Below are 144,179 nucleotides of genomic sequence, written 5' to 3' on the forward strand. Positions count from 1 at the left end.
CTGTGAGCAACACAAAGTCAAACCCGCGGTACCCAAGGATTCTCCTAAGAGACACCAAAGGAGTCCAGTCTTCTTCTCAGGTCACTGGATCGCGTCCATGTCTCACAACCATATAGCAAGACAGGAAGATTCTACCTACCGTAAATGTTTCTAATTCACTCCTCTTAGTTTTCTGGCTTCACATGATAGGATTAGATGGCATTGGTCTCGTGGACAGATGAGACACCTGCATTCATTCCACCATCTCATGGTGCATGGTGCTTTGATCAGGTGATCAGGTGGAATTGGGGAAAACAACAAAGAATAGTGGATATTAGTAAAGACTGTGGATCTCTGAAGAATTTGAATCTATGCCCGTGCAGTCTATTAGGAGTACAAATGAAAAGGAGCTATGAAAAAGCCCAATTAATTAACTCTTTGAGGGCTGAATATTTTTTCAGTTTTCTGAAAAGCACACAATGCAATGGTTTCACCCATAAATCAACATAAAATGTCTGATGCTACATGCTGTGGCTGGAGTTGGCACATGTTCAGCATCTCTAGCATCAATAGTTGTGCGGAGGCACCTCGATGGCCAGCAGGAAGGCATGGTGGACTGGCTGCCTGGCTGTCTTTGCACAGCAGGTGGGTGGTGGCGGCAGTTGCAGTGTGGCGCAATATGGTTTGTACCTCAAGTCATCATAAGTGGTGGTCCTCCCAGGCGACGCTGCTTTAGGCTTTTCAGCTACGAATATGTTCAGGAACCCGATCAGCTGGGGACTGATCAGCCGATGCTGGTCCCTCACTTTTGTTTTGACCGCCATCTCCTGATCACTTGCATCAAATTCCAAGTCCAACAAGTCAGAGTCCAGCTCGTGATAATAAGTAAAATATTCATGGAGTATTTTAATTTGCACATTAGCTTTAGTCTCGCCAGATGTCAATGTCATTTTACAGGTTGTTTGCTCTTAGCTACTCATGCACCGCAGAGAATCGAGGTTAAGTCAGCCAAAGCTTCTTAACTTTCCTTCTAGCATAGAGTTGAACTAAAAGGTAAAGGCGAGTTCTGTTGCAGTTTATAGATGATTACCGTTCTCTACCCTGAATTTCGACAAAAGTGGACATCAGCCCTGAAAGAGTTAATAATGGGTTTCAGCAGTTTTTTAAAGTGCTCCACCGTATCAGCCTGGTGAATTCCTATCAGTCAGCTATTCCAGATTTAAGGTGCATAACAGCAGAAGGCCGCCTCACCAATTCTTTTAAGTTTAGCTCTTGGAATTCTAAGCAGACACTCATTTGAAGATCTAAGGTTACGATTTGGAGTGTAAGGTGTCAGACTTTCTGAAATATAGGATGGAGTAGATTATTTAAGGCATTGTAAACCATCAGCAGAATTTTAAAGTCTATTCTGAATGGCACAGGTAACCAGTGTAGTGATGCTAGGACTGGTGTGATGTGTTCAGATTTTCTTTTCCTATTTAAGATTCTGGCAACTGCATTCTTAGCACCTTAAGCATGGGAAAGGCTCTATATAAATAAAATATATTATTATTATTATCCATCCATCCATCCATCCTCTTCCGCTTATCCGAGGTCGGGTCGCAGGGGTAGCAGCTTAAGCAGCGAAGCCCAGACTTCCCTCTCCCGGCCACTTCTTCCAGCTCTTCGGGAGAATCCCAAAGGCGTTCCCAGGCCAGCCGGAGACATAGTCCCTCCAGCGTGTCCTGGGTCTTCCCCGGGCCTCCTCCCGGTTGGACGTGCCGAACACCTCACCAGGGAGGCGTCCAGGAGGCATCCTGATCAGATGCCCGAGCCACCTCATCTGACTCCTCTCAATGCGGAGGAGCAGAGGCTCTACTCTGAGCCCTCCCGGATGACTGAGCTTCTCACCCTATCTTTAAGGGAAAGCCCAGACACCCTGCGGAGGAAACTCATTTCAGCCGCTTGTATTGCGATCTCGTTCTTTGGTCACTACCCATAGCTAATGACCATAGGTGAGGGTAGGGACGTAGATCGACTGGTAAATTGAGAGCTTTGCCTTACGGCTCAGCTCCTTTTCACCACGACAGACCGATGCAGAGCCCATCACTGCGGATGCGCACCGATCCGCCTGTCATCTCACTCCATTCTTCCCTCACTCGTGAACAAGACCCGAGATACTTGAACTCCTCCACTTGGGGCAGGATCTCTCCCCAACCCTGAGAGGGCACTCCACCCTTTGCCGGCTGAGGACCATGCTCTCGGATTTGGAGGTGCTGATTCTCATCCCAGCCGCTTCACACTCAGCTGCGAACCGATCCAGAGAGAGCTGAAGATCACGGCCTGATGAAGCAAACAGGACAACATCATCTGCAAAAGCAGTGACCCAATCCTGAGTCCACCAAACCGGACCCCTTCAACACCCTGGCTGCGCCTAGAAATTCTGTCCATAAAAGTTATGAACAGAATGGTGACAAAGGGCAGCCCTGGCGGAGTCCAACTCTCACTGGAAGCGGGCTCGACTTACTGCGGCAATGCGGACCAAGCTCTGACACGGTTGTACAGAGACCGAACAGCTCTTATCAGGGGTCCGGTACCCCATACTCCCGAGCACCCCCACAGGATTCCCGAGGGACACGGTCGAATGCCTTTTCCAAGTCCACAAAACACATGTAGACCGGTGGGCAAACTCCCATGCACCCTCAGGACTCTGCTGGTCCACTGTTCCGCGACCAGGACGAAAACCACACTGTTCCTCCTGAATCCGAGGTTCACTATCCGACGGACCCTCCTCTCCAGAACCCCGAATAGACTTTTCCAGGGAGGCTGAGGAGTGTGATCCCTCTATAGTTGGAACACACCCTCCGGTCCCCTTTTAAAGAGGGGACCACCACCCGGTCTGCCAATCCAGAGGCACTGTCCCGATGTCCATGCGATGTTGCAGAGGCGTGTCAACCAAGACAGTCCTACAACATCCAGAGCCTTAAGGAACTCGGCGTATCTCATCCACCCGGGGCCCTGCCACCAAGGAGTTTTTGACCACCTCGGTGACTTCAGTCCCAGAGATGGGAGAGCCCACCTCAGAGTCCCCAGGCTCTGCTTCCTCGTGGAAGGCATGTTAGTGGGATTGAGGAGGTCTTGAAGTACTCCTCCCACCGACCCACAACGTCAGAGAGGTCAGCAGCGCACCATCCCCACCATATACGGTGTTGACACTGCACTGCTTCCCCTCCTGAGGCCGGACGGTGGACCAGAATCTCCTCGAAGCCGTCCAAAGTGTTCTCCATGGCCTCTCAAACTCCTCCCATGCCCGAAGTTTTGCCTCAGCAACAACGAAGCCAGCGTTCGCTTGGCCTGCGGTACCTATCAGCTGCCTCCAGAGACCCACAGGACAAAAAGTCCTATAGGACTCCTTCTTCAGCTTGACGGCATCCCTCACCGGTGTCCACCAGCGGGTTGGGGATTGCCGCCACGACAGGCACCGACCACCTTGCGGCCACAGCTCCGGTCAGCCGCCTCAACAATAGAGGCACGGAACATGGCCCATTGGACTCAATGTCCCCACCTCCCTCGGGGCGTGGTTGAAGTTCTGCGGAGGTGGGAGTTGAAGCTACTTCTGACAGGGGACTCTGCCAGCCGTTCCCAGCAGACCCTCACAACACGTTTGGGCCTACCAGGTCTGACCGGCATCTTCCCCCACCATCGAAGCCAACTCACCACCAGGTGGTGATCAGTTGACAGCTCCGCCCCTCTCTTCACCCGAGTGTCCAAGACATATGGCGCAAGTCCGGCGACACACCACAAAGTCGATCATCGACCTGAGGCCTAGGGTGTCCTGGTGCCAAGTGCACATATGAACACCCTTATGCTTGAACATGGTGTTCGTTATGGACAATCCATGGCGAGCACAGAAGTCCAATAACAAAACACCGCTCGGGTTCAGATCGGGGCCATTCCTCCCAATCACGCCCTTCCAGGTCTCACTGTCATTGCCCCGTGAGCATTGAAGTCTCCCAGCAAAACGAGGGAATCCCAGAAGGTATGCCCTCTAGCACCCCTCAGAGACTCCAAAAGGGTGGATACTCCAAACTGCTGTTGGCATACGCACAAACAACAGTCAGGACCCTTCCCCACCCGGCGGAGGGAGGCCACCCTCTCGTCCACGGGGTAAACCCCAATGCACAGGCTCCAGTGGGGGCAATAAGTATGCCCACACCTGCTGGCCTCTCACGGGGCAACTCCAGAGTGGTAGAGAGTCCAGCCCCTCTCAAGGAGATTGGTTCCAGAGTCCAAGCTGTGCGCCGAGGTGAGTCCGACTATATCTAGCGGAACCTCTCACCTGCGCACTAGCTCAGGCTCCTTCCCCTTCAGAGAGGTGACATTCCACGTCCCAAGAGCCAGTTTCTGTAGCCGAGGATCAGACCGCCAAGGTCCCGCCGCCACCACCCAACTCACACTGCACCCAACCTCCTTGGCCCCTCCCATAGGTGGTGAGCCCATGGGGAGGAGGACCCACGTTACCTCTTGGGCTGTGCCCGGCCAGCCCCATGGGTGCAGGCCCGGCCACCAGGCCGCCATCGAGCCCCACCTCCAGGCCTGGCTCCAGAGGGGGCCCCCGGTCCGGCAAGGGAAAACGTCGTCCACAGTTTTATTCTTCATTGGAGGTTTGAACCGTTCTTTGTCTCATCCCTCACCTAGGACCAGTTTGCCTTGGGTGGCCCTACCAGGGGCATAAAGCCCCGGACAACATAGCTCCTAGGATCATTGGGACACGCAAACCCCTCCACCACGATAAGGTGACGGCTCAATATAATATTATTATTATTATTATTATTATTATTAATTACAAGCACTTGCTGTCTTTCTTAGGCAGTCCCATTAGGAGTGTGTTACAGTCATCTATTCAATTAAAAATAAAAGCGTGAATGAACTTTTCAGCTTCTTGTAAAGTTATAAGAGGTCTAACTTTTTCAGTGTTCCTTAAGTGAAAGAAAGCAGCCCTAATAATCTGGTTAATGTGTGATTTAATGTTTAAGTTGAGGAAATTCGTTTTAAAACCTTTTAATGTTATTATTCTTGTAACAGATGGCTCAGTAAATTTTATAATGATGCATCTCCTTTGTGTTCATTCTGTAATAAAAAAGAAGATGAAACAATTGATCATTTCTTTTATTGCTGTGACCACTCAAAAGTATTTTTGGCCAGAGGTTGCTGCTCTGTTGTTTGTTTGTTTCTATAAAGTTGTAGAGATTTCTGAAAATGTGACGTTTATTTTGAATACGTATTCAAAAAAGTGAGATTGATTTGGACAACACCTTAAAACTTCTTTGTCTTTTGGCTAAATTTCATTCATAAAGCCAGAGCCTTCAACACAAAAACAAACTTTAGGTTATTATCTCATGAAATAGAATCCCTCTTTATTGCTATAAAAGATTGTCAAGATAAGCTGATAAAACATATTCTTTACTTCAACTCATTGTTAATAAGTTAACTATGTGATCGCCTAATAATGTATTTTTTTTGTACAGGTTATGTCTATGTATCCCCAGCCTAAGTTCAGTTATCATTTTCGATAACTGGTTATTAGTCTTTAGTATTGTATTTGTAGTTCTGTACCTACAAAATTGTGAATAAAGAATTTAAATGAGAGGTAAAAAGGAACAGAATTTACCTCGGAACCTCTTCCGTGACGCCTGATTCAAGCACGGAATGTTAATCTGCCGTTCTACGCCGTGCATTGTGGGAACGATTTCGGCGGGTTCGGTTAAAATGGCGCCGTTGCTAAGAGCGGGGCGCTGCGGTGGATTAAACGGCGGCTGGTAAATTTGAAAGGTGCTCGTCAGATGTTTTTGCACCATGGCAAGCTTAGATCAGAAGTCGCCAAATGTACTGCTGCAGAGCCTGTGCTGTCGCATTACGGGAAAAAGCGAAGGTAAGCAGAAAGAAAACAAATATTGGGTTTGCATACTGGTAGGGGAGATGCCGCTTTTTGATCGCTGCAGACTTTGGGGAAGGCGCTGTCATTTGTATTGGAAATGAAAATCTTTGGACTCGGTGTATTAAAGCTGTTTGGTTGTGTAAACGGCGATGCTTTATAGAAAAGGCCAGACTGTGTAGGAGCTGAAAGGAGAGCATCGCGATATCTGGAGTGAAGTGACAAGAAGCAGTGCATTGGATTGAGGGACCTGGAAGTTTTTCAAGCTTCTCACATAACGTGCTGTCAGCGGCTGAAAGCAAACCTCGGAGTAAGAAATCCTATCGGCTTTCAGCGCTCGTGTACCGGTCACTCGCTTCGTGATCGTCTGGTTTAGTGCCCTGTGAGTGGTCTCCAATCCGCTGCTTGTATGAATGAATGAAGAGACCCGCCAGTCGTCTCCAGTTTTTCAGTCTTTTAAAACGTGAATTGAGCTGACATTTAACGGAATAAACCTGCGTTCGTGATGTCGCTGGAAAAGAACTCCTAAGTGCAGAGTTAATTAAACGGGCCCGCCAGGATCCCGGTGAGGTGGGTCTTTTTTACCAAACAAACTGCTTTTTTTCCAAATTGGCTTACCGTTTTTCTCATTTTCGATATATTTTAAATGTTTCCTTGGCTCTAAGATTTCCTCTAAGACACCTATTGAAACAGTAACATTTACCATTCAGTGCTTAGCTTTGTCTTATTTAAATTCTCAGTGCAGCCAACGTTTTTGTTTATGATTGAACTAAAGAAATAGGTAACCTTGTAAAACAACACACTATTTGCTAATACTCCTAGTAATCATGAATTGCTACATCAGGCTTTTGTTTAGTTTTACTAATGTACTTTCAATTTGTCATTTGCAGTTTTTTATTTTAAAATGATCTCATTTTGAAAGGCTGTTTATATTTCGTAGTGGATTTTTATTTATTTCAACGAGTCTCTTTTCAAGCTGGTTTTGCCAACAGTTAATCTTTTGTGTCCATCAATTGCAGTTTTTCCAAAGTTTAACGACTTCTTTAAATATAACATTGCACTTTTTCATGAGAGTATGTTCTTCATAATTGTGTTTTATTTAGTTCATTTTTCAGTTCAGATTGGCGTTCCATTTGCCAATCTAGATTACCAGTCCAATACCTCGGAGTCTAATAGTCCAGTGTTCTTTCAGGATTGTGAGGGATGCATAACCGAATTTTAGTGACTGCCAAAGTCACAACCGTGTTTAGCTGATGTTCACTAACAAAATATTAGAAGATGTTAGATGACGGTTCCATCACCTCGTTGCAATTCGATGGAGCTGGCAAATTAGGTGACAGTTTAGCTAGTAATGTATTGCAGAATGCAAAGTCTGCTTGAAAGGCCTTGCGTTCTTGGTTTTTGGAATAGTAGTTTTACATTCTGGGACAAACTTTTTTTTTCCTTGCTCCTTTCACCCCATTTTGAAAAACTACCAGTTGCTACAAAGGTACCATGGGGAAGCCCCCCCGATTCACACTTTTTCAGTACATATGCATAGCATTTTTAATTTGTGTTCAATTTGTTTTGTATCCATCTTAAGGATAGGTGTTTGTGTGGCCATCCATTTGCAATGTCTCTGTCTTTCTGCAAGATGGATTATCACAAAATTTGTTTGTGATAAAATACATTGCATTTGTCATTCCAATAGATGACGTATCACAAACATTAGCACTGCTTCAAATTGAATTGGCCCATTACAAACATTAACACTTGAGATCTACATTGATTACTTGGATTTCAGCCCGTTTTTAGGCAGATAGCACAGCTAGGAAAAGGATAAGTGTACGCGTGCGTCCTTTCTGTTGGTACATCTCTGACATTGCAATAGATGGCACCTCACAAGCATTTTTAGGGGCAAAATGCATTGCGTTTATCATTCCAACAGATGATGCTCCACATCTTTTGGTTGTAATACATTCTATTACTGCACATGTTTATGATGCTTATGATGCACCATCTGTTGGAATGACAAATGCAATGTATTTTTCCACTCCAGTCATTACAAAATACATTCCAGTAGATGGTGACGTTCCACAAACATTTGTAGTAATTCATTTTATTGCTACAAATGTTTGCATCTTTTGGAATGACAAGTTGAATATATTTAATCAGTACATGCATTACAAAGTACATTCTAATTGATGGTGCACTGCAAATATTAACACTGAGGTCTGCTTTGGTTACTTAGACTTCAACCCATCTTAGATGGATAGCACAGATTAGTAATTAATCATAAAGGTGTTTTCTGAATCGTATGCTTTTTGGACAGCTAGCAGTTTGAGGTAGGTCAAGTGACCTACCTGCATGTCACCAGCTACACCTCTGGTAAACAGTGTGATACAAAATATGTTAGGGGGCAGTGCGTAATAGCCTGGATGCCACTGTTGATGCCACACACAGTCCAGTTAAGTCTGACCCAAAAATCTCCTAAAGCAGCAAGACCCCGTGACATCCCAGAAAGGCTGCCATTTGCTAAGAGGGGTTGACTGAAGACCCATTGTCTTTCACCATTTCACAGGTAGACTCCCTGTCTATGAATTTGGCCTGCCTTGTTCCTGAAAATTGCTGGGATGGGCTTCAGCTTCCTCTCAGGATGGTGGCAGGTTTCTGTTGACAACATTTTTACTTGAAGCATTGGATGAACGTGCAAGATGAGTGAATGCTGAAAAGTTTTTGGATGTTTGAGTTTATTATCACATTACTGTATGTTACAATCCCTGATGTGTCAGCACTACAACTAAATGAAAAGATAGTTGGCCTTCAGAGGTGACCATTTGGGACATTCAATAATTTTTCATCTATCTATATCTATTCATACATACCCATCTATCTATCTATCTATCTATCTATCTATCTATCTATCTATCTATCTATCTATCTATCTATCTATCTATCTATCTATCTATCTATTGTATCTATCTCTATACATACATGCAATAATCTGATGGTCAAACTCCTCTCATTTACTTTTCAATAGTAACTCCTACCATGACTTCAGCACAGAAGGATTCATCTTGATCCTCCTGCAAACCCGTTACAGCCTCTTTGGGGAAATTATTGCCTTCTAGGAATTTCATCAGGTTTCAAAAGAGAAAATAATCGCGGTGGGCCAGGACTGGACTGAATGGTGGATGGTTAAGCCCTATGAAACCACATTCCCTGATAGCAGCCTTTGATTTTTGGTATTTGAGAAACAATGTATTGTTGTGAAGCAACAACAATAACAACATTTATTTCTATAGCACATTTTCATACAAATGATGGAGCTCAAAGTGCTTTACAGGATAAAGAAAGAGAAAAAAGACAAAATATAAAAAATAAAATTAGGCAATACTAATTAACATGGAATAAAATGAAGATCTGATGGACAGGAAAAAAAAAATCCCGACAACTGGAGGAAAAAAAAAACAACAAACAAAATCTGCAGGGATTTTGAGGTCACAAGACCACCAAGCCCCCTCTAGGCATTCTACCTAACATAAATGACCTCAATCAGTCCTCATTGTATTTAGGGTTCACACGGAAGAACTTGATGATGATGGTCATCTGGACTTATGTAGTGACATTACGGTGCTTTGATCAGGTGGGGGGGCACAGATCACTACCACAGAAGACAAAGTAGAGATTAGTACGGATTACAGAGCCACCATGAATGATAATGATGGTTAAATGCATATACAGAGTATCAGGATTAAACTAAAGTAAAGCTATGCGAAGGTCATGTTAAAGTAATGTGTTTTAAGCAGTTTATTAAAGTGCTCCACTATATTAGCCTGGCGACTTTCTATCGGTCAGCTATTCCAGATTTTAGGTGCATAACAGCAGAACGCTGGGTTGCCTCACCACTTCTTTTAAGTTTAGCTCTTGGAATTCTAAGCAGACACTCATTTGAAGATCTCGGGTTGCGATTTGGAGTATAAGGTGAGAGGCATTCTGAAATATAAGATGGTGCAGATTATTTAAAGCTTTGTAAACCATAAGTAGTATTTTAAAATCAGTTCTAAATGACACAGGTAGTAACCAATGTAGTGACATCAGAACTGGTGTGATGGTGTGATGTGCTCGGATTTTCTTTTCACCTACTGACATTTCCAGCAATATTTCTGTTTGACCGCCTCATGTAATGAATTCATTATGGACGTGTAGCTTTCCCCAGTGATGGTTGACTTGAGTGACGTGGTTTTCCTCAATCCAGTGATGTGCAGAGTGTGTTTCTGTCTTCTACAGTTTTTTTGAAATACATTTTTGAAATCTGTTCTTTCATTTTGAACAGCCCTTGTATAATAATATATATAAAAATGTGGCTATTTACCTGAAAAGCTTTGATCACTTGGTGAAGGTTTTGTACCAAATTAAGTTTTTGTTTATGAGCTTTCCTGGTTTTGGGGGACTCTTGCGGTTTCAAAGTGCAAAGACCTTCTTTATAGACTTAGTGTCTGTCTGTATGGCATTGGTTTGAATTAAAATACAGGGCAGTTCATGAAGCACAGAGAATTTATTAATTTAGGTATGTTTACAAGCCTTAAATTTTACGCCGTTTGGCTTGCTCTCTCTCTCAGGGGTGGGGATCGATCTGTTCTTAACTCAATTTTTCTTTTTTGTAAAAACTTGATTGCTAATAAAATTTAATAAAAAAAAAATACAGGGCTTAATTTTATTGTACTAGTGACTTTTTAATTGGGTGGTGCACTCTAATGTTCACTCTAAAGTATACAGTATATTGTTTCATGTAAAATAAGAAATAATTAGAAACTGAAGTTTGATTAGTATAGTTTGCAATTTGTATTTTAGCTTTATACATATTGGAGTACTATGAGCATGTACACCCAGGCTACTTAACACACGCGCCACATGCGGCCACCTAAAGCATTTTCTGTGGCCCCCAGGAAGTAAGAAATGTATTAAAGTCTATTAATCATTTTCAGAGTTTAAATTCCTGCTCAAAACAAGAACATTTAATTTTCTCTCAAAAAGGGGCACATTAGTGTTTTATATGTTTTTTCAGTTCATGCGAAGTTTCTTTCTGTATCACAACGCGAAGTAGACAAAACGTTTAGAGTGCCACTGGTGAAAACGACAAGAAAATGGCAAAACGCAAAATTGCAAACGAGCATAGAACATTTAACAAAGCATGGGAAGAAGAATTTGCGTTCACTGAAATAAACAGTAAACCTCTATATCTGCTTTGTCTGAGAGGTATAGCAGTGCCAGAACGGGCAAATATCCAGCATCACCACAAAAGCTGTCATGCTGACTTTAGAAAATTATATCCCCATCAGACCAATTTAAGAAAGGATAAAATCCGCTCACTTCTAGGCAGCCTACATGGCCAGCAACATTTACTACGATGATAAATAAAACATCCATCCATTATCCAGCCCGCTATATCCTAACTACAGGGTCACGGGGGTCTGCTGGAGACAATCCCAGCCAACAGAGGGCGCAAGGCAGGAAACAAACCCCGGGCAGGGCTAAAACAGAGTGATTCCATTACAGAAGCCTCATATAAAATAGCGTGGAGCATTGTAAAGAGCCGCAGCCTTTTTACTGAAGGTGAGCTTATTAAAAAATGTTTCTTGGAGTGCAGTGAATCTATCTTTGCTGATTTTAAAAATAAAGACAATATCATTGGTCGGATATTCAAATTACATCGGATTCAAAACTAGCCTGAAGAGTTTTGAAAAGCTTGTAACTGACCCAAGTAACGCAGAACATTTTAGTCTGGAGATTGACGAGTCAGCCGATATATCGGACATGGCCCAGGTCATGGTGTGGGTGCGCTGTTTTAATGGTGCGGATCTTGCTGAGGAAATGCTCACACTTCTTCCACTTAAAGGCCGAACAAGAGGAGAAGATATTTGTTGACAAGAGGGATCCTGATTGTATTGCCGTTTGTATTTATGGTGGAGCATGGCTGTATTCATATGTTACTTACATATTATCCTTATATGCAGGCATTTAAAGAGCAAAAGTAGATGGCAGTAAAATGTTAATTGATATAAATTACATTAATGTTTCAAGTAGCTTTCATAATTTTTTTTTTAAGATTCATTTTTTACTTTACTCCCATTTTCAGATAATTATTTATTTAAAATTGTTCTTATCTATCTTATCTAGGCAGAGTGGTGGCTCTGAGGCTAGGGATCTGCACTGGCAATCGGAAGATTGCCTGTTTGAATCCCGTAAATGTCAATAGGGACTCTGCTCTGGTGGGCCCTTCAGCAAGGCCCTAAACCTTCAGTTGCTGAGTGCTTTGAGTAGTGAGAAAAGTGCTATATAAATGCAAAGAATTATTATTATCTAGTGATGTGATTACAACAAGAGAAGTCTCATGTTAGCTCAACTTTAAATAAAGTGCTAATTTGTACATTTTATTATTCTTTTGAAGGATTGTTTATTAAACATAACCCCAAATGCAAAGAACAAAAATAGATTTGCTAGTTTTAAAACATTCTAACTTAAATCTTTAGGAAACAATTAACGGTAAAATGTCAGAAAATGTTAACTTGTTTGCTTTGCGGCCTTTTAGTCAGGTTTATTTCCAGTTTTTAGGCCCCTGAAATACATGAAGTTGAGTAGCACTGCCATACACAGTGAAGGGCACTGTACAAAAAGGAGTTGAATTGAGGGTGACTGGTATGTTTTATACAGTAAAAATACAACAAACAGTAATGTAGCGTGTTTGTGTTAAAGGATACTAGTCACCGAGCTGGATACCCGGAGCTGCTAGTGGATTAACAGGTTGTTTGAATCTGCTGATCTCTGGTTTATTGCAATTTCTCAAAAGTGGTAAACCTTCCATCCATCCATCCTCTTCCGCTTATCCGAGGTCGGGTCGCGGGGGCAGCAGCTTAAGCAGAGAGGCTCAGACTTCCCTTTCCCCGGCCACTTCTTCCAGCTCTTGCGGGAGAATCCCAAGGCGTTCCCAGGCCAGCCGGGAGACATAGTCCCTCCAGCGTGTCCTGGGTCTTCCCCGGGGCCTCCTCCCGGTTGGACGTGCCCAGAACACCTCACCAGGGAGGCGTCCAGGAGGTATCCTGATCAGATGCCCGAGCCACCTCATCTGACTCCTCTCGATGCGGAGGAGCAGCGGCTCTACTCTGAGCCTCCCGGATGACTGAGCTTCTCACCCTATCTTTAAGGGAAAGCCCAGACACCCTGCAGAGGAAACTCATTTCAGCCGCTTGTATTCACGATCTCGTTCTTTCGGACACTACCCATAGCTCATGACTATAGGTGAGGGTAGGAACGTAGATCGACTGGTAAATTGAGAGCTTTGCCTTACGGCTCAGCTCTTTTTTCACCACGACAGACCGATGCAGAGCCCGCATCACTGCGGATGCCGCACCGATCCGCCTGTCGATCTCACGCTCCATTCTTCCCTCACTCGTGAACAAGACCCCGAGATACTTGAACTCCTCCACTTGGGGCAGGATTTCGCTCCCAACCCTGAGAGGACACTCCACCCTTTTCCGGCTGAGGACCATGCTCTCGGATTTGGAGGTGCTGATTCTCATCCCAGCCGCTTCACACTCCGCTGCGAACCGATTCAAAGAGAGCTGAAGATCACGGCCTGATGAAGCAAACAGGACAACATCATCTGCAAAAAGCAGTGACTCAATCATGAGTCCACCAAACCGGACCCCTTCAACACCCTGGCTGCGCCTAGAAATTCTATCCATAAAAGTTATGAAGTGGTCAACCTGTCAAATCATAAAGCTGAGAAGAATTTGTGCTCTGCTCAGTTAAACACCTGTGATATGATACAGGCTTTGTTACAGCTGTGTTTTGCTTTAATCTCAGTTGTTGACATATACTATTTTGTACTTGAATTAATGTTTGATCTGTGTGTACTTTTTAAAACAAACTTTTAGAATTGTAGCCCCTTGCCACATCAGTACCTTTTTTACCTCTTTATTGTCTCCTTTTTCCCCCCCATGTTTCAGCCGATGTTGCACACCAGTTCCAGTATGCCGTGAGAGTTATCGGAAGTAATTATGCTCCAACCATTGAACGAGATGAGTTTCTTGTATCCGAAAAGATAAAAAAAGAGCGTGAGTATTCAAATATGATTTTAATTTTTTTTTTGTGAAGTTCTCCATTTTTAGGAAATTATTTAATCAAAGTGTTTCAGTCTTGTATTAGTATTGTAATGAGCTTGATGGTTTGTGACACAACTTTATTATTTCAGTGATGTTAATCAAATTGAGCCACTTCAATACTTGTCTACATTTCTTTGAATGAAGGGTAATTTTTTTGAGGGGGTAATGTTGTGATCTGTGTTGATTTATATAAGTGGGGTGTGAATAAATTGCTTTCAGAGAAAATTGTTCAGCTAAACCCTGCCCGTTTATAATGTTAAGTAATCTGCTTAAGGAAATCTGTTTATCTATAAATCATTTATCAGATCCAATTTATCACTGCACATCTGATTTGATCTCTACTTGATTAAAAAATATCATGCATACAATGCAAGTATCTAGGGCTGTGTCTAAAGAAATCTGTACTTAAATTTCCATCAACAAGATCTCCACTTGGTTTTTAGTTCTTTAGTATTGTGTTTACGAAACAGAGGGACAGTCCTTCTGTCCTACTGCAGTAGCTTGGTTGCTTTATGTGATCGAAGTGAAGAATTGAAGGTTATCATGCACCACTTGGACTAATTAGAAAAACATAATTTGAAGTTAATTCATTTTGCTAAAGGCTTGTTTCTAGTTTTTTTTTTAAACTGATGTGATTTATATTTGAATACTACGGATGTTGCTTTTTATTTTTCTCCTGGATAATTTAGGTGGCTTAGATTTTTCTGTCTTTTTTGTCAGGCATGGAATGCATAATGGTCTCTTTTATATCTGAAAATGACAAATACTCAAATGTAAAACCTTTGATTTATAAACCAGTGTTCACAGTGCACACAAAACAACAAAATTTTGACAGCCTCGCAGACCTTTACGATCAGGTGATAGGCACCCGAACTACTAGGACTGGGTAGCTTGTCTGTTCATACCACAAAGTATCCCCGGCCCTTTTGCTGCGTCTTACCTTACACTTTTGACTTAAAAGTTTGTCAGTTCAGTTCTAACCCCTCCCTCATGGTGTGAACTGCAGCAAGTCCCTTAACCTTCCTGTGCTCCACATCTTAAAAAAAATGTAAACCTTTGTAGTCTGATCTTGTATGACGCCTTGAATAAAGGTGTCCACTGGATATTCAATACATAAGCTTTCTTCTCCTTTCGGGCTGCTCCCATGAGGGATCACCACAGCGGATCTTCTTGTTGAATATCTTTCTGTCCTGTGATACATAAACCTTCTCTTAAGCCTTTCTCTTTTCCTTTTCCCTGGCAGCTCTATCCTTAGCACCCTTTTCCCAATATACCCAGCAACTCTCCTCTGCACATGTCCAAACCAACGCCTCTCTGACTTTGTCTCCCAACCGTCCAATCTGAGCTGACCCTCTAGTGTCCTCATTTCTAATCCTGTCCTTCCTCATCACACCCAATGCAAATCTTAGCATCTTTAACTCTGTCACCTCCAGCTCTGTCTCCTGCTTTCTGGTCAGTGCCACCATCTCCAACCCATATAACATAGCTGGTCTCGTTACCGTCCTGTAGACCTTCCCTTTGACTCTTGCTGATACCCGTCTGTTACAAATCACTCCTGAAACTCTTCTCCAGCCATTCCATCCTTCTTCGCCTCTCTTCCACACTCCTCATTTACTCCGTACTGTTGATCCCAAGTATTTCAACTCTTCCAACTTCGCCAACTCTACTCCTTTCATCCTTGTCATTCCACTGACCTCCCTCTCATTCTCACACATATATTCTGTTGTGTTTCTACTGACCTTCATTCCTCCTCTCTAGAGAATATCTCTACCTCTCCAAGGTCTCTTCAACCTGCTCCCTACTATCGCTACAGATCACAGTGTCATCCGCATTCAATACAGTTTTAGTGGAGGAAAATCCTCTACACCTTTCCTGGGGTTTAGTGTAGGGCCAGAATGGCTGAATAAATAGCCCACAATGTTCTCTATCTGTTTAAAAAGACAGATGCCTTCAGCTATTTTGGGGATTTCTGACCTTGTTCATATATAAAGTGATCTTTAGCACTTCTTTTTCTAGCACACTTGCCTTTTGCCAGAATGAACGGCCTAGTGAATCCTCCTTTGAGTTTCACCATTTCTGTTTTGTAGTGCCCCCAACAATCAAAGCTTACAAGCACTGATTATAAAGCACTGATTATACGGGAGTAACCTGTCACTTTCTTTTGATATCTCAGATTTTGGTGACTAATGTTCATTTCCCCACAGTACACTGTAGTGGACCGTGTACCTTAGTAATACCCCTCATCTTTTGACAGGTAACAGGGGTCCTCTATCTTTATTTCACCTTATACAATTTCTTGTATTAGGACTTGGTCAGTTTTCACATAGCCCTTAGGGTCAGAGTGCAGCGCCCCTGGAGCAAGTGCAGGTTAAGGGCCTTGCTCAAGGGCCCAGCAGAGTAGGATCCCTTTTGGCAGTAATAGGGATTCAAACCGGCAACCATCCAGATTTCATATGGAAACGTACAGCAAGAGTCACTTTATGACCATCAAGTAATTGTTCTTTTTCTCTTAATTACCGTATATACTTGCATATAAGTCAGGTCTTGAAATCTGAAAAATTGATCATAAAACCCGTTCAAAAATACGACAGTTTATTTATTTATTTATTTTAACTTCTTCTTGCTTTCTCCAATCTCGCACCAGTTTCTCAGATGCATCGAATTTTGTTACAGCAACACAGTTACCAATTTTCTTTTGCCACTTCAATGACTAAATCCAGCTTCTTATCGAACACTCCATCATAGATAAGGGATGCTCTTACAATAAAGGTGTATGAGAGTGTGAGATACACAAAACAGTGTAAACGTCACTTTGGAATAGTTCGGGTATTACCGTGTGGTCACGTAAGCCCAATACATAGAAAAAAAAGGCAGTGTGCCCTGTGGTTACTCTCTCAGGTGGGTGTTAGCATATCTCTTGGACCAATAGTGTGAGTTTTCCACATTCAACTTATACGGCAACATTATAAAATACCAGAAATTATACGTTAAAACCAACTCCCAACCTATCCGTGGGAGAACTTAAATGCAAGTATATATGGTATTTCAAAATGGCAACAACTTATTTCTGAGAGGACGTAAATGGAATTAACACTGCAGCCTACTCCAGCCTTTTGTATCATTAGTGCTGTTGTGTTTTTTTTTTTTTTTTACTACATTACCATAGTTCTTTTTTAAAGTAATTTGGTGGAAAAAAATAAATACAGTTTCATGTGGGATACACCCTCCTTTATTAAAGGCAAGTTTAAAAGCCTGTGCTATGTAGTGGTTTAGACTGTGGCCTTAAAGGAAAAAAAAAGCAGCCAGCTATTTACCAAGCAGCATTATGCTTGAAGACATCAGTTGGCCTTTGTTAAGAAATTGATTAGAGCCAAAACCAGCAGCCACAGAAGTACTTCAAGGTCAGAGTGGAAAACCACTACACTTTGAAAACTGGCAGTTGATTCCCACTTGGAGGGGTGTACGAAATGTACATGCTCTGTTAGCTTTGCACCATTATATTTACTGACGGCTAGTGAGGGTGTAGTAAATCTTTTCTGATACACAGATGCTGTTATTATCACAGCTCTCCATTTAATTGCCCTGTAGACTCTGCACATAGTAAATCTTTTTCTAGGTTTATATGTGACATGTGGTAGAAGCTTTCATTGAATCTGTTGGTGCAGAAGAAGAGAGGGAAGAAGTGACTGCGTAAGATAGCTAAAAAATCAAAGTGTCAGGGAGTATGGTGTGTCCTACGCAATCCAAAGGCAATTGGAAGCTGGAAGAAACTCTTAATAGGAAGAGATGTGGCAGACCTAAAGTCACAACCCAATCAGAAGACAAATTTTTGGGGGTCACCATCTTGCATGAAAGGCGTCTCACAGCTTAGCAGTCTTCCAAAACAAAGCAAGTGTCAGTTCCTGCTGTGAAGAGGAGACTGTCCACATGTTTTGTCCTTTAAGGATGGTCTTTCTTACTGCCACTCGCCCTGTGAAACCTGCAGCACAAAAACCTTATACTGTAATCCCTTGCTATATCGCGCTTTGACTTTCGCTGCTTCACTCTATTGCGGATTTTATATGTAAGCATATCTAAATATATAACGCAGGTTTTTCACTGCTTCGCGGGTTCTGCGGACAGTGGGTCTTTTTATTTCCTGTACATGCTTCCTCAGTTGGTTTGCCCAGTTGATTTCATACAAGGGACGCTATTGGCGGATGGCTGAGACGCTAACCAATCAGAGCACGCACTTAAGTTCCTGTGTGCTGATTAGCTCAGCGACAGAGCACCGAATTCGATTCTGCGGCGTTAACCAGGAAGTCTCGTCTCGTTCATTCAGCATCAACGTGTTTCGCTGTGTAAAGAGTTAACTTTTGTGCTCCTTTTTTTTGTTTATCTTTGTGCGTAGTCAAGCCCTTCATTATGGCTCCAAAACGATCTGCTCCTGCTACTGCTTCAGGGGCCGTGCCCAAACATCAACGGAAGATGTTAACGATTGCTGAAAAGGTAAAAGTTTTAGATATGTTGAAGGAAGGGAAAAGCTACACCGCTGTAGGACACCATTACGGCAACAATGAGGCTACGATTCTTTTTTATTTAAAAAGTAGGAAAGGAATCCAAGATCTACGGCCCCAGTGTCCTTTTAACCTGGGTGCAAAACGAGTTGGATGTAATAAGGCAGTACTCTGGATGGAATCTGCTTTAGGGATTTGGATTGAAGACTGCCAGAAGAACAACAATGGCTGTGCTACACAGTCGCCTGAAGAGGCTCCTTTAGAAGAGCTGTAACGCTCTCCTTTCTTGTGCAGTAAGATTAAACTCATAGTTATCGGACAAGTCGTCGTGTCATTGTTGGTGAGTAACCATAATTAATTTTCTACTTACAGTACTTAGTACATGTACGTACGTTTAGTGTCACTGTATACACATTTATGTATAGAATTTTTCTTGCATTGTAGGTATTTATTGCTGGTGGCCTGTCTATCGGTAATGGCTGTAACATATGTGATATATCGAAGACGCTCAATATCTTTAAAATAATATTTAGGTTTTACTGTATACTAGCAGACCACGTGCGCTTTGCTGCAGTCGCTGTAGTTGGAATGAGATAAAGTAAAAGTCTACTAAACACTAAAGTACAAAAACTAAGTAGAAAGTAACAGTAAACCTCAACACCGCCGGGAACACCGGCACACCACATCAACTAAACACTAAGAAACACTAAAGGAAAAAATAATATTCGGTAAGTACTGCGTCTAGTAAACAGTAAATCAATAAAGTAGAGAGGACTAAACACTAAGGAAAAAGAATGGCAAGACTGCATTAACTGCGGAGCTCAGCTCGGAGCGAAATGAAGTGAATGAAATGAGGTGAATGGGAGGGGAGATGATCACGTGACTCCCCCACCCGCCTTAACTCTCCATCCCTCCACAAACACAGTCTCTCGGATCCCAACTCTCCTTTATATGTATAGATAAATAGTGTGTTTACATACATAATTTCAATGAATCTTACCTAATATCAAGAGAATACAAAGGTTTATGCTTTATAACTGTGCGGGGAATATATATAAACAGTGTGGGAGAGATTATAAGGGTTTAAAATATATAAAAATAACATACAAACACGTTTTCTACTTCGCTGATTTTCACCTATGCGTTCCAGAACCCCCTGCGATTGAAGAGGGATTACTGTAATGTCTTTTTGTAAAGCCAGTCCAACCTGAATGTTTTCTAGTATATATTTTTATGACATAGGTCAGGAAAACTGCTGGGTAAAGAAATTCTGTTGCCACAATATTTTACTGTCATCTGGATGTCTCTTCTCCATCCTCGTTTCCTAGCCCGCTTTGTATGGTCTTTCCCAATTGTGTCATGTTTATTGGATAAATAGAACCGATACAACAGCTCAGTGTTTAATAGGCTAAAACTGCAATCCTAAATACCTACTCAGGTAATCAATCATAAGAAATAATCCTGGTAATGGATTACACAAACACCAGAAACGGCAAAATTCTGTACAAACAAACACAGAGGTCTGTGAGTGGAAACAACATCTTCTTGCTCTTGGGTGCAATGGGTCAATGGTAAGCCATGAAATAAACATAACATAATGATAAATGATATTTGCGGTTTGTGTCAGTGATGAGTGCCCTCTAAAATGTTAAAGTTGTCTTCTCCAAATGCTTGTAAATACTAATTAACCCACAATACAATGTGTAGATTAAAGCATTACATTCTCAAGGGATTTGGCTACAGCAGTTCTGTTTTAATGCATTCATTTTATCTCAGAAATGTGTCTTCCCATATCTGTCTTGAAATGCAGTTGTAAAACAGGGCCTTAGCTGAACTAAACATGCCGGTGTGGTAGTTAGTTCTCGTCTTTCAATCCACAAATTCCTAACAGCTTGTTTTACTTATTTGAAGAAACTTAACAGGGATTTGTGTGTTTTTAACAGGAGGAACAGAGGTGGAGTTCTCAAGTATTTCCCCTTGTTTCTTTCACATTTTTATTATTAAAATTACTGCTTCCTGCTGACACAGAGTAGTGTTTGACACTGAAACTGTTCCTCCTTAAATATTTAGTGAAACAGAAGAAAGTACCAGTTTTAAACAATGTAAAACAAACTGTGGGAGGTGCCAGGGTTATTTAAAGTATCCCTGGAGATGCCCAATCCCATAGCATACAACTTGTAGGATGCAAGGTACAGGCAGGGTACACACAAAAATAAAAATGTATATGTTAATTATAAGGAATTCTAGAGGAAGGGGACATATTTTTAGAAATGTTTGTATATGATGGAGTGTGGGTGGACTTTCAGATGGAGTGTAAAGGCCTGTAGGCTGTTTAGGCAAAACATCAAACAAAGTAGCAACATTTGTGTGAGCGAAAAGTAACAAAAAATGTGGGAGGGAAGGGCAGACCTCTGTTGGAGATAAAAGAAGAATACCAAATAAAATTTGTCTTGCATTATGGACTTTGAAAAAAGTTTGTCATATAGAGGCAGCAAAGAACTGTTGGTACCCTTCCATTGTTTAAAAATCATGATTTTCTATGAAATACGTTGAAACTAAGAAATGTACTTTGTACCCACCAATTTTTGTGCAATATTCAATAGAGCAGACTCTTCCTTTTATTAAAAAAAAAAAAAATGAAACTGGAGTGGGCTGGGACTCAAAATAGCTTTGAAACAGGGTTGTTTGAATGTGGATCCCCATGCCCCAGGGCAGTGATGGGGACACTGTGTTGTAAAAATGGTGCCGTCCTTCAGCTGAGGTGTGAAACTGAGGTCTTGACTCTCTATGTGGTTATAAAAGGTCCCTGGGCATCCTTTGTCAAGAGCAGGGTGTATCCCGATGTCCTGGGTTAATTGTCATTCTGGCCCCCCCTAATCATCCTCTGTCTCTTAATAGATGGTGAAGTGGTAAGACAGAGAGAGCCTAACAGTTAATTTGTGGTGAGCATACTGGCGCAAAAATGGCTGATGTCACATCATCCTTGTGGATGCTGCACATTAGTCGTGGTTGATATGGATCCCCAATCACTGTGTAAAGTGCTTTGAGTAATGTGAAAAGTGCTATACTGTATAAATGTAAAGAATTATTTGTTATTAGGGGGAATGTGGTCTCCTGAGATGTTTTGATCATGTTAAAGTATGTAAGTGTTGTTTTGTGAAGCATGCAGGAAATGGTGTTTTTCAACAAATGCATTAGCAAGCATTGATGAACTGGAACCTGCTCAACCCTAGGCTCCAGTGCAACAAGTACATCTATGGATGAAGTGCATAGCACTTGAAAGTTTACACTTCTGTTTCTGAAAGCCAGAATGACAAAGTAATGCCTTTATCTTGTATTTTGCAGTTGTAAGGCAGAGACGAGAGGCAGATGCAGCACTTTTCTCAGAACTTCATCGAAAACTGCAGTCACAGGTCTGTGTGTGTGTGTGTTCTTTTTTTTTTTTTCTTTTTTCTTATTAATGCTATTATGTGTGGTCCTTTACTGCTATAATTTTGTGCAGCTTATTTTCAGCCAAACGTTACAACACAATTGATATTTTTAAACTTTAATCATTTTGAAGAGCATTGCACACCATTGAGGTGTGTCTTATGTATGAAAATTTTCTGATGTATTAAATATTTTGAGGGGCGGCACGGTGGCGCAGTGGTAGTGCTGCTGCCTGACAGTTAGGAGACCTGTGTCCACTTCCCGGGTCCTCCTTGCATGGAGTTTGCATGTTCTCCCCGTGTCTGCGTGGGTTTCCTCTGGGTGTTCCAGTTTCCTCTCGCAGTCCAAAGACATGCAGGTTAGGTGCATTGGCGATCCTAAATTGTCCCTAGTGTGTGCTTGGTGTGTGTGTGCCCGTGTTTGCCCTGTGGTGGGATGGCGCCCTGCCCAGGGATTTGTTCCTGCCTTGCGCCCTGTTGTGGCTGGGGTTGGCTCCAGCAGACCCCCATGATCCTGTGTTTGGATTTAGCGGGTTGGATAATGGTTGAATGGAAATATTTTGATGTATTTTTGAATTTCTAAGCTAAAGATTATCTTGTTCACTTTCTTTGATTTTATGAGAAGAGCATCTGTTTGGAAAATTTTCCATTTGTAAGAGACGATACTGAACATATCCCCACCCATTCATTCTTGTGACCAGTCACCATTAATGTTCTGTTTTGCTAGTATTTGAGGGGAGCCTGGAGCTAGAATATGCATGACAGATCACACAAACTGTTCCTGTGAATTATGTTCTGTTTTTCTTTGGTTTCTCCACATTGGCTTTATTTTCTTAATTTATACTTGCTTAAGGATTTTCTGTAATAAGTGTTCCTGGGCCTCCAAGATGGCAGTATGTGTGTGCAGTGTATATATTAATATTTACACACACACATTCGCAATTTTTGTCTCTGTATTACAGAAAAGTTTGTAGATGACCTGTTAGGCTTGTACTAGGACTGTGAGGAGTTGAAATGTGAAGGAAGTGCTGATTAGTTCCAGTTCATGCAAGCAAAAATTAAGAGATGATGTGATAGTAGTGTTTAAACCTATGAAGGGAGTTGGTGATATAGATCTCCATTAACTTTAGAAACTCTTCTTCCCATAGTGAACAATAAGCAAGGATGATGAGTTACATAGAAGTGTGTTTGCTAATAGTAGTTTGCAAACCTTCGTTTCTCAGTAGTATTTTTAAAGACTTGCATAGGCAGAGATAGGCGAGCTATGTTGTGCTCAATGCCTTGTGTTACTCAGAAATAATTTTTGTGAGCACCTCCTCCTGCTGGCTATGTAGTAAGGACAGGTCTTGTCCTAGCTACTGGTATAGTGTCAATGATAGCTAGCAGTACTGCATTCTGTTAAATTTGAGTGAATTATTGCTTCCTTTAATTATCACACAGTTAATTCATAAGCAAAAAACCAGGAAGGTTATGTTCTTTTCATACAGCATCATGTAAGAATTAAGATTGTACATATTTTTTGTTATTGAAGTAAAGATTTATCCAGTTTTCCTAATAAATTCCTATATTTGATGTTGTGATGTTTGAAAAAGTGTTTATTTATTTGGTGACTCTTTCCTTTTTTTCATTTGAAGGGAGTGCTGAAAAACAGATGGTCCATTCTCTACCTCTTGCTTAGTCTATCTGAAGACCCCCGCAAACCACCCAACAGGGTACGTTTCTTGCCCATCTCTTTCCCAAGTTAAAACCTGGGTGGGAAAATATTTTATGAGCTTATTAGTGTGTGCTACTACCAGTCTTTCTTTGTAACTTTTAACAAATTCAAAATGTGCTCTTCCAATTCTAGGTTGCCAATTTTACCACACTATTTGCTCAGGCTTTGCCAAGGGATGCTCATTCAACCCCTTACTACTGTGCAAGGCCACAGAGCCTCCCGCTGAATTATCCTGACAGGACACAGTCAGCACAGAGCTCTGGTAGCATGGGCAGCAGTGGCATCAGCAGCCTTGGTGTATATGCAATGAATGGCCCAACTGCAACCCCCCCATCAATTGTTCCAGGGTAAGCTCATTAGGTCTGTGCATACTTTGATAGAGAAACAAGTAAGGATCAAAGAGCTGCTCCTCAGAATGTTCATGTGATTTACATATACTATATGTTATGAACATTGTGTTTTGGCTTGAAGAATGACCAGCTTGAAAGTCATTTCCTTTGGTCTATCACAATGAGAAGTGTGGTCAAATTACAAAAATAGAACAAAGTTAAATATTACTTTATTGCTTTTCTATTGTTATCAGCGAAACTTCAATGAAAGCTTTGGTGTGTAAGTGGAGGGAAAATGGATTCCTAAAAAAAGAAAACTTTTAATACTGATTAATTTAGTTACTGTATGTTGGTTGAAGTAATGTAGACACATGCATTGAATAGTTAATTTAGCATTTTAATGTTATTTTAAGTCTTCTTTGCAATGTATTTATCATAAAATAACATTCTTGAAGTTAGATATAGGAATTGTGATAAAGAATTTCAAACTTTCATCAAGGTGTTTTGTGCAAGATGTTCTCATTTCTGTCGCTGCTGGGGAAAATTGCACTTCATTACAGCATTTTAGAATAATATCAGTCATGAACACCTTTAAACTACATATTTAATAAACAACTCCTACAAGCAATTTTCTTCTTTATTTGTGTGGTGCTTATATGGCACTTAGAGCTGGGAGAAGTGGAAATTTAGTTGTGAGGTGAAGGTCAAAAGTGAATTGGCACTCTCTGCAGGTTCAATTTCTATTTCCATTTCTTAAATGTCAAGTGCAGTCTCTTTTTGACAGTGAGGGCCGGGCCTTCCTTGAAGATCCTAACCACAAGCTTATGGCAGATACCACTTCAGATGAAACAAAAACATGATCCTTTGCCCAGTGTATAGTAAACAGCTGTACAACTGCTTGGGTGTGATGGCACAGCAATATGCTTGCATGAAACTTTACTCTTTTTATCTCCCATTTTCAGTAAGAGAGGTTACATTTCTGAATTAAATGTTTCCATAGTGGATTTTTAGTTATAAATTATTTGTGTTTTAATAGGAAAAATTTCCTTAGCGGGGCCTGGGTTTATATCCAGCATATATTATTTGTATAATGTTAGTAATCTTTTTAAATAAACATTGTTAAATTATTTAAATTATAGAGTCGGGAATTCTGACTCTACAATGGCAAGGTTTGTTTAGGGTAAAAAAATAAAAATGATCCAGTATGAGCATTTCCTGACAGCTCTAGTTTCACTGGCTTTGCCAAAACATAATTCTGATAATTGAGTATGATCAAGCATTCTCTATAGTTGTACGTGCTGAGCAACATCAAGCTGGCTCTTTTGGTAGTGAATATTAACAGGAGATCATTATGTAGTCTAATTCTGTAAATTCTTCTGCACGCTTTGTGCTTTTAACACATTTACTGCTGAACTGTTTATTACTAGGATGCTACAGTATAGGTCTATGCATATACTGTATAATAAATAGTGAACTTATCAAAAAAATGTAAAGAAATGTATTACATAGCAATGGTTTTGTTATCAGCCGTAACTCTGTTAAAACTTTGTAAATAAATCAAATGAAAATATAAAAAAACTTAATTACATTATTTTCCGCAACAACATGACAAAGTCTGCATTTGAGACAGTCCTTAAAGCATGGCTTAGAAGCACAAAAAAAATGTAACATGTTTCTTTGTGCTGTCCATGCTTGTTCCATACAGCACATTTGGTACTAGGTGACAATTTGCGCTCAGTGGATGGCAGAATGTCCATGTAGTGCTGTCCTGACAGTTGTGTCAAGTCAGACACCTTGTGATGAAGAAATGCCTTTGGAGCAGCGATTTACATCAGTTCTAGAGCCCACAGGTTACACATCATCCAGTTGTTTGTCACTATCTCAGTCACTGTTATTATCTTTAAAATATTCATCTTGAAAAACGTCTAGTTGTTTCAAAACATCAGTAACTTTATGCCAATTTTTCAATGACATAACTATGGACTATTTATAACATTATTTTCCGCAAATATAAAATATTGTGGCTATCCACTAGATAGCAACAATTTACTGGGTGATTGAGAAGTGGTGGCAAGGAAACCTAAGAGTTAACTTGTACTTCACATTTTAAGGGTTAAAGGTAGCAGTACATGCCAGATTGGTTAGAGCCTGAACTGTACCCAGTCCCATTACAATGTGATTATTAATCTATAGAATGGTGGCTTCCTTTTTGTCTTCAGTGTGAGCACATTTTTAGTAGTTCAGTGTAGTTTTGTATTGATCAATTCAATTTTAGTCTCAAAATGGTATATAAGTTTCAATATTCTCATATCCACTTGATCCAGTTCAACGTCACAAGGAGAAACAGCTTATCACACCAACACTCAGAACAAGGCAGGAACCGGCCCTGGAGAGGGCACTGGTTCTTTACATTTAATAAAATTAATAAACTATGAGTTTTCAACAATGTGTAGCTGTTTTAATGAAGGTCTTATATCTGTCTATTATAAAAGAAAATCTTGAGACGAGATAAAACTGTTGCCAAGAGATTTTTTGAAGTGCTGCCTTCCTCTCAAACATTTACGGTTAACGGCCTACGCACACGGTCCTTTCACCTCTCATTCATGTGAATGCTTTTGTCAGACACAGTTCCTGCTGTTTCACCTCTAATAAATTTTTACATTTTCCGCACTTTAAGTTCCCAATAAAAGAAGACATATCCAAATCTTATTGAAGAATGTCATCCTGACGGGTTATCAACAGAAGAAATGCGTACACGGGCAATCCTAGCACCGAGAAACAATGAAATCAAATGAATTAACTCCAAAATTGTCGATCGGTTACACGCCAAATTGGTTAAATGCTTATCAATGGACTTTGCTGAAACAGTTGGAGGCGATGGTGCAGAAGATGAAAACGTCAACTTACAGCATCCCGTAGAGTATCTACAACCATTAATACTGTCTGGTCTTCCACCGCCGAATTACTGTTGGAAGAAGGATGTATCGTAATGTTATTGCGTAATTTATGTTTGAGTGATGGGCTATGCAATAGGACAGGATTAGTTGTATTCAAAATTTGTCGAACAATTCTGACATGTAAAATTTTAACTGGTGACAAGAAAGGTAGTGTAGTACATCTTCAGGGGAGAACATTAGATCTTGATATGCCATTTGTATTAAAATATATACAGTTTCCCATTAGAATAGCTTTTGCTATGACAACTAACAAATCACAGGGACAAACGTTTTATTAGAGAAAGAGAAAAACGATATTCACTCACGGACGGTTATACGTTGTGTTGTCACAATGTAACTCCAAGCACAGAATCAAAATTGAATGTGATATTGATGAAAAGTTCATTCCAAATATTGTCTTTACTGAAGTTTTACAGTAAAAGTGTAAGTTTAAAAATTTCAAAGCCAAACAGAACGAAAACGTATAATGCAACAAGTACCTCTAACGCAACATGAAACATAATTTTCTTTTAATTTATTACTTTTTTCAATTTTTAACTATGGTTAAATACTCGCTGTATTGTAAAATAATTAGGTCTATTATGCATATGGAAAAATCTGTTTAAATTGTACATCCGATTCCCCATATGCGAGCAGCAGAGCTACGAAGTGGCTAGTGCGTAGCGGCCGCCCAGGGGTTGGCAAGTGAAGCGAGCAGGGGGCACGGCCCCTAGTCTTCAAAAACAATAACTACATAGGAATGTCAGCTGGCCCTGCCTTAGTGTATTTACACAAGGGAGGAGAGAACTAATTTCAAGTTTGTAAATTTTTCTAGAATAGAGAAAAAAGCAAGAGGGTCCTTGGTGTTAAGAAATTATATTGTCAAACCTGCTTAATCCAGTTCAGTTCAATTTTGGGGGGCTTTAGGCTATCATTAAGAATCAGACTGTCAATATACATATTACAATAGGTCATCTAACTTCTTCAAGGGCACTATTCTACAGTCCAGAATTGTTTGACTCCTACTGTTACATTTTTATTTGTTTTTGTCTAATACAAAGTACAGGTCAGGTTTATGTATTTTTAATTTGGAACTGTTATACAGTATTTATATTTTGTTCATCTACTGTGCCTTCCTATCGTTATACAGTATTTATATTTTGTTCATCTACTGTGCCTTCCTATCACATACTGTACTGTATTACTGTTACATGTTTTTGCACCAGTGGGATTACCCTCCAATTATTTTCCTTGTACTTAAAGATAGGACCATAAATGGAATTATTTTGGTTGGATTTTGGAAAGCTTTAAAATGGTCATTACTGTTTTCTGTGTTTAAGTAAAGCTGGGTTGATAGGAATAGCTGCCTTCCTTCAAAGTGTGCATTGTCTGCAGCCGTCTGTCATAAATTATAATTTTTTGTTTTAGTTTTGAAAAGTGGTGCTTTTAAATGTACATTTTATTTGTGGACTGCACTGCTGTTTTTGTTGGTAGCTTCACTCTAGTACTGGCATGAGGGCAATAAATTGTTGGTGGCTAGAATTTAATGTACAATTAGGCTTCATTGATGCACTTCCTTCATTTGCCATTTATTTTAGAAGTCTGTTTCTTTGTGAGGCAATTAGGAATCTGTTACTTAAAGTGTCATTTTAAATATTAATTAGGCTTTTACATTTGAGATGTCTGAATTATGACTTCAGTTTTGTGCCTGGGAGAACATGGGTGTGTTTTCAGTTTTGAGAGATGCTTATGGTTCCTCATCTTATTTGTTTAGTTTATTAATTTGAACATGGTGATTTTTCTAGCTGAGAGAATAATGGTAAACATAAAGAGAATTCTCATTGATATGGGTATCCTGAAAGAATGTGTTTTCACACTAGAACTATAGCATTGGCTGTATATTGTGTAAGAGCCTACTTAAGTTGTCCAGGGTTAGGCATGAATACAGAAAAATAGGAATGTGGAATAGAAAACATGACATTAACTTTGTGCAATGTTCAAAATTTTATATTGACTTTTTAGTAGTGCTGTGTAAAGTACTCAAAAGACATCCTTGAGTAAAAGTAAAGGTAACTTTCTGAAAAGAATCCCCTACGCCACTGGTTATTCTGTATCTCTTCTTGGTATCCTCATGTGACACTTGGTGCCACTGCTCTACTGTCAAGTGTTTTGCCTGTCTATGGAAAAGTCATCTCAAATAAAGGAGCACTGGCATCTCCAGGTAGAAGGGTCCTTCCATCCAGTTGGCCTTCCTAGCACTGACTTGGCTGTAGAATGGCCAGTAGGGTGGAGGCTGCTTGTTGGCTGAGGTCTCCAGGACTCTGACTTGTCTATGACTCCTTTTTCTACAATTTGGATGTGGTTCTACAATTGCGTGATAGATAGATAGATAGATATTGTTGTTTTTCCATTTATGTTAATTAGTTTCCACTTGTTTTTGATATATTCTAACAAATCTTTATCCTTATACAATATGTAATAGTTCTGTATTTAGTGAATTCTATTCCTTGCATTTAGCCTTGAGAGTTGTCGTGGCACTCTGTGCCTGCACTTAGTAAGGAGTGCCGTGCAAAAGCCAAGTAGTTTATACTGTTGTTTTCTGATATATTGCCCGTTTAGCTCTGTGGAGAAGATTTAGTTATGTGTTTTATTTACCACATTTTTTGACACCCATTGCGTACTAGCTGGAAGGGTGGTCTCTCAATTTTTTTTTTTTTTTTTTCTTGTCTTTTTCAGAGTCAAAGCTGGGGGCTGTTACAAAACAGGGTCTGTTAAATCCCATTTAGGGATTCCTTGCGCACTTTTTTGGGCTATTCAAATAATAAATTGTTTGCTGTTCTTATAATCACAATGGATATCATGACAGTGTTGCGGTCATGCAGTTGTTTTAACGGACATCAGTACTTCTTACCAACTCTTCCTCTGACGTCCAGGTGCCTTCGTGAAACAAAAAAATTCAAAATTGCATTTATTTGCTGCTTAAGACTTCCACCCACTGATTGTAGTTTTATGATTTATAGTCTCTCATGTACTCCATTTTTACCTTGCTTTCTTTCTACAAGGGTGGTTTTATTAGCCGTAAGACATTCTACAGGAGCATCAAGACTTCCTTGTATGGTTGAAGCATGTACTGAATAGACATTTCACTGGATTTCTTTCTGTCCCTTGATGTAGTGTCGTTTTACTGTTGATGAGATTCAGACAGCTTCTAAGGTCTTCCTTTGTGTGTTCTGTCTTCAGTTTGCTCAGTTCCTTCACAATTTGAAATAGTTGCTCATCACTAATTCAAAGTGTGTTATCATATCACAGAGGCAACTCCAGTATTTTTTTACTGTCCAATACACTTACCTTTTTGTTAAATCAGACAGCTGACACACTTGATTCAGATGATCACTGATTAATTTCAATCAATAAGCCTTTGGAAAATGCGAGATTCATTGTTGTTTAGCAGCCTTACCACATCCACTTCAGAGGAGGTCATCCACCTGAAGCTAAGCATATTTGGGCCTTGCCAGTACTTGGTTGGGAGACCAACTAGGAAAAGCTTGGGTTGCTGCTGGATGAGGTGTTGACAAGATCAGCAGAGGGGCACTTACTCTGAGGTCTGAATATGAATCTTATTGCCCCAGTGCCGTGACAGGGACACTGTGCTGTAAAAAACGGTGCCATCCTTCGGATGAGAAGTGAAATCCAGGTCCTGATTCTCCCTGGTCATTAAAGATCTCTGGGCATCCTTCATGAAGAGTAGGGTGTATCCTGATGTCCTGGCTAAATTGCCCACCGTTGCCTGGTCATTCTTCTTCCCTTAATCATTCCCTTTCTCTAATTGGCTATCTCTCTCTCCCCTTTACCACCTAACAGCTAATGTTTAGTGAGTGTACTGGTGCAAAATGGCTACCATCACATCATGCAGAGTGGTGCCCACTCACTTTATAAAGCGCTAGAGTAGTGAGAAAAGCATTATGTAAATTATTATCTTTATTATCAGTTTTTTTTTTGGTACTTGTTATAATGTTGCAGTGTGTTTTAATTCGCAATAAACACTCCAGATAAGTAGCTTTATTATGATGTTGGAATACTATGAGAGTGTATAGGCCTTAAGTATAATATTATATTGACTTCTGGTCCTAATGTCACTTTAATGTCAAAGTGATACTCTGTTGTGCGTAGTCTATTGTCACCTCATCCAGAGTCCTCTTTCTTTCCTGCTTTTTGATAACTTTGCCTGCTTTTGACCCCAGCCTTAACTTTGAAAGAAGTCTCTATCATGGATACATGTCTGGGCTGGCACAGTGGCGCAGTGGGTAGCGCTGCTGCCTCTCAGTTAGGAGACACGGGTTTGCTTCCCGGGTCCTCCTTAAGTGGAGTTTGCATGTTCTCCCCGTGTCTGCGTGGGTTTCCTCGCACAGTCCAAAGACATGCAGGTTAGGTGCATTGGCGATTCTACATTGTCCCTAGTGTGTGTGTGTGTGTGTGCGCGTGCCCTGCCCGGAGTTTGTTTCCTGCCTTGCGCCCTGTTTTGGCTGGGATTGGCTCCTGCAGACCCCCGTGACCCTGTAGTTAGGATATAGCGGGTTGGATAATGGATGGATGAATGGACTGACATGGGCTATTAGCTCAGCTAATCATAAAACAACAAAATCTTAACAATACCCATTAGCATGGATAATATAGTAGGTATGTTTGCAGGCTGAAGCATGCTGGCTTTATAGTTGTAGTCTCTTTTATTGTACTGCTGTGCTCTTTGCGTTTCAGGCACCAGACACAAGTAGTGGGAGACTCGCTCCGTCAGCAACTTGGTTCTCGGCTTGCCTGGAATCTCTCTGCAGCCCCACCTTCAGTGCCAACATCTACCTCAAAGGGCCTTCCCAACTCCATGACCCGTAGTGTTCCAAGATCTAGACGTGACTGTGATGCAAATAGTGAGTTCTGATAATACAAATTTGTGAAGATTTGCGGCTCTTCTTATGCACTTCATTTTGTTTGAGGTTATGCTTTATTTCAAATCATACAATAATTGACATTTTAGCTCGTCATATGAAATTACCTCCAGTGATATAATGCATTTTTGTTTTATAGTATGTCATAAAAAAGTTAAATGCTAAAGATATAAGAAGCAGTAAACATTTTAAGAGCCTGTGTCATTAAATGTGATTAACTGGTGACCTATTCATACTTGTAAATGTTAATGTTATACTGAAGCATATGTTTCTTTTTCTTCTGTCAAGGCTGCGTCGAAATAAGTGAAGCCTCCCTAGTAAGAGATATTTTGTACGTCTTCCAGGGAATTGATGGCAAGTGTGTCAAAATGAGCAACCCTGAGAACTGCTATAAAATAGATGCGAAGGTACCTGGAGTTAATTTTTAGAAGTTTCTGATTTTATTTTTATTTTTAATAATGAGTGGAGTTAGTTGCAGTCTGGTTACTATTCACTTCTGTTTTAGGGTTTATGAAGAAACCCACCCCACTGCCACAATGTTGCTACTTTCTAGCTATGGTATGTTTTTCCAAAGTGTCTAGATGAACTCTTATTAAAACCCTTAAATGTGCCACATTTTTCATGTCTCTTCTCTACGAGTAGTTTTGGAAACCAAACAACATGCAAAGTGTAAATTTAGTTATATATATTTTAAAGTCAGTATTATTTAGTTAAAGTTTATGGAAAAAGTAGTATGGTTTAAGCCTTTTAAAAAGCACTTCAATTGTATATAGTAAAGAGAGACGGAATTGCATTGAAGAAGGGTTTGGGGATCGTCCCCCATTAACATAAGCCCCCCCTCCCCCCCAATTTCATTGTGGGGTTGGCTGAAAAAGCAAGTAAGTAAATAGTCATAAATGACTGAGTTCCACAGTAGACTAACTGCAGAACAAGGCTGTTGGCTTTTTATTGCAATGGAGGGGGAAGAAGGGGGACATTTGGAGGGAAATGGTCATCCGAAGGCATGGTCTGGAGTTGAAGGTTGGAGGAGACTAGGTTTAGCTGCTCTTGTAGCTGCTCCCCTCTACCTGTAGACCCTCCCTGCTGCCTCCCATGTGCACGTGACTCATATATATGTGAGCGGCAGAGGCTAGCGCGTAGCACAGACCCGGGGGTTGGCGAGCAAAGCCCCCTAGTATGTATTTATGTGTGTGTGTATTTGTAGATAAATGCATGGCTAGAACTATCAAGAAAGCAATTTTACAAAATTAAAAAAAATTGGCTGCATTAACTAGCTGTCATTGGAAAGGCTAAGTCACAAGGCAGTCTGTGTGTCTTGTGATTTGCTCAGCACCTGTGATGACAATTTTTGATCCATAATGTTGAAGTAAAGTCGTTCTTTCCTGCTGTGATTTGTCTACGGAACCAGTCCCTGTACTTTTCATTCTCTGTTTCACACTGTTCTGCTTTTTTAAAAGCAGTGTGTTTTTTAAGGTAATGGCTATATGCTTACATAAACTAGGTTTCCATCCAAGGAGTTTTTGCGAAAACATATTTAGTGCTTCAAATTTTAGCTGATGGAAATGCTAATTACCGATAAAATGTTGTACATGTCGACATAATATTTTTCCGTTTAACTTTAGCGCATAAATTCCATATCGATACTTCAGATGTCGCAAAAACTACATTGGAAACACTTTTTGTCGGGAAAAAAAGGGCTTTAACGCAAATAAATGTGTCACATGATACATTTTCATCACGTGCAATCAAAACGAGAATAGCGGAGCGGTTCGCATGGTCTGATGAAGAGACTCGTTATTTCTCGTGATGAGCCAATGTAGTAGCGGATAGGCTGGTTCTCCTGCTACTAAAAGGGGTACCTGAACTCCTTCCACATCAACTGTAGCCTGGGGGTGTCTCTCAGGATGTCTAAATAATACAAAAACCGCAAAGGTAATTTACTGTGCCAGTCAAAATATTGAATAAACCGTGTGTTTCATTATCTAAACATTTTTTTCTTATTATTAAATGGCAGATGTTTTAGCATATATGAGAAATTCTCTCATTAATATTAACTTTAGTTTTTTGATTAAACGTCGTTATTTTGTATTAATTCAAATTTCAGTTTTAATTAAAAACCTTAAGGGAAGCAGGTTACAGTACTAATTCAGTTGTTCTCGCACTGAGAAGGGATGTTGAAAGGTAGGCTCACCTGTACAAATCCGATGCTGCAAACACAGCTGCATCATGGGCACTTCCAGGAGTGCCAACGCAAATGTCTCATTTCATGCACCTGTCATCAACAAGGGCCTGGAGAACAATAGATGGCCACCCTTTGCGATTAATGTAATCGCGTAGCCTTCCGTCGGGGGAAGAATAGGCACATGCGTGCCATCCAGCGCACCGTAAATCTGTGGCACAAGATGCACCAAGGAATTGCGGTATGCAATTTCATTGGCCTCCGCTACAGTTGGAAGTCTGATATAATGCCGCATTAATTTTTCTTTAATAGCGGTGCACACAGCATATACACATCGATGGACGGTAGTTTTACTAACCCTGAAAGTTTCTCCAACTACTCTATACTCGGCGCAGGTTGCCAGCTTGTAAAGGCGATGGCAATCCGCTTTGGGGTTGGAACCGGTGGTCGGTGACAACCTGTGATGGGCGCAACATCAGGACTGATGAATCCACGCAACATCTCAAACATCGGCCGTGTCATTCTAAAATGTTGCAGCCAGAGATTTTCTGTGAAGTGTCTCCCCACCACCTCCTCCCAGAAGGTCTTATTCCGTCGTCTCTCCCATACCCGTGGGTTTCGTCGCACTGGGATACTTTCTTCGAGCTCAAGGGCTATCGGACAAGCAACTGCTTCATTCTGCTGTCGTCTTCGGATATTATGTACAATTCCACTTATTTGTGAAACTGAAATAACAGTAAGCTGGCAAATTTCAAAAAACTGTCTGAATAATCTCTCCATTTCTTTGTTTCTTTGTTTAGTGGAGGGGGTGTAACATGGAAAACAAAAGGTAGATAATTTAAAATAAAAATTATATAAAATTATGTATGGAAACGGCTCAAGGGCAGATTTTTTTTCACGATACAACAAAACTTATGCGACAGTTCGTTTTGGAAGTGATGACGTCATCACGCACACCATTTTATCGATAAAAAGCCAGTTGGATGGAAACATGCTGGAGACAGCAAATTTCGCACATTTTTTTTTTACATATATTCTGTTTGTCGATAACAAAACGTCGCAAAAAACTGGATGGAAACTTGGGTATTGTAGTGCACATTTTTTTCACAGTTGAGGAAAACAATACATACTTTGCAAGTTTCAGTATTTGAGTTATTAGTTTAATGCAGATAAAAATTATTTGTAAAACCTAATATGGAACTAATCTAAAACAAATGTGTGTGTGATTAAATTAAACTAAGGCCAGCTTACAAATCAGAACAGAGAGAGTCAATCTGCGAGACCCAAGTTCATGGAAATGTGACCCATGCTAATTGGCTGTCCATTCTATCTCTCTCTCTCTGCGGGCATTCTTACTCATTGTATGCTGCAGTCTGGTGCTGTGATTTTATTGTTATACAACAAAGATCTGTTGCTGACTGTTTGGATCCTTTTGTTAATATTTTCTATCCCCTGAAACACCCTATTGCTTAGCATTGCTGTCATTTAAACTCCATTGTAAGACTCGAACTGTGAGGGAATACGACTGACATGGTAACAGCTGATGTCAATAATTGCAGCAGTTATTAAAAGGCAACAGTCTCCTCATCCATTGTAACTGAAATGTACTAAATGCATGAATCTTTAGTCTCTGATGTCTAGGTACTAACATGTTATTTAAGTGAAAAGCTGGAAAAGTTGTGACTTTTTTGCCAAAATGCACATTTTAAAATATACTCTTAACTTGCCCTGGATGCAGTAGATACATAGCTTTGGAAATAAGGTTGTGTTTTCTAGTTGATTATTGGCTTATATGCTGTTTTTCTGTTTTATTATTCTTCCACCCACTTTTAAGCTTTTCTAATTTTCCATAAATGGAAATATCTGCTTCATTCTTAATTGTTTCGTACTGTTTAGTATCGTATTTATTTTTAAAGGGTTTGTCACTTCACAATAGTGTACATCGCTACAATAGGTACAATTTTTTTTCCTGTATAGGGTTATGAATAAACGTTTTATTTATTCCAGTCAGTTTCATAATCAAGACATTGTTGTTGGTACTTCGCTAAAAAAGTCAGTGGCCTAAACAAATCATGGCCCATCTGGTAGTGTTTCATTCTGCTCTTAGGTAATTCATATTATTCCATTTTACAGTATTTCAAATAGAAACTAGCCTGAATGGTGATGCAGTGGTTATCGCTTCAGTCACCTTGGTGTGCTGCTCCCTCCATAGTCATTTTATTAGTTATGGGGTTGCACATTTCTCCCAGGATACACGTGGATTTGCTGATGTGAATGTTATGTAAATTTGGAGGACCCAAATGGACAAGCATACCATTCAGGATAGTTTTCTTCTTACAGGCTAATGCTACTTAGAATTGGGCACCCACATGAGCATGTACTGGTAAGTGTAGTTCAGAAAACACTCATTTTTTTCTGTTACTACAGTACAGTATATTTATGTCCTTTTCCTTTTTTCTGTGACTTAGTTGTGTTTTTATGTTCTAGATTATGATTTTGCAAATGTGTTAGGATAAGTAAGTGACTTAGGCTAGGGTATGTTTCGACTTACACCACAATGCGGGTTACATCACTGTTGTAGGAACGGAACTGTGTCGTAACCTGAGGACCCCTTGTATATCTATATCTATATTTCATTTTTTTCTTTTCATTTTTATTTTATAAACATCCCAAGTCTGCTGTATTAGCCAATACACATTCTCTTTGTTGGATTTGTCATTTTGTTTTTGTATTGTTTCTAAGGGAACTCAGTCTGGTAATATGAATTTTATCTCCCTGTACAAAATCTGAAGTATAATATAAATGCAGAGATACTTAAGGTAATGAAGGATAGTCTTCTTTGAAATTAAGTGACAGCAAACAATATGTAAGTCTTAGCCTGTTGAGCTAGTTTTTTCAATTTTCTAATTGAATTATTATAAATAATAATGACATCATATGGTAAATACTTGTCAAAGGAGGTTTTTTTTTTTTTTAGCAGTGAGATTAACAAGCTTTTGAATTTGCTTAGCAGTCACTTGGCATCCATTTTATTATTTGCAAATTAAATGGAGTTTTTGGACTAGTAGCAATGATATGCAAACCAGAAATTAAAAACAATGACTCCTATCAAATCTAAGCAATATGAAAAAGTGTAAAACTGAAACAGACTAGTTTGTACAAAAAAACATAGCAGTTCAACAAAATAAATATACACTTTGAATTTCAGTATCTTGTATCAGTATGGTTAATGAAACAATAGCTCAGTTGCATCCCCAGTCCATATACAAAAATGTTGTCAGGCTTCATCGGTAAGAAAATTAGGTATCGGGTTCAGTCTGTACTGACGCTGCTGAAGGTGATTTACGTCATCTTTTTGACTCCAGTGCTTGACTTGAAAATCTAGGAACCTAAGAAACAGTAGCTACCAGGTTATTGGCTTATTTACACCTTCAAGCTTTAGTTTGAGCAGGCATTCAAATTGTGGTACACTTAACCAGTAAATCGCTGGAACAGTTTTTACTAAGCACACCATTGTGAAGCAATGCTTATCAACTGATTTGGACACTGCTTAATCAAGCAAAATGTTGATAACGTTGACCATAGCTGGGTATTTGTCTTTGCAGATGGGCAGCACATGTCTGTACTTCATCATTTTTCATCTTGTTAGAAATAAATACACTGCTCAAAAAAAAAAAATGAAAGGAACACTTTGAAAACACATCAGATCTCAATGGGGAAAAAAAATCCTGCTGGATATTCTGCTGATATGGTGATGTGTTAGGAGCAAAAGGAGGCCACATCGTTTGATGGCAATGAAAATGGTCAACCTACAGAGAGCTGAATTAAGACACCCCGAAAATCAAATTGTATGTAAACCCCCATGTGTGCTTGTAATCATGCCTGACAACATTGGGTGCAAGGCATACTCCTCCCAGATCTGGACCAGGGCATCATTGAGCTCCTGGACAGTCTGAGGTGCAACCTGGTGGTGTTAGATGGACCAAAACATAATGTCCCAGAGGTGTTCTATTGGATTTAGGTCAAGCAAGCGTGGGGGCCAGGCAGTTGTATCAATTCCTTCATCCTCCAGGAACTGCCTGCATACTCCTGCCACATGAGGCTGGGCATTGTCGTGCTCCAGGAGGAACCCTGCACCCACTACACCAGCATAGTGTCTGGCAAAGGGTCCAAAGATTTCATTCCAATACCTAATGGCAGTCAAGGTGCCATTGTATAGGCTGCAGAGGTCTGTGCGTCCCTCCATGGATATGCCACCACAGACTATCACTGACCCACCACCAAACCGGTCATGATGAACGATGTTGCAGGTTGCATAACATTCTCCATGGATTCTCCAGACCCTTTCACATCTGTCACATGTGGTCATGGTGAACCTGCTCTCATCTGTGAAAAGCACAGGGTGCCAGTGGTGGACCTGCCAATTCTGAAATGCCAATCGAGCTCCATGGTGCAGGGTTGGGCAGTGAGCACAGGGACCACTAGAAGACATTGGGCCCTCATGATGTCTGTTTCTGATTGTTTGGTCAGAGACATTCACACCAGTGTTCTGCCTGGTGGAGGTCATTTTGTAGGCTCTGGCAGTGCTCATCCTGTTCCTCCTTGCCCAAAGGAGGAGGTACCAATCCTGTTGATGGGTTAAGGACCTTCTACAAGGGGCCCTGTCCAGCTCTCCGCCAGTCTCCTGGAATCTCCTTCATGCCCTTTATACTGTGCTGAGAGACACAGCAAACCTTCTGGCAATGGCACGTGGTATTGATGTGCCATCCTGGAGAAGCTGGACTACCTGTGCCAGCTCTGTATGGTGCAGGTATGGTCTCATGCTACCAGTAGTGACACTGACCGTAGCCAAATGCAAAACAAGTTAAAAAACAGATGAGGGAAAAATGTCAGTGACCTCCACCTGTTAAACCATTCCTGTTTTGGGGGTTGTCTCATTGTTGCCCCTCTAGTGCTCCTGTTTGTCATTTCATTAACACCAAAGCAGCTGAAAATGATGAACAAGCCCCTCTGCTACTTAACTGACCAGTAACAATAGCCCATAAGGTGCATTGACTTGATGCTATACTCTCATTTAAAAAAAATGTTCCTTTAATTTTTTTGAGCAGTATATTTTCATTTCTAGCCTTTTGTGTTTGCATTCAACAATTTAGTGAAACAATTCACAAGCATGCCAACATGTGCAGTCCCAAAATTTGCTAGGTTCTGAAGCAGCTGTCCTGAATTTTTTTTGTCTTAGTGATGACTGACTATGCAATTCATTTTTAAACACTGAGTCCTGATATTTTGTTGAATTGTGGGTGGAATGGTGGTGGTGGTTGTTGTTTCCTTGCATTATACCGCCTAAAGACTACATTCTCTCTTAATTTACACACAAATGAATGTGGTTGGGCATTTAATAATTATATTATACTTGCCAGGCTGAATGTGGCCACAGCATATGGAATGTAGGAGTACAGGTAACTTTATCATGCATATAATTATACCACTAGATACAGTTGGCTCAAGTTTAATGAAAGTCAAGAGGACAATGCTGTGTTGTCTGTCTGCCGCTTTATCTCTCTCTCTCTCTCTCAGCTGTAATTTCACTACTTGCTTGTTATCTTTGACTGAGTTATATAGAAGCAGTGGGTACCTGGCCCCTTTTCATTATTCCATCTAAGAACATTTCATAAGTATACAACCTCATATAATATTAGATAAACTAGTGGGAAAAACACTAAAGGCACACTCACTGTAGCTACAGACTTTATATTGTATCTGTCCCAAGTATAAACCTTCCCAAACAGTGATTTCTTGTCTTTGACCACACCAATTTAGTTTTCTTTTCTTAATTTTGTTATAAATTCTGTTGATCTGCATTTAAGGGATGTCATCAGAGGAAGAAAATAAATACACAAGTATTACTTTACAAACTAATTACTTCTTGAGTTTCTGACAAGCCCAGTAGTTTGAAAGTGATGAAATTACTATGCCTCAACACCTGAACAAACTATGAACTTCTGCCCTAAACTGATAAGATTCCCTCTCTTAAATAGTCCCCTATGGGTATGGGGAGATCAAAGAGAAGGCATGTACAGTGGGTACAGAAAGTATTCAGACCCCCTTCAATTTTTTACTCTGTTATATTGCAGCCATTTGCTAAAATCATTTAAATTATGTTTTCCTCATTAATGTACACACAGCACCCCATATTGACAGACAAAAAAAAAAGAATTTTTGAAATTGCTCCAGATTTATTAAAAAAGAAAAACTGAAATATCACATGGCCCTAAGTATTCAGACCCTTTGCTCAGTATTCAGTAGAAGCACCCTTTTGAGCTAATTACAGCCATGAGTCTTCTTGGGAAAGATGCAACAAGTTTTTCACACCTGGATTTGGGGATCCTCTGCCATTCCTCCTTGCAGATCCTCTGCAGTTCTGTCAGGTTGGATGGTAAACGTTGGTGGACAGCCATTTTAAGGTCTCTCCAGAGATGCTCAATTGGGTTTAAGTCAGGGCTCTGGCTGGGCCATTCAAGAACAGTCAGAGTTGTTGTGAAGCCAATCCTTCATTATTTTAGCTGTGTGCTTAGGGTCATTGTCTTGTTGGAAGGTAAACCTTCGGCCCAGTCGGAGGCCCTTAGCACTCTGGAGAAGGTTTTTGCCCAGGATATCCCTGTACTTGGCTGCATTCATGTTTCCCTCGATTGCAACCAGTCGTCCTGTCCCTGCAGCTGAAAAACACCCCACAGCATGATGCTGCCACCGCCATGCTTCACTGTGGGGACTGTATTGGACAAGTGATGAGCAGTGCCTGGTTGTCTCCACACATACCGCTTAGAATTAAGGCCAAAAAGTTCTATCTTGGTCTCATCAGACCAGAGAATCTTATTTCTCACCATCTCAGAGTCCTTCAGGTGTCTTTTAGCAAACTCCATGCGGGCTGTCATGTGTCTTGCACTGAGGAGAGGCTTCCGACAGGCCACTCTGCCATAAAGCCCTGACTGGTGGAGGGCTGCAGTGATGGTTGACTTTCTACAACTTTCTCCCATCTCCTGACTGCATCTCTGGAGCTCAGCCAAAGTGATCTTTGGGTTCTTCTTTACCTCTTTCACCAATGCTCTTCTCCCCCAGTAGCTCAGCTTGGCCGGACGGCCAGCTCTAGGAAGGGTTCTGGTCGTCCCAAACGTCTTCCATTTAAGGATTATGGAGGCCACTGTGCTCTTGGGAACCTTAAGTGCAGCAGAAATTTTTTTTGTAACCTTGGCCAGATCTGTGCCTTGCCACAATTCTGTCTCTGAGCTCTTCAGGCAGTTTCTTTGACCTCATGATTCTCATTTGCTCTGACATGCATTGTGAGCTGTAAGGTCTTATATAGACAGGTGTGTGGCTTTCCTAATCAAGTCCAATCAGTAGAATCAAACACAGCTGGACTCAAATGAAGGTGATCTCAAGGATGATCAGAAGAAATGGAAAGCACCTGAGTTAAATATATGAGTGTCACAGCAAAGGGGCTGAATACTTAGGACCATGTGATATTTCAGTTTTTCTTTTTTAATAAATCTGCAACAATTACAAAAATTCTTTTTTTTGTCTGTCAATATAGGGTGCTGTGTGTGCATTAATGAGGAAAAAAAATTAATTTAAATGATTTTAGCAGATGGCTGCAATATAACAAAGAGTGAAAAATTGAAGGGGGTCTGAATACTTTATGTACCCACTGTAAATACGGGTCAGAGGATGTTTCCAGAGCTTACTCAGAGGTGTCTGTATGAGATTTTTTTCTCAAGGTGCATTTTCAAAATGCAAAGTGATGCCAGTTTTCCATCTCTCAGACTGGGTTTCCTCACTTCAGACATGTGTGGCTTTACAGCTTTCTGTGGCACTGGCATTTTATTATATAAGACCTGAAGATCATATTTTCTGAGTAAGGTGTTGGAAGGTGGTATTCTCTTATTGAAATATAAAATAAGGGACACTGATGGACGCTGGCCAAAGTCAGTGCTGCAAAATAGCTGGGATCCATCACTTCAAATAGACAACCCATGGAAAAAAGTTGCTAAATAGTAGTGATTGAAATTAGCACTTTGGGCGCTTCAAATCTGAATTTAGAAGTAATTAGGTCATGTTCTTTGCATTTATATAACGCCTTTCTCACTACTCAAAGCGCCCAGCAATTGCAGGTTAACAGAGCAGAGTCCCTTTTTTGGCATTTCTGGGATTTGAACTGGCAACCGTGCAGATCCTTAGCCTCAGAGCCACCACTCCGTAACCGCTTTAGTTTGTGCCATTCTTGTAAATCTTGTTTGTTCTTATTTTTATTTGCACTTTTTATATTGGTTAATCTGCTTTAGATTTCCACAGCTAACTGCAAAGTATTAATACCAGTAACCATCAGGAACAGCCATTAGATTAGATCAGGGGTTCTCAAACTCGGTCCTGGGGGCCCACTGTGGGTTCAGGTTTTTGCTTCAACTAGACTCCTAATCAGTGACAACTGATAACACTGATCCCAATTAATTAGCTGTTTTTTTCTCTTCTCTTATTCTACATTAAGAAAGCACAGCTGCATGATTTTTACATTTAGTATAAGACATTTCATTTTTGCTATAGATTTAAATGCTTAACTCTCTTTTGTTGATTTTTATTCTATTTTGCTCTCTCTGTGCAGTTTGCTCCCTTCATAGTATCTTAATAATGACAATTAAAAATGAGCAGAGCAGACACCTAGGCAAATGACTCTGAATTGTTAAAGGCTGTAACTACTTTAGCGTCAGACCCACTAATTAGAAAACAATGGATTAGTTAAACAATTAGAACACCCAGAAAAATAGAATGAACATCAAGATGAAAATATTGTTAAAAAGAAAAAAAAAACATTATTCCCATATAACTGCTTAGTACATTTTTTTTATTTTATTTTTTTTTGTTTTACCAAACTTAGTTTTCTAATTGATATATTGTTCCCAAAACACAGAATCTGGGCAATTACAGTTCATTTAATTAGCCCAAGTTTCCAATTAAAAACAGAAGCTCGTTGGAACAAAAACCCGCAGCCGCAGGGTTTCCATAGGACTGACCTTGAGAACCCCTGGATTAGATGAACATTATTAATCCCATGGAGAAATTCAGAAACATAAACAAAGATGCAGACTCACAGTACAAAAAATATGGCCAATCAGTCAATCAATCAAAAAATGTATATTTTACACATATTTTTAAATACCAGTAATATTGAGTTGAGTTCCTGTGAGCTGTTTTGTGTTCTATTAAGTGGCATGGTTGTCATTGGTGGCCAAACAGAATTTTGTATCAATGGAGTTGCATGGATGTGTTCTTCTTTAACCCATAAAGTACCATAAAATGTGTCTGTTTGTCTTGTGCTCAATTGATCCAGCTGAGGTAGTGGGTGGAGTACATAAGAGAAGTTTTTGAAAGGCTCTCTCACGCAGCATCCTGATAAAGAGCCCCTTTGTCACAGGGATGTTCTTAGTGAAATAACAGGGAAGCAGGTCCCTAATCTGAATCAATCATATTGACAATATTTATTATCTGGACATCTATCCATTTTTAAAACGTTAGCAGGGTCACTTAGAAGCTACAACAAAAATATTTCATATTTTTAAACAAAAGGATCATATATCAGGAAAGATTAATGTATCATAAACAAAAATCATGAAAATGAAAGACAGAAAATCCAATTAATATTGTGTAATATGTAGAAGACCAGCCAACACCAGATATGCATACTTGACATGGATGAACTTTGAAAACTGGAAAATTGGTCCAAATACTAGTAATGGAGACATATAGTATGTCTTGAAGATTGGGAGCCCACAATGTAAACCATTTAAATGCCATCAGTTTAGGCCAAGATTAAAACAGGACAGGCATAAATAATGAATAATGAGAGCTCTGAATATAAGCAGTAGAGATGTTTTAAAGATGAAACCTTCTTTGTCAGGGCAGTGAGTTACAAAGTTAAACAAATTATGCATTTGCAAAAATAACAGTCATATACTATTAATATTATTTCTAATCATATTAAAGTACAAATGTAATTATTGAATAGATTAAAAATCAGCAATAAAGAGAAGTCACATTTTACCTCATAACTAGGAATGGTATACTTATGTACTTTACATAAGGATATCTAAAGCACTGGGAAACTTTAAAGGCAAATCTTCTGTTATATAATACTCTGAAAAATCATGAATAATCCCCCTTCCAATCTGCACAGACCTGTTATTTCCCTTGTCAAACATCACAATAGTGTGCATGTGGTGAACTTGGAGTAATCCGTTGCATGAAATCCCAAATAATCCAATTACTGCAGTGTTTCTATGCATGAATTATTTACAGTCTACTTTATTAAAGTAATTTTTATTGTGGCATTTTTTTTTAAAGTGATGGCCAGCCTAACGTATCTTAAGGTACTTATACGTACTTATAGGTAAGTAAAAAAAATAATAAAAAAATCCGTAATCCCTTTGTAAAACAGCGGGATTTGATAAAAATGTCACATCACTAGCTGCCATCCTAATGCTGAGTGTAATCCAGCGGCTTTACTAAGAGCACTTAGGGATGCATGTTTTGCGTTACTTTTCTATCCATGGTGAATCACGAGGCAGAGCGTGCCACATCAGGCTAGATATAAGAAAATGAGCACAAATATGCCCCCCCTCCCCCACAAGTCAAGCATTTCTTGTCGTGTTTATATATAATATACATTATAAATAGATAGATGTCTAATGTTTGTGTTTATAACTTTAATTTGTGTAGAAGCCTCCGGTAAATCACAAACTCTTTTGTACCAGAAAACAAATCATCTGAGAAATTCCTGTGCTAGGCTGGAAAAGGTGCACTGATATATATTTTTCTTGAATTCCCCTTGGGATCAATAAAGTATCTATCTGTCTATAACATTTCCTACTTAACCCAATCCACAGTTATAGGGGAACTGGAGATTGTCCCAGCAAGCCTCAGGCGCAAAGTACGAGACAGTTTTAGATGAGTACCAGCTCATCACAGAATGAGCTCTCACACACTATCATTGTCACAGAAGACCAATTAGGATTTATCATTTGTTCAAAAATGCCTGCTTTCAGGGAAGTGGGAAGACAGCTGGGCGGAAGCAGTTCTAACCATGGCCCCGCCATGCTAACCACATCAATATACAGTATGCTGAACAGAAACTATGAGCTGAATTACGCTTGTAAGGAAAATGTTAAGAGAAACTGACATTAAATAGTTTCCAACTCATGCTAAATGTTATCATGTATGATCACAAAATTTTCAAAAGACCTAGTTTTACACACAATTACAGTGCAGATGTATCAGCTTTTAACATCAACAAGTGTGTAGCACGTGTGACAAGTAACAGTAGATTTGCAGGCAGCATGGTGTTAGTAAAGTCAAAGCTGCTTCATAGCTAGAGAAATCATTACAGTCTTTTTCTAATGGAAAAGAAAGCGCACACACACCACAAGCAACAGTCTGAATCATGTATTCATTTTTAAAGTGTTTAAAAGACCAGTATGCCGATTTTAATAGGGTTACTTTGGACCTGTTATTGTGAGTGTTTTTGTAATGTGTACTCTGCTTCCAGGAATGCTGAAATAATAGCTAGCCAGCCTTCCTTATTAGTTTCAGTTGACTGTCAAAGGTGTATTTGTTACATAGCTCATCAATGATGAAATTATCAGATCTATCAATATGTTAATGAATATTACATGTTCTTCAGTTTTCGTGATTGAGAATGGGCAATGCATTAACAGGCAACTTTTTGATGCTGAGATTTATTTTTGTGGTAATCACCTACAGCTCACCATCCAACTTAAATTTTATTTAAACCATTTCTTTAATGGACACCATGCCATGGTATTTTACCATTATTATTAATTAACAAAAGCAGTTACTTGCATGGATTAACCCTTGGAAAAACCACTAATAATGCTGTATTTCTTTCATTCACTGTTTTGAAGATTGCCGTTTCAAAATCCCTTAGAGACACTGTCAGCAGGCTGGCGGAGCTGGGATGGCTTCATAACAAAGTGAGAAAATACACAGACCAGAGAAGCCTTGACAGAGCATTTGGGCTTGTGGGCCAGGTAAAGAGGGGAAAAAAATCTTAATGATAAAACATAATTTCATGAAATGGTATTTTGATTGTAATTTGTTTTCAGATTTATATCTTATGGTATTGAGAGTCTACAGTGTGCAGATTTTCTTTCCTAGAAATTCAGACTTTACATACAAAAAGTGATAGTCTAGTCTGGATACCACATTTATTTAGCTGTTACTTTAGATGATAGAGTGTCATCTTGACTACAACATCTAGGGACCTTGTTTTAGATGCTCACTAGTCTCTTGTGTGATATGTGTTTCCTGTTTTTATCTTTCCCATGGGCTTTGTCAAATCAAGGAAGGAGTTCCTTAGTTAGAGTTGATCATTTCCTTGTTTCCACCTGTTGCTCCTTGGTTTCCCAATCCATGAAGATCTATCCAATTTTCACAAATGTTTGCACTGAGTTTTTTTTTTTTCACATTATTGTGTCTGTTTGCTGATGCTGCAATAGAAATGGGTCAGTTTCTGAAGAGCAAATATAAAAGGCATTTTTAGGTAACCCTGTTTATTCACTGCTCTGCTTTTTTTTAGAGTTTCTGTGCATCATTACATCAGGAACTGAAGGAATACTACAGGCTGCTTTCTGTTTTGCACTCCCAGGTGAGTAAATGCCCTTGCATGCCTCTGTTCTTACTGTAAGATTTATTACATAATAAGGATAAGGATATACAGCTGCGGTACAGCTGCAGATTTTTCTCTGCAGTATAGCTACAGAGTCAGGCTATGCAATCAAGTGCTATAAGACATCAGTATGATTATTATAGTAATATTATAATCCTTTGAATAAGATGGCATATGTCAATTGTGTATCTTCCTTATATGCAGTTGCAGGTTGAAGATGATCAAGGTGTGAACCTAGGAGTTGACAGCAATTTGACACTGCGTCGTCTCCTTGTTTGGACGTATGATCCTAAAACAAGACTGAAAACCCTGGCTGCACTTGTAGATCATTGTCAAGGTTAGAATTATTTTTATTATTTCAGCATTTCTTCAGAACACAGCACATGTATGAGCATGCTCTAATGGGTAATGGGGCATTTTGTCAAGTGGTTCGGAGTTGACTACAGACCAGACACAAAGATTGTATTTTGTTTTACTTCTGAGTGTGGAGAATTAAGGTGCCATGAGGCTCTTTTGCAGTGCTTACCTAGTCCATTTAGTTTTGGCAATCGGCCTAGTTTCTCTGAAATAATGAGGAGAAAACCTCTCTCATTCTCCGAATCATTTCATTTTTTTCTTGGCTAAATGTTCGTAAACGCTGGTGTTTGTTTTGTATGCACAGTCATGGCCTCATCCATTTCCTGTGGTGTGATGTCCAAATAGGAGCCTCCCTCTTTAATATTTCTTTATAGTAAATTTGGTGTTCATTGTTGCTTATTTGTGTCTGCTCTTATCTGTTTTTTTCTGATTCTGTTATTTTAGAATTCTCTTCAGAAGGTTCTTATCATTACTTCCAGTGTTAGCTTTTTCTGTATTTCCACAAATAGATATAACTTTTTTTGTTCCAAGAATAATTTTTTTATTACAGAATCTCAGTAAATGAATAACTACATACATAATAAATCCTTATATAAAATTTGATACTATCTGTATGTATGGTGTTCGCGTCAATACCTGGACTTGATACAAGTTAGAACCATGCAATGGGACTCTGCCTCCGTAGTTAGAACATAACGTAGCAAACGCGGACGCAGTATTGCATGATTGGCTAAGAATGTTCGAATGCTACAGTGATGCTGCTGGACGGCCGAGTATAGTAAGTCGGTGTTGGTTCGGTCAGATAACAGAAAGTTCGGTTGGTTTTTGGAATGTTGGTTTGGTGGGGTGTACTTTCCAGGACTAACATCTTTGACTGACCCTTCAACAGCTCCAGAACCAAAAGTAATTTAGAATGTATCGCTATTTGCTTGGTACGTCGAAATCTGTCGTTGGGCAGTTCGGTTTTGGCATCCGTCCTTCTGACATCTATTGGCAAACTGAGTAATGACGGCTGGGTATTAACAATGGTCATTGTTTAAATTTTAGCTGATTTCAGATCTAAAATGGGTGACGATCAGAACGCAGCCAGAAGAGCAGCGGCCGCAGAAAGAATGCGTAGAAAACGAAGTCTCATGACTGAAGAGGACACCGAACCTTTCGATAATCCGACGTATATGGATTGTGATTCTATAGAAACGGTCATTGAACCAAATGTCAACATTGACGTTAATCAACCATGCACCTGTCGGGGACTGGCAGGACATGATCCGCCATGCCAACATAATTATTACTCCGACTCTTGATTAGAGTCATAAAATATGGTTTGTTTTGAAAATTTGTTTGCCAAAAAAAATCAAATGAGCTGCGCCGAAGAGCTCAGTTCACGTCTCGCAGCCCCATTTAAACAGGAAGCTCTTCATTAAATCGGGCTAACAGGTCTATTTTAACCACACATCAGTAAAATAACAAATTTATTTCAAGGACTTAAAAAAACAAAACTCTTTCCAGAAAAACCATGGATTTCACAAACGTAGAATTTGTAGTCTGATTCAATCGGGGCTCCCAGTCGCTAGTATTATAAATAAGTATACACACTATTGTCTGAACACAGTGCAATGACTAAAGAAAGAGAAAAGCTTCTGACATGGCAGTCACAGTTGGGCATTATTGCTATTGTTATAAAGGAGACACATTCTTGACACATTCCTGCTAAATAACTCAGCTGAAAGTACTCAGTTATTGTGTGTTATTTCGGCTTCTCCTGATTCTTCATTCATTCACCTTACCCTTCTCTCATCTTTACAGGTGTTGCTCTAGGTTTTCCTGAATCAAAATTGCAATTTAATAATAAAGTAGCTTGCTGCTTAACATTTTCTCTGGCACCTTGAATGTTGATTAGATAAACTTTATTAATCCCAAGTAGAAGTTCAATAACAACAACATTTATTTATATAGCACATTTTTATATAAGTGATGTAGCTCAGGATGAAGAAGGAGAAAAAGGACAAATATGTAAGAAAATAAAATTCGGCAATACTAATTAACAAAGAGTAAAAGTAAGAACCGGTGGCTGGTGGGGACTGAAAAAACAAAAAAAAACTCCAGATGGCTGGAGAAAATAAAAATAAATCTACAGGGCTTCCAAGGCCATGAGACCTTCCAGCCCCCTCTAGGCATTCTACCTAACATAAGTGACCTCAATCAGTCCTCATTGTATTCAAGCTTCACATGGAAGAACTTGATGACGGTCATGTGGACTTCTGGCCTTTAATCCATCAATGTAGGGATATCACGGTGCTTTGATCAAGTGGTGGTGGTGCAGATCACCACCACAGAAAATGGGGGTTGGGGGGTGTGGGTGTAAGAACAGCAGAGAAAGTAGGGGTTAGTACGGATTACAGAGCCACCAGGAATGATGATAATTAATTGAACATACAGAGCATCATGATTAAACTAAAATAAAGCTATGTGAAAGCCATGCTAAAGTAATGAGTTTTTAGCAGCTTTTTTTAAAGTGCTCCACTGTATTAGCCTGGCGAATTCCATTGGTAAGCTATACCAGATTTTAGGTGCATAACAACAGAAGGCCGCCTCACCACTTCTTTTAAGTTTAGCTCTTGGAATAATAAGCAGGCACTCATTTGAAGATCTAAGGTTACAATTTGGAGTGTAAGGTGACAGACTTTCTGAAATATAGGATGGAGCAGATTATTGAAGGCTTTATAAACCATAAGCAATTCTAAATGACACAGATAACCAGTGTAATGACATCAAAAGTGGTGTGATGTTAACAGATTTTCTTTTACTAGTTAGGATTCTAGCAGTTCCATTCTGCAATCGATTGATGTCTTTTTTGGTGGTCCTGAGAAGAGTGCATTACAGTAATCTAAAACAAAAGCGTGAACTAATTTCTCAGCATCTTGCAATGTTATAAGAGGTCTAACTTTTGCTATATTCCTTAAGTGAAAAAATGCTGTCCCAGTAATCAGATTAATATGTGATTTAAAATTCAGGTCAGAGCCAATAATTACACCTAATTTCTTTACTTCTGTCTTGACTTTTGATCCTAATGATCAAGTTTATTTCTAATACCCTCATTATATCCATTTTTGCCAATCACTAAAATTTCTGTTTTCTCCTTGTTTAGTTTGAGAAAATTACTACTCATCCAATCCGAAATACACCAGGCGTAATTGATAAATACAGTTGTGTGTCATCAGCAAAGCTGTGGTAGCTCACATTGCACCCCGAGATAATCTGGCCTAACGTAAGCATGTAAATCGAAACGTTCAGATGCATACAGCAGTAGAAATATACAAAACAAGGAGACAGGTTCACAGGACAGATAATACAGCCAATCAATTGATAAATAAATAATAAAAAAATTAAATTCAATGATTCTACCTGATGTACTCATTAATTTTAGCAGTGGGCAGGAAAGACGTCCAGAGGGCCTTCTTGGCACATTGAGGTGGAATGAACCTGTGGCTAAAAGTGTTCCAAGAGACCATCTCATGCGGAGGATTTTTCATGATGTAATCTAATTTTGTCATCATCCTCTTTTCCACAACTGCGTCTGGTGTGCCCTGGGTTCAGCCCATTATACATTTGTTCTGGCATTGTACTTCTTCAGCGCTCAAGTTGCTTCCTCAGGAGACTGCAGCATAGAACACCACAATGTCTACTATTGTCTGGTAGAATATTTCCATCAGATTGCTGCTCACATCAAAAGTCTTGAGTCCCCTTAGCAAGTCCAGTCTGCTCTGGCCCTCCTTTGACAACACTGTAGTGCTGTACGACTACCCTTCATACTTTACCAACTCCATCAGTCCAGTTTGCCGTTTATGTGAACCCCCAGGTACTTGTAGCTCTGCACCACTTCCACATCCTTCCCCTGAAAGTGACTGGTCTCAGGGGCTTCTTATTCTGTGATTAGTACAATCTGCTCTATTACTGTATATTTCTTTCCATGCATGTTTTCTCCAGTATGTTTTTCATTTCTGTACATATTTCCCTAAAGATGAGGCAGTATAGACAATTTTCCAATGATTTTTTGTCATAGACTTTTTTATGTTATCTTAGCGAGTCAGAGGCAGTCGACAGAGAGCTCCCTTGATATTTTTCTGACATAATTCACTAATCGACCTGGCAAGATCAGACAGGTTTGATTTTTGTCTTTAGTTGTAACAGTAAACTCTATGTGTGAAAGCTGACAACCAATGAGAACTCACCTGGAAGTATAACACATATAATGCAGTGACAAGAAATAAAGAATACAGTAGAGTCTCGCTTATCCGACATTAACGGGCCGGCAGAACGTTGGGAAAGCGAAAATGTTGGATAATGGGAAGTGTTAAGAAAAAGCCTATTAAACGTCAAACTGTTAGAATTTTACTCATTACGAACCTAATAATCATGTTTTACAACAAAACAGAATAAGTTAACTGAAAAAATTAACTTAGTTACAGAATTGTCTGAAGTTAAATATAGTATGTACTGTACTTAAAAAGTTCAGTCCTGTGATGATTTAAAGACATTTTTGATCATAGTCTGCTTTCCTGATGAGTGCCGTTTCTTCGCTGCCAAGTCTCCCCATCTTTGCAGCATCATTATGTCGATTCCTGTAGCTTCTTCTTGTTGCTCAATGTAATTAATTGCAGTTTCTAGAGCCTTAGCTCCGTCACTCATATAGTCAATATCCGTATGAGTGTATACAGTTTACTACAGCATCGTGACTGCGCGTGTGTATGTGTTTGTGCTGTGATGTGCATGCTGTGACGTGCGAGTGCCTGTCTTGCACCCGAAAACACGAAGCTGAGTCTCAGTACTTTAGCGACACCAGCTTTATTGAGCTTGAAACAGCAACAGCGCAGTTATTTATTGTAGCGGGATCTGCCATTCTCCTATACACAGACACAGTAGTCAGGCGTGATCGGGGTATAGTAATACTGTGCCCTGCGCATTTATAATGTTCCTCGTTCCTTGTATCACCTATCGACGGCAGGCACTTATAGCATGTCTGCGATCTTTTCGGATTTGCTTTTATGGCAAACTGCTACAGCACTGGGAGACACTGATTGCTTTGGGACGCTCTTCCGTGTGTCGTCCCGTTGAGTTGAATCCCACAAGAGTTTAGAAACTCACTCACACCAGCCATGATTCTTTTGAAAGGTAAAGTGCAGGTTAATTTGCTTTATGTATTTTTACTTTATATTTTGTATTAATTGTTTTTATATGAATAATTTTGGGCTGTGGAACGAATCATCTCAGTTTCCATTATTTCTTATGGAGAAATTCGCATTGGTATACTGTACAAGTGTTTTGGACTGCGAGCACATTTCCAGAGCGAATTATGCTCGCAAACCGAGGTTCCACTGTAATTAGGTGCGGTAGAGTTGGGAGCAACAAAAAATAAACTACACTCATGCTTGCAACTTACAGTTCGTTGCCAATTGATGTGTTTTTTTTTGTTTTTTATTCTGTGGTGGGACGTCGGATAATACGGAATGTCGGATAAGTGAAGGTAGGATAAGTGAGACTACTGTACCGTTTTTTTTTTTATTTCAGAAACGGAAAAGAAGCTTGTCTGCCTGGTGTCTTGTGTTTGTACTATGATAGAATTGGGGGGATAGAGACACAGATTGAGATTGTGGCAGGACTTGCCATAGCTGTTAATCCTTCATACTGCACCAGCTACATCAGCCAGCACGCTATTGCATATCGACAAAAGGGATGAGCTCTACTGTACTGGAAAGAGATATTCAGTAATGTAAATTAGCATAGTTTGACGACAAGATCAGGAGCTGCAGTTGGCAAGTCTGATTTACCCCCTGAATAGAAGTCATGTAATGTGGCATCGGCTTAAGTTCCTTTACAAGCACATTTGCTTTACTCTAGTCATGCACCTCCTCTCACAGCCTTATAGACTACATGTTAGGTCTTGAAATTTATGATGAAAAGTAATGTAATGATGTAATTTCTTCCACCCACTCTGAGATCTTGAAAAGGTTATTTGTTTTAATTTTCCCATAGGGCCAGCTTAGTAGCAGCCAGTCACAGTGGTGGCTGTGACCAGCATAAACTTTAGGCATTTCAGAAAGGTGTATACTTGAGTATATTCTATTCTAATTGAGTCTTTATTGTAACAGATAACAGGAAATTGATATTATTCCAAAGTATGAAATGCTGACTGTAAGCAGTGTTTGAAATGTTCTAACACAGGGAATAAGTCATCATATTACACTTTACTGTTTACTTTAAGTTTAAAGTTGATAATTTTTCTGTATTTCAGAATTTATTTATGTTTAAATAGATGAAAATGAAGCATTAGTGCTTGGTAAAATTTACATTTCCAATCGCTTTCTAGGAAGAAAAGGTGGAGAACTGGCATCTGCTGTGCATGCCTATGGTAAAACTGGAGACCCGTATATGAGGGCTTTAGTGCAGCATATTCTTAGTCTGGTGTCCCATCCAATTCTGAACTTTCTCTATCGTTGGATTTATGATGGCGAGTTAGAAGATATGTATCATGAGGTAAGCACCTTTTGTTTTTTTAAATGCTCTTTTTATGGGTATTGATCTAAGAGGACTGAAATATTTGTGAGAATGAAACCAATTGTGCAGGTTAAGCAAAACATCTTACAAAGCACTTTCAAGTGCACTCCTCTGCATGTTTCAGTATATTGCATGTAGTTGACACTTTCTCAGTTTCAGAATGGAAAGTCTGGCAGAAGGGTTATTTCATATTTTTACACTTATACTCAGTAAGGCAGTTGGTGTGATGTTGAAGTCTGTGTGACTCTGAACATTAGGAGCAATTGAATTGCCCTAAACTGTCAGATCATGTGAAACATTTTTCTTAACTTTTCCAGTGTTTTTTTTTATCTGTTTAAAAGTCATTTCAGTTTGTTAGTCTCAATTACATTTTTCTCTTATCCCAGTTCCATAAGTAAAATAAAACAATTTTTACAAAAACCTGTGAAGGTTGTTAATGAGATTTATAGTATTATTTGCACCTGATGATATTGATGGAATTGTTTCAATAGAATGCAAATATAATTGGACTTTTATTCTCCTTTACAAATAGTAAGACCATCCTAGCTAAAATCAGCATTACAAAAAATAATATACAAATACAGTCCGTAAGTTTTACCTATAGCTGAGGTGTGGTATTGCTTTGGTTGCAAGCTATTGGAGCCTGGGTAAGATTTGCATGGCAACGCTCCAGAGAAATATGATTGGTCACCTTGACCTGTTATAACATTTGTTGTGTGTTAATTGACAAAATTTGATGCTTACTGAACTTTTTTTGGCTAATGAGGTGTGGACCCCATTTATTTAAACAACTGCATGTACTGCTTGTTTGCAACCACAGCAATAGGTACCTTTGCAATGAATCAATGTTTGCCACAGTGGCCTAAAAGTATAATAATAGAAAATACTGTTGCTTATACAGGTCACTTTTAGTGTGTACTTGCTAACTGCCTAATCTTTAATCAAAATACAAGAATATTTACTTCAATTTTAGCCCAAGATTTCATTTTTCATTTCACAGTGTTGGTGTCGGGTAAAAAAATGATAATTTTGTGCCTTTGTTCATAACCAATGGTGAACATTGATTTTAATATGTGTATGTATATGTACAGTGGGTATAGAAAAGAATCCCCCCCCCCCCAAAATATTCCCATTTTTTTGCTTTACAGCCATAAATGAAAACACACAAACCAATATTTTTTTCACGTGGAAGATATCACAGCTACAGTTCAGATGAATTAAAAAAAATAAAAAACATGAAATACTGAGATTAATAAAGGATCAACCTCCTCCTAAACTCAATTAAGGGTGTAAGTGCGCACTATTTCCATTGCAGACCATGGTTACTGGTTCCTTCCACCTGTGATCAATTGTAATGAGTGTGATTAGTGAAGCTGTTCCTGGAGCATTCATTCCCTTGCTTGGTAGTGCATCTGACAGCAAACAACTGACTATGGGTGGCAGGCCACTTTCAAAAGATCTTGGGGACAGAGTTGTGGACATACATAGGGCAGGAGATGGAGACAAAAATATCTCAAAGGCTTTATCAATCCCAATGAGCTCAGTAAAGTCCATAATAAAGAAGTGGCAATTTATTGGTACTACTAGGACCCTCCTTGGATCCAGCCGTCCCTCCAAACTGGATGGAAGAGCAAGAAGAAAACTGGTATGAGTGGCTACCAACAGGCCAATGGCCACTTTGAAGTAGTTACAGCAGGCATGTCAAACTCACTACCATTGGTGGGCTGCTTTGACTGCCATATGTGCGTCAGCGGGCCGCACTGTAACAAATGCTATTATACTATTATACCAAGTTACTGTAGCTTTCTTGCCAATACAGAAAACTTTAAAAAATGTAACAGTTAAAGCTTAAAGTTTAAAGAAAAGCAATTTATTTCCATACACTCTCCGTACAACAGTGTACAATTAGAGTCTTAGCCTCTTAGCTAGGTCCTTATATTATTATATTATATTCATTATATTATATTAATTGCTTATATAGGAGTCTTACAGTGCGAGATCTATTTCTGTTGTCCCGACACTTGGCATCTCTTGTTAGTAACCAGTTCGTCAATATCAGGCTTGAAATCTTGTGCAGCTGCAACTTTTATGAGGGTTGAAAGGTGCTCGACAGTAAGCCTTGAGCGATGTGGGGTTTTGGTAGCTTTCATTAATGAAAACAATTGCTTACAAAGGTAAATGCTTCCAAACATAGACTGTACTCTCGATGCCAACTTATGGATCTTCACGTACGAGGGTGGCAAGTAAGCATACAAGTCTGGCACACCAACTTCTTTGTATTTTGCCTTCAGAGTAGAATCTGACTGCAGTTCAATCAACTCCATTTGAATATTCTCAGGCGCATTATCAACGTTGTAAGAGAACAGCACAAAGTCCTGTTCGTGTGAACTGAAATCACCAAAACGCTCATTGAATTCATTGCTCAGTAATTCAAGTTGGAAAACAAATCCTCCAAAAATCAAATTTTACTTTACTAAGTTTACTTCAAAGTGTGTATTGTAAAATAAGCCAATATGCAAAAAGCCACCTGACCTACGCTCTTGGCTTTCTTGTCAACAGAGAGAGACATTTTGTCTCCTCAGCAGGGTCATGTTAAGTTATAGGGACTTTATTTACCTCCATTTGTTGCTTTGCTAGTTACTTTCATTTTGTGAAATTGAGGACAACCTTTAAACCTCATACCACTTGCCAAACATGTTCAATGATTTCAGAATTTTTGGTTTTTTAAAGTCTCAAAGCTCTAAATAAAGTATTCCTGTGAAGTCATTATCAAATTTACAGAAACCTTATATGTTTCATAATCAGATCTTTGCCACCTCTCCAATTTCACTTTGTTGTTCAGGCAACACATTATCACAACATACTTGGATAACATATGGAAATCTGTGCAGGTACATCTGCCTTGTCAATGTAAAATTGTACTGATTATGTCAGTGGGTCTCCTACAGTTTATTTGGGACCAGGCCAGGCAGTTGAGGCCTGACTTGGGTTGGCATGAGTTAATAACCTAAGAATTCAAGTTGTTTTAGCAAACATGGCAAAAAGTTTTTGTCTTCAGTTGAATGACTAATAATAAGAAATGGGGTTAAAAATAGAGACCGATATCTGTCATATGTCATGATGTTCTCATTATAATTATTTTCTTTCTGGCTGTATCAGCTTTTGACTGTCAGTTTGCTTTTTTTCCCCTTTTAGTTTTTTGTAGCTTCTGATCCAACGGTGAAAACTGACAGACTCTGGCATGACAAATACACTCTGAGAAAATCAATGATACCATCCTTCATCACTAGAGATCAGGCAAGGAAGGTGTGTAAAGGTTCAAATAGGCCTACCCTTTTTCTTTTTTTTTTTTGTTCTGTACTATTCATTCAGCAAGCAGTTGTGCAATGTTTATTCTGTAACAGTCCAGATTATTGTTCATGGTTATGGCTAAATCACATAATGGGTTTCCATTACGGATGCCATTTTCTTCACTGCGCTGATCATTCAGCAAGCAGTTGTGCAATGTTTATTTGTAACAATCCAAATTATTGTTCATGTTTATGGCTAAATCACATAATGGGTTTCCATTAGGGATGCCATTTTCTTCACTTAGTGGTTTTGTCCCTTAAAAGCAGAAAGGTTTACTTGGCTGAAATAGCAGTAGCAGAAAGAGACACAAGAAAGAGAACAAAATAAGAATATATTAGTAACAGCCAGTTATTTTTACAGTTATAGATTAATGAAATATTTAGTCAACATGATATTAAATAACATTTGTGACAATTCAAATCAAAGTATGATGTGGCAGAATTTCTTAAACTTTGTGGTGTCAGAGAACATTGTCTTATTAATGGGAAAACTTAGTCTTTAAAGTGCTTCTAAATTTCTGTTAAATTCTGGAGGTAAATGATTGAACATAGTACAGTATTTTTTTTATTTATATGGTGGGGATATTCTGATTTGAATAGGCAAATCTGATGTCACATTATGCTACTCCTAGCCTTTGAGTATGTCAGATTGTTGTGTGCGTTTGCTGACCTTGTCACTGGATCATTTCATGACTGAAAATTGCTGGGCCTGTTGCATATAGTGACTTCAATATGATATTCCAGCACACACATGATTGTCCCATAAATATATATATATATATAAAATATAGTGACATTTAAATCACAGCTTTAGATTTTTCTTCTCACAGGTGTTGTTAATTGGAAAATCTATTAACTTCTTGCATCAAGTGTGCCATGACCGAACACCACCTGGTAAAATGATTGCTGCTTCAAAGTCTGCAGATTCACCTAAGGATGGTAATTGTGCAAGTCATGCATTTATGTTTGTGATTTTTTAAAAATGTCAACTTTGTGCCTATTGAGCTGCAGTGCATACTTGTGATTGCATTAATTCCTGGTTCATTTATTTTCCTGAGTATCATACATGTGACTTAGTATGGTTTTGATTTTAAAACCCTTTTGATTTATAAATAAAAAGTGCCATAGTTATTCATGTACACTTTCATTGTTGGTTGTTATGGTCTATTGTTCCTTAATTCCAAGAGCAATTAGAGTCATTTTTCAAAAGAAACAGTGGCATCTTCTGGCCAGGTTTCATTGTTTAATCCCGCAAGGATTTATCAAAAGTTACAGCGTTATTTTTTATTTTTCAGTATACTCTTCATATTTTTAGCCAGCTGAATTTAGTTTCAAATATTTTTTCGATTTTTTTTTTTACCCCAAGTTTGTCCTCCATTTAAAACAAAAAAAAAAAAATCAATATGAAGCGGTTTAACTGCAATTATGTGGCTTTACAGCAGGTGGCTGCTTGCCCTGAATGAATGGCTGTCAGTGTGTTGCCAAGAGTGCTGCTTCATGTATCTGGTGTTCTTTATTTTCCTTGCACATCAATTTTGTCTTTTGTGCATATCCAGTTTTTTTTTTATTTTGCCATCAAATAAATTATTGGAAACATCTTTACTGTTTTAGTGCAAATCAATATTTTAATCCAGTTACACTTACTTAAATGAGATTGCACTGAATTTTTAATCGTGTTTTGATGATCAATTTTGCTATTTGTAGCTGCTGAGCTGTTTACTGATTTGGAAGGCGCCTTTCAAGGGAAGATTGATGCAGCGTATTTTGAGACGAGTAAATATCTCCTTGATGTTCTAAATAAGAATTACTTTTTGCTGGAGCACATGAAGGCTATGAGGCGATACTTGCTTCTAGGTCAAGGAGATTTTATACGGCACTTAATGGATCTGTTGAAGTAAGTGTCCTTGGGGAAGGGTACTGTAGTAATATTATAAATTTTTATTTTATTGGGGTATTTACTGCATTTCTTTCAACACTTTTATGTTTTACTTTGAGGGTTTAAGCATAATTTTCCTATTTATGTAAATAAAGCCTCTGAAGGTACAGGTTCTGCGCTTTCTTTGTAAGGGCATAGACACTCTGTTATTATGGAATATTAGATATTTTGACTTTACATGGTTACATTATCATTGTTTTAACCTTAAGCTGATTAAGGTATACATCCTATCAAAATATATTCTGTGGTAATAAAAGATAAACTTTTTGGGGTCCTGAAGGACCAGAAACATGAATTTTCTAGTCCTTACATATTTATACTAGTATACCAAGATAAACAAAAATTCTATCTTGTAGTTAGCATGGGCACACATTATTGCAGAGGTCAGAGTTATAAAAACAGTGCTTCAGTAAGATTTGGTCTCATTTCTTGAACTGGAAGCTGTATGAGCACACACATGGCTTGCTGTTGTAACATTTAATAACACATGCTAATTACAGTTTTAATGATTCCATTTCTTATTTTTGTTATCTAAAGCTATGTTTTGGATAGTCAAAATTTTAATTAAAGATACATAATTATACTTCAGCTAATTAAAACCCAATGACTTTCATGGAGCTTTCAATAACAGGTATTTGTACTTTAATTTTGAGTAGTCAAAATCCAAACGTATGACTTTTCAAAATGTAATTACAGAGATCTCTAATTGAACACTGTAATAAAGTCAAGGGTAAAAGTGTGTCAGTTTCCACTAGTCGGAGTATAATTATTTTCAGTTTATTAAAAATATAATTATGGATATTTATAATTAGAATTAGCATGTAATATTAAATGTTAAAACAAAATTTTGACTAGCCAATATACAATTACAGTGTATATATTGCAAAGTACCTGTATGTTATCAAGATGTCTAATTTGGTTAGAGTTTTTTTTGTCTTGTCCAAAATATTTTTTCAGATTCATTTTTTCACGTCAAAATTCTAATGTCAATATCACAAAAATGTAATTTTTAAGAATATATTTATGATCAGGCAGTTTAAAGCATCAAATTGTAAAATGGCTTTCCAACAATGTCCCATTTAACACTAGAATTACCAGAGCCTACGAAAAAACTCGTAGATCCAGGCCACCTTAAATCCGTTCGCATCTCTCCGCCAGTGTCTTTTGTCCTGTAAATGTGCCGATTAAGGCAAGCAGCCTACTATTCCATCCCCCCACCGCCACAGAACGTGCACAAAGTTCTCCCAGCTCATTCCTTGATTATCTGGGAGTGAAGTACTGGAGTTTTAGAGTGGAAATAATTGATTATTATTTGGAACATATGCATTTCATGTGTGTTCCGTTTCAACAATAATCTGTGTAAACACATTTCTAAAACTAACGTTTTTCATATTTTAGTAGAAAATGACAAAATGTAGGCATAGACTATATAATGTATGAAGCCTGAAGTCAAAAGATCAAATAAACTCTTTCACAAAAGGTTCAAGGAAAAGACAACAGCTTCTGTGGTGTAGCGGTAAGATTTGCTGACTTGTAATCAAGAGTCCCTGGTTCGATCCCGACTATCTCCTATATTTACCGTTTTCAGTAGTGAGCTGCTCTTATTGTTAATATTATACAGTAAGTACATGCATTTGGTTTGTGCCTGTAACAAACGGTGTACATTTATAGGTCTTGTAAAATTTATCTTTTTTTTTTTTCACATTTATTCTCTCAGTCACGATCACGATACATACTAGGGATCTAACGCTGTTAGTTTTTATTTCAGACTGGGAGTAACTGTAGATGTGAGTGGTGTTTTGAGGCAATGGAACACACAAACGCTGGCGAATCTGCCTTCTTTGTATCTCACCGTCACTTGATTTTTTTTTTTTTTTATTCAGTGTTCCTGCTCACGCTGAATTAGTATACGCCTTATGGTCTATGATGTCAAAAAAAAAAACATAGGTATATATGATATTTGGAATTATTCATTTTATGACCTGTATAGTACATTTCAGAAAAAAAATTGGACATGGATGCAATATTATTCATATTCATTCGCATAACATCTTGCCAAAAAAAAACTTGCCTAGAAGAGGCCCTTCCAGGCACAGTAAGCAGGATGTTGGAAATTAGAGAAGAAAGTGGCATTCTGGGGTTATCAAGTCTCTAAAACTAACTTCAGACTCCATCTCCATGCCAGCAGATTATTTGGAAGGCATCAAAATCAAGCTTCTGTCATTGCCATCTAAGTCTCTGAACTTAAAACTCATTGAACCTGTGTGGCGAGCTAAAGAGAAGAGTACACGAGAGGACCTTAGACCATGGATGATCTGGGGTGCTTTTATAAAGAGGAATGGCCTCAGGTTTCTCACTCTGTAGTCTCTAACTTTATAAGATTCTATAGGAATTTTTTTTTTGGCAAAAGGAGGTTGTACAAAGTATTAAATGCAAGGACAAAGTATTAAATGCAAGGGTGCCAGTAATAGTGAATCATGTTTTTATTAAAAATAATTATTTCTCAATGATCAATTATTTTTCTCAGAAAAAATTTCTAAAGGTTGATTTCTTCCATTTTTTTCATTGTAAGACTTAGTTAGTTCACCAAAGAAAAATATTTTTTATATCCATATTTTCTCCTCTTTACACGGGGTGCCTGTAATGGTTCAGAGGACTGCATATTAGCATATCACCACTACAATAACAGCGTCTTTAAAAGACAAAGCAAAATAGAAGCATCCATAGAAGAACAACAAATAAGGGATTGCTTATTATAGCTACAAGCTTCCATTGTTGCATGCTTGTCTTCCGCACTTGTGTTTTGCCACGTATCCAACTGATCAGCCCTTTAAGATGAATACTATAAGGAACATAAACTATTGGTGTTGTACAATATGTTATTCTTATTGAAGTCGATAACTGATTAACCTGCTACATGTTTAAGTACATTATATATATATATTAAAATACTTGAAAGACGCCTTTTTTAACATGTATTTGTGAAATGGTTATAGCATAATGCCAGGATATGGTCTGTACAAAACTCTTTGAGCATTTTATTTCTACCCATTAGACCTGAACCTGCCTGAGGGATCTTGTATACCTAGCTTGTGCTTGTAATTGTATACCTGTTGTTATGAAATTAGTAATGCTAATTTTTTTCTCTTGAAGGCCTGAACTGGTGAGACCTGCCACAACATTATATCAACATAACCTAACCGGAATTCTAGAGACGGCTGTGAGAGCTACCAATGCTCAGTTTGACAGTCCTGAGATTCTTAAGCGACTTGATGTCAGACTTCTAGAGGTAACACATTCTTTTAATAATTTGCTATGTAAGTTTAACTTCTTTGCGTATCTGTTAGAAATGTTGTGCCTGATGAGTATAAGATCTGTAAAAAAAAAAAAAAAAAAAGTAGACTGTAGAACCCTGCTTGTTTGCTTATGTTTGTAGCACATGAATATTCTTTTTTTTCCCAACTGATCTTTGTTGATGAATAAAATATTGGTGATATTATTTTTGCTACATTTTAGTAAAATTCAGTAGTCAGCAGTATCAATTCAACTGTAATGAGGACAGGTCAAAAGAAAATTTAATTTACTTATTGAAAGTCTGAGAAGTTTATCATTTATAAATGGAGTGAGCATTGAAAGGCTACAGTTGCTAATTTTGTTTTCTTCAATCTGGCATGAATAAGCCATATGTTAAGGAGTTGTCTACAGTGAGTCCTTAACCGAATTAGCTTTCTTGATTTGTTACAGAAGAGTTTTTAGAGTGATCTCTGTGTCAGATAATTAATCCATCATTGAAGATGCCATTTCTACTCCAAGATACACAAGAAAAAGAGTGAGGATGATGGAGTGTAGGTTGTGGGATGTCTCTGTCTCTCGTTCAAGCTGGAATGCCAAACAAATTAAAACAGAAGATGGATATATGCAGATATAAACAGATGCAAGACAATAAATGAACATCATTAAATGCAAATCTGATTTAGCTTAGTATCTAATATCCTCCACCTTATGAATAATTTTTCTCCTCAATTATTTTCCAAGGTTTTACCCAAAGAAACATTATTCATTTTTAAATGGCTTTTAAAAGCTTTTATAAGATTTCTGTGCTTTATGGCAGTAGTTGTATTGTATTACCTTGTATGATACAGTGAAATCTTACTTCAATATCCACCTTTTAACTGGTTGTTGGATAAACATTTTTTTATTTTGTATGTTTTCATAGTCTAGTTGTTTTGTAGAATCATTGATCTGCTTCATAGCTCATTCGGGCTCCTTTCAATGCTTTTAAGAATGTACATGTATCTCACATTAATGAAACTTCTACATGGCCAGCAGTTGCAACCTTAATGAAGTTAGTTTGGCTCATACACATAGCTCTCATGATGAGTTTAGCTGTAGAAATTAATAACCAGTGTAAAAAAAAAAAATATATATATATATATATATATATATATAAAAGTTTCAACTAAAGTAATATCAATAACTCAATAAACAATTTATATTAGTATGTTTAGTATGCTGGCACTACACACACAACTACATTTATTTCAAAACTAGAAATAAGAAGCACCAATGAACATATACTTTGTTTGGTTTTAGTTGATTCAAAGGATAGAGGTGATGCTTTGTTCTGAATTCAGAGATCACGGATAGTTTTCTTTGGTACATGTAGAAAGATTCTGAGCACGTTTTATGTTTCATTTATAATCTTTAAGGTTTAACAAAATAACCTCCTTTTGCTAGCATAAAGTACATCAGCAGAAAGTTGATTTTTGGTCACTTGTTTACTTCAGTGGCAAATTCTGTTCTGTACTTGTAATGTTTTTATTGCACTATTATATTGTATTGAGGATTACTTGCGTTTTGTTCTGTGTATTGTGTTGTATTGACCTCCTTTATTTTTGACACCCACTGCACACCCAGCCTACCTGATAAAGAGGTCTCTCTTTGAACTGCCTTTCCCGAGGTTTCTTTCATTTTTTTTCCCTAAAAGGGTTTTTATTTGTTTGGCAGTTTTTCCTTGTCTTCTTAGAGAGTCAAGGCTGGGGGGCTGTCAAAAGGCAGGACCTGTTAAATAAAGCCCATTGTGGTGGTACTTGTGTGGTTTTGGGCTATACAAAAATAAATTGTATTGTACTCTAAATTGTCAAAGTGCTGCTGACTTTATATTTGGTCCCCTTACAGCCATACTTTTTGAAATGTGTTAATTTTGTTTGAAGGTACAGCAGTGGTCTTTACTTTATCGGGTGTGTTCGTAAAGCCAGGATGTCTTCATCTATGCTTACCAACGTCTGTAGGTATATAGTGGAGCCAGTCCTCCCTGGCTGCATTGCATCCAAGTGTGGCATCTGCTTAACTGGAGATTGCAAATCACTGCAGAATGTGTGTATGTTGACTCAGAAACACAACATCTTTAGTCCAGGACATACAACAAATAGCTTGCTATGTTAGAAAGGCAGACGGTATTATTAAAGTCATAGATTCAGAAGCATTCTTAAGCAGGTCAAAAGGCTACACAACAGCTGGTAATGCTGACAACCACCTTAGCGTTTCTTGCATATAATGTCTGATGCTAGATCTAATAAATGGCATTACACTGTTGGTAATAATCCATGGGTGACATCCAAGTTAGAATTTCATTGTACTATATACCCATAACAGTAAATTTAAACGTGATCTTGGCCCAATAACTAGATGACTTTTATTTGTTACTTGATGGATTAAACCATAGAAAGTAAAGAAGCAGTCAGGGCCAACTCTATTATATAGGAAAACTTAATGGATGACGACGACAGCATTTAAGTTAACAGGGTGCACACGATTACTGAAATCACGAAGTGAGACGCATAACGTTTGAAACAATCACCTGCATGCCCTCTCGCTCGATTGAATGATAGATTTGTCCATGTGGCAAAATCTTCAAGGGAGTCCCAACCCCAAACCTGATTAACCCAAATTCCAAGCTCGATTAAATGATTGTTGCGCCAAAATTTTCAAGGGGGACACTGCCCATACCTGCAGTGAAATGTTCAAGGTTTCTCACAATGAGTCCATGTATGACTTGTGCAAAACCTAAAAAAGTAGACTACCACAATCCACTACTCTGCAATTGTAGGCTTCATAATTGCCTTAAAGACACCATGATTGGGTGTTACATTTTCACTTTTGCTTAGGATAGCAAAAGAGCAAGAGCTGGCCCTTACTTTTTAACATGAGTGTACATCCAATTCACGGATTTCTGAAATGTTTCCATCATAAGAGTTTGAAAGGTAGTTTAGTGCTTCTTTTTAGTTTGTCTGATTTAGTTTGTTTTTTTTTTCTTCTTCTTCTTCATTTCACTAACTGTTAATATTAGTTACTTTTTATCATCTACTGTATTCTTTCTTGTTAGGGCCAAATAAAACGAAATACGAAATGTTTTATAATTGAACTTTATTTGTTTTGCACTATAATTTGAGTACTTTGCAGAAGTCCAGATTATCAAAGGGGTTTTTAATGGAACCCAATAAGAAAATAAAGAACAGCTCAAATGGGAAATTCAGGTGAATTATGTGCTTACTTAATGTATTGTTATCTTTCCTTTAGGTGTCTCCCGGTGACACAGGCTGGGATGTCTTTAGTTTAGACTATCATGTGGATGGACCAATTGCAACTGTAAGTTTTCTTACATGAAAAGTAATCTTGAATTTGACATTCACTTACAATTTATGAATTGTAAACATACATTCTTGGGTCAAGTGGCTTCATAAATTGCTTTTTGGCTTTGCACTCTCATCTATTTTTTAATCAGGTCATTTTGGTCTACTTCGTACTCATTAAATATTTATTCATTTTTGTTGTGATGACCATAACATTTTAAACAAAGGCCTTCATTAAATCTTTTAAACTGTACAATGTGGTTGAGACTTTTGTGGTCATCTTGCACTGTGAGCACTAGTCCTGTGAGAATTGTTGAATACAATCCATTACTTTCGTGCTCTTCAGGACATTTATTTTTAAAGCATTGATCAGTCCTTTTTTACAGGCTAAGTTCTAGTCATGAAGAAACTGTAGGATAACCTCTAGTGCAGTAGTTCTCAAACTTAGTCCTGTGGGGGCCTCCCTGTGCCTGCCAGTTTTTATTCACCAGTTTTACAATCAGTGAGTTATTTTAGTTCTGACTAATCTTTTGTAATCAGCTGGCCCTTTTTCCCTCCTCTTTTCGTATTTTGCATTCAGAGATGCATAGCAGATTAATTATTGTAATATTTCGATATATCTTAAGTATGTATTTTTTTCTACAGCTTTAAAAGCTTTTCTTTTGTATTTCCTATCAATTTGCCTTATATACGTGCAGTTCGATCCTTTAATTGTGCCCTAAAAATGACAGTTAAACACCTGAGTAAACAGTGCCAAAACCAAGAAGGCTGGAACTGCTACAGCATCAGACCCACTAATGTGCTCATTAGTAATTCTCATTAGTAATTAATGGATTCCATAACCATAACACCTGGAAAATCAAAATGAAAATTGTGAGTTTTAAAAGAAAACACTACATTTTGATCAGTATATAATAAATAAATGCTTGGTATGTTGTAATTAAAAATGACCACGCTTAGTTTGGTAATTTGGGGGGTAGTGATAGGCTCCGATGCCTTCCAGCAAGGAGAATTGCGTTCACACCCCAAGTGCTGTCTGTGTGCAGATTACGTGTTCTCCCCATGTCCATATGGGTTTCCTCTTGATCCTCTTGTTTTCTCTTACAGTCCAAAGATGTGCAGTCTAGGTGAATTGCCAATGCTAAATTGGCCATAGTATTTGAGGGTTGTGGTGGTGTTGGTGGTGAGTTGTGTGTATGTTGTATTCACCCTGTAATGCATAAGTGGATTTAGATGATGGATGGATGCATGAGTGTTTTATTAAATTTTACATTGACATTGAAACATAGAAACTGGGAAGTAATTAGCTAGGCTAAGAGTCCTGTTAAAAATAGAAGCTGTTTGAAACAAAAACTTGCTGTAACAGGAGGTCCCCAAGATTGAGTCTGAGAACACTTGATCTAGCGAAGTCCATCCTAGCCCCTTACACTCCCAGTTTCATGAAGCACTAATAAACCTACTTAATTTTCTTGGGCTGCTTTACACTGCAAAGTAGACTTTTGTTAATTGGTTATTATGTTTATGAGAATTTGGCAATTGCCTTGCAGAAATGAACCCTGCCAGAGATTGCTGACTGCTGTTTTTAAGAGTTATGAACACTCATTCACCTCATCTTTCTAGTTTTTCACTTTTATTCGTTTTTAGAATAATTTATTTCTTTTCAATGTTGTGTTTTATGTACTGTTTAAAGCCTCATGTTTTCAGGCAGTTAATCCTATAATCAGTGACACATCGATTAATCAGTCAACAATCAGAATCGTCCATTTGGTATTTGTCTCACACCCTTTGTTATAAAATACGAGTAAACAAATGTATGCTCTTCCTGCTTGTCTTAGGACCTGTTAGTTTGTAAAGTTAAGTTTTTTTTGCCCCAGTAATTTTATTATCTCAACCCACCCTAAATGGGAACATCTAATTGAAGTGAACTCCTTCAGGTTCCATTTTTAAATCAAACTCCAGTTAACTGTGTTTCTGATATGGGAAAATCAGCCAGCCTGGAGGGATTGCCCCACAGGTCTGTGTTAGAAAATGGAATTATCACTTTGCATATTAACAAGTGACATTCTGATTAATCAAGTGCCTGAATATACAATTATCTTTGCCTTATTGTAGGTTAAACCATATATGTGGTTATCTTCCCCACTTCTAGGTATTCACAAGAGAGTGCATGAGCCATTACCTGCGAGTGTTTAATTTCCTCTGGAGAGCAAAAAGGATGGAGTACATTTTGACTGATATATGGAAAGGTCAAATGTGCAATGCAAAGCTGCTTAAAAGAATGCCAGGTAGACTAATACAATTTTGTGCTCCTGAGAGAATGGTGTACTGGCTAGTTGAAACGTATTTGCAACAAGTAATGTTATTATTCTGTTTTGAAGTGAGAGCTTTACCTTTTAAAACTCAGGATTACAAATGAACCTATCTCTCTGCACTCAGTGACTCAATTTTTTTATTTCTGTGCTAAACTCTTAGATGAACAGATTAGTGAATCTAAGTAAAAGTTTGGCTTATTTTGAATAGTTTTCCTTATTCTAAAAATAAAAATATTTTCCCTCACCTTATTAAGGAAAATCAAAACAGTCACATGCAACAAACAGTTACATCTTTATTTAAACATTTAAAGAAACCCCAGATATTTATTAGAAGTGATTCTGTATCCAGAAAACTTACAGTTGTGCTGTCAATATTGCTGAATTGTGCAGACTTTATCTAGCAAAATAACACAATAAATTAACTTTTCATTATTGATTACTGCATCTATTACAGTTCATTTCTGTGTTTTTTCACATGCACAATTTTGACTATTCAAGTTCTTTTAATGTAAGAAGTGTTCTCACAATATTATTTAATTATATTTATAAAGGGGGCGGCATGGTGGCGCAGTGGTAGCGCTGCTGCCTCGCAGTTAGGAGACCTGGGTTCACTCTTCAGGCCCTCCCTGCGTGGAGTTTGCATGTTCTCCCCGTGTCTGCATGGGTTTTCTCCCACAGTCCAAAGACATGCAGGTTAGGTGAATTGGTGATCCTAAATTGTCCCTAGTGTGTGCTTGGTGTGTGAGTGTGTGTGCCCTGCAGTGGGCTGGCACCCTGCCTGGGGTTTATTTCCTGCCTTGTGCCCTGTGTTGGCTGGGATTGGCTCCAGCAGACCAAACATCTGACATGAATAAAGATAAAAAGGACAATGACAGGAAAACATTACACTAAGAGGGATGTGACTTTATAAAGGAGCCCCAGTACCTGCTGAAAGTACTAGATGGAAAAAAAGTGGGAGAGTGGTTGATTGCTTAATTTACAACATTTCTGTACTTGGTAATCTCCTGCTTGTTTTAAAATTTTGATTTATTAAATGAGCTGTAATTCAAGATAGCTAGTCAGAATATGAGAGCATGGAAGGATGCATAAATATAAGTATTGCTTCAAGATGTATTACTGTTTTATTAATGAAAATTTCAAGATGAAGCAGTGTTCCCTGGAGTAATTGGTATTTAAGAATATTAAAGAGGATTGCAAGTGTGCTCAAAAATAATTAGGGCCTAATTTAGGTTTCCAGTTTGACCTTGTATGCTTTTCAGAATTTGTTGCTTTAGACGAATATACCTAAAGTTTTTTATAGTAACTGAGGATGACCTTCAAATACATCTCCTAGTGCTCAGTGTTCTTTAAGTTGTCAGTGTGCCACTCCAAGTATATTATTTTTGTAAACTGGGATTTTTGTTTTCCTTTGTTGCCACCTGCCAGTAGTTTATCTTACTTTACTTTATTTTACTGTTTTCACTATACTACCCTCTTTGGGCAATTCAAGATCTTCTAGAATTTGAAATATATACTATGTGTGTCTTTTATTTTAACATTTTAGGTAAATGTACCATCAGCCTCTCTAAAGGCAAGCACACTATATAAAAAATGTTTAAAAATTAACCAAACATATAAAGAAATAAAACTTAACTAAAAATGTATTTTCTTTTAGAACTGTCTGGAGTGCTTCATCAGTGCCATGTTCTGGCATCTGAAATGGTCCACTTCATCCATCAGATGCAGTATTATATCACATTTGAGGTGTGTTTCGACTGCTGTCTGGTCTTTGCCTTGCTTTTACGTTCTGAGCTTTTTCATCTGTGTTTTATTAATATTTTGTCTTTAGAGGGAGAAAAAAAGCACATCAAAAATACAACCAGATAATAAATTAACCTATGTGTTTTTATTCCCATTTCTTCTGATGACTCTAAACCCTTAAATGTTGTTTTAGCAGTAATCTGTCATACAGTATTATTCATTTTTCTTTGCTAGCTAACCGTAGGTTCATGAAATGGATATTTTTATGTCGTATTTCTTTTTACATTTTGTCTGTGTTTTGGCCTTATTGTTTGGTATTTGATGTTTTAACTGTTGTATATGTAAGTCGCACTGAACTAATAAATTGAAGAATTAATTAAGTTTAGTCATTGTAGGTGTTGGAGTGCTCTTGGGATGAGCTATGGAACAAAGTTCAACAAGCACAGGATTTGGACCACATCATTGCTGCTCATGAAGTATTTCTTGACACAATCATAACCCGCTGCCTTTTGGATGCAAACTCCAGAGTAAGATGGCCTCTCTTTTTATATATATATATACTTCATCTTCAGTTAATTTTTTTGTACATTACAGAGTCCATTTTTGGTTATGTGTGACTTAATTCAATATAAGCTTTACTTTTGCCTAATGTATCTGTTCCTTTGTGATGCAAATGTACATTATGACTTCTGCGTTTCCTATATAAACCCATGTTCATGGTCCCAAAATACATGAGTGGCTGGACCAGGCCAAGGGGTCACTCACGTAACACTTGGCTGCGGCAGATAGAGGGTCATTTCTGGAGGGTGGGACTGAACCGTGCGTCTGCCTGGGGGATTGCAAACTGGGATCCCATGTTGATTCATTGTGTAGTGGGTGCAGCAACGCACTGTACCAGTGCATGCTTCCCAATTTGACTTGACTTGACTTTAAGTTAAAATAAACAACATATTACATAGCAGAGGAAGAACTCCACTTGACAGAAATGACACAATTTTGATTTGTTTGAAAAAGAAAAATAGTATGGACATTTCCCTCAACATATGACAACGATGCTCAAACTAATCTCATACATTGCTGTAGATTTACAAGAATCAGAAGTGCTGAAGACATTCACAGTATTAATAAAGATCCATTAGAAAGTACACAGCAGTTTTTAAACTAACTGCCAAAGTAACATGACAGGTGGGGCAGGCAGAGTAAGATGTGCATTGCAGCTGCGGACATTGAAAAGGGGACCAGCACATGTTCTGAACTGAACTGGAGTTCAGTTCTTTTTGTGTGGTGTATGTGTTCTTTACATATTTATATAAGTTTTCTGTCAGAGATTTGCTGTCGGGTTAACTTAACTCATTTTGGACCAAATATACACTTGTCAGTTTTTGAAATAGGTCCCTTTCAATGTTGCTACTCTTTGTTACTGTTTGGGTACAGTCCTGCAGAAAGCATGTTTTAAAAACTGATAGGTAAGTTGCAGACCTTCCTGGCAACTCTGTCTGTGTTCACTTTCTGCCTGTTTGATCTGTCTTGTATGCTGCCAGAAAAATCCCTGTTTATACCTGTGGAAGTCAGTCACATTTAGCGTTAACTTAAGTTGTGTGCTTTTCACATGAATCGCCATTGGTGAGTGTTTTACAATGTGACACAAGATAACAAGAACATCGAGTGGCTAATGTATTGCTGTTTCAGTTCCAACCATGAATACCCTGAGAGTTGCTTCAACTAGCTGTGCTTCCTACCATTTGTACTGTGCCAGTATTAACCGATTTATTATTTCAGCACTTTTCTCTCTTATGTGGTTTATTTGGATTCAGAACTCTTTCCACGTCATTTTTAGATTCTGCATGACTAGTAATAGAACATTCATTGAAGCAGAAAATTGTGCTGACAGTGGAATTTTTGATTGATTCTTACATTAGGTTTGTATCATTTAACGAGAAATTATTCATATCTTTTGTTCCATATAATGTAATTGTACTGGTTTATAGTCAGTAGAGGCATTGATGGTAGTATTATATAGTCAAACTACAGTATGCACTTTATTTTTTGGACAGCATTTATGTGCAGTTCTGACAGTTGGCTTATATAAAGGTAACCTTAATGCCTCATCCTGTTTTACCTAACAGCCTCTCCTGAATCAGCTGCGGGCTATCTTTGATCAGATTATAGAGTTTCAGAATGCGCAAGAGGCCATGTACAGGGCAGCCCTGGAGGAGCTGCAGCTTCGACTACAATTTGAAGAACGCAAGGCACAGCATGAAGCTGAGGTAAGGATTTTTATCTGTAAGGTGTATGTGGTTTATCAGTCCACAATTACACTGGTGATCAAATTTTTATAGGAATGTTTTAAGATCCAATCACAATCAACAAAACTACTTGCATAAACAGTATATAGGGTACAAACAAAGAAGAAAACTCTTTATATAAAAAACACACACACACTGTACCTAAAGAATTAAAATAGAGGGCAGTGTTCTGAATGATAGGAAACATGCAAACATGCAAGCATAGATGGCTTATAGGTGAGGGTCCCCTTGGGCAGTGTTCTGTCTCCACTCCTTTTTGTGTTTACACCAATGACAGCAACTCCAGTGACTCATCTGTTAAATTGTGACATCACCCTGATTGATCTTATCAATGACAAGAATTAGGTGCCATATCACAGGGGAGGAAGATTGTCTGGCTAGTTAGTGTACCCTCATCAGTCTTAACTTGAATACCTTGAAAACTAAAAATGATTGTGGATTTTAGGAGCTACTTATCTTTTTCTGTGAACTGGGTGGAATCATTTAAGTTTCTTATCACAACTATCACACGCTGAACTGGGATGAAAACATAACTGCTCTTAACAGAAGAGCTCAGCATTGTATGTATTTTCTCTGACAACTTCAAAGGTTTAACCTATCCCCGTTAGTTTTAGTACAGTTTTATAGAGCTGTTGCCAAAAGTGTCTTCACTTTGTACGTAACAGACTCTAAGCATAAACTACAGTGTGTCATTCGGGCAGCAGGCCTAAAACTGGACTTTAGTGATGCTCTGCATACATCACAGGGTCAGGAAACATGCCAGAAATATAATCAAAGACTACACTTGATCAGAAAAATGTATATTTCAGTTACTGCTATCAAGGAATCTTTGCTGGTCACTAAAGAACATTCAAACATTTTCTTTCCTACTGCATTTAATATGGTTAAAAACAGCTTCTGATCCATCTGTTTTTTCCCCCGATTTCTAAATCCTCAATTCCATCTAAATTGTTTATTTTTGTGTTTATTTTATAAACACTTACTTGATATGTTAATTTGTAAGAGTGCAATTCTAAATTACACGGCATTTGTGTTTTGTGCAATATATTTTTCACTAGTATTGTATATAAAACATGACACCATGTTATACTGTATGTATGAATGCAACACTAAGAGAAACTCCTGGCAACTATGTTGCCTGGCAGTATAATTCAATTTCAATGGTTATTTTTAGCCAAAATATTAGTAGGCCAAGGGTTATGTTAGTTTATTACTAATTGTTTCCTAAAATATTAGTAATAGGCTCTGACCCTCCTCTATGGAGAAAGAGGATCCGCTGTGGCAACCCCTAATGGGAGCAGCTGAAAGAAGATTTCTCTGACCCTCCTATAATCTGCAATATATTTGTATGTTAAATGTATGAGCTAATTTGTCCTCTTGAACTCTTAAAGCTGTCTTTGGTGTTTTCCATACTATTCTTGCTGAAAACTCTGAGGAAGCATTGAGCTGTAAGAAAATAATTTGTGTAGAGCAAATTTTTATAAAGTCCTATCAGCTGGTCTTAATGGGTTAAATGAAAATGTGCAAGTTGAATTTACAGGGCATAATAAATAGAGTCCCAATAAAAGAGGAACTGGCAACAATAGCTTTATACTTGGCAAGATTTACTAAAGAATAGTAAGTTAATATCAATGTAACACAGAAAAAATCTTGAGTAACTATGATATAATAAGGAAAAGAGAGAGTATTCTGAGAAATTTAAATCTCCATGCATAACTGCAGTGACAGTTATACAGTTTATTATTATGAAGTTGCAGTTGCAGGACTATTTCTAAACTTTCTATATTTTAAAAAGAAGTTTTTTAAATTATACCTGAGGGACTTTGTTTCTTCATTGAAACTTTCCTGAAATATGGAAGGTCGATAAGGGTAAAGGGAAGAAATGCCATAAACATTTATTTGCTAAAGTTGTTTCCTGCCATTTATTGTTGCCTCCAGACACATGTACAATTTCATAGCCTGGGTACTGAAAATTTCACTTTGACTTTTTTGTGTGACTGACCTTTGACACTGACAAATGATCAAAAAGAATCATGACTGCTTTGCTTACTTTAGGATTAAAATCTGTCATGTTACCAGGAGAAAGAAAAATTAAGAGTTCTTGAATTACATGTGAGGGACAAAGTGACCAGCCAAGGAGATAAGGTTTATATTCTGGCCCAGTTGCTGCCTGTACACTATATATGTATTTATTTATTGACCCCCTTCTTTTGACACCCACTGCACACCCAACCTACCTGGAAAGGGGTCTCTCTTTGAACTGCCTTTCCTAAGGTTTCTTCCAAGTTTTTCCTTGTCTTCTCAGAGAGTCAAGGCTGGGGGCTGTCAAGAGGCAGGGCCTGTTAAAGCCCATTGCGGCACTCCTTGTGTGATTTTTGGGCTATACAAAAATAAACTGTATTGTATTGTATTTAACTGGGGTTTTCCTTCTAGCACTCCAGTTTTTCATGTCATATTTGTACGTCAGGTGTGATTGAGCATTGGTGTGTGGATCAGTGTGCTCTGTCATGGACTGACGCCTTGTCTACTATAGGATTGGTTCCTGCTTTGGCTCCAATGTCCAATAATTGGATGGATCAGTTTAGATCCACTTCTTTCGGTCTTCCAAAAATACTGAAAATTATTCTTTTTTGTGTGTGTGTCTGACTCTTTCAGGGTGAATGGGGTGTCACAGCCAGTGAAGAAGAGGTAGAAAATAAAAGAATTCGTGACTTCCAAGAAACAGTTCCCAAACTGTGTACGCAGTTGCAAATTCTTACACATTTCTATCAGGTATGAATTCTTAATTTTATTTATTCCTGTTATACAGTTAGTCAAGTGATTTTGGAGTTTGGAAAGATGGTGAAATATTTACCAGTGAGTGATCAGCAGTAGAAAGTAGAGGCAAGAAATGTCAGGGATCCCATGACATGAGATTATTCAATACTTGACTCATAATTCAATAATATGGTGGATTTTTAACTCTTATTTTTTTAAATGCTAAGTATCATGCTTCAGTTCTGTAACGCATTACACTGTATTATTTCCTTTCCATGTGACTGAGTTAAGGGTGAAATCACCCATGCAAACATTTATTAAACTATTACACAGGATAATGTTTCATGCATCTCAGTGTTATTCACAGTAAGACTGGAGATATTCAGTAATGATACATAACACATGCATCGTCCATCATATAAATTAAACACTTGATGAGTCCATGGCAGAGGAGCTTATATGTTTATATAATATTTTTAACCACTAACTTACATTAGATTGATTCTCTTTTTAAGTGATATTTTGTAAAGTATAGACTTTTGCTTTTAAAATTTTTGAGGCTACATAAGTATATTTTGACAGTAGGTGTATGGAAGCCATATGCAAAAATTTCACCATACTCTGTGCACTTGACAATACTATTAATGCTATATGTTATAAATATTAATATGCTTTTTTCACAATAAATTATTAAGCTTTCATATATAAGCAAGGAATTTTAATTAACCATGAGTAGAACATCCTTTGGTGCTTTGCACCACTTTTTTTAAATTTCAAGGCTATCGGACACCTTTTGCTTTTTGCTCTCAGACCTCATTGCAGCTCAGGACAGATTTATACTTCACTCACACAGAGGTGACGTTTGGCCAAACAGGATCAGAGCACTCAGTGCATGAGCTAAGGCTTACAATAGCTTCAGCCAAACACGTCAAGCTATTTCAGCCGAGTTCTTTTGTTTCTCTACTTTCACCTTGATAGCATCAATTTGTGAACACTTTAAATACACTTCATGTGCTCCTGTCAGCTAAAGTTTCCGTTTCTATTCTGATAGACTACTTTATTTAAATATGATGTTGCTTGCAAATTGCAGGCTTCATATTAAGCTTTTCTGCACTGTAACATTGTAAAAACTAAACCTAAATGCTTGATGTAATTGTGGATGGACTTTGGGGTACAGGGATCTCTACAGCCGTACTAACATTTGAAATCTCCAGAAATTTAAAAGCAGTGCATGTTGTTTGTAAAGTGCAAATAAAAGGCATTGCTTCTAATATCTAATACATGTTTGGGAGATGTAATACATCCATAAACACATTTACACATTATAGATTATCAAAATGTTTTGGACTGACATATTAAAGAAGACACTAGTAAGACTGTGAATAATGCAAAAAGCATATTAGTGTCCAAAGCTTTTATATGCCACTGAAGTAAAATGTTATATCTTGTTTGTAGAACCACTCTTATGTAGCCCTCTTGATGTTGTCATCATTGCCATAGTCGATCCCATGGAGGTACCAAGGTGGTAGTTACAGAGATCCATGTCTGAAGAATAGGGCGTGTATGACGTATTTCCTAATCCATTATTGTGTAAGGCAGCCTTTGAAACCACTGCAGTGTAAATGGAGGCTTTATTGTAGTACGTAGTATGGGATAGCTGACAGCATTTCCTGACACTTTGCACTGATTTAATTGCAGCAAATATCGAAGCAGTTCATCTTAATATGTACTGGTTATGTAGTCCTTTTTCTCACATCTCAACGCACATTACATAGTAAGTGAAGAGCCACTTGAACCACCACTAATGTGCTGCATCCACCTGGATGATGTGACGGCAGCCATTTTGCACCGTATGCTCACCACACATTTCTTGTTATGTAGTGAAGGGGTGAGAAATTGTTAGCCAGTTAGAAATGGGGGATAATTAGGTGGACAGAATGAGTTGGCCATTTACCCAGGACAACGGGATACTCCTTACAAAGGATGCCAAGGATCTTTAATGACCACACAGAGTCAGGACTTCAATTTTACATCTCATCCGAAGGAGATCGACAGTTTTACAGCTTTGTGTTCCTGTCACTGCACTATGGCATTGACATCCACATTCAGACCACAGGGTAAGTGCCCCCTGCTAGCCTCAAACACCTCAACCCAAGCTTTTCCAGGTTGGTCTTCTATCGAAGCAGTAGCCGGGCCCAACCAAGCTTAACTTCATGTGGATTATCTGTTTTTAGGTGAATGTGGTATGGCTGCTGGTTTTAAGATCTTTAATCAGTGATGTACTACAGCTTCAGTGTCATAAGCAACAGTTGTGCATGTGATCTTGGTAGCGCTGACTTGGGCCTTGAATTTCTTTAATGTTGAAGCCTCAGCATGATTGTTTGGACTCTTGTATGCTGTGATACATCAAATTTTATCACCAGTTGTGAACTCTTAAGTTTCTCCCAGTCCAAATGAAATAGCTTGGAATACTCCTTGGAACATTGGATGTTTTGTTTTGGATATCAAGGTTACACAGACTTTTCTCATATTTAATTGTTTATGAACATTGAATTCAGCTGACCTATAGCTAATCTCTGTATTGTCTTCCATCTCGTGCATTGTCACTCTTTGATTCTTCATTCACAGTTTGCTCTGTGGAGGTAACATTTAGTTCTGTCATTGATTTTTGAAGGGCAAGTAGACCTTGGCAGAAAGAAAATTTTACAGTTCTTTCCTTAACCATGGCATATAAAAGGGTTGAATTTCTGAAGGCATACTTTGTAGCTTTCAAAATTCAACAATAGTATGATGCTTACTTTACTTTTTTCTGCATCCATGTCGACTTCTAAAATAAGATTTTACCCTATAAATCACAAACTAGAAACCAGTAACTTGCATTTTTACTACAGACAAGCTAATTTTTGGCTACAAGATGCAAGATTGGCACCATAGAATACCCTTTTCAGGCTCAGAATTTTTTGATCACTCCTTGCGTGCTTGTCTGTCTATTGGTGTAATCTCCCAAAAGCTGTCATCAGTGCATTGCTGTTACAGTATATCACAATGATAAATATAACAGTAGTCTATTGTGTATTTTCTACTCTGTCCCCAACTCCAAGATACTGTATATAGAACCTCTTTCCTCCAGCTCTATTACATGCCCTTGTTTCATGCTGCAATTGCTTTTTCTCATTAGTCCCATATTCTTTTACCCAATTGTTAGCTTTTAAGCAACACCTCTGGGTCCTGATGCTTGAATGTCTTGCATTTTTTTATTACAATATACATAGCCTTTCCGAAGTATTGACCCCTTTAATCGTTTCATATTTTGCTATTTAAACTAAAGCCTGAACTGTCTTTTTCTGAATCTGAAGGAGTGTTCGTTTCATTGCAATTGTCTGTAAAGCTTAAATATAGTGTGTCTGTGGTCACTATTTGTTTAAAAGAAGAAAAAAAAAATCCTCCTTTTTATACAGTCCCATATGTAACAGAAATAAAAAAATAAAGGCCAAGGGTCTGGATGTGAAATACACAGAATGAAGAAGTGCTTATAGAGAAGACGGAAAAAAAAAAAAAAAAAAATAGCTTTAGATTTCAGAAGTTCACATTTGCGATACCAAGTCCATCATTAGGAAATACAGCCATCCCAATGCATGTTTGTAAGTAAAAAGGTGTAGTACAGTTGTTCAAGAGGTGTGTATACTTTATAAAGACCTTTCTATGGCCTGAGGGGCTGCTGGGCAAAAGGTCATTCAAGAATTTAGAAGTGGGCTGTGTTTTCTTTTTTTTGTCTTATTAAAACATACAGCTGTGTGTGCCATGTTTTATCTCAGAGGGCAAAACCTGCTGTAGAAATATGATATTGGGGGCTGGTTTGATATTTAATTAAAATCCTTCTTTTAATTCCAGGGTGCTGTGCAGCAGTTTTTGGTGCTTTTGACTACAAGTGCAGATGAAAGCCTTCAATTTCTTAGCTTCCGCCTGGATTTCAATGAACATTACAAAGCAAGAGAGCCCAGACTGCGACTGTCTTTGGGTTCCACGAGAGGCAGACGCAGTTTACATACGTAGGCGACCCTGGGACTGGGGTCTCTGGTCTGAGAGGACTCTCCTGTATGTGCCAGTAAACCACATTTGTATGGCTTTGGCAACTTTCCATGTCATCACTGAACAGTATAGTAACTAACAAAGTATATACCAAATTGACTGAAAAATAGAACAGCACAAAAGAGCTGCATCATTTGGTCTTTTGTAAACCCGATGTATAGAAAATTTCAATTCGTTTTCTCCCCAGATGTCATTTTTTTCATTTAACATTCTAAATGCTTAAATTATGGTTTTATTCATATAAATTGTTTGGTATTTGAATTGTATGGATCCTTTTTTATTATTATTGGTAAATCATTGTATATAAAGTTGTTTTTCAACCACTTCAAAATTGCTGATTTTTGTACTTCTTGACTCCTGATGATTTTCAGATGCAGCATGCACAGGGCCTGCTAAATAATAAATGAAATGAGATGTAGTCTTTTTGGAGGGCCGGGCTCATATCATGATTTGCTGATAGACTGACAGGTACAGTATGCACAGTTCTTATAATTGTACTTATAATCAGCTTCCCGTAAATGATGCTGCTACTTTCCGATTACCTAACACTTCTGCAATTGTTATTTTGGAAATTGTTTAAGTTAAGGTGTCTGGTAAGGTCTGGGTACCTAACTTAAGTGATTTAAACAACTCCAGCAGTGACTGAAGCTGAATGTACGTACAGCCTTACAGGTTAAAGTGCAGCATCCTAGCCAGTAGCTTTGTATTGCACTTTTTATAGTTTTCCCTTTTTGAAAGAAACAGTAGGCCATATTCCATATACAGCACCTATAAAAAGTATTCATCACCTTGGAAGTTTTTTACATTTTATTATCATAGAACATTGAATCACAATGATTTAATTTTTAAATTGTGATGGACTCTGTCCTGCCCAGGGATTGTTCCTGCATTGTGCCCTATGCTTGCTGAGTTAGGCTCCAGCTCCTCATAGACCCTGCTCAGAATATCACGGGCTTAGAAAATTATGATATGGTATCTAATATAATACTGACTTGAATGGGGTGAATACTTTTGCCACCAATTGTTTTGTGCTTTTATATTTGCACTTACCATATATACTCTTGGATAATTAGTGACTTGATTTTACTGTATAATGTCAGGTATTTTATAATGTTGGCCATATAAGTCGAATGCAGAAAACACATGGTATTGGTCCAAGAGATTTATGATATGCTAACGTGCACCTGAGGGAGTAACCACGGAGCACACTGCCTTTTTTTTTTTTTTCTATGTAGGTGTGGCAATGAGCAGAGCGTGCTCCTAAACCCCCCTCTCTCTCCCCCCACACCCCCACCCTACCACACGTTTATACCCAAACCAAAGCAACGTTTTTACCGATTTGTATTTTTTGTATCTCACATCCACATACACCTTTATCGTAAGAGCATCCTTTATCTACGATGGAGGATATGATCAGAAGAAAACGTGAAGCTGGTTTTAAATTAAATATCATTGAAGTAGTGAAAGAAATTGGTAACTGCGCTGCTGTAACCAAATTCAATACGTCTCAGAAACTGATGCAAGATTGGAAAAGGCAAGAAGATGAAATAAAAAAAAAAATGTCGCATTTTTGAATGGGCGTATAAGTCGGGGTCTGATTTTATGATCGATTTTTCGGGTTTGAAGACCTGACTTATATGCGAGTATATACAGTAATTTAGAGCACTTTGCAGAGATCTGTTTTTTTCTTTGACATTGAAAAGTCTTTGTCTGTTGATCAGTGTGAAAATCAACACATTTAAATCCATTGTGATTTAATGTTTTTATAACTGTCTGTTGATCAGTGTGAAAATCAACACATTTAAATCCATTGTGATTTAATGTTTTTATAACAACAAAATGTGAAACCTCCCTTAGGTTTAGGGATACTTTTGATGGGCACTGTATTACACAAGAGTTGTCTGCAGACAGTTGTGAGAATATGCAAAAACTGTGCATGTGGGGAAATGCTGTATCAAGGACATGGGTTTAGATGGTGCGAAATTAAACAGGTTTGGAGATTAAGAAATTGGTCACCCCAGAGGTACATGAAGAACATACAGATTTAGCATCCTTAATCCAAAATGCTCCAAAATAAAAAACTTACTGAACGCTGATATGACGCCACCAGGGCTCTCATTTATAAATCTTTGTGTGGATTCAAGCACAAAAATAAGCACACGCCCCCAAAAAATAGGAAAATGCACGTGGCAAAACAAAAAGGGTGTATGTACATTTCTGCACAATTAACCTTTATAAATGACAGTCATCTTGTAGATGTGGATATGTGAATGCGCCTCAAACCATGCCAGTTGCCATCCTGAAATAACCATACATGAACTATGCCAGTCAAACTCCTAGATATGCAGTCACGATGCTGCAGACCTTCATTGTCTGGCAGAGCCACCTTTCACCTGATGCATTGACACGTCACCACCTGCCTTTGAGGAGTCCTATGGTGTGCTAAGCACCTGAGCGCTAAAGACCATGGGTGACATTTTAGAGCCTCTCCTCTGTCTTCTGGGAGCCAGTGAAATTGCTGGATACTGCTGAAGATTGATGTTTTATGTGTGAGCCCTGACGCCATTCAAAAAGTGAATGTAGCAGTCAGTAAATGGCTTCCATCCCAGTGGGCACGATGGAGTGAAGCTGGTCTGAGATATTTCTGACCTGTTGACCAATTCCTCAAGAAACAACAGGTGGCAGATAAACTGACAAAAAAAGTTCTTCAGTATAAATACTCGGAGCTGATTCTGGTAAAAAAAAAGGAACTCACTCTCTGTCTGTCTCCTCAAAGGAACTTTACAGAATATCAAGAAGAATATTTAAAAAAAAATTCAAACAACAACCCTCCAAACATGCAAAAGAATGACTGACTTTGATAATATGAGAGCTGCTGCCATCTAATAACAGGCTTGAAGCTGAGAGTACAGTGGATCAGATTGTGTTCAGATGTCCCCATTTGTGTCACAGTTTTACATTTAAATTAGCAGGGCCAGCTTAATTTGGCAGTACAATTCCATTCTTGCTACTTTTCATCATTTTTAGCACATGGCTTGAATTCAGAGTGATCAAATTTCAAAAAGTCCCAACCTGCTTTTCTGTGTAACTCAAGTCACAAATGTACGCTCTTGCTCTTTGAGCAGAATATTGTATTATTAGTGTGTGAGGGTGCCATTTTTAATGAGAAAATGGCATTGGCATGCAAGCCAGTGTGTTGGAACCATTGATAATGTCCTGCTTTGTGTGCCAAAAGATTTGAGTAAAAGATCTTAACCAATAGGCATTGATCCAGAAAAGAAGTGATGAAAGCTTGGAAATCAGCTTTCTCATCCAAGATGGACCAATAAACACACAGTATTGTTGTGCTCGAAAAGAAATGAGCATGTGCAGTGGATGACATCAAAATTCAAGGTAAGGAGTAACACTTCTCACTTGATCCTAGTATCCATTATGGATGTAGTAAGAAGTCAAGCAAAATCCATCCATCCATTATCCAACCCGCTATATCCTAACTACAAGGTCACGGGGGTCTGCTGGAGCCAATCCCAGCCAACACAGGGCGCAAGGCAGGTAACAAACCCCAGGCAGGTTGCCAGCCAACCGCAGGGCAGTCAAGCAAAATGACACCTTTTATTGGTTTTCAAGACAACTCCGGCCCTTCTTCAGGCAGGATGTAATACAGAGACTGGAATTCCCTCAGTTTATATACACACTAAGACGGAGACAGCATTGGAAAACCTTTACATGAGACATCTTAAATGAAAAAAAAATTAATTTCAGTCTCTGTATTACATCTTTCCCTGAAGAAGGGGCCTGAGTTGCCTCAAAAGCCTGTATATTGTAATCTTTTTAGTTAGCCAATAAAAGGTGTCATTTTGCTTCACTTCTCACTTGTTCCTAGAAATTGTGCCATTAAAGTCCAGCTATTCTTTACAATGTAAACATTGTGCTTCTACGTAAGGAGACAGGTTGTGTGTGCACATTGTACTGCAGAACTTGAATTCAAGTTACTGTACTTTCATTCAAGTTTATCATGGAAGACTTTTAGCCCTGTCATCAATGATGAGTGCTTATGACATGCATAGAAAAGCATTTTAAAGTTTCATTGCGGCTTATAGATTTGTTTTAAATTTAAACTGCCCTCCATAATGTTTTGGGTGAAGATGCATTTTTTCCTTCTTGCACCCCACTGCGCCACAATAGAAAATTACAAATCAAACAATTCAGATCTTGTGATTTAAGTGCACATTACAGACTTTCATGTAAGGAAATTGACATTAATTTCAGTCACATTTTGACATTTTTTTGTCTCTGGGTATTATAATGTTTGGAAAAATTGGCGTCACAGGTGTCTGTGATTCCTCAGGTGGGTTTCATTGCTTCATCAGATACCTCAGCTTGTTTAAACCCTGTGGAGTCTGTAGTTGTCATTGTTCAGCATGAGGACAGGAGGTGAGCCAATGAAAGTCAATGAAGCCTGTGGTAAGACAGCCCCAGTACACAGACAGACATGACACCAGATGTCCAAAACACACACGTTTAATGTTTTCCTTCTTAACAAGACCACACAATGCTCCAACCAGCCAAACTCAGTCCCTTCTTTTCTCTCCTTTCTTCTCTTTCTGCCACCCTCACTCCTCCACACGCAAGCTCCATCTTCTTCTTCCTAACTCCGGCTCATCTAATGGAGTGAGGCGGCCCCTTTTGTACTGCCCCGGATGTGCCTCTCTGATGATCTTCTGACGGCACTTCCTAGTGTGGCGGAAGTACCGCATGAGCACCTGGAAGCACTCCGGGCGTGCCTGGAATCTCTTCTGGAAGTGCTGCAGTCCACGGTTCTATAATTCTCCAGGCGGTGGCCATGGGCCCCAACAGGGTTGAGCTTCTAAGCTCTGATCCCGTAGCCCCCATGCAGACCAGGGTGGCTGCCTTTTCGTGGCCCTGGGGAAGTTTTGTCTCTCTCCCGCTCCTTCCAGGCAACCCAGCTGTCCGTCACAAGCCATTATGAGGCTGAAAAACAAGAATAAAACCTTTTTGGAGGCAATGGTAACACCTTAGGATGACCGAAATCAACGGACCGGAGAATATCATGAAGAAGAAAGAACACACTGGTGAGTTCAATAATCGCAAAGGGGCTGGTAGGCCAAGGAAGACCCCACATTGCTGATGACAGAGGAATTCTTGTTATGGTAAAGTAAAAGCCACAAATACTGTTTATTTACTTTTTATTTTAAATGTGTGAAAATATGAATAGTAAACAGTGTGTCATACTCAGTCAAAAGGACTGCCGTTAAGAGAGCTGATAATGAAGAGCCACAGGAGACTCCAGACGGCACTAAAGCAAGGACGAGTCTGCACAACACCCACCTGACTGTACGTGGAAAGGAATAACTAAAGGAAGTGAATGTTATCTAATTGTAAATGTGTTTGTACACAACAGTGTTTGTATAGGCTGCGGTGCTTATCTAAACCGCAGTTAACGTCATTATTGTGATATAATAGTCAAAATGACTGTAAGATATCGTTGGCAGTAGAGTGCTGTACCGTGTTAGCCACAGATTGATACAGGAGGAAGTAGGGTGAAATGACACCTTTTATTGGCTAACTAAAAAGATTACAGTATGCAAGCTTTTTAGGGAGCTAAGGCCCCTTCTTCAGGCAAGGTTGATTATGTTGATTATATCGTAGCAGACAGCAGCACGTCTCAAACGCATGGAGTGCAGTTGCTGCAATGGTCTGCGTGTGTCTGTCTAGCTCATTACAACGTTCAAATTAATGATTGAGCTTCATGTCCCTTGAGCTGCCGAGCTCCTCAATCGATAACAGTAATTTTAGCTTTTTATTTTCTCTCCACGTCAAGTATTTTCTTCAGTTTCTTTTGCTCTCTCTCCCTGAAGCCCCAACGGTGGTTTAAAATGCACGGACTGGAAGAATTAGGGGTGGGTGTTTTAGGAAGAAGCCCAGTGGGCAGAGCCTTTGCAGTGCCTGATTTCACTGATAATCACTACTCACTTTCTTAACGTGTTGTCCCCGGACATGTAGCCACATTTGAGAATCACATCTGGCCACGTGAGACTAACAGAATCTTCAAGTATAACCCAGTTAAAGGTTTAAATGGCCAAATAACCAAGATGCTCGCAGAGAAATCAAAGTGTGTTAATCCAGTTTGTCTAACCGGAATAAGGTTTTACATGACATTTCTGAAACCAGGTTATTAGAGCGCACGTAAATGCACTCGTTGAAATGATTCTCTGTGATTTCATTTACCAGAAAGGGTAACTAAAGGAGTTTGCTTTCTGACGCTTAGTTCGTAACACTTTAATTTCATTTTTGTGCAGCACATTCACCAGACATCTTTCTCAGAATTGACTTACTGCCGGAGTTGCCTTGTTACTTCTTGGTTTCTTGAAAAGAGAAGGGCGTCTGTCAAGGTTCATAGATGGCTGAGAGGTCACATTTGGGCACAGCTTCCACTTTCTGCTTCTCTCTCACCCCCAGGTTACTTCTGTTGCTGTCTTTGGTCCATCTCCTCATCAAGGAGGTCCTTAATCGAGATGATGTGCCGTCTGTTGAGTCATGCGGCGGCACCATCTGAGAAGCGGAGTTCAGTCATCAGGAGGACGGACTTAGATGCTACCTTCCACGGAGCAAAGAACTGTGGACAGCAGGAGGAAAGAGAAGGTGTGGTTGTTCCCACTGTCTGTTTTAAAGTATTTGCACTTCAAATAGTTAGAGAGTTCCTTAGAAACAGTGTGCCTCAAACGAAGCAACGTAAGTTCCGTTCATTTGTTTTTGTTCATATTACATTTGTGCATATACAGTATACTGTATATCTATTTATTTCCTTGTTAAAGTTACATGAGTAAAGAACCAGAAAGTAATGATGTTATATTTTTGAGAACTTTAATTGTCTCTGCAGGTCTTATAAGGCACTGTTATTTATTAATAACAATGGAAAAGTTACACTCTCAATAGCGCCTTTAGTTACAATGGTGCCATCTAGTGACCAACTTATAACTTTATTGTAATGTTACAGTGGAACCTCGGTTTGCGAGCATAATTGTTTCTGGAAACGTGCTCACAGTCCAAAGCACTCGTATATCAAAGTGATTTTCCCCATAAGAAATAATAGAAACTCAGATGATTCGTTCCACAACCCAAAACTATTCATATAAAAATGATTAATACAAAATATAAAGTAAAAATACATCAAACAAATTAACCTGCACTTTACCTTTGAAAAGAATCATGGCTGGTGTGAGTGAGTTTCTAAATTCTTGTGGGAATCCACCCAACGGGACGACACGTGGAAGAGCATCCCGAAGCAGGAACCCAGCGCTGCAGCAGTTTGCTGTAAAAAGTGAATCCAGAAAGATCGTGGACATGCTCTAAGCGCCTGCCGTCAGTGGTTGATACAAGGAACATTATAAATGTGAAGGGCACAGTATCACTTGGCCACGACCCTGCCTGACTGCTGTGTCTGAGTATAGGTGAGTGGCAGATCCCGCTACAATAAATAACCGCGCTGTTGCTGTTTCAAGCTGAATAAAGCTGTTGTTGCAAGACGTGGACTCGCACGTCACAGCACACACACACACACACACACACACACACACAATGCTGTAGTAAACAGTATACGCTTGTATGGATGTTGACTATATGAGTGAGGCACGCCGACTCAGACGGAGAATAGGAGACGATTAGCGAGAGAGAGAGAAGAACCATCAGCTCAGTTGTGATTACATGACTCTCAGCAGACAAAGCGTATACAGACTACTCGTATTGCAAGACGTCGCTCGTTTATCAAGTCAAAATTTATTAAAAATTTTAGCTCGTCTTGCAAAAGACTCGTAAACCAAGTTACTCGCAAACCGAGGTTCCATTGTATTTTCCTTTATGTGTAATTTGAGAACTGAGTTCTACTTTAACTTTTTATTGTAGACCATGCACACTTATATGTACGTCTATATCTGCATATTAAAATTTGGATCTGAAATTTCCTTTCCACGTGTTTTAATCGACACTCTGCTGTGAATACCAACTATTCCTGCACAAGCAGAAGTTCTTTAGCTGTTTCTCTTCTTCAGCCACAGAGGATGTTCCATGTCTGGGGTCTTTTGGTAACTGTTTTTGAGATGGGTCTTGTGTGTGTGTGTCTTTAAAGTGTTACCCCTGGTCACCTTCATCTCAGTAGAGTCGAGTATTCTGGGGCAGTGGCCGGTGCAGCAGAGTCCGTTCTTCAGGGTCATGGCTTCATGGGCACCCTGCTAAAGCGGTTCTTAGTAACCCACAATTTTTGTACCCAGCTATGAGTCTTTGAATTCTCAGTTTGGATGTCTTTTCCCCATTTTTTTCATTCTTTCATGCGGGTTGCTTCCATCTAAAGAGACAATCTTAGGCTAACTTGTGTGCACAGCATGTTTAAGATCTACCCCAGCTTTTCAATTATGTTAATGTCTGGGGACGATGAAGACCATTCCAGAACCTTCACCTTGAGTTTCTTGACCAGCTATATGACTTTGAGGTTTCGGTTTTGATGTTTTCCCCCAGTCGCTTCCAGCTATGAGACATTCTAAGGCTCTCTCATGTGAGCAGCATGTTTAAGATCTACTCATAGCTTTGCAATGATGTTTACGTCTGGGGATGTCTGGGGATGGCGAGGCCCATTCCAGAACCTTCATCTTGAGTTTCTTGACCAGCTGTACAAGGTGAGACCCAAACGTTTTTAGACAACTGTAACAAAACACAAATAACTTCTTATATGGACATTATTTTTATTCTTCAAAATACATTCTTTCTTGAACAATACACTTGTTTTGCATGTTCCTTCAACTTCTTCACGCCCTCCAAGAAAGCAGTTTTTGAAATGTTGATAAGCTCCCTCGTCACTGCACACAGTTTGAAAATGCCTGTCATTTGGTGGCCGGATTGTTGGCGAAACACTATGTTTCGTCAACGGTAATGATATTTTCCCCAAAGCATTCATCTCATCCCATTAAAAGAAGATCCTGGCAGTAAACAATGCGTTCTTCTTTCTGCTCTGTGGTCAAGGCGTGAGGAACAAATCTTGTGCAGATCTTTCTTTTTCCCCCAAGTCTTTGGTTACAATCTCGCGAACTATCTCCTTACCAATATTCTAATGATCAGCAGTCATTTGGAGAGCGGCACGACGGTACATGAAGCATAGCGCAATGTAGTTATGGTGTCAGCCGCTAGATGCAACGCACAGTATTCTTTTAAAACCAACTGTCTAAAAACATTTGGGTCACACCTTGTACGTCTTTGAATTCTCATTTTGGATGTTTTCCCCCATTTTTCATTCCTCCTGGCAGGTCGCTTCCAGCTATGAGACATTCTTAGGCTCTCTCGTGTGAGCAGCATGTTTAAGATCTGCTCATTGCTTTTCAAAGACGTTCACGTCTGGGGACAGCAAGGGCCATTCCAGAACCTTCACCTTGAGTTGCTTCACCAGCTATGTGTCTTTGAATTCTCGGTTTTGATGTTTTCCCCCATTTTTCTTTCTTTCATTCATGCAGGTCGCTTCCAGCTATGAGACATTCTTAGGCTGTCTCATGTGAGCAGCACGTTCAAGATCTAGTTTTTCAAATCTGGGGATGGTGAGGGCCATTATAGAACCTTCACCTGGAGTTTCTTGCGGTACTTCACAAGTGTATTTTGGATTGGTGTCTTGCTGTAGAAGTTGTTCTTTCTCAGCTTCAGAATCCCGGCTGACTGTCTGGCGTTCTCCTCAGGGATTGGTTCATATTTAGTGGAGTCCTTTCTTCTCTGTACTCTCACATTGTTCCCCATGCCGGTAGATGTCTCATAGTTTCTTAGATCCACCCTGTACTTAACGGCTGGCAAGGTGTTTCTCTTCTTCATATGCTGCTCCTTGTTTGTCCATGCAAATGTTTTGCGGTTGTGGCCAAAGAATTTGATTATCACTTCATCTGTCCGCAGCAGTTGCTACCAAAATGCCTCTGTGTCCTGCAGATGTTGTTTTCTGTGATGAGGTCACAGATAAGACTAATGAAGGTCATGTCCGCGTAAGTATCGCTGACAGCAGAGCAGCACCGCCACTCCTTTCTCAGCAGGTCGCTTGCAGTTTTTTCCATTGCCTTCCTGATGTTTTCTTCTGCCAGTTTTCTTGGTCTTCCAGATCTTGTCTTGTACTCCATGGTTTCCCTTAACTGTCAACATTTAGTGACATGACTATGGAAAGTGCTTTAACTTTATATTATTTTTTTTATACAGCAGGTAAAATAAGTATTGAATATAATAAAGTGGAATGACACAGGGAATCTATATATATATATATATATATATATATATATATATATATATATATATATATATATATATATATATATATATATATATATATAAAAAAATCGACCAATACCATGGGGTAAGCACGACAGAGCCCCGCCTGCCAACTCTAACCCTCCTCCCGCGCCCACCCTCGCTCTGGAGGCATGCGCACTGCCTGCTCATGTGCCCGCCCCAACACCTCACCAAACACATCCTCAGTCGCTTTGGTCTCTGCTACAGTCCACATGCACATCTGAACCACGCTGACTTTTCATTGTTCTTTTCGGTTCCGGCTGCTTTGCTTTGCTAACAGGTCTCTCTCATTGCTGCCATCTTTGTTTGTCCCTGCAAGCTTCTGTTCTCCCTGTTGTTTCTGTGCCCCTTCTTTTTTTTCCTTTGTTAGACCGACACCGACACCGAACCCGGAGTGATGGCCGCAGCCCTATCGCGATTCTGAATAGGGGATTGCTGAACTGTGCCTTTCAGGAAGTGTTCACCCATCCATGAATAATTATGTGGCGTGGGCTAGTAAGTATATAACACGCTTACTGAAATGTATTTAATACTTTGTAGAAAGCCTTTGTTGGTAATGACAGCTTCATGCCGCCTCCTGTATGGAGAAACGAGTCGCCTGCTTTGCTCAGGTGTGATTTTGGCCCATTCAACAAACACACATTGCCTTCAAATCTTGAAGGTTCTGGAGGCCTCTTCTCTGAACTCTGATCTTCAGTTCTTTGCATAGATTTTTAATTGGATTCCAGTCGGGTGATTGACTCAGCCATTCTAGCAGCTTGATTTTCTTTATTCTCTGAAACCAGTTGAGTGTTCCTTTGGCTGTGCGTTTGGGATCCCCGTCTTGCTGAAATGTCGTCCCTCATTTCAAGAATGTCCCGGTACATTTCTCCATTCATCCTTCCTTCAATTCTATGACGTCTGATGGTATCTTGGGGTGATGTGCAGTACCATTTCTCCTCCAAACATGGCATGTGTAATGACATCCAAAGAGTTCAGTTTTGCTCTCCTCTGACCAGACTCTATTCTTCCAGTATTTCATTGGCTTGTCCAAATGTTGTGCAGCAAACTTTCTACGAGCTTCGACGCGCTTTTTCTTCAGAAGTGGAGTCTTGTGCAGTGAGCGTACATAGCCATGGCGGTTGAGTGAATTACTTCTTGCTTCCTTTGAAAAAACTGTACCTGCTAATTCCAGGTCTTTCTGAAGTTCTCAGCAAGTGGTCCTTGGCTGTTGGACAACCCTTCTGATTATTCTTATTCATCAGTTAATTTAATTTTCAGTTCCTCGGCCAGTTGCTTAGCAGAGCCCATTGTGATCGAGTGGTGCTCAACGTTCGAAGAGCTGAAGTTCTGAGAATCTGAAATTGTCATCCTGATGACCATTCTTGACCAGACTCACACCTAATAAGCTCAGCTAGACAAGCCCAGCAACCTCAGGGTCTCTCAGGTGCAGTGGTGGCTCTGAGGCTAGGGGTCTGCACTGGCAATCGGAAGGCTGCCGGTTCGAATCCCGTAAATGCCAATAGGGCCTCAACTCTGTTTGGCCCTTGAGCAAGGCCCTTAACCTGCAATTGCTGAGTAGTGAGAAAAGTGCTATATAAATGCAAAGAATAATTATTATTGTTATTAAGATCTTACAATTAATCAATCAACCAACTTTGTTTAAAGTGCAGAATCTCCACGCAGCATGGCTCCAATACACTGCAAATAATTACATCAGAAAGGGCGCCCAGACTTCCGCAAATGGCACAGTTACTCTTATTTATTTATTTAATATTCTTTAAGTTCACCATTGTCACACACGTGCGAATAGGAGACAGCTAAAGGGCTTGAGTAGTGGTAATACCATATCACACCAGGGGGAGGCAGGGTGTGCTGACTGTCTTTCTTAGTTCCTTGCAGACCATTCCCAGGATATCCCACCAGGCTGCAGCACCTTGGATGACATCACTTCCGGCTCCGGCAGCTTGGATGATGTGACTTCCGGTTCCAGCCCCGATAACGTCACTTCCTTTCTGGTCCTTTAAAACCTCCAGTCTGGCAGTTCTGATTTGCACTCAGTCTTGTGAACACTTCTGTTCAATTAGTTTCAAACTTTTGCAGCCAGGATATAATATACGGGTGGCTGCCCCACACCTTTATAATGTCTGGAGAGTATTTCATGTCACACCATATAAATCGTAACTGATCATTAACATTTCCAGAAGTATGCCATTGGTTTGGTTGGTTCGCTTGTTTGCTGTCAAAGTTGTATTTGCTATTTTTGCTTACTTCAAACGTCAATGAATTGCGTCCTTTGGCCAGTGGTGTCCAAACATTTGCGTGAAGCTGTAGTTCACGTGAGCTGGTTTCCGTTTGCTGTAATCTGTGCCAGGTGTCCCAATGTGTACGGTACCTCCACAGGTCACTCTGTTACTTGGTCCTTCAGGGCTGGCACCCTGTCTAGGGCTCTTACCTGCTTTGTGCCGCCGAACCTCCCATGACCCCAGTGTGATATTACATATAGGTGGGGTGGCCGGCCCCATAGGATGATTTGGTTTGGTAGCCCCTATCTCTCACACTGCTGGGCATTTGCTGTGTCGGGTGACCCCTCGCCTGGCCCGAGTACCAATGTGAAAGCCTCTAAACATTTTAAAATAAACCCTAACTAGGCCTAACAGCAGGCTCCTTCTCCTTTCTCTTCCATTTTACCTCAATTGCTTCTTTATTTAGGAGCAATTTTCTCTGCTGTCTGTGGCGCACTTATCAATGACAACATAATTATTTGTTGAAGACTTACCTGTTCTGGATTGCCTTTGAATTGAAGCAATTGTTGTTATTTGAGCAGGGGGCTTTGTGATGGGCCCGTCAATTCAGTACAATGCCTTCTAATCATGTTTACGTTTCCATACAGCGTCCTGCACAGCAGCGGAAAACAAAGCTGGCCAACAACTGACAAAATAAAAAAAAGAAAAAATACAACAACATGCTTAACACGCTTTTAACGTGAAAGAAGAGCCGCAAACAGACTGGAGGAGCCTGTGGTGATGACAGCGACCACCTCTAGTCATAACCGACGTGCCAGACTGCACTTGGGGTGAGCGGCTTAATCGAGTCGAGGGACCCCACCATCACAAACGTTCATTATGTCTGTAGAGCTCATGCTTTTATAGTGATGATGGAAAATGGTGTTTTTGTCACCAGCTTAGTGGCCCTGCCTTGCCAGGCTACAAGTGACCTCAGATTTGTGGCAGCCGTGTCCTGTTCTGGTGGTTCAGCACTGGTCAGGATGTTCATGTCTGACTGTGACCCACTCCAACAGCTGAAAACGTGGCGTCTCTTCTTCCAACAATAGCATCTCCATTGGAGTTACACATCCTGGTCCAGTAACTTGAGGATGTGACCCCAAGGCACTGTACTTAACCACCATGTACTTCTCACGGTTCCTGCTCATGGTGGCACGTTGTAGTGATCTGATGACCACATGCTGCATTTTCACTTTCATTCTGGCTACACATCACACTGTGACCCCTTGGACCTTCATTAGGTGACAAAGCATTTGGCAGCAATGGGTAACTGGAGTTGGAATGTGTCCCTTGAATATGCAGCAGGAGGCCAGCACCCTGAGGGTCTTCAATAAGCAGACTCCTTACAGATTGTAGATGAAGCCAACACTCTGAGAGTCTTAAATGAGTAGACTCTGCATTGACTGTACACAAAGCAGGCACCACAAGGGTCTCCAATGGTCAGAATCCTTGTGGACTGTAGACAAAGTGGGCACCCCAAGGGTCTTCAGTGAGAAGACTCCTTACAGACTGTTGATGAGGCCAGCACTCTGAAGGTCTTTAATGAGCAGACTCCACATTGACTCTAGACAAAGAATGTACCCCGAGGGTCTTCAATGATTAGACTCCTCGCAGACCGTAGACAAGGTCAGCACTCCGAGGGTCTCTAATGAGCAGATTGTACACTCACGGACTGTTGACAAAGCAGGTACCCCAAGTGTCTTCAGTGAGTAGACGTCTTACAGACTGTAGAAAAGGCCAGCACTCTGAGGGTCTTTAATGAGCAGACTCCACATTGAGTGTACACAAAGCAGGTACCCCAAGGGTCTTCAGTGAGCAGACTCTGCATTGAATGTAGATAAGGAAGGAACCCCGAGGGTCTTCAAAGAGCAGAATCTTCATAGACTGTAGGTGGTGTAACCAGTACCCTGCTTCAGTGAGCAGATTCCTCACAGACTAGATGAGACCAGAACCCTGAGGGTCTTCAATGAGCAGACTCCGTATTGACTGTAGACAAAGAAGGCACCCTAAGGGTCTTCAATGAGCTGATTCCACTGACGCAACTTGGTACTGGGCAGCACCTAAGACCGTAACGTGTTGTTATTTCTCAGGCCAAAATATTAGGTGCCCATCCTGATTCTATCTTTAACACCCTACTTAAGACTCTGTCTGCCATGTCTGTAGTTGACAGTTGTCTGATCAGTTCCTGGACAAGCACCAGTACCAGACAGGATTTTGGGAAGCTCCACGTCCTCATTCACTCTGAGCTGACTGAGAGCAAATGATCAGTGGCTATTGGCCCTCATCATTCAAGATTTGTTGAGAAAAGACGAAAAAAGTCTGTTCTGTCTACCTGTCTGTCTGTCTCCATGAAACATCTCCGCACCCAGTGGGCCGATTTTATTGATGTTTGCCACAATTTTTCTTCAAGGAAATTTGTCAGGAAAGTTCAGTTTTCATTGAGATATCTTGAATAGAGTGCTCTGTACAATTTCAAACGTTCCCATTGAAGAGCAGCGGTGACGGTGCAGACTCGTTCTGAACGGCTTCCGCTGCAAGTAAGTTTACTGTTTCAGATTTACCTCGAGTGACACGTCACTTCAGCTCGTGTTATTCTGTGGATTTTTTCCACATTTGCTTGTCCAATGGAAACGCAGATCCCCGATATGTTAGTCAACCAGCAGAAAAAAAAAATGGAAATGAATAGAAGAAGAAAGGAATTCTGTGAGCTTCACTTTGTACTGTAAGCAAAGAGTGAACAAACATGTCCTCTGTATTTACTTTGTGCTACAAATGGCCCCACGGCTGCATTGTCTGTATGTTATATTAATTCAGGATTTCTCGAATACTTTTATATACCATCAAAGCTGCAGACCTGCAAACATTTGCTGATTCAAAAGCCGGCTAACAAAAAAGGAAAATGTATATACCCAAAAAAAAAATTAGATTTATTAAACCTGGTGTACTGTATGCACAATTTACTGTTTATAAATCACATGAACACGTCTCGAGTGCCAGCCTGAAACATTCATATATGGTGCAAGCTCATCAGCCTCATAAATATGCAATCATGATGTAGCAGAACTTCATTGGTCAGTAGAGCAGCTCCTCCCACCTGATGCATTGAGACCCCGCCCCCTTGCATTCAAGAGCATCTGACTGTGATTCACAACTGAAAACGCAAGGTCATGTGCAGCATTATAGCGCCTCTCCTCTGCGCTCTCAGGTGTCTGAACCAGTGTTCATTTTGACAATACAGTTTGATTTAGTCTTATTTTGATTTTAGTCTTTGATTTAGTTTTCTGACAAAATGGCATTTTAGTTTTAGTCACATTTTAGTCATTTAATTATTGTTAGTTTTAACAATAACAAAAAAATAAATTAATTTTAGTCAAAAAATGGTAAACTGGTTTTAGTTGACCAGTCCAAATCAGATGGAAATTTGCACAGAATGTACTGTACCTCTAAACTCTGTACTGTTGATCCCCAAGTATTTAAACTCATCCACCTTCACCAACTCTACTCCCTGCATCCTCACCATTCCACTGACCTCCCTCTCATTCACACACATGTATTCCGTCTTGGTGGTCCTACTGACCTTCATTCCTCTCCTCTCTAGAGCATATCTCCACCTCTCCAGGGTCTCCTCAACCTGCTCCATACTATCGCTACAGACTACAATGTCATCATCAAAAATCATAGTCCACAGGGACTCCTGTCTAATCTCGTCTGTCAACTTGTCCATTACCATTGGAAGTTAGAAAGGGCTCAGAGCTGATCCCTGATTTTATCCCACCTCTGTCACTCCTACCGCAGACCTCACCACTTCACACTTCCCTCGTACATATCCTCTATAACTCTTACATACTTCTCTACCACTCCCGACTTCCTCATACAATACCACAGCTCCTCTGTAGTGACCCTGTCATATGCTTTCTCCAGGTCCACAAAGACACAATGCAACTCCTTCTGGCCTTCTCTAAACTTCTCCATCAACACCCTCAGGACAAACATCATATCTGTGGTGCTCTTTGCTGGCGTGAAACCACACTGCTGCTCATTAATCATCTCCTCACTTCTTAACGGAGCTTCCACTAGTCTTTCCCATAACTTCATGCTGTGGCTCATCAATTTTATCCCCCTGTAGTTACTACAGCTCTGCACTTCCCCCTTATTCTTAAATATCAGCACCAGTACACTTGTTCTCCACTCCTCAGGCATCCTCTCACTTTCCAAGATTCCATTAAACAATCTGGTTAAAAACTCCACTGCCATCTCTCCTAAACACCTCCATGCTTCCACAGGTATGTCATCTGGACCAACAGCTTTTCCGTTCTTCATCCTCTTCATTCATCAGCCTCTCAGAGTACTCTTTCCATCTGCTCAACACACCTTCTTCCATTGTGAGTACGTTTCCATCTTTATCCTTTATCACCCTAACCTGCTGTTCGTCTTTCCCAACTCTCTAGCCATGCGGTCCTTTTCTCCCTCCTTAGTGTCCAACTCATCATACTCCTTTTCTTTAACCTTCTCCACCTCTTTCTTCATCTTGCGCCTTATCTCCTTGTACTCTTGTCTACGTTCTGCATCTCTCTGACTATCCCACTTCTTCTTCGCCGTTCTCTTCCTCTGTATACTCTCCTGTATTTTCCTCCTTCCTCTTTCCAGATGTCACGTCAAGCACCCTTCTTGCTGTCACCCTTACTACATCTGCTGTAGTTGCCCAGCTGTCTGGTGACTCTTCACTGCCACCCAGTGCCTGTCTCACCTCCTCCCTGAACTAAACCTTGCAGTCTTCATTTTTCAACTTCCGCCATTTGATCCTTGGCTCTGCCCTAACTCTCTTCCTCTTCTTGATCTCCAACATCATCCTACAGACCACCATCCTATTGTTACTAGCCTCAGGCCTAGGGGAACCTGGGCCAGGTAAACGCCACTGTTGCTACACCCTGTATAGATATGGTGAAAAAGCATAAAAGAGGCAGACAGCAGTCACAAGTCTCAGACCAGACGTCTCTGTTCTCCTTTATTTCATTTACCCAGAAATATATAAATGCTTCAATCTCTGCATAGATCTACATGTCGATCAGTTAAACAATGGTGCATGCCAATTTCCTCTGCAGAACAACAGTGTAAACACATTTACTTTGGTTCAACAATAGTATTGTGATCAGCTATCAAGAATACCTGATTAGACGCCAATGTCCCCAGAACTCGTTCATTTTCAAAGGAAGCAGGCAGTTGTGTGCCACCACATTGTGAGTGGATGAGACACTAATCAAAGCAGTCTGATTATTTAAAGCAGGTGACTCTTTTGCAAGACGGGTAAATATTTTTGTTCTGTAGATAGCCTTCAACAATAACCTGTAGCAGGAATTTTGTCTTTTCTTTAAAACACTGTAGTACTAGGTTGTTGTTCCGTGTTAGCCATTATGAATGTAGAGAAAAGCCAAGCAAAATGACACCTTTTATTGGCTGACTAAAAAGATTACAATATGCAAGCTTTCGAGGCAACTCAGGCCCCTGAGTACATCTTGCCTGAAGAAGAGGCCCGAGTTTCATTGAAAGCTTGCATATTGTAATCTTTTTAGTCAGCCAATAAAAGGTGTCATTCTGCTTGGCTTTTCTCTACTTTAAAACACTGAATTCAAGCCCATTACACTTTCCCCTGCCACCACTTTACAGTCTTCAATCTCTGTCAGATCGACTCTTCTGCGTAGGATATAATCTACCTGTGTGCATCTTCCTCCACTCTTGTACATCACCCTGTGTTCCTCGCTTTACTCAAAATACAAACTGCTTAAAATAATACTAAAAATAACATTTCAAACATTATTATACCTATACTATTGAATTAGTGAATTCCAAAATAATTTAGGATACTCACATTTAAAAGCTGGTTTTGAAACAAATTACTCTTTAAAATCGGGTTTGTCGGAGAAACCTTCTGTTAGGTTTGCAAAGTCTGCAATTGTAAAATTTATATTTGCGTCATTAGACTAAGGAGTAACATTTAACGGATGGGTTGAGTTTTTTTTTTTACATTTATCCAGTATTTCAGCACTCTTGTAAAAGAGCCTGTGCTGTGCTGTTTGCATGGCGTCTCACATGAGTGATCAGAATTGCTTAGCCGGTTACGTGCAGTCAATTAATTGTAACAGAGACTGCATTACATTCACTGACGTACCATTCTAAGTGTTTTTACTACATGCTTCATGTTTTAGGGGTTACGCTCGTAAACATTAATTTGCCCCCAAACAACACAAATTTGGTGTTGGCAGTTTGTAGCGGTGCCACATAGTTAGTGTTTAAATGTCAGTTCTGTGTGTGTCTCGTTTCATTGTCCCATTGACTGTGTGTATGTGTAGCAGTTAATGTTGTCCCCGTAAAGGAGGACGGATGATGGGAGGAGTTCACAACCACTAATCTGGAAAGCACCTGTATCAAAAAACTAGCACGAGAGAGAGAGAGAGAAAGAGGAGAACCAATATCGCATTCACGACTACAACTTACTTGCCGATTCAGTTTCATTGCGCTTTGATCCAGTTTGTTTTTCATTCATCCGGACTGCCTTTCAACTTGCTTGCCGCTGAAGACCCCGGGGTCGAATCATCATTCGCCACACGCCGAGGAATCACGGTGAGGTTGTTCCAAACGCCGGGAAATACAAACACTTCAATTGCCGCTAATCAGTACCCGTATTCAGGACATTTACTCACGTATCGGACTCAAGTTCACAATCATTCTGTTTGCTAGTCATTTGTCGTTTGTGTGGTGTGTGTTATATGTTACGTGGACAAGGGAGGGGATTTGTATATATATTTTCGGTGTTGCTTTGGGATTGTTGGGGTGAAGGAATATTTGGGTGTGCATTTGTCTTGTGGCGTGTCTTGTCTCATTTAATACATTTATTCCTGTTTAATTTTACATTCTGCCTATTGTGTCTTTGCATTACAAACCGTCGATTGTGGGAAAAGTTTATCTGTGTAGGAGTACGGCTTGACAGGAAAGGCTTCTCAGTAAATTATCCAGGCCACAGGTCTTGGAGGTGTAGCTGCCGGCTGGGAATAAGGGGTCGGCCGTTACAAGTTTTGTATTCAGAAATGAAGTTTTGCCGTACGTATTAGTTGTGAGATGCACTTCAGGCACTGAAATCTTAAATGCATTCAGTGTTAGTATTAACAAGCAGAGCAACTCATTTTGTTGATGACGTAGATAAGCCAAATAGCCACTTCGTTTGAAACTTGCTTTGATTTCTAATCGCTGTGACTGTTGTCGTCACTGCCACTGTGCCCGTATGTGTAAGTGGATGTGAGGTGGTGTTACCAGCAACCCAGAACTGTATCCGCTAGTTACAAAGTGGATGGATGTGCGGACGAGCAGGTGTAGATGTGCTCATTACAATCAAAGAACGAATAAGAAGCTTCTGTTTCTTTATCGGGACTGCGTAGGACACTTTATTAAAAGCAATTACGGTAATCCCCCCGTCCTTTCTTCTGCTGTAACAAATACACTCACCTAAAGGATTATTAGGAACACCTGTTCAATTTCTCATTAATGCAATTATCTAATCAACCAATCACATGGCAGTTACTTCAATGCATTTAGGGGTGTGGTCCTGGTCAAGACAATCTCCTCAACTCCAAACAATGTCAGAATGGGAAGGAAAGGTGATTTAAGCAATTTGGAGCGTGGCATGGTTGTTGGTGCCAGACGGGCCGGTCTGAGTATTTCACAATCTGCTCAGTTACTGGGATTTTCACGCACAACCATTTCTAGGGTTTACAAAGAATGGCGTGAAAAGGGAAAAACATCCAGTATGCGGCAGTCCTGTGGGCGAAAATGCCTTGTTGATGCTAGAGGTCAGAGGAGAATGGGCCGACTGATTCAAGCTGATAGAAGAGCAACTTTGACTGAAATAACCACTCGTTACAACCGAGGTATGCAGCAAAGCATTTGTGAAGCCACAACACGCACAACCTTGAGGCGAATGGGCTACAACAGCAGAAGACCCCACCGGGTACCACTCATCTCCACTACAAATAGGAAAAAGAGGCTACAATTTGCACGAGCTCACCAAAATTGGACAGTTGAAGACTGGAAAAATGTTGCCTGGTCTGATGAGTCTCGATTTCTGTTGAGACATTCGAATGGTAGAGTCAGAATTTGGCGTAAACAGAATGAGAACATGGATCCATCATGCCTTGTTACCACTGTGCAGGCTGGTGGAGGTGTAATGGTGTGGGGGATGTTTTCTTGGCACACTTTAGGCCCCTTAGTGCCAATTGGGTATCGTTTAAATGCCACGGGCTACCTGAGCATTGTTTCTGACCATGTCCATCCCTTCATGACCACTATGTACCCATCCTCTGATGGCTACTTCCAGCAGGATAATGCACCATGTCACAAAGCTCGAATCATTTCAAATTGGTGTCTTGAACATGACAATGAGTTTACTGTACTAAAATGGCCCCCACAGTCACCAGATCTCAACCCAATAGAGCATCTTTGGGATGTGGTGGAACGGGAGCTTCGTGCCCTGGATGTGCATCCCACAAATCTCCATCAACTGCAAGATGCTATCCTATCAATATGGGCCAACATTCCTAAAGAATGCTTTCAGCACCTTGTTGAATCAATGCCACGTAGAATTGAGGCAGTTCTGAAGGCAAAAGGGGGTCAAACACCGTATTAGTATGGTGTTCCTAATAATCCTTTAGGTGAGTGTACAACAACAACATTTATTTATATAGCATATTTTCATACAAACAGTAGCTCAAAGTGCTTTACATAATGAAGAATAGAAAAATAAAAGACACAATAAGAAAATAAAATAAGTCAACATTAATTAACATAGAATAAGAGAATCCGATGGCCAGGGTGGACAGAAAAAACAAAAAAAAAACTCCAGACGGCTGGAGAAAAAAATAAAATCTGCAGGGGTTCCAGACCATGAGACCGCCCAGTCCCCTCTGGACATTCTACCTAACATAAATGAAACAGTCCTCTTTGGATTTAGGGTTCTCACGGAAGGACTTGATGATGATGGTCACGTAGACTTCTGCCTTTTAATCCATCCATCATTATTGGAGCAATGCATAGCAGTTGTGGTAAGCAGCCCGGACACAGACAGGCAGACATTGTTATAAGTCACCCAACACTCACTTTATTTACAACTATTATGTACAGTGCAGCACACAACCCCAAACTCCCCAAAAGTCCAGGCCTATCCAAAATGATGCCTTTCTTCAGGCTGCCTCCTTTCTACTCCTCCCGAAATCTGTCCTTCTCCGCTCCCGACTCAAGCCATCGAATGGAGGGAGGCGGCCCCTTTTATAATCACCCAGATGTGCTCCAGGTGCCTCCCAATAATCTTCCGCCGGCACTCCCCAGTGTGGCGGAAGTAATGGCTGCGCATCCTTAAGCACTCCGGGTGTCCCTGGTCGTCTTTCCCCCCTCAGCACTTCTGGGTGTGGCGGAAGTGCTGAGGACCAGGGCTCTCCAGGCATTAGGGCACCCCCTGGTGGTGACCATGGGCCCCTATAGGGTTGAGCTTCCAAGCTCAGTTCCCATGGTCCCCAAAGCCACCAGGGCAGTTGCCCCCTCATAGTCTGGAGGAGGTACAATCCCTCCTCTGGTCCTTCTGGGCATCCCGACTGGGTGCCATCCCCAGCCGCTTGCCACACAGTATAAGCTAAACCAGGGGTCTCCAACTCCGGTCCTGGAGAGCTACTGTGGCTACAACTCTAAATTGATTCTTTTTTCCTTAAATGGCACCTAAATGTAAATTTGATGTGAAGTGAGCCAACAGATGACCAACTAAGTTGGGGCCCCAAACTCCAACCAACTTCACTTCCTTCAGTTTCTTAATTTGAAGCCAATTCTCGTTGCTAATTAAACCCGTTATTTAATTCCATGGCGCTCATTCTGCCATGGCAGACATTTCCAAAACTTGATTTTCTTTTTTAAGAATTCAAAATGTTTTGTGGACCTGAGTGGATCAACATTACTGAGGCCTTCAGCTTTCTTTATTTTCAGTTGTCGTGTGATGGACGCAGGTTGTTATTTATGTGTTGGCTCATTTTGTGTCTTAATATTCTTAGGTTGCTAAATAATGAAAAAAAATAATAATTACGGAGCCTGAGTCTTAAGTTGTGCATCAATTAAAATTAAGGCAAAGAGTGAATTAGCAGCAAACTCTGGTCACTAATTCAGAAAAGGGTTAGAATGAAAACCAGCAGCCACTGGGGCCCTCCAGGACTGGAGTTGGAGACCCCTGAGCTAAACAGTCTGAGGCTGAGCTGAGCCCTCACAGCTGCACCAGCCCGTTCCTTAAGTAACTTGTAACGTTGATAAAACTGGCAATATGAAAATCCTGTGTGTGTGTCTGTGTTGGCTTTTTTTCCATTAATATGCAAGTTTTTCCCAATTGCACTTGATGCCTTTTTATTAGTAGGGTGAACGAGGGACAGAGGTAACAGTATTGGCATTGGGCAAGTCGACACCCAGATTACGTTACATACAGTCCTATGGAAAAGTTTGGGATCTCCTCTCGGCCTGCATAATAATTGACTCTCCTTTCAACAATAAAGATACCAGTGGTATGTCCTTCATTTCCTAGGAACATCTGAGTATTGTGGTGTTTTCCCGAACAAAGATTTTTAGTGACGCAGTATTTAGTTGTATGAAATTAAATCAAATGTTTAAAACTGGCTGTGCACAAATGTGGGTCCCCTTGTCATTGTGCTGATTTGAATGGCTGTCACTGCTCAATGCTGATTACTTGGTTGGATGAGCTCGTGAAGCCTTGAACTTCATAGACAGGAGTGTCCAATCATGAGTGGTCAAAGGTATTTAAGGTGGTCAGTTACAAGTTGTGCTTCCTTCCCTTTGACTCTCCTCTGAAGAGTGACAGACAGCATGGGATCCTCAAAGCAACTCTCAAAACATCTGAAAACAAAGATTGTTGAGTCTCCTGGTTTAGGGGAAGGCTACAAAAAGCCATCTCAGAGGTTTAAACTGTCAGTTTCAACTGTAAGGAATGGAATCAGGAAATGGAAGGCCACAGGCACAGTTGCTGTTAAACCAGCAGGTCTGGCAGGCCAAGAAAAATACAGGAGTGGCATATGAGCAGGATTGTGAGAATGGTGACAGACAACCACAGATCACCTCCAAAGACCTGCAAGAACATCTCGCTGCAGATGGTGTATCTGTACATCGTTCTACAATTCAGCAATTTGCACAAAGAACATCTGTATGGCAGGGTGATGAGAAAGAAGCCCTTTCTGCACTCACGCCACAAACAGAGCTGCTTGTTGTATCAAATGCTCATTTAGACAAGTCAGATTCATTTTGGAACAAAGTGCTTTGGACTGATGAGACAAAATGGAGTTATTTGGTCAGAACACAAAGTGCTTTACATGGCGGAAGAAGAACACCACATTCCAAGAAAAACACCTGCTACCTGCTGTCAAATGTGGTGGAGGGTCCATCATGCTGTGGGGCTGTGTGGCCAGTTCAGGGACTGGGGCCCTTGTTAAAGTCGAGGGTCGGATGAATTCAACCCAATATCAACAAATTCTTCAGGATAATGTTCAAGCATCAGTCACAAAGTTGAAGTTACGCAGGGGTTGGATATTCCAACAAGACAATGACCCAAAACACAGTTGGAAATCTACAAAGGCATTCATGCAGAGGGAGAAGTACAATGTTCTGGAATGGCCGTCACAGTCCCTGACTTGAATATCATCGAAAATCTATGGGATGATTTGAAGCAGGCTGTCCAGGCTTGGCAGCCATCAAATTGAACTGAACTGGAGAGATTTTGTATGAAGAATGGTCAGAAATACCTCCATCCAGAATCCAGACACTCATCACAGGCTATAGGAGGACAGCGTCTGGAGGCTCAAAGGAGCAAAAGGAGGCTCAACTAAGTATTGATGTCATATCTCTGTTGGGTGCCCACATTTATGCACCTGTCTAATTTTGTTATGATGCATATTGCATATTTTCTGTTAATCCAATAAACTTAATGTCACTGCTGAAATCCTACTGTTTCCATAAGGCATGTCAGATATTAAAAGGAAGTTGCAACTTTGGAAGCTCAGCCAATGAGAAACAAAAATCCAAAGAGTTAAGAGGGGTTCCCAAACTTTTCAATATGACTGTACCTTGGCACAAATCTCTGGACGGCAGACCTCTGGACGACTCTTCAGGTTTGTGCTGTTCTTTCTCGTGAGCCTCACTCCACGTGGCTTGCACTGAGGTTTATTTTCGTCACCATTGGTCCATATGTCTGACCGCTTTTTTCACCCGAGAATCGCGTTGGCCATACATAGCGGAGCGGAGTGGCGCAGGATTCACGCTGACGTGATGATTTCCTGATGGCTGCTCAAACTACTCTTTCATGCTCATTTTTTGTTGTGTAATGGAGACGTGCAAAGATCTTCACTTCGCTTACTGACAGACGACCCTCCACACCTAACAACAGCACTGCAGTCAACGCCATTTTGACACCACGTGACTTTGAGCCCCCATGAGCCTGACATTTGAAAAGCGTCTACTGACCCTTGTAACTGTGATAACGTCCTATTATCAGTGCTCATTTTTTTATATGACTAATTATTTATGATTAAGATGAAATTGGGCCTGATGCTGCAGCGTAAAAAAGGCCTATTTTGTCTCAGCATTGGTGCATTCGACACTCACCGTACACGCGCACTCAGAACGACCAAGGAGCCTTAATTGCTTGCGACGCAACCAGCCAGCCTTTATTGAACATGAATAATAATAACGACGTAGTATCGCAACAACTCGAGATTAACATCAACATTCAATGGCAATTAATGCAGAAAACCTAACAATGAAATACACAAAATTTCGCAATTCTCTTACGAAACAGAGTAAGAAAAATGAATTTGCAGAGACATTGGGTCAAAGTGACTCAGTTCAGGCTCTTCAGGGTAAAAATTTGTCCACAATTTGAATTTCATAATAGACCAGAATCCTGTCGAGGATTTTAAAAATTCTAAACATCCAGACCGGCCCCGCGGGTCGGCTGTTAGTTTTAACTTTACAGATAACCATTTAAATTGCCATCGATTTTTACTGTACAACTAACTTTCAAGGTGAAAAGTTGACTATGTGGCACTTACCGAACAATAATAAAGTGGCAAGAATCCCCAAGATATTGCAAAAAACGCAGCTAAATTACTAAGTAAAATTGATAGGATTAACTTGAAATCTTCGGTTAACAATAAACACAACAATGTTATAGTTATGTCACAGCACAAGGAACAATAGTAACTGTATAATAAGTAACGCTGTGTCTCGTCGTCTGAAAGTCAGACTCCAAATTTCATTCTAAGAATTGTTTTGAGGTTAATATAGCAAAGGACAACTGTTCAGCTTCCGGAAAATTCTTGTCTGTTTTCATCTGGGCCTATTTCAGGAATGAGCCTGTCAATCATGAAGAATCCACTGCATCCACTGAACAGGATCATCTCCAGACAGAGGAGTAGCTTCAGTGACAGACTTTTGTCACCGTCCTGCTCCACTGACAGACTGAGGAGATCGTTCCTCCGCCACACTATGCGGCTCTTCAGTTCCACCCGGGGGAGTAAATGCGAACATTAATTTTATTTTAATTCTTTTCATTTTTATTACTATTTAATTTAATATTGTTTCTTTGTATCAGTATACTGCTGCTGGATTATGTGAATTTCCCCTTGGGATTAATAAAGTATCTATCTATCTATCTATCTATCTATCTATCTATCTATCTATCTATCTATCTATCTATCTATCTATCTATCTATCTATCTATCTATCTATCTATCTATCTATCTAATGCTGCAGCATCAATAGCACCCACCTTAATCCGGCCCTGCACACTGTTACAAAAATATATAATAAAGAAAACTGACTCTTTGATGAAATAACCAAACAACACATCAAAAGCTCCAACTTTCAAATCACTTAACTCAGTGGTGCCACCTGGACATCTTCTAACCTGTTTTTCCAGGCCGCTGTACAGCGCAGTGAGTCGATGAAGACCTTGCATTTCTATAGTGCTTCACATGGGCATGGAAGGGGGGCATTTTGACCACCACCGATGTGTAGCACCCACCTGAATGATGCGACAGCAGCCATTTTGCACCAATACGCTCACCACACATTAGCTATTAGGTGGTGAAAGAGTGGGAGAGACAGATGGGGGACAATTAGGGGGCCAGAATAACTGGGCAGTGGTGGGCAATTTAGCCAGGACATCAGGGTACACCCAATTCTTTATGAAGGATGCCCAGGGATCTTTTGTGATGTCTTATTTTATGACCACAGAGAGTCAGGACCTCAATTTTACATCTCATCTGAAGGACGGTGCCGTTTTTACAGTACAGTGTCCATTGTCACAGCACCAGTGGCATTGGGATCCACATTCAGATCACAGGGTAGGTGCCCCTTGCTGGCCTCGCCAACACCTCTTCCAGCAGCAGTCCAAGATTTTCCTAGGTGGTCTCTCATCCAAGTACTGGCCTGGCCGGGCCTTCAGGTGGACGACATCTTCTGAATATGAGAGCGTGAAGGTACAGGTAGCCTGCGTCCCTCTCTTTCTTTTCCTAAAGCTGCATTTCTTTGATAGACAGGAACAAGTCCTCCAAACCGAGGTAATAATATCGTGTTTTCACCAGGACTCCAGAATCGTCATCCATTGTGTGTCCACTGGGCAGTTGTGGCTTCAGCCAATGATCTGTGCATTGACAAACGCTACGATTAATGGTTCTTAATTCTTTTTGGGGTCGCAACCCACTTTTTCAGACATAATTGCCGTTTGCAACCCACACTTGAATCGAAGACAATCACCAATGCAAGGGGAGGTGGGGAATCGAATACCGTTGTAGATCTTTCAGGTCATCAAGGGTCTCTTATGGTGATTTGAGCGCATCAGAGCTCGGAGCAGAAATCAATAACACAGCAATGTCGCTCACTTAGGCAGCCCACCATTATAAAGACTAGGAACATGTGACCCAAAACTGAGTCACGATTCAGCAAGGAGTTAAAACAATTCTGGAGTCCAAAATGAAGAAAGTCTCGACTCACAATGGCAGAGTCGAGACATCGATAGAGAGGCAGTGTGGATGACGAGTGACAACAGGGTCATCATTTAAAAATACATAAACTGTTGCTTCTGTTCCTTAACTAATTCAACAAATATACCCGGGAAATGGCGGGTACCTCAGCTAGTAATAAATAAATACAAACATAAATAAAGCAGATTAACAAGTAAGTGATAGAAATTGTAGGTCAGGTCAGGTTGGGGAGCATGCACCAGTATAGCACCGCACGATGAAACAGCTCGGGATCTCGGTTGGTAACCCCCCAGGCAGACACACGGTTTAGTCCCACCTTCCGGAAATGACCCTCTATCCACCACAGCCAGGTGTTATGTGGATGTCCCCTTGGCCTGGTCAAGCCACAATGAGCCGGATCACCCTCGGGTAATCGTACCACATGGCCGTAGTGCCGTTCCTGACACTCCTTCACAGATCATGTGTCTTATTTGGGACTCCTTGAGCAACACAAAGTCAAACCAGCATACTTAAGGATTCTCTGAAGAGACACAGTAGTGAAGGAGTCCAGTCTTCATCTTAGGTCACTGGATAGCGTCCATGTCTCACAGCAATATAGCAAGGAAGCTCCAGGACTCTAAAGGCTTGGACCTTCGATCTTTTGCAGAGATATCAGGTGTGCTCCTGTAATGCGTTATCTGCCCATATCCTTCAATCTCTCTCTCGCTCTCTCTCCCTCTGTCCACTAGATGGCGGCACTGTAGCAGGCAACTCAGACCCAGCAGCAAAGCTCACCAGCAAGCTGGTTGCAAACTGAGATCGGAGTTCTCTCGTAAGTCTCGTTTTGACAGACTCGGTGAGATACGAGTTAACTCGTGCCTCACATTTAAAGCGGTAATGGAAGTAAAAAGTGCAAAGCATCTGCACAAACTTCAGAAAAAGAAAGGTGTGCCAGCTACACCCAAAGCTGTGACTTCAAACAATGAACCAGCCAGTGTCATGCTGCCAGCATCTGCCCTGAGATTGGACCTCTGTGGGCAAAGTGACATATTTTTTTCTTTTTAAGTTTTTGGAAGTTTACAGCCATTTGTCGCATTTTGTTTTGTGGTTCCATTTGCGTCCTTGAGGTGCGGTGGCTCAGCAGTTAGCACTGCTACCTCACAGCTCAGGTCACATATTTAGCCACAGTGGTCGGTCCCAGCAGACTTGTCAGATGCTAAAATAGTCCCTGGGGACACTTTGAAGACCACTACACCATTATAACCATTCAGTACCTCCTTCCCCATTCACCTCAGTGCATTTCGTGGAGTTTGGCGAAGTCCCTGAACATTTCTGTGATTTCCGCCAAGTCTCGGTGACTTCCCTCATCAGTACTTAGGCCGGTAAGTGAACATTTTCAGATGACCTGTTTTAGTTATAGTTAACGTTGGCTTGTTTCATTGTAGCAGAATAAAGAAGGTAAATTAGTAGTTATCTTATAAAATAACCTTTATTGAACAATGCTTACCTGTTAATCATTTATCTTTATCCATCCATTATCCAACCCACTATATCCTAAGTACAGGGTCATGGGGGTCTGCTGGAGCCAATCCCAGCCAACACAGGACACAAGGCAGGAAATAAACCCCGGGTGGGGCGCCAGCCCACCGCAGGGCACACACACCAAGCACACACTAGGGACAATTTAAAATCGCCAATGCACCTAACCTGCATGTCGTTGGACTGTGGGAGGAAACCCACGCAGACACGGGGAGAACACGCAAACTCCACACAGGGAGGACCCGGGAAGAGAACATTTATCTTCATGTCATTTACAAAAGTGTTTTCATGTTTTTTGTATGTGAGTTATTAAGTTCTGGTCAAGAAATGTGCAGACACACCATTTAAATTTATGGTTCATATTATTATCCTGCCTTGTGCCCAGTGTTGGCTGGGATTGGCTCTAGCAGACCCCCGTGACCTTGTAGTTAGGATATAGCAGGTTGGAAAATGGATGGATGGATGGATGCCAGGGACGCACCCAGCCTTGGCCCGACTCACACACAAAGCAACTGGTAATAAAACAACAATTAAAGGATGTATTAAACAATAATAAATGAAATATATGCAAACTACAATCCCTCCCCAGTTCCCGTTCCAGTTGTACAGGAATAAAACTTTAACAAAAACCACACACGATGAAGTCCATGAAAACAGCAACTGACGTAATGAAATGATGGAGGTAGACAGTCCAGAGATCAGCACGCTGTATGTGAATATGAAGGTCAATCCTACTGGTATTCCCTGATGAGATGATGACGTGTGAATGGGATCAGGACCGCGACGTCAACAAATCCTCAGACAGTCCTCATGCAGCAGGAAGACACCAGACGGTCCAAACACCCAAAACAGGAGACGATCGAGAACAGAACACGAATTCATAGGTTAGCAAAACGGGAAGGCAGACAGACACGGAACACAAAAGACTTCCCTACTTTTGTATCACTGGCCCGCTTTTAAATGTCGCACCGGCCTCCTCTTACCCAGCAGCCTCTGCACTCTCAGCAGATGATGAATCAGGGTCACTGCAGGGACTGCTGGGAAATGAAGTTTCAATCCCCAGTAGCACCGCTACACCCTGACTTGTGCTTTTCACGGAGTTGCTTGTTCTGTCGTTTTGTCTTCATTGTGTAGGTCAGACCACCATATGGACTCCTCACAAGTTGGCACAGACACACATCTAGACTGCAATCAACTGCAACCCCAGACAGGTGACATCCATTGAACTAATGATGGGACTTCTAAAACCAGTTGGCTGCACCAGTGAAGATTTAGGGGTGTTTGGTGGAGTGTAAAAATGAGTGATATGAAGCATGGAAGTGGATAAATATTTGATATGTCTTTATTTGTAACGTGAAAGAGTCAGAAAGCTGGACAAGCTGGTTTTCTACCCCCAGAGTTTCATTGATAAAGCACCAAATGGGCCAGTGTTATGGCTTCATTGCTTGTTTATGACTCTTTGAAGGACTTTCTATAAGGACGGCCATAAACTGCTTAGCTGCTATGAAGCTGGTCTCAAGGACTGAAATGTGGCTGTTAACAATTAGCCGTTCTGTCCCATGATGCCCCATTGGTCTAGTCATGCCAGAACAGGATTGGATGACCAAGGGAGCTGCCTGCACCCATTGGTTCAGGATTTATGATAAGACTTGTATAAGTTGGTCACTCTGGCTCTCTCTTTCTGTCTCATTTCCTATTCCTCCATGAAGAGAAGACAACTCTGTCTCAGCAGCCATATTGAGACCAACAGGCTGTCTTGGCCTGTGCAGATGATGAGATGACCAGGAAGAATCTAACAGAACTGTAAGTTATTGAGCAACCTGAAACTACACTTGCTTGTTAACGCAAATATCTAATAGACTTTGACAAGATGACTTGCTGAAGTTCAAACCGAACATCAGAAATGGGGGAGAAAGCTGACGGAAGTGACTCTGAATGTGGTATGGTAGCTAGTGCCAGGCGGGCTGGTCTGAGTATTTCAGAAACTGCTGATCTACTGGGATTTTCACGCACAACCATCTCTAAGGGTTCACAGGGAATGGTCTGAAAAAGGGAAAACATCCAGTGGGTGGCATTTATGTGGGTAAAACTGCCTTGTTGATGTCAGAGGTCAGAGATAGAAAGGCAACAGGAACTCAAATAAGAACTCGTTACAACCGAGGTACGCAGAAGAGCATCTCTGAACACACAACGCGTCAAACCTAAATTTGACGTCGCAATTCCACAATTCATACTCATTCAATACAAATGAAAGTATAGAGTAGTGCACAAAAAAAAAAAACATTATTGCAAAAGCTTTTAATTCTGATGCTTTAATAAATTTTAATACAACAAAAGGGTAACAAAAAAACAAAAGAATATTTTATTTAAAGTCAAAATTTTGTTTTTAAATATTAGATTGTTTTTTTTCCCCCAAGTCTGAACCCATTTTTTTATAAAACTGTTTATGGTCTTACCTTTATTTGTAAATGAAGTCCATGCGCCTATCCTTCTCCAAGAAAATCTCTGTCACCTTCTTGTAAAAATCCTCCTAATTTTCCTTTAGTTCTCTTAATCTTCCATTTTGGCAGTCAGTCGGAACAAAAAATACTAATAAATGGCCTGCTGCAGTGCCCGTGACTTTCTGATGTCACTAACTTATTGGTGTCTCTGCGTTAAAGAACAGCAGCAATGGGTACCTGTTGGGCTCACATGTGCCCCCTTCAGGGAGGCACGGTACTGTCTGCCTCCCCTTGTGCCTTTTCACTGAGGTTTTATATCCGATCAGCAAGACTAAATATGTCACATACACTCATTAAAGATATTAGCCAGACTGTGGAGAGTCAGGGTGTATAACAAACGTGTCTGCACACATTATATTGGCGACATACAGTGAGACAGCAACAGGTAGGCATCAATTGCTCGCCTCAACCCCATATGTGAGGAGAGCACAGTCTGAGGGGAGGTGAGACTCATTGCTGCCGCATCTCACGTTTCTCCCTTGCATTTCAACCAGAAATGTGTCAATTCAGTGATTTTGACAAAAAAAACGATCAAAATTATTGGAATTATATAGAAAACAATTTTATAGCACAGACCAGTGGACACATTTATTTTATGTTCTCATTATTAGTTTTTTTACTTTACTTTTCATGATGACAGGTGAGGCTCTGCCTCCCCTGACCAAATGTCCTTGGATGTTCCTCTCTCTCTCTTCCTCCTTTTTCAGGTTAAATTCTCTTTAGGCCATCAGTCCCATCTGTGTTGTATTTCCTTAGACTTAGACTCACATTACGGGGCAAACCTACAGCAACCCATTTTTTTCTGGTATTCCTTAAGGAGAGCCACACTAACAAAAGGCCAATAGTACAAGACCACCTGTCTGATGTTTGGTGTTTTATGTACCACAACAGAATGAAAAAAATGAAAACGAAAAACTGTTCACGATCATGGCTGAACCCGCCACTGCTGTTAGCTGGTGACGCCACAACAACAACAACACTTATTTCTAGAACACATTTTCATGCAAATGATGTAGCTCAAAGTGGTTTACAAGACAAAGAAAGAAAAGTTTATAAAAAAAATTAGAAATATAAAAATAAGATTAGGCAATACTAAATAACAAGGAATAAAGTAAGGTCTGATGGCCGGGAAGACAGAAAAAACAAACAAAACTCCAGGAGGCTGGAGAAAAAACAAAATCTGCAGGGGTTCCAAGGCCACGAGACCACCCAGCCCACCCCCTGATCACGACGCTTTGGAAATGTAAAATTGAGCTGGAAGACGCCACGTGGTTGTCTAATTTGATATCCCCCGTGATTGCTAGTCATGTAGTCTGACATCCTCAAGGTAACTGTCGTCGTCAAGTGTGACATCTCCTCCGACTAGACGTCGTGTAATGTGACATCAGCTTTAATAGCCATGAGAAATGACTTATTTTTCTTTAAATCTTACACTTCATTTCAGGGCGTAGCCGCCATAGCGTTATGTTTACTCCCGGTGAAAATGAGTCAAAATTTATATTGAAAAAGAAAACAATCTCATTAAGTGTAACAGTCAGTCATTTTCCAACCCACTATATCCTAACTACAGGGTCATGGGGGTCTGCTGGAGCCAATCCCAGCCAGCACAGGGCGCAAGACGGGAACAAACCTCGGGCAGGGCGCCAGTCCACCGCAGTAAGTGTCACAGAGACAGACAAATACCAAAATGTCACCACAAATACAAAAAGAAAGGTTTTTTCGAGTGTCCACTGCTGCACTGGTGCAGGTTTAGTACACGTCCTTGTCACAAGTACACAATGTCACAATCAGAACAAGAGACATGTATTACTTTGCACACTTTTCTGGTCGTATTTTTTTCTGTTCTTGCACATGAGGGGGTAGAGTGTCACTGCCTGATCCGCACTGTCGGCTACCACAGCGCAAGGCTTAGTGACGTCTGCGTTTCTTCTGACACAAATGGTGCTTAGGGGGCTAACGTCCTTCTTGGCGTTCTTCTTGATCAGGGTCATTTTGTCTTTTTGTCACATGCCTACTTGCACGACAGTGAAGTTTCATGGGAGTGAATTCATCACAGTTTGGTCACATGGTGCCGTATGCCTCAGTTTCTCCACATCTGATGACCAGTTTGCATCACAATGGACTGATTCAGCTAATGGCTCAGTTTTGGTTTGTTCTAAAACTGGCTTTACAGCTTCTCGTTTAAACAGCAGGCCATTGATCGACTGACACACCAGGAGATAGCTGAAGTGCTGCAGCCAGGCAGGGCTGGTCTTGGATGGGGAACATCATGTAAACTGTGGCCTAAAGCCTCAAAGAAGGAGAGGAAAGACCTGGTAGTACCTGAGGTTGTGAAGATGGAGGAGAAGGGCTACAGCAACTACAACAAGGGAGATGGACAACCTGGGAGGTTGTGATCAACAGGACGATTACGTGGACGAACATGTGTTTTGGCCCAGCTTCAGGATCACCTCAAAAAATGTTACTCTGGTTTCCGATCTTCTCACAGTACAAAGACAGCCCTGGTCAGAGTCACCAATGACGTCCTGATGGCTGCTGACCAGGGTTCTCCATTACTCCTTATCCTCCTGGATCTCACAGCTGCATTTGAAACAGTAGACCATACTATTCTTCTCCATCATCTCCACTATATAATTGGACTTTCTGGCACTGCTCTGGAGTGGTTCGAGTCCTATCTCACAGATAGGGCTGAGTATGTGGCCCTGGGGGATGCTAAATCTCGTACCCACACTGTCACCTGTGGGGTCCCACAAGGATCAGTCCTTGGGCCGACTCTTTTCAACATCTATATGCTACCCCTGGGTCACATCATCCACAGGCATGGAGTTTCATTCCATTGTTATGCAGATGATAAGCGACTTCCCTCTCACCTCCATCAACCCTTTCCTCCTGCTTGGATGAGATTGAGTCCTGGATGTCCAAGAACTTCCTTAAGCTGAACAACACCAAAACTGAAGATCTTTGAATTGGTACCCCCGATCAACTTCGTTCCTCTGTAAATTGTATTTCCTTTTCTGGCCATACCATTACTTTTTCCCCCTCTGTTACAAATTTGGGTGTCAAGTTAGGCTCCCATCTGTCATTTGATACACATGTCCATCACCTTTGTAAAATTCTATTCCCTCATCTCCGAAATTAACCATACTCCATCCTTGCCTCTCCCTTTGTGATGCTGAAAAGCTGGTTCGTGCCTTTGTCTCCTCCAGGCTGGACTATTGTAATGCACTCCTCATCGGGATATCCAACAAGAGCCTTCAAAAGCTCCAACAAATTCAAAATAGTGCTGTAAGGATTCTGATGAGGGTGCGGAATTATGAAGACATCTCACCAATCCTTCGGTCACTTCGTCTGCTCCTTATTCACCTCCGTATTGAATACAAACTCTGTCTGCTTACTCGCCAGTGTATTCATGGAAATGCTCCACAATATCTTAAGGAACTCCATATATTACAATCCACTACAAGAAACCTTCGTCTTGCAAATACCTACCGCCTTCGCCCCGCTGTGACCAAACTTCGTACCATGGGTGACCGAGCCTTTGCAGTCGCTGCTCCATGGCTCTGGAATATCCTACCAGAGAACTTGAGAACACAGCAGATTGTGGGCTGTTTTTAAAAACATTTTTCTATTTAGGAAAGCATATTAACAAGAATGCCACTACAGTGGAACCTTGGTTTGGAGGCGTAATTCGTTCCGGAAACGTGCTTGTAATCCAAAGCACTCGTATATTAAAGCGAATTTCCCCATAAGAAATAATAGAAACTCAGATGATTCGTTTCACAACCCACAAATAGCTATATAAAAATGATTCATACAAAATCTAAAGTAAAAATACATAAAACAAATTAACCTGCACGTTACCTTTGAAAAGAATCATGGCTGGTGTGAGGAAGACGAGAGAGAGGAGGGGTACTGAGTAGGACGACTTTCACTCTGACTAACAGAATCCCTCACTGGAATCTTCTTCTTTTTTTGTGACTTTAACAAGGAGCCTCTCCGATGACAGTTGCTTTTGCCTAAAGAGTCACTACACTTGGACACAAAATAAAAAAATGCTTTCCGAGCGTCCCGAAGCAACCGCAGGTTCCCAGCGCTGTAGCAGTGCGCCATAAAAGCGAATCTGAAAAGATCGCGGACATGTTATAAGCGCCTGCCATCGATGGGTGATACAAGGAACATTATAAATGTGCAGGGCACAGGATTACTTGGCCACTAATCTGGTCATGACAGTGCCTGACTTTTTCTGTCCCCCCTGGCCATTGGACCTTCCTCTTATTCTATGTTAATTAATGTTGACTTATTTTATTTTCTTACTGTGTCTTCATTATGGAAAGCACTTTGAGTTACGTTTTGCATGAAAATGTGCTATAGAAATAAATGTTGTTGTTGACTGCTGTGTCTCTTTATAGATCTCGCTACAATAAATAACCGTGCTGTTCCGGTTTCAAGCTGAATAAAGATGGTGTTGCTAAAGTACTGAGGCTCAGCTTCGTGTTGTGGGGTTCAAGACGAGGACTCACACGTTACAACACACACACACACACGTGGTCACCATGCTGTAGTAAACCGTATGCGCTCATACGGATGTTGAGTATATAAGTGAGGCACGCCGACTGAGACCGAGAATGGGAGACGATTACCCACAATCCCCATGTATTGCAAGACCTCACTTGTTTATCAAGTTAAAAATTTTTTTTTCATTTTAGCTCGTCTTGCAAAACACTCACAATCCAAAGTTTCACTGTATTTATTGTTGTTTTATCTGTCTTGATCTTGTTGTGTCCATCCATCCATCCATCCATTTTCCAACCCGCTATATCCTAACTACAGGGTCACGGAGGTCTGCTGGAGCCAATGCCAGCCAACACAGGGCGCAAGGCAGGAAACAAACCCTGGGCAGGGTGAAACCCACCACCGGGCACACACACAAACACACACTCCAAGCACACACTAGGGACAATTCAGAATCGCCAATACACCTAACCTGCATGTCTTTGGACTGTTACTTATTACTAATGTAAAGTGCCTTATAAATAAAATAAATTATTATTATGTGGAGGATGCCCCAAGCAAGGCTAAGCTTCTCGATCGGCGATCACTTATGACACCGTTCCCAGTCCTCAGAACCTGCACCTCTGACGTGGCTAGGAAAAGATCTGCCATCTCTGCGACTCGCGGAATTCGAGTTTGCAACGTATCCTTCTGGCTGTATGGCCGGATTATCGCAGTATAGATGGCGTCACGAACAGGTCATGCAAAAGCGAGCTAACGAAAGGAAAATCTAAATCCAATGAATATTTGGTGTGACTACTCTTTGCCTGGAAACCATCATCAGTTCTTAGAGGTACACTTGCACAAATTCAGGGATTTTGTAGGATTAAAGTCTGGTGAATGATTAACCAATTATACCAAACAGGCGCTAACGATCATCATTTTCATATGTTGGTTGTGTGATGAAATATAGTTCACCAGACAATTATATTGCTTTGTAGCAAAAGTTGGTCAAAAATGCAGAGAAAATCAGACATTCGATAACATGGCATTCGTAATGGTGGCTTTTATACAAGAAAATGGCTGCAGGAAATGATTAAACAGGAAGTGAAGTCATATGGGAAGTGGCGTCATCATCAGGAGCCGGAAGTGACATCATCATTAGGCGACCGGAAGTGACGTCATCATCGGGAAGCCGTAAGTGATGTCGTCATCGGTAAGCCGGAAGAGGCGTCATCATCGGGAAACCGGAAAGTGATGTCATCATCAGGAGCCGGAAGTGACATCATCATTAGGCGACCGGAGGTGACGTCATCATCGGGAAGCCAGAAGTGGCGTCATCCTCGGGAGCCAGAAGTGATGCCTTGGATGAGGAAGTGGTTGAGGTGCCATTTTCAGGAATATGGATTATTGCAGGTAGGTTTGAATTATTTGTCTTCTTTATTTCTACTTGGTCAGAGAGAGAGACATCAGTACCACAATACAACCGCCCATCTGATAATAAATCGCTCACCTCTGGGCTTGTTGACTGCCTCCGAAGCGCACGTGTGTGACAGTTGAAACGCAGTCATTAACTAAAACAGAAACATCTGTGTAGGAGGCTTCAAACTGGGTGAGGAAGAACCAAACTCTTCTCTAAGGTGAAGTTGTAGAAGACCCTTTCATGTCACTGGTCACACACCATGGCAAGACTGAGCACAGCAACAAGACACAAGGTTTGCTCTTCTACATCAGCAAGGTCTCTCTCAGGCAAAGGTTTGAAAGCAGACTTGGGTTTCAGGATGTGCTGTTCAAGTTCTGTTTGAAGAAGCACAAAGAAATGGCCAACGTTCAGTTTAGTGGTCAGCCAAGGAGACTTAGTGCAGCAGATGAAAGACTCATCATGCTTACATTCTTTCGAGAATGAGCCATCCGCTCAGAATTGGCAGAAACCAGTGGGACCCAGGAACACCCATCTACTGTCCAGGGAAGTCTGGGCAAAGGAGGTCTTCATGGAAGATTTGCGGCCAAAAACCCATACCTCCGACGTGGAAACAAGGCCAAGCGACTCAACTATGCACGAAAACGTAAGAAAAAATGGCAGCAGGTGCTCTGGACTGATGAGTCAAAATCTGAAACAGTTGGCTGCAGCAGAAGGAAGTTTAGTCGCCGAAGGGCTGGAGAGCGGCCCAATACTGAGCACCTGTGGGCAACAGTGAAGCATGGTGGAGGTACCCTGCAAGTTTCAGGCTTCATTTCTGCAAATGGAGATGGGGATTTGCTCAGGATGAATGGTGTCCTCAAAGCCGAGAAATACAAGCAGATACGTATCCATCGTGCAATACCATCAGGGAGGCGTCTGATTGGCCCCAGAATTATTCTGCTGCGGAACAATGACCCCAAACATACAGCCAATGTCATTAAGAACCATCTTGAGCGTAAAGAAGAACAGGTAGTCCTAGAAGTGGTGGTGTGGCCCGCTCTGAGCCCTCATGTCGACATCATCAAGTCTGCCTGGGATTACATGAAGACACAGAAGGATTTGAGGCAGCCACCATGCACAGAAGATCTAGGCTGAGTTCTCCAAGATGTCTGGAACAAGCTTCCTGACCTTTTTTTTTCTCCGGCCGTCTGGAGTTTTTTTTTTGTTTTTTTCTGTCCCCCCTGGCCATTGAACCTTACTCTTATTCGATGTTAATTAATGTTGATTTATTTTGTTTTCTTATTGTGTCTTTTATTTTTCTATTCTTCATTATGTAAAGCACTTTGAGCTACTGTTTGTATGAAAATGTGCTATAGAAATAAATGTTGTTGTTGTAGAAGAACTGGTGCCGTTTTGAAGGCAAAGGGTGGTCACACCAGATATCAATTGGATTTAGAGTTCTCTTCTGCAGCTGAGATCCTGGAGGTATACTGGTCAGAAGCAAACAGGGTTCCAGCCCAGTAACTTCACAACGGGTATTCCAGTTTGTCAGGCAAGGATGCAAGGCCCAGAACAGCAGCACAAGGATATGGTCCCTCCTGTCACCTGGAGGAGAGTGGACCATGATCGCTGACTTTGACTGTCAGCTGAAGTTCCACCAGGAGATCACCCCAACCTCTTTACGGTCAGACATCGTGCTCTGGTCTACCATTACTAGGATGGTCATCATCAACAACAACAACATTTATTTCTATAGCACATTTTCATACAAACAGTAGCTCAAAGTGCTTTACATAATGAAGAATAGAAAAATAAAAGACACAATAAGAAAACAAAATAAATCAACATTAATTAACATCGAATAAGAGTAAGGTTCAATGGCCAGGGGACAGAAAAAAAAAAACTCCAGACGGCTGGAGAAAAAATAAAATCTGTTGGGATTCCAGACCATGAGACCACCCAGTCCCCTCATGGCTGAATTGACTGCTCTATGGAAAGACGGGATGGAGGACATCTTTGAGAGAATTATTAGCAGCATGAACACAAGCAGGGTGGAGGGCTTTCATCTTCCCAATAGAGGTAGGTTGCAGAGGCTTAACTGGGATATCCTCTCAGAGGTTCCTGAAGTCCCTTGGGATGACAAGCTCAAAGCTGAGGAAGGTCCTCAAAGAGTTGGCGGAGGAGGAAGAAAAAAGGGAGATTCTATCACAGGCTCAGAAGAAAACATAAACTGTAGGGAAAACAAGGATCCTAAATGCCGGCCGGTGGGAGATGTCCCTGTCACTGCTCCACCACCTCGAGATGGTCCAGGGTTAAAGGAGCAAAATGTCAGTGGAGGGAGGCAGCCAGCAAGGTGGCACTGTCGGAGGTGCGTCAGCCAGGAATGTCCAGCAGGTGGTCCCATCTGTGCTCTCATTTGGTTGAAGGCTCCACCCCACTCATGAATATTGATGAGTCACCTCAGCGTGCATAGAAATATATTTTTTTTTACAATATGATCTTATTTTGTCCACTAGATGGCAGCAAAATTTTTTCCCAAGCGGTGGCTTAACACAGTAAAGCAGATCACTCCACATTATCGCGCGTCTGACTCGGGGTTAACCGTAATTACATTGAATTCTGAGCCTGAGTCCCGCTAAGGGTTAACGCCTGGGAGGTTAATAAGCTCAGAAGCACACAATCTCTTAATAATCCTCCCGTTGCAATGAGGAGTTCTTAAGTGTCAAATCTGCTTTTTTATTTCTTGTATGCAGGTAACGTACATTTTATCACTCTCCCAGGTGAAGCCGCGTAGTGCTATTTCTATGATAATTTACGGTGAGGAGTCAAATATTTCTGTGATTTTTTTAAAATACTGACCATTCTGTCATTGCTGACTGTCCCATCCGTCACCTCCACTGCCTCTCTATCAACGTCTCTGCTCTAGTGAGTTGAGAATTTGTACTTTGTGTGTCCGATTAGATTCCATAAGTGTGGTAACTCCTTGGAGCCACGGACGCTCATTCTTCGTATTTCCTCATTTGCGGTGCCTTCACGAATGGATGTTCAATAAACTGTACGGCTTTCTGAATAACTGGATTATTTATACGTTTTTGTGTTGTTCACTCTGCTCACTCTTATTCCTAATGATATTCTTGAAACTTCATAAGCTCAGTATGTTGAGTGGAGTTACCTGTAACATGCTGTACATGCAGAACTGTTTTGGAGGAACGTAAGCTCTTTGTGGTGCTGACCCTTCAGTTATGACACCCCAATGAAATTCTTGAAACTTCATAAACTGATATTTTAAGCTGCATGAACTGTAATGCAAAGTAAAAAAAACTTCATGAAAGTAGACTGCTTTGAGTGATGAGGGATTTTTGTGTTGGTCCCCATCGTGCCACACACCTCCATTTCCATTAAATCACTGATGTGGCCCCTGCGAGTAGGGCCACACGTAAACCTCAGGCCGTATTCGTTACCATCGGCTGAAACGTTTTGACCTGAAAACGCAATTTTGGTTTTGTACACTCACACCCCCGTTACAGGCATGTTTCTCAACTGGACTTGTCAAACTAAATCTATTTACTGTGTAAGATAATGTGAGAAAAAAGGAGGCAACAAATAAGAAAAAGATACAAAAATAATATTCACAAAGTAACATTCATACATACTGTACACTTATAAGGTGTGGACATTGCCCCGGACACAGACAGGCAGACACACTCATGTTACCCAGCACACATTTATTCTCCATTATTTTTCACAGTTCAGTACTCACAAGCCCCAATACCCCTCAGTCCAGGCCAACACAATGCTTTCTCTCTCTCTTTGCTTCTTCAGGCCGCCTCCTCTCTCCTCCAGAGACCTTGTCCACTCTTCCACCCGACTCTTGTCCTTTTCTGAAGGGAGGCGGCGCCTTTAAATAAGCACCCGGATATCCCGGCAATCTCCAACCGACACGCCCCAGTGTGGCAGAAGTGCCGGCTGTCTCCCCGAAAGTACTCCGGGTGTCCCTGTTCCTCTTCCCCCCAGCACTTCCTGGTGTGGCAGAAGTGCTGAGGTCCAGGGTCTTCCAGGTGTTGGGGTCCCCCAGGCGGTAACCACAGGTCCCTACAGGGTTGAGCTTGCCAGTTCTTTACCCGCAGCCCCTAGGGCGGTCGCCCCCTCGAGGTCTGGAGGAGGCACAAGCCCTCCTCCTGTCTTCTCGGGTGTCCCGGCTGGGTACCACCTCCATCTGGGTACCACAAAGGCATATTAACAAATAAAGCTCCAGGTCACATTCAGGAGATTTATATACAGTGGTGTGAAAAACTATTTGCCCCCTTCCTGATTTCTTATTCTTTTGCATGTTTGTCACACAAAATGTTTCTGATCATCAAACACATTTAACCATTAGTCAAATATAACACAAGTAAACACAAAATGCAGTTTTTAAATGATGGTTTTATTATTTAGGGAGAAAAAATCCAAACCTACATGGCCCTGTGTGAAAACGTAATTGCCCCCTGAACCTAATAACTGGTTGGGCCACCCTTAGCACCAATAACTGCAATCAAGCGTTTGCGATAACTTGCAATGAGTCTTTTACAGCACTCTGGAGGAATTTTGGCCCACTCATCTTTGCAGAATTGTTGTAATTCAGCTTTATTTGAGGGTTTTCTAGCATGAACCGCCTTTTTAAGGTCATGCCATAGCATCTCAATTGGATTCAGGTCAGGACTTTGACTAGGCCACTCCAAAGTCTTCATTTTGTTTTCTTCAGCCATTCAGAGGTGGATTTGCTGGTGTGTTTTGGGTCATTGTCCTGTTGCAGCACCCAAGATCGCTTCAGCTTGAGTTGACGAACAGATGGCCGGACATTCTCCTTCAGGATTTTTTGGTAGACAGTAGAATTCATGGTTCCATCTATCACAGCAAGCCTTCCAGGTCCTGAAGCAGCAAAACAACCCCAGACCATCACACTACCACCACCATATTTTACTGTTGGTATGATGTTCTTTTCTGAAATGCTGTGTTCCTTTTACGCCAGATGTAACGGGACATTTGCCTTCCAAAAGTTCAACTTTTGTCTCATCAGTCCACAAGGTATTTTCCCAAAAGTCTTGGCAATCATTGAGATGTTTCTTAGCAAAATTGAGACGAGCCCTAATGTTCTTTTTGCTTAACAGTGGTTTGCGTCTTGGAAATCTGCCATGCAGGCCGTTTTTGCCCAGTCTCTTTCTTATGGTGGAGTCGTGAACACTGACCTTAATTGAGGCAAGTGAGGCCTGCAGTTCTTTAGACGTTGTCCTGGGGTCTTTTGTGACCTCTCGGATGAGTCGTCTCTGCGCTCTTGGGGTAATTTTGGTCGGCCGGCCACTCCTGGGAAGGTTCACCACTGTTCCATGTTTTTGCCATTTGTGGATAATGGCTCTCACTGTGGTTCGCTGGAGTCCCAAAGCTTTAGAAATGGCTTTATAACCTTTACCAGACTGATAGATCTCAATTACTTCTGTTCTCATTTGTTCCTGAATTTCTTTGGATCTTGGCATGATGTCTAGCTTTTGAGGTGCTTTTGGTCTACTTCTCTGTGTCAGGCAGCTCCTATTTAAGTGATTTCTTGATTGAAACAGGGGTGGCAGTAATCAGGCCTGGGGGTGGCTACGCAAATTGAACTCAGGTGTGATACACCACAGTTAGGTGATTTTTAACAAGGGGGCAATTACTTTTTCACACACAGGGCCATGTAGGTTTGGATTTTTTTTCTCCCTAAATAATAAAAACCATCATTTAAAAACTGCATTTTGTGTTTACTTGTGTTATATTTGACTAATGGTTAAATGTGTTTGATGATCAGAAACATTTTGTGTGACAAACATGCAAAAGAATAAGAAATCAGGAAGGGGGCAAATAGTTTTTCATGAAAGGAACTTGGGGACTATTGATCTGCCAGTTAAGTAGCAGAGGGGCTTGTCAATCAGTTTCAGCTGCTTTGGTGTTAATGAAATGACAAGCAGGTGTAGTAGAGGGGCAACAATGAGACAACCCCCAAAACAGGAATGAATGGTTTAACAGGTGGAGGCCACTGACTTTTTTCCCTCCTAATCTGTTTTTTTTCACTTGTTTTTTATTTGGCTACAGTCATTGTCACTACTGGTAGCATGAGGCCAAACCTGGACCCTACAGAGCTGGTACAGGGAGTCCAGCTTCTCCAGGATGGCACATCAATACCACATTCCATTGCCAGAAGGTTTGCTGTGTCTGCCAGCACAGTCTCAAAGGCATGAAGGAGATTCCAGGAGACAGGCAGCTACTCCAGGAGAGCTGGACAGGGCCCCTCGTAGAAGGACCTTAACCTATCAGTAGGGCCCACCAGTATCTGCTTCTTTGAACAAGGAGGAACAGGATGAGCACTGCCAGAGCCTACAAAATAATCTTCAGCAGGCAGGCAGACCACTGGTGTGAATGTCTCTGACCAAATAATCAGAAACAGACTTCATGAGGGTGGCCTGAGGGCCCAACGTCCTCTAGTGGGCACCGTGGATCGCAATTGGCATTTGCCATAGAATACCAGAATTGGCAGGTCCACCACTGGCACCCTGTGCTTTTCACAGATAAGTGCAGGTTCACTCTGTGCACATGTGACAAAGACGTGAAAGGGTCTGGAGAAGCCATGGAGAATGTTATGCTGCCTGTGACATTGTTCAGCATGACGGTTTGGTGGTGAGTCAATGACGGTCTGTTGTTGGCATATCCATGGAGGGACACACAAACCTCTACAGGTGAGACAACTGCACTTTGACTGCCATTAGGTATTGGAATGAGATCCTTGGACCCATTGTCAGACCATATGCTAGTGCAGATGCTCCTGGGTTCCTCCTGGTGCACGCCAATGCCTGGCCTCATGTGGTCAGAGGATGAAGGAATTGAAACAATTGACTGGCTCCCACGCTCACTTGCCTGACCTCAATCCAGTAGAATACCTCTGGGTGGGACATTATGTTTCGGTCCATCAGACGCCACCATGTTGCACCTCAGCCTGTTCAGGGGCTCAGTGATGCCCTGGTCCAGATCTGGGAGGAGATCCCTCAGGACACCATCCGTCATCTCATTAGGAGCATGCCCCAATGTTGTGAGGCATGCATACAAGCACGTGGGGGCCATACAAACTACTGAGTACGATTTGGAGTTGCTACAATAAACTTTTGGCCAAATTCTAACAATAAAATAACTGTAAGTAGAAGGCGCTTGATGGTGCGATATGAATAAAAAGCTACATTTAGCCATTAGCTGAGGACTTAAAAGCCCCAGTGAGCGGACAGGCTTCACAAGCCAAATGACGTCCCAGAGACGGCTCACCAAGGTACCATCTACAGACCTGAATTCAAACAAAGAGCCATAACTGAACGACTGGAAACCTCGATGGGCACAGTTTCGCTCCACCATTCAACTAAAAGGGATGGACTTAACTGGACCCAAGAAGTCAATGCAAACACACCTGTGCCTTCTTTTGCACACCCCAAATCTTGGCTTACTGCACCGAACCTGGCCATAACCTCTGCTCTGTAGCAGAGACCCCAGTGCCTGTAGGGATTGTCCGTAACAAAGCCTAGAGAGATCCTCTTGGCTCAAACAAGAACAAGAAGTGGTGAAGACAGGTCTGCAGTGGGGTTAGACAAGGGTGCCAAAAGTCCAAACCTGGCAAAGATGTCAAGTGCAAGAGCAGGGGAAGGCAGTACATACCTGTCACCCTTACTACTTCTGCTGTAGTTGCCCAACTGTCTGGTGACTCTTCACTGCCACCCAGTGTCTGTCTATCTTCTCCCTGAACTCCACCTTACAGTCCTCCTTTTTCAGCTTCCACCATTCGATCCTTGGCTCTGCCGTCACTCTCGTCCTCTTCTTGATCTCCAATGTCAACCTACTGACCACCATCCTATGTTGCTTATCTACACTTTTCCCTGCCACCACTTTGCAGTCTTCAATCTCCTTCAGATCAACTCTTCTGTGTAGGATGTAATCTACCTGTGTGCATCTTCCTCCCCTCTTGTATGTCACCCTGTGACCTCCTTCTTAAAATACGTATTCACCACAGCCATGCCCATCATTTTGGCAAAATCCACTACCATCTGTCCTGCATTCCTCTCCTTGACACCATACCTACCCATCACCTCCTCTTTGCCTCTGTCCCCTTTACCAACATGTCCATTGCATGAACAGAGGAAGACTGTATATAGAGTCACGCATCCATCTTGCTGAAAATGGTAGCTGACTGATCACCAGCTGCCTAGTGTGGAAGAATAATTTTAGGGTAACATAGCATTCATCTTAAAGAAATAGCATAAAGGGTTAATATTGCAACCAGTGGGAGGCAGAGTCCCACACTAGCAACAAGAGGACCGCCACGTTGTGGTTGAAACTCAAAGAGAAACTGCAGTACCGCCTGCAACAAGAAGGTGTAACCAAGGCGACGACGGAGAAGAACTTCTGAAGAAAGTAAGAAAGCAGAGTGAAGATCCTTCCACATGTATGGAGAAGGCCGGCCAGGAACAGAACAAAGCAGAGCCTACACCACAACTGTAAGTACACCAACTTTGATTCTGAGAACAATTCATTGTGTCTTAATAGTTAGGATAAAGCCAGCTAATGTATTGTGGTGTTGGTATCACTTTGTGAAGGATAAGCTGTAGCTGTGTTATAAGTTTCTTCTGAAATCCAGTAAGAAAGTGTAGAGCAGCATCTCTCACCCAGATGGATGCACACACATACACACGAGTGAGCAAAGGGTGGGGGGGGTATACCAGTTCAAGCTAGCTGTGATCAAATGCACGCACGGTGCAGGCAGCTTCGTAACTAGTTAAAGAACATGTCCATCTTAACCACCTGAATTGAAAGATCAGAATTCATAAGTTATGTGCCATTTTCTATAGGAGAGGAAAAGTTCAAGTAGCTTACTGTTATTTCATGTTTTGTGTTGTTGTCCTTCTTCTATATGTTCATAAGCTGTCTATATTTGAATATATCCATCTTCTATTATCCTTATGTTACAAATAAATTGTCGCATTTTAATCATTGTAGTGAGCTTGTCTGCCAAACCACAACAGAGAACGTGAAAGTGTTTAAGGCAGACTTTCGCCCGTTTATGATCCTCGCTTATCTAATCTACGGATCTCTTCATATTCCTGGTGTTCCCTAGAAAGTGAGGAAAACCTTGTTAAAATAAGCTTGGATTAACATTATCTGTAACTGTTTAAACCTTGGGTGGCGCAGTGGGTAGCGCTGCTGCCACTCAGTACGGAGACCTGGGTTCGCTTCCCGAGTTCTCCCTGTGTCTGTGTGGGTTTCTTCCCACAGTCCAAAGACATGCGGGTTAGGTGCATTGGCGATCCTAAATTGTCCCTAGTGTGTCCTTGGTGTGTGGGTGTGTGTGCCCTGCCCAGGGTGTGTTTCCAGCCTTGCACCCTGTGTCGGCTGGGATTGGCTCCAGCAGACCCCCGTGACCCTGTAGTTGGGATATAGCGAGTTGGATAATGGATGGATGTTTAAACCTCACTAAACTTGTTTCTTATAATGGCAAAGTGTTTCACGATTTTTCAGGTACTTATGACAGGAATTTTGAGGTCAGGTTGTTCTACTCACTAATTTGGGTGCCAGGGTGTGCCAATGTGTTGGATGTTGACCGTTCCAACTTGTAACCCTGCTTGCCTGTTTAACCAGGACATCCTGGCATGTGCACCAGCACATTGAAATGACTAAATTAGCTCATATATAGCATCTGACTTTATATTTTGTTCTCTGATAAATGTTTGCATATTAGAAGTCTTGTTTTTTTTTAATAACCGGGTATTACCCGGGATTATTAGTGACTAACAAATTTGGGACTTTACATAGTTCTTAAAAGCAAAGGTGTTGCTAGCCCATACCATTTATATATGCTAATATGCATTTATACAATATGCTAATTGGTAGAAATAAAATATGTTCAATTGTGTTGCGTAAATGCATTATGGCCACTAAGGGGCACCAGAGAGCCCGAAACCCCAGGCGTTTTATATGAAGAAATAATGAATATTTATTCCACCAAGCACCTTTAACAGCCCTCATTCCAGTAATGCACCACAATAAATGAACAATAAACCAATAATTCTTCCTTCTTCATTTTGTCTGCCGAGTGTTGCCCACTGCTTCCCGACTGATTCAATTCCAGTTTAGGCAGCGGGCTTCCTTTTAAACCAGACCTTAACTTCCAGTCTCCTGTCCAGGTCGTCCATAGCATTTCCCTGTTGTGTGGAAATCTGGACAGCTCCCTCTGGTGGTCACCAAAGACCCCAACAGGGCTGCATTTCTTCACTCCAACTGCCATGCAACATTATGGGTGAGCTGATCGGTTTTAGGTCGGAGGGTCACTGCTGCCTGGTGAGCCTGTTCGCCTGTTCCTTTCATTATGGCCTCCTGGCTAGGCATGAATCCTTCATTTATCCCAGGCAGGATGGATGTCCTTCCTCTCTGGCACTTACAGAGCTCTGTTAGGTTTCTTCACTCTGCTATGCTGCATTAGCCAGACCATGTGGGACTCCACCTGTGGGTGTTAAGAAATGACATCCATGTTTGGAGTTCACATACAACGATGGCTCAAGACACTTTTTCAATTATGTAGTATTGTCCGAAACGCACATGCAAGTGAGAACTTCACTGGACTCCACTGTATACGTCTGGATAGTATAATTCAGTTTATTTTTGTAAAGCGCTCTTCACTGAGTGCACGCACAGAGCTCATAAGTAAAGTATAAATTAGGGGGCTTCGCTTGCCAACCCCCACCCTCCACATTGTGAAGGGGGGGCTGAATGCACCCCAAGGAGACGCGGTCACTCCCCCGAAACTCCCTTTAAAACGGTGATACAATGGGAAACAAATACATATATTTTTTACCTCCTCTTTGCTCGATCGGCTGCTGGCTTGCTGCTGCTGCCTTGCCATGTGATCCTCATCTCGTACGCCGCACTTCTGTCACCTGTGTCCATATATCTGATCTTTTTTCACTTTTACCTTTTCATTAATATCACATTAAAATTTGAGTCCGTGTTCATCATGACAGCCCAACATATAACTGCCCGTGAGTGAATATCGTTTCTTTTTCTTTACACGAACTGTGTCTGACAATAGCATTCACACCAATGAGAAATGACTAAACTGCGTGTGTGGTTGTAAATGTTTAAAATGTGGCCGGGACTTTTCCAAATCTCTTTGCATAAAGTCTTATCTCGTGGGGCTTGAACTTTTCTCTTGCGAGATTTCACTTTCACCAAAAAACAAATCTTTTAATTCTCGCTGATACGCCTCTTCGTTTGGAAGAAACACGACTTTTCCCTGATGGCAACATGAATTAGACGATCTACAAGTCTCTGTCTTAAAGTTTAAAGCCAAACAATATATCTGATCTCTTTTCTCTGTTCTGTTATTTCACAGAGTAATAACTTCCATTTGTTTGCGCTGATGTGATCTTTACTATCATTTTTCTGAGACTTTTGAATTTTCAAACTTCCATTAGAACATTAGAACACTCGAGATGAGAAAAGGCCATTCAGCCCAACAAAGCTCGCCAGTCCAATCCACTTAGCTCTTCCAAAATAACATCAAGTCGAGTTTTGAAAGTCCCTAACGTCTTACTGTCTACCACACTACTTGGTCGCTTATTCCAAGTGTCTATCGTTCTTTATGTAAAGAAAAACTTCCCAATGTTTGTGCAAAATTTCCCCTTAACAAGTTTCCAACTGTGTCCCCGTGTTCTTGAGGAACTCATTTTAAAGTCACCATCTCGATTCACTGGACTAATTTTAAATGCTTCAATCAGGTCTCCTCTTAATCTTCTTTTGCTTAAACTGTAAAGGCTCAGCTCTTTGAATCTTTCCTCATTACTCATCGCCTGTAGCCCTGGACTCAGCCTAGTCGCTCTTCTCTGGACCTTCTCTAGTGCTGCTATGTCCTTCTTGTAGCCTGGAGACCAAAACTGCACACAGTACTCCAGATGAGGCCTCACCAGTGTGTTATAAAGACTGAGCAGAACCTCCTGTGACTTGTACTCCGCACATCAAGGCGCTATATAACCTGACATTCTGTTAGCCTTCTTAATGGCTTCTCAACACTGTCTGGCAGCTGATAGTCCACTATGACTCCTAAATCCTTCTCATAAGGTGTTCTCTCGACTGCCCATTGTGTATTCAAACCTCACCTTTTTACTTCCTATGTGTAATACTTTACATTTACTGACATTATTTGAATTGGGATTAATAAAGTATCTATCTATCTATCTATTATATAGTGCCTTTCATATCTATCTATCTATCTATCTATCTATCTATCTATCTATCTATCTATCGTGCCTTTCATATCTATCTATCTATCTATCTATCTATCTATCTATCTATTATATAGTGCCTTTCACATCTATCTATCTATCTATCTATCTATCTATCTATCTATCTATCTATCTATCTATCTATCTATCTATTATATAGTGCCTTTCATATCTATCTATCTATCTATCTATCTATCTATCTATCTATCTATCTATCTATCTATCTATCTATCTATCTATCCATCTATCTATCTATCTATCTATCTATCTATCTATCTATTATATAGTGCCTTTCACATCTATCTATCTATCTATCTATCTATCTATCTATCTATCTATCTATCTATCTATCTATCTATCTATCTATCTATCTATCCATTAATTTTCATCTGCCACAAATCTGCCCATCCTGTCAGCTATCCAAGTCCTTCTGTGATGATATAATGGATTCCAAATCATCTGCTAATCCACCTCTCTTGGTATCATCTGCAATCTTAACCAGCTTGTTACTTATATTCCTATCTAAATCATTTATAGATATTAACAATAGCAGCGGCCCCAGCACTGACCCCTGCTGGTCACCACTCCTAACATTATCTCTAACCTGCTCTGTTTGTGTATCGCACCAACGTTTTTGAATTCTTTACGACTTTGTCATCTACTCTTTGTCTTTTATTTCCGGCCCCAGGTGTGGTTAAACCTCTTGGCACAAAGTCTCGTCTCGGACTTGAAAGTGTCTCTTGGAGAAAGTCACGTCTCGTCTCCTTTCCAACCTTCCAAGATTTTATTTTTATAATAGAGAGACTAAATACATAAAGAGCGCCCATAAAGACACAGATTTGTTCATGCGGACAGGAAAACAAAGTAGTTTGAAACTGATTACCAGCAATGGAACTTAACAATACAATATCTGTCCATTCGTTAGCCAGTTGATAACAGGGGAGAGGAAAACAAAAACTCCAGGTGTCAACATCCCTTTAAACTCCACATCTCAGCAAACCAGCAACCCAACCATCTCCCGGTTTAAAACACAGCAGAGAGCACAAGTAGAGAAGAAGAATAAAACAATAATTAATGAATCAACGGTCCTATCTGAGGGCTGGCACCCTGCCCAGGGTTTGTTTCCTGCCTTGCGCCCTCTGTTGGCTGGGATTGGCTCCAGCAGACTCCCGTGACCTGGTAGTTAGGATATAGTGGGTTGGATAATGGATGGATGGATGGATGGTCCTATCTTACATTCTAAAAACTGGCCTTTCAGGGGGCCTACAGTCCTGACCGCTGTCCCTGGCTTTGGCTTCTGAAACCCAGCTGATTGATTTTCATGAGGACCCCCTTGACCTCTGGGCCAGTCCAGCATTTTGAGGGGTTCATGCTGTGCCCATTTGGAGCCCTGGGTGGGGTGGGTAAAACATCACCCCTCGTTGTCCATAGCGGGTACTCTGTATTATTAGACTTTGACGACCTGTTGTGCCCCCCTCGGTGTCTGGAGTGCATGCCCCTTCACTAACATAAATGTTGCCCGCCTATGTATATATTGAGTTTAAAGAATGCATGCCCCTTAGTGTACTTGGCGAGCTTTAATTTTCATAAGCTGTGCCCAGCAGGTCAGTACCATCAGAGTCTCATGACTGTTGGTCCCCTTGGATTTAATTGTATCGATGAGACCCACTCATTACCATCTTGGTTTGACGACTGGGTAGTGGGTGTCGGATTTGGGGTGTTGTCCCCTCAGTGTCTGGAGCTCACGTGCCTTTAGAAACACAGAGCCCATTGGGGAGATACCACGGGTGTTATTATCATACTTTGAAGACCCGGGTGGGATGGGGCTGGGGGTGTTTGGACTATATGACCTTTAACTATCATAAATGCCACCCCTCATATGATGGCACCCTAGGTGGCCTCCTATGTTGCTTGATGGATTGACTGACTCTGGGTTCACGTATGAAAGAAAAGAAAGAGAAAGAAAGAAAGAACTTCTAAACTGTGGCTAGAGAGGAAAAATGCATTAACGCTGCCAACTCCCGTCTTGGTTCAGGGTGGGATTGCTTTCCTGTCCCAGAGCCCTGCAGATAAACCCGGAAGCACTCATGACACGCATGACAACTCTCACAGGCCAAATTATCAGCTGCTTATGCATGCAATTCACTCATCAGCCAATCATGTCGCAGCAGTGCAATGCATAAAATCCTGCAGCTACGGATCAGGAGCTTCAGTTAATGTTCACGTCAAACAAACACCAGATTGGCGACGAATAGGACCCTACTGATGAATCAAACAGATAGAATGGAACCAGTAAAGTGAATCAGGACACCCATCGCTCATTTTTGGCTCCTGTTGAGGTTTCATTTATTTATGTTTGCTTGACTGTTAATATTCATTTTGTAAGCATTCCAAATCTAAAATGTCCTCCTGGATGTGACCTACAAGCTCAAGTTTAATAAAAATAAGTTCATCAGGCCGTGGCAACCCAATAGACCACCAAGCACACCAACAGCCCACCGACTGCTCCTCAATGTCACGTTATCTTCAGCTCAGGGCGTCTCAGAATTTGTCACGAGGACAAGGAAGAGACAGAGAAATCAGAAGAGCACTGCTGTGTCTGTGTGTGGGCACTGTGGCGACCGTGGTTGATGGCCTCTGCCTCATGTGCCACATAGAGAGCCGCATTGTGGTCACCAACATGTCACATGTCATCGCTGGCACCCCATGTGTTTTAGGGCCTACAGGTGTGCCACCTACCCTCTGGAATGTGGCTTCTTCACAAAGTCCCTTTGTCATATTGGCTATTGTTCATTTGATCTTTCTTTATCTTCTATATATTTACACCTGGCCAATTCCATGTTTTATTTTTTTTTGCATTTGAATGCTCCAGAGTATGATACCCTCAATGAAAGGCGCTATATATTGCATTATGTATAACTTCAGGAGTGAAAACCTCTGGTGTTTTTCATATTTTTATTTATTCAGATGCCAGCACATCTGCCTGACAACACATCTCAGTCGTATCAGAATGGTGGCTGAAGTTGAACAGCAGAGAGAAAGTGGAGTACCACAGACAGGGGGCGCCACTGAGTGGAACGAGTGCCCAATAAGAAATCCAACGGCTTCATATTGTTTTTTTCATAGACATGGAGAGGAATGCCAGGTTGTTTTCCTTTTTTTCTGCCACCTTCACATTGGCACTAAGCTTCTATCCTTTCATTTAATTTCTTTCCCCCTAAATGGACCCATCTTGCATCCCATGTAATTTAGTGCTCCACTCTGAATGGGTGTGAGTTCACTCTCTAACACACTCATGCCCAGCAGTCCAGTTTAGAGTCAGCAGTTTCTCAGACAGACGTTTATCTGGGATTGGATGATTTGGACAAAAGCCACACGGACTGTGAATGGGCCAGGAACTGAAGCTGGCTGGCCGCATTCCTCACCTCTGTGCCACCACATTATCCAGCTGGACAGAAATCCTACTCAAGTGCGCCTGTCCGGTGAGCCTGCAATACACCAGCGCGGCCACTGGGTGTCGCCAGAGCTCCAAAGAAGCCGCACGATTGATAAAGACGGCGGCGCTCGGCGGTCACTTTAAGTCTCCGAGGTCCGTGGTTACAGTGGTGGGCCGGGGGCTTCGAGAACTTTCGCTGTGTCCTGCTCTGGTTGTTCCGCAGTGTTAGGAGCGCCACCTGAAACGCATAAGGCCGACACTGAATGGGCCGCCTTTTAGAAATGGGATAAGAAAAGATGAAATAAGTGTCTTTAGCGATAACAAGCGCCTTTCTGTGTCAGTATGTAACAATATTACTGCTGACACGACCAACTGAAAGGCAGCTGCGACTTTCCAGAAATCAACTGAAAGCAATAAGACGAAGAACAAAAAAGAAAGAAAGACAGGAAAAACGAACAACGCGAGGACAAAGTGAGGAATAAAATCAGAGCGACGGAGCAGGAGAAGGACACTCGGGACACTCAGAACCCGTATGTGGATAGACAGACAAGTGGAGCTTCGGCGCTAGATAGACAGTCAGCCTTGAAAGGCACTATATGAGAGATAGAAAGAAAATAACAGTGAAAAGTAATGCATAATATATATAGAGAGATAGATAAGCATGAAAGGCACTATATAAGAGAGACAGAAAAACAGTACAAAGTACTGCAAAATATACAGATATAGAGAGGGGGTCCTCAAAAATGTATGCGCTCTCAGCACTCAGTTCTCCTGTCAGGATCCTCTTCATTGATGCTGTGGCCTAATGTCGGAATAAAACTTCAAATGGGCGCATTTCATAATGTGGTGGACGCTCCATTTTGAATTACCAACCAGAGCAAAGTGTGAATACCCTGAGTATAGAGAGACAGAGATAGATGTGAAAGGCACTATATAAGGGACAGAAAAAGCACCGTGAAAAGTACTAAGTAAGTTACAGATACAGTACATACTGTAGATGAGGAAATGAAAGGCACTCAATAAAAGAAATAGAGAAACACTGAAAAGGAAGTGCACAATTTATACATCTATAGATGGATATGAAATTTGCTATGTAAACGACATAAAAAACACTGAAAGTACAACATAAATTATATAGAGATATGAAAAGTACAAGATAAGAGCCAGAAAAGCCACTGTGAAAACTACCATAGAATGTATATACTGTAGATATAGATTGAGAGACAGATATAGCTATGGATATACACGAAAGACACTATATAAGAGACAAACAAATACTACAAAGTACTAGATAATGTATAGAGATGGAAATGAAAGGCACTATATAAGAGAAATATAACTAAAATGCAATACATATTTATAGCTATACTGTATGTATACATAGACTGAGAGATAGCTAGAGATATACGTAAATGAAAAACACTAAATTAGACAGAAAAAACATTCAAACATAATAGATAACATAGCGATATGCAGCATATACACTATATAAGAGACAGATAGAAAAAGTACTACATTATACTGTATACATACATATAAAATGTAAAATATATACAGTGTGTATAAATATATATATAATGTAAAATATATACAGTGTGTATAAGTATATATAATATATAAAATGTAAAAGTGGCGCAGTGGTGGCGCTGCTGCCTCGCAGTTAGGAGACCCGTCTGGGTTCGCTTCCCGGGTCCTCCCTAGTGGAGTTTGCATGTTCTCCCCGTGTCTGCGTGGGTTTCCTCCCACAGTCCAAAGACATGCAGGTTAGGTGGATTGGCTAGTGTGTGTTTGTGTGTGTCCTGCGGTGGGTTGGCACCCTGCCCAGGATTGGTTCCTGCCTTGTGCCCTGTGTTGGCTGGGATTGGCTCCAGCAGACCCCCGTGACCCTGTGTTCGGATTCAGCGGGTTAGAAAATGGATGGATGGATGGATGGATGGATAAAATGTAAAATATATACAGTGTGTATAAATATATATAAAATGTAAAATATATACAGTGTATGTATATATATATATATATATATATATATATATATACAGTATATACAGTACAGGCCACACCTCCTCATTCAATGTGTTTTCTTTATTTTCATGACTATTTACATTGGTAGATTCTCACTGAAGGCATCAAAACTGTAAATGAACACATGTGGAGTTATGTACTTAACAAAAAAAGGTGAAATAACTGAAAACATGTTTTTATTCTAGTTTCTTCAAAATAGCCCCCCTTTGCTCTGATTACTGCTTTGCACACTCTTGTCATTCTCTCGATGAGCTTCAACAGGTAGTCACCTGAAATGGTTTTCACTTCACACGTGTGCCTTATCAGGGTTATTTAGTGGAATTTCTTGCTTTATCAATGGGGTTGGGACCAGCAGTTGTGTTGTGCAGAAGTCAGGTTAGTTGGACGATCATTTATTTTTAACAGGACAACGACCCCAAACACACCTCCAGGCTGTGTAAGGGCTATTTGACCAAGAAGGAGAGTGATGGAGTGATGTAAATGGTCAGGAAAATAAAGAAAACACATTGAATGAGGAGGTGTGTCCAAACTTTTGGCCTGTACTGTATACAAAATGTAAAATATATACAGTGTACATAAATATATATAATGTAAAATATATACAGTGTACATAAATATATATAAAATGTAAAATATATACAGTGTATATAAATATCTATATATAAAATGTAAAATATATACAGTGTGTATATATATATATATAATGTAAAATGTATACAGTGTAGATAGATAGATAGATAGATAGATAGATAGATAGATACTTTATTAATCCCAAGGGGAAATTCACATAATCCAGCAGCAGTATAAAAAAAAAACAATATTAAATTAAAGAGTAATAAAAATGCAGGTAAAAACAGACAATATCTTTGTATAATGTTAATGTTTACTTCGCCGGGTGGAATTGAAGAGTCACATAGTGTGGGGGAGGAAGGATCTCTTCAGTCTGTCAGTGGAGCATGTGTGTATAAATATATAATGTAAAATATACTGTATACAGTGTGTATAAATATATAATGTAAAATATATACAGTGTGTATAAATATATATATTTATATAAAATGCAAAATTTATACAGTGCATATATATATATATATATATATATATCTATAATATAAAAAAATCTTCTCGGAGAGACACTTTGAACAAACCGCGAGTGTACTTGCACGTCACACCCTACTTACAAACAATTTCTCTGAGACACTTTGATTTCACGCGAGACAAGGAAGTGAGACAGACGGACAGCTGCTGTGCAGGCTTTTAAACGATCAACACACACCGCGACAAGCAGAACACGCAGCAAGGCAGCAGCAGCTAATCTGTCCACATCTCCTTAGCGTGCGTTCAGCCCCCCTTCACAGTGTGAGCTGCAGATAAGCAAAGTGGTGAGTGTGAAGTGCGCCCCAGTGGGTGGGGGGTGAGTGAGCGAAGAGAGTAGGGGGCAAAGCCCCCTAGTGTATACAGTGATCCCACGCTATATAGCGCTTCGACTTTTGCGGCTTCACTCCATCATGGATTTTAAATGTAATCATATATAAATATATATCATGGATTTTTCGCTGGTTTGCAGATTTTTGCGGACAATGGGTCTTTTAATTTTTGGTACATGCTTCCTCAGTTTGTTTGCCCAGTTAATTTCATACAAGGGACGCTATTGGCAGATGGCTTAGAAGCTACCAGAGCATGTATTACGTATTAAATAAAACTCCTCAATGATATGCGATGTGCTTCCCGCGCGGTGCTTGATTGTTTGCTTTTCTCATTCTCTCTGACGTTCTCTGCGCCTGACGAGGAGATGTGAGCAGAGGGGCTGTTTGCACAGAGGCTGTTTGCTTAGAAGATACGGATGCTACTCTAAAAAATGCTGAAACACTACCTTCACATTGCTCCCTTCTTTGAGGCTGCTTTATCGCGGTGCGCATACTTAAAAGCTCAACAGCACGTATTGATTTTTTGATTGTTTGCTTTTCTGTCACGCTCTCTCTCTCTCTCTCTGACATTCTCTGCTCCTGATGCAGACACTCCTTTGAAGAGAAGATATGTTTGCATTCTTTTAATTGTGAGAAAGAACTGTCATCACTGTCTTGTCATGGAGCACAGTTTAAACTTTTGACTAAAGGATGTTATTTCATGTCTAGAGGGCTCTAATAATGTTAACAGGGTGGGAGAGTTTATAAGGGCTTAAAATATATAAAAATAACCATACAAACATATGGTTTCTACTTTGCGGATTTTCATCTATTGCAGAGGGTTCTGGAACACATTCCCCGCGATCGTGGAGGGATTACTGTATATATATTGTCATGCATGCGCGAGTAGGAGGCCGCGAACGGACCTTGCACAACTTCGAAAGACGTTCGCCGGTAGGGAGTGGCGGGGTACTAACCTTTCTCCTTTGTCTTCCAGGAAAAAAGACGCTCCGCCATTGTAACCTTCCCACAGTACGTCCACTTCCGCCCTTCCTCCGCCATCTTCCTTGACGTCAGCAGTCCCATCCTCCCTCACGGTTCCTTCCCAGCATTCCTCCACTTCCGGCTCCTCCCCTATAAAATGGACGCCGATGCCTCTGAATGGCGTCGCGCATATGAACTATTTTGTTTATATCTTTGACCTTTTTTTTGATTATTGTGGAGTGTCCGCAATATATGGGGCCGGAAAACCCCAAAACTTTATACTGTCTGTGCTTTCTTTTACAATATATATATATATATATATATATATATATATATATATATATAGATATATATATATATATATATATATATATATATATATATACTGTATTGTGGACTCTAGGTGGCACTGTCGCCCCTTAAACCCAACAGACAGCCACACAGGACACCAGGTAAAAGCACCAAGAAGATTTTTAACACTAGAATTACCAAAGCTTACAAGAAAACTCGCAATTCTGGCCCACCTTAAACCTGTTTGCACCTCTCCATTCAGCGTCATTTGTGTTGTAAATGTGTCAATAATCCCAAGCAGGCTGCTATACCATACAGCTGGAGAATCTGCAAAAACCTCTCCCAACTGTTTGTCCCTTGTTTATCAGGGAGTCAGGTAGAGCTGCATAGGCTAAAAAACACATAGTTATTTGGAACCCATGCATTTCACGTGTGTTCTGTGTCCACAAAGATCTGTGTAGGTGTAGGATGACAGAAATGTTGAACACATACATAAAAGACAAACTTATTCCATGTTTTAGTACTAACGACAAAATGTAGACATGAAGTGTATCATGTGTGAAGACTGAAGTCCAAATATCAAATAAACACTTTCTTGTCATGAAATGATTCAGGGATGAGTAAAAGGGACAAAGATGGCAAGTAATGTGATCTGGCAGCCAGCAGGGAGCAGGGCACTTCACAGGGCAGAGCCTTCAGCCAGCGCCAGGGCTGGTTTGGTGACGCCACTTGATTACTGCATAGGTGAGTAGCCTGCACTTCACGTGAATACAATTCAGGGAGGAGTAAAGGGATGAGGGCTGCAAATAAAGAAACCTGATCAAAGTCAAAGTGAAAGTGAACTTTATTGTCATCTCAACCACATACAAGTATAAAGATAGATGGAATTGCGAAGGTCAAGGTCCACAGTGTAACAACATGATGTGCAAATAAAAAATTAAAAATAGAATTTAAATTTAAATTTAAAATTAAAATACAAGCAAGACAAGACAAAGAAGTAGCAGCAATATTGACGTGTAGTTAGCAACATGAACATTGATGTAATGTATGGGACTTTCAATCTAGATACATAAGTATAGTTAATAGATATGTAATATAATAAGTAAATAATAGATAACGATAACACAGACATGATCAGTGTATGATAATAGTCATTTAAAACGTGTGTAAACAATGACAGGTCAGAATGTTTCACAGCAGAAGGACATCAAGAGTGTCTAAATCCTTAAAGGTCAGTATGAGATCTTCAGTTCTTCTCTACCTGCCCACTCGTCTTCACAGGACAGCGGCTCTCATGTATAAAAGTTCTGCTTTTCGAGGTGGCTGAGGCCGTGTGGAAGACCCCAGGGGGCAGCCTGGTGTGAAGGAGTCTGACAGCTTGGGGGTAAAAACTCTCCTGCAGCCTGGCACATCTGGCTCTGATGCTGCAGTATCTTCTCTTGGATGGCAGAAGTGTGAAAGTCCATGTGAGGGGTGTAAGGGGTCCTGATCAATGCTGCAGACCTTGTGGACACTGCATTTGTAAAATATGTCCTGTAGTAAAGGGAGAGGCACCCCAATAATGTCCTCTGCTGTCTTCACTATCCTTTTCAGGCTCTTGCGGTCGGATATGTTGCAGTTGCCATACCAGACAGTGATGCAGCTGGTCAGAACACTCTCAATGGCGCCTCTGTAGAACATGGTGAGGATGGAAGGGAGAAGACTTTTGCTCGCTTTCGCCGCCTCAAGAAGTGTAGTCTCTGCTGGGCTTTCTTGATTAGTGATGAGGTGTTATGTGTCCACGTGAGTTCCTCAGTTATGTGCACACCGAGGAACTTGGTACTCCTAAAAGTCTCCAGTGATGCCGAGTGGGATGTGGGCAGGATGTGATTTTCTGAAGTCCACGATTTTCTGTTTTGTCTTGTCGACATTGAGAGATAGATTGTTGTCTTCACACCATGCCGACAGCCATTTCACCTCATCTCTGTATGCTGTTTTCATCATCCCTTGCTTATCAGTCCCAGCACCGTCGTATCATCCACAAACTTGATGATGTGGTTGGTGTTGTGTGTGGCTGTGCAGTCGTGAGTCAGCAGGGTGAAGAGCAGTGGACTAAGCACACAGCCCTGTGGCGCTCCAGTGCTCAGTGTGATGTTGCTGGAAGTGTTGCAGCAAATCCGACCTGACTGGAGCCTCTCTGTCATGAAGTCCAGGATCCAGTTGCAGAGGGTGGTGTTCAGGCCCAACCTGCTCAGTTTTACAACCAGCTTTTGAGGAATGATTGTGTTGAAGGCGGAGCTAAAGTCAATGAATAGCATCCTGACATGTGTGTCTTTTGTATCCAGATGTGTCAGGGAGAGGTAAATATGGCATGCTCAGCTGACCTGTTTGAGCGGTATGCAAAGTGAAGAGGGTCAAGGGAGGCAGGGAGATTAGTCTTTATGTGTGACATGACTAACCTTTCGAAGCACTTCATGATGACTGGTGTGAGTGCAACTGGTCGGTAGTCATTCAAGCATGTCACTGATGACTTCTGCACTGGTATGATGGTGGTCGACTGACGACTGACTCAGAGATGTGTCGAAGATGTCTGTGAGGACACCAGGAGTTGACTGGCGCATTCTTTGAGCACATGACCAGGTAGTATATGTTGTCAGGTCCTGCAGCCTTGCGTGGACTGACTCTGGATAGAGTCCTCTGTCTGTCAGGCTACGTAGAGCTTCATCGTGACCTTTGGTCAGCCTCCTCTTTATGTCTGGCTATGCTGCTCGGCTCCTTTCCCTCCGTGCGCCATTCACTGTTTGTCAGGTCAGGGATGAGTAAAGGGATCAGATTAGAATGTTATGTGGTGCCCCACGACTCTGTGTTGACCCTGCTGTCTTCCCCAAGCCCCCATTGTCACAAACCCAAGATTATCTAAGTGGAGGGCACAAGGAGCCCCAAACTGCCTATGGAGGCCCTGGCACTCTCTAGTGGTCTTGTTGGCCTACAGCAGAGATGCCCGCCTGCATCTCAGAGCTCCTCTACCTGCCAAATTCTCTCTTTTTTTTTTCTTTTTCTTTTGCGTGTGTCACCATAAGAAACAGCAGAATATGTTTATTTAAAATTCAACTTTTCAAAAGGTACAAGTGGACAGCATGGCTGTCAGTGTGAGCAATTTAAGTGTCAGGCTGGCGAAGTGCGGCCCGTGGCATAGTGACGGGGGTCTCACGCGACTCAAATTAGCAGGCAGGCGGGGAGTGACAGCCCCTCTTCTTCTGCAGGCTGCCGTGCCCTGCTGTCAAAATATTCATCACCTAGGAAAGCAAAGTGAACTAGCAGATTAGTGCTTGGCAGCCTTGTGCCCCCACCAGGTGTCGGGTGGGCTCATTGTGCCCTGCGCTTCATTGGAATCAGTAATGCAATAATCACATGCAGCCAGCAGGAGGAGCTCTCACATTTCACACAGTGGCACCTGGCATGTTTGCAATGCAAGCAATTGGCGACCTGAGGAGATGCCACCCAAAGAGCGCAGGACTGGAAAGCCAGGCATCATTGCCCACTGCAGATGTTGAGTAGGAGGTATATAGAACTGCCAGGCCTTGAGATACGGGCAGCACAGTGACCTGGGAGTGATCCCAGCTTTCATATGGTGCATTTTAAGAGGCAGGACAGGACAGGCTGGCATCAGTGCCCCTTACAGATGCAGACTGACAGGCATCCTAATGGGGGAGAGGAGTTTAAGATGATGACTGATGCTCCCTGCCCTTCATAAAACTGGACACCCTCTGCTGATGTTCAAAAAGAAGGGCACAGCATGCCCACTTTGGCCTCGACCTTGTGATAGGGTCTGAACTGACCCCACTCTTCATACAGTGTATCTTAATAGACAGGACTGCAGGGGCTGGCATGTGGTGTTATGGGTCCACAGCTCGCTGAGCAAAGGCCGTTTTTTTAAATAAATAATCACCGCACTCGAGGCGGCTTCATGAGGGGGCGTGGTGGCCATAGCAAGCCAGGGGGCGATCTGCGGTGTGGGCGTTTGTCACCGAGTGCACAGGTGAGGGACTGCTCACATCCATGATTGGTCCCGTGGCTAATGTGCTGCAGCTGCTATGGCCCCTCGCAATATAAAAAGAAGCGCAAGTTAGTTGGGAGTGTGACGATGTGGGTTCTGGCTCCACTCTCCCATGGCTGTTTGGGAACCCTTGAACCCAACACCGTCGATAATGTTACCGAGTGAGCTAGTCAGTGGAGGCAAATAATTCCAGCAAGGGGAAGGTAAAAAGTGCAAAAGTGCTTTTATTTAAAAACTGTCCATCAAAACAAAAACAGTGTTCCAATAAATAGTGCAGTTTCCATAAATAATCCATAAAAATGAAAAAAACGTGGAGGTTAAAACAATAAGAAAAAACAATCCTTTAAAACGAGAGGTTAAAATCTTCTTTAGGAAGCAGTCTTTAAAACAATAACAAATTCGGTGCTTTTCTGGTAGCGTCTCACCTGCTTATCCCGTTGGGCCAAGCAGCAGGCAAGACGCTCTCTGCAGCTGCCCTCCTCTACAACCGAGACTGAGACCTCCCGAACCCTGGCTCCGGTATGGCACTCATCCCAGTCCCCGAGAACTTGGTTTCCCACAACGGCCAGGTCGCCCACGTTGGGGATTCCAGCACCAAGTCTCCCGACTTCCGCTGCCTTTCCACGGCCTCTCTGCGGCCAGTCGCCTTCCCTTGGTCACTCCCGCTACCTGATCGCTCAGCGGGAGCGACATCAACACAAACAAACACCTGGGTGTCGGCCTAACACCCAGCTTCCACGCAGCTGTCCACGAGCGCTCATTCGCTCGCCCGTCCGCTTCGCTCTTCGCGGCTCTCTCTCTCTTTCACCGACCTGCTTCCTTTCCTGCTCCCGGTAACCTCCGTCCTCTCCTTTCCTTTCTCTCTCCATTTTTTCCCTTCACAACCGACTTGCGCTTCTTTTTAAATGACGAGGGCCACAGCAGCTGCAGCATTAGCCACGGGACAATCATGAATGTGGGCAGTTCCTCACCTGTGCACTCGGTGAGAAACGCCCACACCCTACGGATCGTCCCGCGGCCCACTATGGCCCAACGTCCCCTCGCTAAGCCGCGAGCGCATCGATTACTTATTTAAAATGAATGGCCTTTGCTCAACGAGCTGTGGACCCATAACACCACAGGGAGGAGAGATCAAAAAAGAACGAGAGAAAGGCAAAGAGGACGGAGGTTACAGGGAGCGTGGAAGCAAGTCGGTGAGAAAGACAGAGACACGCAGAGCGTGTGGGCGAGCGAACGAGCGCTCGTGGGCAGCTGCGAGGAAGCTGGGTGTAGGCCGACACCCAGGCGCTGGAGTTAGAAGTCTCTCCTGCTGAGCGATCAGGTAGCGGGAGCGACCAGGGAATGGCGACTGGCTGCAGAAGGCCGGAAAGGGAGTCGCGAGACTTGGTGTTGTAGTCCTTGGTGTGAGCGTCCTGGAGACTAAGGAGTCCAAGTCTCAGGCCTGGGATGAGTGCCAGACCAAAGTCAGGATCAAGAGGTCTCCAGATCTGCGTGTGTGAGTGGAAAAGGGCAGCTGCATGGGCCTGTATGGGAGAAGCAGGTGAGGCGCCAGCATAAAAGAAACGTTTTAACCTCGTTTTAAAAGGATTGTTTTTTTTCTTTGTAGTATTTTTAACCTCCACGTTTTTATGGATTATTTATTTATATGACTTTGATTGTTTTGTTGACTGATTTTAAATTAAAGCACTATGCACCTTTTTATACCATCCCCTTGCTATGTTGTTGCCTCCACTGTCTAGCTCACTCGGTGACATTATCGACGGTGTTGGGTTCAAGGGCTTCTGAACAGTGATGGGAGCGTCACATTTGGTGGCAGCGGTGGGATCCACCAGTGGTGGGATGAGCTAGCAGTGAGGTACGAAGAGGAGACAGAGCAGCAAGCGGGATTGGTACCAGATTAAGGTACCCACGTACCCAAGCCGGAGGAAGACATTATTAAAGGACTGAGCTTTTTAAGGACATTTATTTATTGTTGTGGTTTTTATGTATTTTAATGTTCTCAATCTTTTAATGTCCTGTGTTTATGAAGGGGGCTTGGGTTTGTTTTATTGTGGGGATTGTTTTAGTGCTTTTATTGTTTTAGTGCAGTGTAGAGTGGCCGAGCTGTGGACCTGAGATCCAGTTGCATTGGGTTGGCAGTGGCGTGGAGCCTTCCCATGCAACTGGAGTCTTATGGGGGCTGGCATGTGGTGTTATGGGTCCACAGCTCGCTGAGCGAGGCGGCTTCATGAGGGGGCGTGGTGGCCATAGCAAGCCAGGGGGCGATCTGTGGTGTGGGCGTTTGTCACCGAGTGCACAGGTGAGGGACTGCTCACATCCGTGATTGGTCCCTTGGCTAATGTGCTGCAGCTGCTATGGCCCCTCGCAATATAAAAAGAAGTCGGTTGGGAGGAGAGATCAAAAAAGAACGAGAGAAAGGCAAAGAGGACGGAGGTTACAGGGAGCGTGGAAGCAAGTCGGTGAGAAAGACAGAGACACGCAGAGCGTGTGGGCGAGCGAACGAGCGCTCGTGGGCAGCTGCGAGGAAGCTGGGTGTAGGCCGACACCCAGGCGCTGGAGTTGATGTCACTCCCGATGAGCGATCAGGTAGCGGGAGTGACCAGGGGAAGGCGACTGGCCGCCGAAGACCGAAAAGGCAGCGGGAGTGGGGAGGCTTGGTGGTGGAGTACCCAACGTGAGCGACCTGGCCGTTGGTGGAAACCAAGTCTCGAGGCTGGGATGAGTGCCAGACCGACGCCAGGGATCGGGAGGTCTCCAGTCTCGTGCGTGAATTGAAGAGGGCAGCAGCAGAGAGCGTCTCGCCTGCTGCAAAGCCCAACTGGGAGAAGCAGGTGAGACGCTAACAGAAAAGAAGCAGCAGGCTTGTCATTGCTGTGTTTTTTTAAAGACTGCTACCTGTTGGGTGTTTTAACCTCGATTTTTAAAGGATTGTTCTATTTATTGTTTTTTAAACCTCCACGTTTTTCTTTTATTGGATTATTTATTTGGACATTGAATCACTGCACTTTATGAACACTTTGTTTTTGATGGACTGTGTTTAACAAAAGCACTATGCACTTTTTTTGAACCACCCACTTGCTCAAATGTTGTCTCACTGTTTAGCTCACTCGGTGACATTATCGACGGTGTTGGGTTCAAGGGCTTCCAAATATCAGATGGGAGCGTGGAGCCAGAACCCACATCGTCACATGGCATCACTGCCCCCTGCAGCAGTTGACTAAAAAGTACAAAAACAGTCTGGCCTTGATCCCTGGCCAGGACATTGACCATGAATGAGCTCACATGGCCGTAGTG

The 144,179-nt window shown here is 40.9% G+C and overlaps 1 protein-coding gene across 1 annotated transcript; it reads left to right on the top strand.

Moving 5' to 3' along the window:
- Positions 1–5,688: 5,688 nt before the first annotated feature.
- Positions 5,689–79,154, top strand: tubgcp3 (tubulin, gamma complex associated protein 3). Its single transcript, XM_039745896.1, has 22 exons — positions 5,689–5,890; positions 13,882–13,989; positions 21,879–21,946; positions 23,596–23,673; positions 23,808–24,022; positions 31,696–31,862; positions 32,169–32,287; positions 46,026–46,151; positions 46,700–46,768; positions 46,994–47,126; positions 53,514–53,680; positions 56,897–57,007; positions 57,882–57,990; positions 58,756–58,945; positions 62,141–62,276; positions 65,567–65,635; positions 67,769–67,904; positions 69,586–69,674; positions 70,067–70,198; positions 71,798–71,938; positions 74,633–74,749; positions 78,626–79,154. The coding sequence occupies exons 1-22, from the start codon at positions 5,815–5,817 to the stop codon at positions 78,785–78,787; spliced, it is 2,718 nt and encodes a 905-aa protein (XP_039601830.1). The 5' UTR covers positions 5,689–5,814; the 3' UTR covers positions 78,788–79,154.
- The last annotated feature ends 65,025 nt before the right edge of the window (positions 79,155–144,179 follow it).

Source organism: Polypterus senegalus, chromosome 2 (assembly GCF_016835505.1).
Source record: "Polypterus senegalus isolate Bchr_013 chromosome 2, ASM1683550v1, whole genome shotgun sequence".
Taxonomy (NCBI): domain Eukaryota; kingdom Metazoa; phylum Chordata; class Cladistia; order Polypteriformes; family Polypteridae; genus Polypterus; species Polypterus senegalus.

What these genes read in the sequence shown, in the direction of transcription:
- tubgcp3 (XM_039745896.1), top strand. Translation starts at nt 5,815, where the DNA reads ATGGCAAGCTTAGATCAGAAGTCGCCAAATGTACTGCTGCAGAGCCTG. An exon ending in TAGAAGATATGTATCATGAG is followed by an intron (nt 53,681 to 56,896) that starts GTAAGCACCTTT and finishes TTCCCCTTTTAG; the next exon opens with TTTTTTGTAGCTTCTGATCC. An exon ending in TTCTTACACATTTCTATCAG is followed by an intron (nt 74,750 to 78,625) that starts GTATGAATTCTT and finishes TTTTAATTCCAG; the next exon opens with GGTGCTGTGCAGCAGTTTTT.